This window comes from Copadichromis virginalis, linkage group LG19 (assembly GCF_057382275.1).
Source record: "Copadichromis virginalis isolate Kocher_CV1m ecotype Utaka linkage group LG19, C_Virginalis_male_GT1.1, whole genome shotgun sequence".
Taxonomy (NCBI): domain Eukaryota; kingdom Metazoa; phylum Chordata; class Actinopteri; order Cichliformes; family Cichlidae; genus Copadichromis; species Copadichromis virginalis.
Genome location: NC_140636.1, coordinates 2,516,089 through 2,640,000, shown reverse-complemented (window position 1 = coordinate 2,640,000; position 123,912 = coordinate 2,516,089). Strand labels below are relative to the sequence as shown.

The following is a 123,912-nucleotide window of genomic DNA, read 5'->3' as shown; positions in this document are numbered from 1 at the left end:
TCCCTCTCTTTGTTACCATCCGACTACACTTCTCCAGTCCGAACGACATTCCAATGTCATTGCTGTATAGCCTGGTAGTGTGGATCAGTGAATCGATGTCTCGTTCACTCTTGGCATACAGCTTGATGTCATCCATGTACAGGAGGTGGCTGACAACTGCTCCGTTCCGTAGTCGGTATCCGTAGCCAGTCTTGTTAATGATCTCACTGAGGGGGTTCAGGCCTATGCAGAACAGCAGTGGGGACAGAGCATCTCCTTGGTAGATCCCGCACTTGATGGTAACTTGTGCTATGGGCTTGGAGTTGGCCTCTAGTGTTGTACGCCACATCCCCATTGAGTTCCTGATGAAGGCTCTTAGGGTCCCATTGATCTTGTACAATTCTAGGCATTCCAGTATCCAGCTGTGGGGCATTGAGTCATAGGCCTTCTTGTAATCAATCCAGGCAGTGCACAGGTTGGTCAGTCTGGTCTTGCAGTCTCGGCTGATTGTTCTGTCTACCAGTAGCTGGTGTTTTGCACCTCTGGTATTCTTGCCAATTCCTTTCTGTGTCCCGCTCATGTATTGACCCATGTGCCTGTTCATCTTAGCCGATATGATGCCTGACAGGAGCTTCCATGTAGTACTGAGGCAGGTTATTGGTCGGTAGTTGGAGGGGACCGGTCCCTTCTTGGGGTCCTTGGGGATCAGGACCGTCCGGCCTTCAGTTAGCCATTCCGGGTGTCTCCCGTTAACTAGCAGCTGGTTCATTTGTGCTGCCAGACGCTCGTGGAGTGCAGTCAGCTTCTTCAGCCAGTAGGCGTGAACCATGTCGGGCCCTGGTGCTGTCCAACTCTTCATACTGGAGACCCTTTCTTGGATATCTGCCACTGTGATGGTTACTGGACCCTGTTCAGGGAGGTCGCTGGGTTGCATCCTTCTCCCATATGCTCTTCCAGTATTGCTCCGTCTCCAGCCTTGGTGGTGCTGTTCTCTTATTGTTCCCTTGCCACTGAGAGTACACCTTTGCTGGTTCTGTGGAGAACAGCTGGTTTATTCTCCTGCCTTCTATCTCTCTGGTGTACCTCCTCAAGCGGCTGGCCAAGGCTGTGAGTCTTTGCTTGGCAGTTTCCAAGGCCTCAGGTATGGACAGCTTGCTGTATTTCTTAGGCACCTTATTCGTCGCACCTTTCTGCAACTCCGTTAGTTGGCTAACCTCTCTCCGTGCTACTTTGATCTTGCCCTCTAGCCTCCTTCTCCATGGAGGGTACTGCCCCTTGTGGCTGTTCAACTTGTAGCCAAGCATCTCACTGATGCCGTATTGTAGATCAGCTTGTTAGTGTCGGTAATCGTGGTTGTAGGTATTGCCCGTAGTGCTGCATTAACATCATCTAGCAGACCTTCTGAGGGTACTTCACGTAATCTTGGTAACCGGCTACGGGGGATCCAGGTTTCAAGCTTGGCCATGATCCTATTTTTCAGGTCAGTTCCTCTCGCACTCAACGATCCTTCTCCTATCACACTTGGGGCTATGTACCCAATCTCGGGTGGGGGTGATGATATCTCCCCCCTGACCTGGCGTCCTGACTCCTCCTTGCCGTAGCATTTGTGTTGTACCTCGTCAATCTCTAGCTGTGAGAGCAGTCCCTTCTTTCGAATGTTGGAACACTGAGCTACTAGTTGTTTCGCCCTGTTTTCGTCCCTTGCCCACCGATGCCTTCTTGTTCCAGTAGCCCACTTTTCGTCAGGGTGCCCTGGTTCCTCAACACCTGACGCGGACCTTGTTGATCCGGGCGACGTCCGAGCCGGCATGCCTTCATATTTATCTGTCTCGCTCATGTCTGCGGTAGGCTTGCTTAGCATAGGGGGTCTAGCCTTAGGACCCTTACTGGATACAGACGCCCCAGGCAGGAATCGAACTTGCGATCCTTTGTTCCAAAGGCGTGTAGTCTAACCACTACGCTATCCAGCTGCTACTACGCTATGGAGCTTATATATATGCGGTTTATCCTTCAAGCTCGGGTCCTCTACCAGAGGCCTGGGAGCTTGAGGGTCCTGCGCAGTATCTTAGCTGTTCCCAGGACTGCGCTCTTCTGGACAGAGATGTCCGATGTTATTCCCGGGAAAACACAAACAAAAAAAACTTGCCAAATCTTCTCTGCCAATGCTAAACAGCTTTTTCTGCTACTGACTTTTATTTTGAGCCTCTGTTGACAGTTGGATGCCTGACTATTTCCTCCTTAGCAGCACCTGTGAACATGGACCCTGCTACAACGGTAAGCTGTTGTCTGCTCGAAGCACGTCACATTTGACCGGTCTGGATAGGGCCCGTGGCATAGGGCAACTTCAAGCTGGTGTTCCAAAGCTGTTATCATGACTGATTATGCTCTTAAGAGTTTCAGAAACCTGTGTCTGAAATTGAAACATCAACATTTTTTAATATGATGTACCTACGGTATTTAATCTTTTTCCATTCAATTTTATTTATATAGTTCCAAATCACAACAGTAGTCTCTGCAAGGCAGTTAATCCTGTGGCAGATGACCTTCTGCCTGATAGACTGCAAAGACCCAAACAGGACCACTTTGATTTAAACATGACTGAACTCAGGACAAATAGATTCAAACAAAACAATGGCCAAAAATATGTAAATATAAATCTGTTTCCCTTCTTTCTCACTTCCAGCAAGAGGAATGTTTACATTTTGTCGTACAATGTTGCCAGATTTAACTGACTGCAATTAACATAGGTGGACGGATATCAGCTGAAAAGCTAAAATGGTATTAAGTCACAACACTTGCTGGCTGTTTACTCATTTATTGCAGACTTAGAGGTCTGCTACAAGATCAGATGAAAGCATCATGCTGACAAACATTAGTACAAAAGAGAACAGAAATAATCTTACAGGAGGAACTAAGTTTTACTCATTGTTGCAACTCTAAAAGACTGCTCCAATCCAACTGTACACTTTTATTTTTATGTCTGACTACACTGCCTTATTTGTAATGGAGTATTATCTTATTGTATTATTAAGAATTTTACATTCCTCTCTGCCAGCTGATGGAAGAGTTTGCTGCTGAACCATAAGCTGAGTAACCACAATCAATAATGTCTTGATGCATGCTCAATCATCCAGGTAAGTAAATGTCCAAAAGTTGATTCTGTTCATCTGGACGTTTTCAGTGGGAGAAACGTTTCGTCACTCATCCAAGTGACTTCTTCAGTCTCAGCTGACTGCAGGTTTCCAATCTTATAAACAGTACATTTGCATAATGACTGAAACCAGCCCACTGAAGGAACAATGGGAGGTCAGTTCTTTCATCATAATTATGCAAATAATTCATCAGTGGTCTTTGATCAGTGGGCCTTGATCAATGAGAATTCTCATGACCATTATCATGCAAATGATAAAATCAAATAAAATTGGACCTTTGAAATCTACCGTCAACAGTTACTGCAACTATGACAAAGTTCCTGTTGTCCGAAAGTATCTTATAAGAAATACCGGGATCCTTCAAAGCAGCTTGCCTCAAAGAATGTTACACATCACATCATAAATCCATACACTGCATGCACAATTACTAGGCAAGTGGGTATTTTGGCCATATCATAATTTTATGCATATTTTCCAACTTCAAGCTGTATAAACTTAATGTTGCATATCAGGTGATGTGTATTTGCGTGATGAGTGAGGGTGTGGCCTAAGGAGACCGACACTCTATATAAAGGTGTGCATAATTTTCAGGCAGCTTCTCTTCCTCAGGCAAAATGGGCCAAAAAAAGAGATCTAAAGGACTCGGTAAAGCCCCATTGAGAACCTGTGGGCCCTGTACACCTCGCTGAACAGTGTCTTGGAGGCTGTGGCTGCTGCTGCACAAAACATTGATCATCAACAGATCAAGACACTGACAGACTCCATGAATGGAAGGCTTGTGAGTTATTGAAAAGAAGGGTGGCTATATTAGTCCCTGATTATCATTATTATTATTTTGGACATGTCAGAAATGTTTATATGTAAATTTTGAGTCGTTTTATTATTCTCACTTTAACAGATGGAAATAAACAGGTGAGATGGAAAAATGTTCGTTTTGTTCATTTAGTTGCATAATAATTCTGCACAATAATAGTTGCCTAATAATTGTGCTCATATATATATTCTCTTATGAAAGACAAAACCTCACTTTTACTGTCTTAAACATTCAGATTTAGAGCACTGTAGCTGTTCAATAATAAAATTAATCCTCAGAAATACACCTTGCCTAATAATTGTACACACAGTGTGGTTCATTAACAAAGAATATCAACTTATAATTCAGCTTTACTTTAAAGGCTTTAATTCTAAATTAACAACTTTCCCTTTAATATTATCTTGATGTACCTTATGTAGTTAGCAGAGTCTCATTTTCTAAGATAACGGGCTTTTCTGCCAGTGATTGTTCTCTTCTTTTAAAAGGGGAGCGATCACAGTAAAAACAACAGTGGTGTGGACTGCTTGCTGCAACCCATCATTTTGTTCCAGCTGTGCTATTAGTTCTGGCTCTTCATCAGGCTCAGTTTACTCCTCAGGCCCTGGCAGTAGGCTGATAGGCTGCTGTTGTCCTCCAGCAGATTGCTGCGCTCTTGGATGAGTCGAAACGAGGCCTGCTGTTCCATTTCATCCTGCTCCAGTTCAGTCATTAGTTCCTTCCTACATAGAGGGTGCAATGACATGCATAAAGTAAGATCCAAAAAGTATTTAGACAATGCAGTTTTTGTAATTTTGCTTCAGTGCACCACAGTGGAAATTCTCTCTGCTGCTGCCTGCTGGTGAGAAACAAATGAACTCAGAATCTCACTTTCTTGCTTGTCTTGTTTAGAGAAACACCAGCTCATTATTGTTCGATTCTTATTGTTGACTCACAGTGTGTTTTTAGAGGATGGATTTCTCAGAAAAATGCAATGAATTCAGTGTGTATTTACATTACAAAAATGAATAGAATTTGTTGCATCTACATATAATAGACAACTTGGCAAAGAACCATATTTAAATTTTATATTCAGGCCCTTTGTTACAAGCAGCTTATTGCAAAATCATATTTTTAGCATGCTCTGAAAAATGCCAAAGACAACACTATGACAGGTAAAAAGTAATAATTTTCTAATAACATGTCATAATTCAGGGTGTAGTGCAGTGTCACTCCAAGAAAATAAAAAGAAACTGGCCAAAAAAAACCCAACCCCTAGATGAATTATGAATAGTGTCTCAAAGTCACGTGCTTAAGAAAGAGGCCCTTCAGTTGATCCGTCTACTCTTTGCTGAAGCCTCGTCACAAATGGTCTCAGTGGAAGAGAAACCATTTTTAAAGAATGAAAATGAGGAGAGAAGGCTGAGGTATTCCAAATTATGCAAAAACTGGACTGAAAATTAGTGGCAACAGGAGAGATGAATCCAAATTAGATTTTTTTTTTGTTCAAATCACTGTGAATACAGTGGAATTTAAGAGAGAGTTACAACAGGGCGTGTCTGTAGCCAACTGTAAAACAGAAAGGAAGTCACGGCTTTTCAGCTGGTGTTTTAAGATCATGTCAGAGAATGATGAACAGACAGATTTTAATCCACCATGCAATCATTCTGGAAACTAACGGATTGGCAGCAGTTTCAATTTTCAACATGACAATGACCCCAAACACACAGCCAGTTAGAGGTGGGAATCACCATACATCCCACGATACGATATTATCACAATACTTAACGCACGATACGATATTATTGCAATTTTTAAAAATATTTTGCGATATTCAGATTCTGTACATAAAGGTAAACTTTATCAATATTCATTTTATCTAATATCAAAGTCTCGCACTCAGTCTTTCTCTCATTTCAGTTTTATTGTTGACAAACTGAACGGTCTGTATTACAGTCTAGTCCAACTTAACTGAATGCAACCATCTGGTACAACTATAGCTATTCTGAACTATGCAATTTATGAAAACTATGCAGCCCATTCAGCAACTGAAGAATTTGAAAGTAAATTAAAACAAAATATAATTTTCCAGTAAATAAAAAAGTTTTAAACTTAATTAAAATAAAACATGTCTTAAATTTAGTTTATTGCTGCCAAAAAACAAGTTAAACACATTTGGACAGTGAAGGAATGTCAGGATTCTTGCTCAGAAAAAGGATCAACATGCTCTGAAGTCAGAGCACAAAAACCTTTTTTGTAACAAAATATCGATTTCTGCTGTCCCTGTATCGATACATTATTAGCAAACAAAATATCACGATACTACACAGTATCGATTTTTTCCCCCACCCCTACTGCCAGTGCAGTAAAAGCATACATGGATAGAACAACACACAATCTAACACTGTCAACCATGGATTGGCCTCCCCAGAGACCAGACGGCAATATTATTCAAGCAGCATGGGCTCATATTAACATACTACGTATTTTATTGGTTGAGCCCACATGCTAGGATTCACATAAATCATTTTAACATTTTTGTCCATTGGCCTGAAGACCTAAACCCAATAGGAAGTCCACCATTTTTAACTGAAGATTAAATGTTTGCATTGATTTTTCCATTTCCAGGTGCATGATTAAAGCATGCACTCTTATCACACATCTTAAGATGTTCACAGTTCTGCTTAAGTTAATATTGTGCATGTGACTTACTTTTTCTGAACAAGGAGAGCAATCTCTGACTGGACTTTGAGGTACTCCTGAGCCATCCTGATATGCTGCTCAAACACAGCCATGGACTCTTTGGAGTTTGGACAAGGAGCCAGAGGCTGAAAACACAGGGACACGCTGTGGTTAATGCAACACTCTACACATGCAGACTTCAGTATAACAGCTGGATGAGAATACTACTATAATGCTCAAAAAAATTAAATTAAATTAAATTGAAAGAAAGAAACAGTTTTTAATCAGAATACAACATCAAGTCAGTTAAACTTCTAGAATATTGAACTTGTCAGTTTAGCAGCAGAGGGGGTTGTTACTCAGTATCAGCTGTTTTGGTGTTTATGGAGTTAATAACAGGTGCAGTAAAGGGGCAACAATGAGACAACCCTCAAATGGTTTGAATGAATGGTTTTACAGGTTTCCCTCCTCATATTCTCTCTTTTTTTCACTAGTTTTACATTTGGCTGAGTTCAGTGTCACTACTAATTGCATGAGGCAATACCTGGACCCTACTAAGTTGCACAGGTAAGTACAACTCCCCAAGTATGTCTAGCAATACATGCAATTTGCAGAAGGTTTGCTGGGTCTCCCAGCAGTCTCAAGAGCATGGAGAAGATTCCAGGAGACAGGCAGTTACTCTAGGAGAGTTAAATAGGGCCATAGAAGGTCCATAACCCATCAGCAGGACTGGTGTCTGCTCCTTTGTCCAAGGAGGAACAGGATGAGCACTGCCAGTCTTACAAAATGACCTTTAGCAAGCCACTGGTGCGAATTTCTATGACCAAACAATCACAGACTTCATGAGGGTGGTCTGACGTCCTTTAGTGGGCTCTACGCTCACTGCCCAGCACTGCGGAGCGTAATAAGCATTTGCCACACAATACCAGAAATGGTAGGTCCTCCACTAGCATCCTGTGCATTTCACAGATAGAAGCAGGTTCAGCCTGACCACATCAGGCAGGCGCAGACTTATTATCAAACCCTGTGCCTATTGATGCAGGTCATTCAGTCTCTGTAGAGCTGTAGTGAGAGCTAGATTTCATATCGCCAGCAGTAACTCAGACTCATTTCCAGTGGATGTTGGCTTTCTCTCATTTCCATTCATAATCTTTATATATTTTTCCAGGTAAGTGGTTCTGTTGGCTTTACTGAGTGGTGGCCTGCAGCTTGCACCGGGGCGGTTTACAGCTGACTGTGAATCAGTGTGGATAAAAATTAGCACCTCTAAGTCCAATACCATGATTTTCCGGTAGAAAGAGCAGTGTGGCCAATTCAGACTGACAATCAATTGTGGAGTAGAGTTTGTTAAGCAAATTTATCAGACCATCACCAAGTGAAGTTCATTCAATTAAATCTTATTTATAAAGAGATAATTCACAGTCACCTCAAGGTGTTTGAGATACAGTGTGATTTATACCACGGCTGCCCTTAATTAACAATATTGGTATGTGGTGGGGTACAGTCTGTGGCTCAGCTGCAGGGGAGGGCTGGAGCAGTGGATTCAGGATGTGGTGTCAGGGGAGGCTGACACACACCTGATCTCCATCAGCAAAACACACCTCCCCTTTAAGGATGGTGCCGGGACCAGAGGGGTGTGTGTGTGTGTGTGTGTGTGTGTGTGTGAAGAGCAGCTGAAATGCTGCTTGTGCTATGATAAAGTGGGAAATAAAACCTTACAAATAAAAGATACCAGAAAGTGCAGATCATGTGTGTGGGTCCTCATTCTGGCACATGGTAATTACCATAATCTTTTTTTTTCTTTTTTACAGCTAGATGGATTGGTGCAGCATCTGAAGTAACGTATGGATGCATGCTCAATCATCCACGTAGCGTTTTCAGTGGGAGAAACGATTCATCACTTATCCAGGTGACTTCTTCAGTCTCAGCTGACTGCAGGTTTCCACAACCTTATAAACAGTACATTTGCATAATGACTGAAACCAGCCCACTGAAGGAACAATGGGCTGTTACGTCAGCTCCTTGATCATTAATTTGGAAATTGTCATGACCACCAATCAATAAGCATGAGTCCCATTCACAGAGAGTTGGGGAATGGCTGCAGTCACAGCATTGTAAGATGGTGACAGATGTACCGTTAGGCCCCCTCCTCAATTCAGAGATGGTCTTTCCCTTTTCATGTAAATGGCCTCCTTGACTCCGCCCTCAAACCAGCGTTCCTCCCTGTCCAGGATGTTACATCCTCATCATTGAAAGAGTGTCCACTGGCCTGTAGGTGTAAATAGACTGCAGAGTCCTGGCCTGACGAGGTGGCTCTTCTGTGTTGTGCCATCCTCTTAGCCAGAGGTTGTTTGGTTTCCCTGATGTATAAATCCTGGCAATCCTCCTGGCACTTAACAACTATGTCCTGGCACTTAACAACTATGTTACTCTGCTTGTGTCGGGGGACCCGATCCTTGGTGTGGACCAGTGTTTGGTGCAGTGTGTTTTGGGGTTTAAAAGCCACAGAGACCCGGTGTTTAGAAAAAATGCGTCTCAACTGCTCCGATACTCCTGACACGTACGGGATCACTACAGGTTTTCGCTTAGTCGGAGGTTGTATTTTTCTCCTGGATCATCTGCAGCTTTCTTTAGGAGCCTTCCCAGCTTTGACAAAAGTCCAGCTGGGATAACCACATTTACTCAGGGCCTTCTTGATGTTCTTCTGCTTCTCTGGCCGCTGTGTCAGTGGGGATGGTGTTCACTCTGTGTTGTAGCGTCCTGATGACACTCAGTTTGTGCTCCAGTGGATGATGAGAGTCAAACCTTAAATACTGATCCGTATGTGTAGGTTTACTGTACACATCAGTTTTAGATGTCGCCCATTACTGATGGAAATCTCACAGTCTAAGAAGGCTAACCTGCCACTTTTCGTATCCTCCCTTTGATGTCTTGGTCCACCAAGTTAATGTGATCAGTGAATTGTGGAACGTCCTGAGATTTGATTTTCACCCAGGTATCATCCACATACCTGAACCAATGACTTGGTGTTCCAGGGTAGAATGAAGACACAGTTCAAACACACTTGGTGGATGCTGAGAGCGGTCCTGTTGCTGAGGTTGGGGTTATCCTGTAATCTCTTACGGACTACCTCCAACGCTTCCATGACTGGGATGCAAGTGAAGAGAGATGTAACGTCGTACGAGACCATGGTTTCATCTGCCTCCATAATGACATCTCTCACCTTCTCAACAAACTCCAAGGTGTTCTGGATGTGGTGTTCAGATACCAACAGATTGAGAATTGAAGCCAGAAACTTTGAGATGTTATAGGTGACTGAGTTGATCATGCAGACAATCGGTCTTAAAGGTGCACCCTGTTTATGTATCTTCAGTAAACCATACAGACTTGGTGTAGATTCCCCTAGATACAGCCAGTCCGGTCAGTGGCACTGTCCTGTCCTAACTGCTTCAGGCAATCTATCACCCTCTTCCTGGGTCTCATTTCAGGGGCTCATGGTTAAGAAGCAGCTGAGTATGAAAGTGAAGTTTTAGTGGTTGATCTATGACCCCATCCTCACCTGTGGTCATAAGCACGGGTAGTGACTAAAAGAATGAGACTACAGATACAAATGGCAGAAATAAATGGTGTTCAGGTGGTTCAGGTCTTTGACAAGGATGCCTCCATGGTAAGTCGGAGTAGTGGCCAAAAATGCCTGCATGTCCAGAATTTCAAACATATTCACATTTTACTTATTTAGGCAAACATAAGAAATAGAAACATCACATTTTAGTATTACATACATTTTAAATTTCAAAATATATATTTTGCTGAATTTAGCAGATCTTCTACATTACTTATAATTTAGAGTTCTCATACTTACAAAACAATAACTAATACATGCATAAACACTAAATGTAAGTGTGTGGGTATATGTCTTCACCTAGAAAAGGCAGAGAAAACTGTAATCCAATACCATGGTGAACTACAGCTATGTTTTTGTGTTTTTAAGCACAATAAAAATACCATCTTACCTGCAGCTGATAATCCAGTTTCAGATAGCCATCTACTCCATTGGTAGCTAAAGACACACACACACACACACACACACACACACACACACACACACACACACACGCACACACACACACACACACTTTTACTTTTCAAACACAAATCCAAACACTGGCAGTGAACCATCTAATGCTACTGTGGTCAGACTAATGCATTCACTGAGCCACATCTGTGACTGAACTAGAAAATAAGTGTTATGAGGTGCTAGGTTTTACCAAAGAAGACAAACAAGGAGTCTATCACTAGGTACTGACCAGGTATTACACAGATTAGGCATAACATTATGACCACCTGCCTATTATTGTGTTGGTTTGTCTGTGTAGGTTCTCTGTCATCCAGGTCATGGTAGTCAAAGGAAGTTGGGCTGTATGGAGTGGCAGGGAGAGGTAGTACCTCTGATAAGGGGACATGTCATGCTCCTTGGAGCAGTTTGTCCTTTGAGTAGTTCCTTCCCTGTTGGTACTCTCACCTGTGGCTCCTCGCAGCTATTTGAATTCAATAGCATGCAACAGTGGCCACACCCTGGCAAAAGCTTCAAATGTCTGGTCGAACCAGGTAAGGGTAGCCAATGAGTCTGAAACCACTGCTGGGTCTGAAACCCTTAGTGAACCACCCACACTCACACATACAGTAAAGTCCTGTGGAGATGGGTACATGATGAAGCAGCAAGTGCGGATACACTGGGAGCTGTAGCCACAACCCAACATGTAGGCGACCCAGGGTATTAGATGACTCTCACTGGCCCCAAACAGCAGTGGAGTTGAGCAGTCCCCTGGGTATCTGAGCAACAGCAGGTATCTGCATATCTTTGACAGCGGCTAGGTACTGTCCATTTGAAAGAGCCAAGAGCTTTAATTTCCACTTCCTCTATGTAAAGGTTGGCTACAACAGGTGACACTGGAGATCCAACATTTTTCACACCTCGGCTCACGTGATGAAGCACACGAGTGGATCACGAACCCTAAGGGATAGCCCCCAATAGGTTTAAATACCCTGCACTCTGCACCATTTGGATGAAATCACTGGACCCATTATCAGACCCAGTAGGTCCCTGGGTTCTTCCTGGTAGGTTTTTCTGAGTATTTGGTGAAGGCATTCGACCCCATCTCCAAGGGTTACTTTGGGAGTATGGGGTATCATGCCTATTGATGCAGGTCATTCAGCCTCTGTAGAGCTGTAGTGACAGCTTGATTCATATCGCCAGCAGCAAGTCAGACTCATTTCCAGTGGATGTTGGCTTTCTCCATTTCCATTCATAATCTTTATGGAAACAATTTATAGGTGCAACCAAGAGGTGGCTGCACCATTTGGTTTTAGAACTGAAGAAGCCTGTTGGAGAGATGAAACATCTTCACGAAACTTTAACAAGTCCAGTCGCTTTCTTTCCAAGCTCCTTAGACATTGTGTTGGTTTCGCTTTTGCTGCCAAAACAGCCCTGACCCATCGAGGCATGCACTCCATCAAGCCATTCAATTCTGAAAGTGTGCTGTTGTATCGGGCATCAAAATGTTAGCAACATTTAAGCACTGTAAGCAGCAAAGTGAGGCCTCCAAACTCACTTAAATCCGTACGCTTGCCCCAGTTATCCTGCTTCTAACACATCACCTTTTTAGAATAAAATGTTCACTTGCTCCCTAAAATATCCCCCCCTCCAACAGGTGCTATAATGAAGAGAAAATCATTGTTTTTCACTTCACCTGTTGGTGGTCAGAATGCTATTCATTAATCATGTCTCATACAATTTATAAACGCAGGTTGCTAACCAAACAGCTAGTGTTAGACAGTAACTTCACCCTCTCATCCAAATACATGTATAGTAATTTGAGCTTCTAAAAGTCTAACACAGCATGAGCTATTTTGATGTTTTAAAATGTAGAGTTAAAAACCAATGAGTTATAGAACATTGATGGCAAAACGGAAATAGAAAACAATCTAAAAACTGTCTGTATACAGAGAAACAAATTAGTTTACCACAGTCTTTAAATTTGGCAGACGTCTTGTAAACCTTGCTTCAGGTCAACAGCAGTTACTATCTTCTAATATGACTGCAATGTGTCAACGGCGGGGCGGGTACAGTATTTACTCAGACACATATATTTTAAAGGTTGAATTGATGATTATTTTGCAGGAAAATAATATTGTGTGAATCTACCTGTGGAGCTGAATGTCATCTTCAGTTCTGACTGGCTAGAGTTGATTGGAGAACTGCTCGAGTGGGTTGAGTTTTGGGAAGGCCCTGGTTGAGTGTCCACACCTGAGGTCCTGGGCAGACCAGTACGCGATGCAGGACTCTGGGATTTGAAAATCATAAAATAATAAAAAATAATAAAATAAAATCATAAAACAGGTTCAAAGCAAAACACTGTGAAGAAGTGTGATCACTGTGTGATTATGTTCTATTACCTTTGAGGGCTTGAACTGAAGTGGAAATTTGGACTCGGGACTTTTCAGGGTTTCCTCTCTACCAACTGAGTTTGTGTGTTCTATGTCGTCATCACTCCGGCTACAGTTGATAGTGCAGTCAGCATACGAGTCTGAGCAGAAATAAAGAAATCATTTGTGATAATATTAATGATTTAACATGGAATGATTTCAATTCCATTTATTATAAAAAAAGTTAGCAGAGACTGAAATAGCTGTTGAAGTGATCATGCATTAGTAGAAGCTGTAGCATGGTTACCCGTGCTTGTGGCTGACGAAGAGCCACTTCTGCTGGCTGACGACTGATGAGGAAGATCCAGTGGTTCATCGGAACCTGGAAAGTACTGGAAGATGCACACATAGCACCCTGCATTTTTAAAGAACTCTTTCTAGGCCAGTGTTTCTCAGCCTTTTGGAGTCACGGCACATACTTCACATCAGAAAAATCACACGCCACACCACCAAACAAAAATGTCACAAAAAGCATTCCGATAATTTTTCCCTGCGCACCAGGTATAAGCAGAATTAGCTCGGTTTGCCCCCAGTATACCCTTTTTGCTTTCTTCTGACCACTACTCATGCTAGGGCCTTCATCTGGGTAGGAGTTTTCTCCAGGACCAGGTCAGACTGACTACTTTTTCTTTCTTTTTTAAAATATTTTAAAATATTTTTTTATTGAGCGTCAAGAATGTAATACAAAGACATACATGTAACAAAGTCACAATGCTTCTTTTATATGCATACCCCACCCCAAGAACATCTTGGACACCAATCCAGAGGAAAAAAAAAATTTAAATGAGGTACATCAAAATTCACTATATTTAAAGATGTGCACGTAAAAGGCAATAGTTTGCACAAAATTAATCACCATCACAACAATAAGGGTATACGGTAGCTGCCAAGCGAGTATCAGATGGGTATGGTTTAAATTTTCTCTAAATGTTTTAGCAATGTATCCCAAACGGCAAAGAATCTCTCCTTCGACCCCTTGAGAGTACAGCTGTATAAATTGTGACAGGTCACTGAACCACAGAGCCACTTTGGGTGGCTTTTGTGACTTCCAATGCAATAATATCTTTCTGCGCGCAAGCAGTGTAGTGAAAGCGATTATGTTTTTGTAGCTTTTCCTTAATGTTCTATGTCCTCTATCTGTAGCACCAAATATACCCATGACTACATTGGGTTGAAGCTCAGCATTCAATGCTTCAGACAGTGTTTTGAAAATTGTTGAGCAGTAGGCTTTTAAAGTTGGACATGACCAAAACATATGTGTTAAATCTGCAGAAGGATTTCTACATCTCTCACAGCTTGCATCTATGTTTGGAAATATTTTGGCCAGTCTTGCCTTAGAGTAATGAATGTGGTGAAGAATCTTGAACTTTATGATGTTTAATTTGGCACAAGAAGTGCTGTTGTTTACTCTTAAAAGAGCGCTCTCCCAGGTCTCCTGCTCTAAGTCCACCCCCGGCTCATCCTCCCAGTCCGCTCTGATCTTTGCCATTGTTATATTCTTAAAGGAGGCTATACAATTACTGATCCTTGAGATAAGACCTTTAGGCTTAAATGTGAGTTTCAACAGATCATCAACACCAGTAAATGGTGTTATATTTGGAAAGTTGGGGTTATAATGCTGAAGGAAGTGCGAACTTGAAAGTATCTAAATAAGCTGGACCGAGGGAGGTCAAATTTTTGTGACAAATCCTGAAAACTTGCCAATACACCGTCTATGTACATGTCAAAAAAATTGTGGATGCCTCGTCTCTGCAAAAGAGCAAATTCAGAGTCTAATCTGGCAGGAGGGAAAAGATGATTATTATGAATAGGGCTCAAATGGAGAAGATTTTTAAACCCAAAGTTCTTTTAAAATTGAGCCCATATTTTGAGGGTGTTAAGAACTATAAGACTGTCGGTGTACAGCCGTGAGGAAACTGGAAGGCTGCAGGTGACCAAGGCTCTAAGGGAGGTGGAAATGTAAGACGCCGCTTCAATTTGGCACCAATCTTCATCTGGGGTGTGGAGCCAATAAATTATTTTTTGAACATTTGAGGCCCAGTATTAATGGCCGAAATTTGGAAAGGCTAAACCACCTAGGTCTTTAGGCCTCTGTAACTGATCCAGGCGTATTCTAGGTTTTTTCCCATCCCATATAAATGAGACCAAAGCTTTATCAATAGATTTAAAAAATGATTTTGGAAGGTAAAGTGGGATACACTGAAATAGATAAAGAAACTTGGGGAGTATATTCATTTTTATACAATTTACGTTCCCTGCCAACGATAGATGAAGTGGTTTCCATTTCTTTAAGTCCAATTTGACCTTTTCAAGTAGCGGGCAGAAATTTTCTTCATAGAGATTGTGCAAATCTCGTTATATTTATGCCTAGATATTTAAAGCCATTTTTGGCTGTTTTGAAAGGTATAGCACTGCTCTATATTTGAAGAGCCAGGTCATTAGCAGGATAGCATTCACTTTCACTGAAGTTCAGTTTGTACCCAGAGATGGAGCCAAAGCTGCTTAGGGTGTGGAGGATATGGGGGACACATGAAACGGGATCAGATACATACATTAACAGATCATCTGCATAGAGGGATACTCTATGCTCTTTATCCATCCTACAAATACCTGCAATTGATGGCAAAGTTTTGAGTGTAATAGAGAGGGGCTCTATGGCCAGGGCAAATAACAATGGGCTGATCGGACAGCCCTGACGGGTGCCTTGCCATTTTGCATCGCCTTTAGTACAGTAGTCACTTTTGCATGATTGAGTGGAAGTTCAGCTTCAGTCCTATGGGCCGCTGTTACAAGAGGAGCCTGAAGATTGTCAAAAAAATGCTCCATAGCAGAGCAGTCACTTGTAATCTCAGATGTATAAAGATTTGAATAAAACGCCGTGAAGGTTTCTTTAATTTCTTCGGGGTCAATTGTTAACTCACCATCATCTTTTCGTATTTGTGGGATTTGTTGTGCGGCTGAGTGGCATTTAAGTTGATGTGCTAATAAACGTCCGGCTTTATCGCCATGCTCATATACATAACCTCATGACTTTAACAGAAGACGTTCGGTTTTTTCAGTTGATAGCAAATTATACTGTATTTGGAGGTCTAGCTTCCTTTTGTAGAGCTCAGGAGAGGGAGAGAGAGTACTGAGCACCTACCATAGAAATGGTTCTTGCCTATTTCAATTCATTTTGTGTTTTCTAAACGAATATGAGATGATTTCTTCCCTGATTACAGCCTTTAGTGTCTCCCACAAGAGAGAAGGTGAAACATTATCTTTTTGGTTAAAAATTAGAAAGTCATCTATTTTTTTTTTTTATATCATTTCACACAAACCCTTCTCTGCCAGGAGAGTCCTGTCTAACTTCCAAGGCGGGCGTTCTGATTGGTAGAGAGAAAAGTACAGGGCATGATCTGACTCTACAATGGTTAAATATTCAGTACTCATATAGTCTATTCTACTATATGAATGATGTACATTAGAAAAAAAGAAAATGACTTTGTGGAAATAAAAACCGCCAGGGGTCAACAAAACCTATTTGGGCCATAAAAACAGATAATATCTTGGCTTTTTTGGAGAGATTTGTAGGTTTAGAGCTGGAACGGTCAAGTGTTACATTCATCACACAGTTCAAGTCTCCACCAAAAATCAGCTGTTTTGAGTTCATATCTGGAATTAATGATATTATTTTGCCAATAAACTTATCATCATCCCAGTTCGGGGCATAAATATTTATCAGAACCGGACTGACTACTTTTTCTTTCAAATATTTATCTATTGTTATTAGGCGCTGGTTGTCTCACAGCATGACTATTATGTAATTTCTTCTTCGTCTTCTGTTTTACTGGCAGTTGGCAACCGATGTAATTTGAGCAGGTAGTTGTACTGCCCTCTAGTGGAAGAGAATGTAATTGTTCTGCCCGTTACTCATGCTGCTGGCTTAGAGTAGTAATCAGGTGGAACCAGATAATCTTCCACGGAACAACTATATGCTGTGGTTGGGAAACACTGCTCTAGGTTCATCTGATTTATAAAACCTTCTCAAAAGATCATTTGTTTAATTGTTTCTAGATATAGTTCCAATTTGTCATGTCATTACTTTTAATTGTTTTACTATATTTCTTTTTACGCACAAAAACAGTTACATTGGCACTTGAGTTTTTAATGTGGCTAAGTATCTTTGACAGTTTATTATCAGACTCCTCCAGGGAAGTCGGTCCCAAATGTCAGATTCATTTTGATGGTACAAAACAAAACAGAAAAAAGTGAAAATTTCAGCCTTTAATCTTTTTAGATCATTCTGTTTAAAACACACGCCTCAGATTTCAGTGTGCAGAAAAAATTCAAAACAATGAGGGCTGAGCAGGAGATTCATGGTGATTTGAGATGGAGTGAACCACATCATAAAAAAACCTAAATTTGACTGAATTTCTGAGAAAACAAATGCTATAATTCATTTCTTTACTGTACACACAAACTGAAATAAAATGATAATTCGTGGTTCCATGTAGTGGCACTATACCTTCATTAGATGATTCATAGTGTTTTTGACCTCATTCATTGATGGCCTCTGGCTGGGTTCTTTGTCCCAGCAGCGTGTCATCAGAGTCTCTATGGGTTCTGGAAGGTCTTTGATCAGAGGAGGTCGAGTACCTGTCGTAGTAACCAGTCAGCCAGAAGAGAACAATGGTTTCCATTATCACCATTATGAACAAAACTTCGTATTATGTCAAGAGAAAAGACCTCATTCGGTGTGTACACACAAATGTTTCGTAAATCGTCGACAAACATTTCACTCACATATTTAATTCAGCATTATTTTTGTGAATTTGTTCATGCTCTACAAACAAATTTAGAAGTTTCTCAGACCAGACTGTGAACACGAATAGATGATGAAAATTATGATGGTGAAAAAATTACTTGAAGACTGCAGTTACAGAGAGATTTCTGGATGAATGAAAACAACAAAAAATGGTAAAGCAATATCAGAATGGTAGTTGCTTTTTTTTGCATACTCTTTTTAATAATCAGAATCAGAATACTTTATTCATCCCGAGGGAAATTAGGGTTACAGCAGGCAGCACGCTAATGGCGCATGCGCACTTACAAAGGAACCATCTGACCAACTTTACACAAACATCACATTGGGCAGACATGTCAGAAAGGTAGGCTGATAGGAAAAAACAACGAAAATACACTACATGAGGTAAGAGGAGGAGAAAAAAAAAAACTCCACTCAGACTGAGCTCCTAGTGGGAGAACAGTTTGATAACAGAAAAAAACCCCACCTCAGCACAAAAGCACATGACTATCAATACACCTTAGAAACACAAGACAAGCAACAGGGGCGGGTAAAGGGTAAGAGAGAGCCGGTGTAGACAGCGCATCCAGTCCTGCAGTATATCTGCGCTGGTCCAGTTGACTGCTATCTTCCCCGGTAGGGCACAAGCATCGAAGGCGTTGGAAAGGGAGGGGGGATGAGTGAGTGCTTATCAGTGTAAGTGTGTGTGTGTGTGCGTGTCCATAGTTTAGCTGAGACAGTGTCCTTCGGCCTATCAGGCTAAGTAAACAGTCCTCCAGCCAATCCAGGTGTCCTTGCATGGGATGGGAAGAATAGCTGTAACACAGTCATTATCAGGGAGTGATTGTTCGGCTCCAGCCTTGGGCCTGCAGCTGGCGCCGTGATGGGGATCCGCAATGTTTATGTTGGTTTTGTTAATTTCCATGCGAGCAGCCCAGGAGAATTTTTCAGGCTGCTCTTTAACACACTGGCCTCTCGATCTCCCATTGGAGAGTCGCGAGCCTCCCCATGATGGTATCAAACTTCTGTTCCATGGTGTTATCGTTCTTTTGATTCTGAGACCTCACAACTGCAGTGATCCGTTCCGCGATGTTTTCCAACTGTCGCTCAAGGGTCTCATTTTGAGCAGGCCTCTCTCTGATGTTTCCCCTCATACGCTCAATGGTGTTGTTTTGAGCCTTCACAGCAGCTGCAAGCGTCTCCAAGGTGTTGACCATATTACGTTCGTTGTGAGAGGTTGCCCCTCGTTCCATTTCGATTCCAGCGGGCAGCCTTGGGGGGGTTTGAACAGCTGGTTCCGCTCTCTTATTTCTCCGATAAACCAGGGCTAAGTCAGCTTAGCCTGTTATCATGGTTCCGAATAGATAGATATCTTCAGCGTCCTCGATCGACAGTCCCGCCAGGCACATGATCCTCCAGTTCTGCCACCCGTCCATCGTGTATCCGGCAGGGAAAGTCCCTCCAGGGCACTCAGGCTCTCCCGAGCCCAGATTTCTCGTTGAGAAAAGGGTGTCAATAGCATTCAGAGACCAGTTGATCAAATCCATAATTCTCTTTTAGGTTTTAGAGAACGACAGTGGGAGGCTATTCCAGGGAAAGTAATGCACACAAGACAAGACAAGGACATAGAGGCTAAGCAGGGAAGATAAGGGTGAGGAGAGGAGAAAAGTGCGACCGCCTTCGCTGAGAGCTAAAGAAGAGTGCACCAAGTGCTCTGATTACCACTGGAATCACTGTTACCTTCACACTTCACATCTTTCTGAGCTCTTCTCTGAGCCATTTGGTACTTCTCCAGGTTCTTGTGTTCCTTCTTCCTGATGTGTCTATCACCATGGTTGCTCTTCTCTGCTTGTCAACCACTACTATGTCCAGTTGGGTAGCCATCACCAGTTTGTCCGTCTGTATCTGGAAGTCCCACAGGATCATACCACAGTCATTCTCGACATCACCTTGTTCCTCGAATTCAGCTGACTACTCAGAACTTGCCTTACTCTCTGCAGGTACTTGATGGTTGCAGCTTTCCTAGCGGCCTCTTAGTGGTTCCTATTTGTCTGTGGTACTTGTAGCTATTCTCACTACTTCCAGTAGTGCGATCCTCTCAGTTTTGACTACCTTTTCTTCGTTACCATCCGATGACATTTCTCCAGTCTGAATGACATTCCGATGCTGCTGCTTTAGATCCTTGGAGTGTGGATCAGTGAATCGATGTATCATTCACTCTTGGCATACAGCTTGATGCCATCCATGTGGAGGAGGTGGCTTACAATTGCTCCATTCTGTAGTCTGTATCAGTAGCCAGTCTTGTCAATGATCTCATTCAGGGGGTTCAGGCCTATGCAGAACAGCACTGAGGACAGCGGGACAGATCCCGCACCGATGGTGACTTGTGCTATAGGCTTGAAGTTGGCGTCTAAGTGTTGTACGCCAGATTCCCATTAAGTTCCTGATGAAGGCTCTAACGGTCCTGTTGATCTCGTATAGTTCTAGGCATTCCAGGATCCATGTGTGGGCCATCGAGCCATAGGCCTTCTTGTAATCAATCCAGGCAGTGCACAGGTTGGCCAGCCTAGTCTTGCAGTCTCAGGCGACTGCTCCATCTATCAGTAGCTGGTGTTTCACTCCCAATTCCTTTCCATGCGCTGCTCATGTATTGAGCCAGGTGCCTGTTCAACTTAGCTGCTATGATGCCTGACAGGAGCAATCATGTGGTACTGAGGCAGGTTATTGGCCGGTAGTTGGATGGGACCGGTGCCTTCTGGGGGCTCCTTGGGGATCAGGACTGTCTGGCCTTTGTTTAGCCATTTTAGGTGTCTCTCATTGACTAGCAGCTGGGTCATTTGTGCTGCCAGGCGCTTGTGGAGTGCAGTCAGCTTCTTCAGCCAGTAGGCATGAACCATGTTGGGGCCTGGTGCTGTCCAATCCTTCATACTGGAGACCCTTTCTTGGATGTCTGCCACTTTGATGGTTACTGGACCCTGTTCAGTGAGCTAGCTGTAGTCTGCTCTTAGATCCACTAGCCACTTAGCATTGACATTATGGGCTGCATCCTTCTCCCATATGCTCTTCCAGTATTGCTCCATCTCCAGCCTTGATGTTGCTGTTGTCATGCTGTTTCCTGCCACTGAGAATACACCTTGGATTGTTCTGTGGAGAACAGCTGGTTTATTCTTCTGCTTCTATTTCTCTGGTATACCTCTTTAAGCGCCTGGCTTGAAGGCTATGAGTCTTTGCTTGGCAGTTTCCAAGGCCTCAGATATGGACAGCTTGCTGTACTTCTCAGGCACCTTCCACATCACACCTTTCTGTAACTTCGATAGTTGGCCAACTTCGCCCCATGCTACTTTGATCTCACACAAACACACACGCCTGAGAGAAGAGCTTGAGAAGCTCTGGAGGATGAAGGCAACAGTGGTCCCAGTGGTAATTGAAGTGCTCGGGGCAGTGACTCCCAAGCTGGCGAGTGACTACAGCAGGTCCCAGGAACAACATCTGAGATGTCTGTCCAGGGGAGTGCAGTCCTAGGAACAGCAAAGATGCTGCACAGGACCCTCAAGGTCCCAGGCCTCTTATGGAGGACTTGAGCTTGAAGGATAAAGACTACCCCCAAGGTGAGTAAGGACCTTTTTTTGTACTCTGTTAAGGTCCTCACTATCTAATAGAATCTACTCACCTCTGTGGACAGCCCACATTATGCAAAATGCAGAACCACCAATCTCGTCAAAGGGTTTCTTGCGTGTGATGACCTCCCACAGGATAATCCCCCAGCTGAACACATCACACTTTTCACTGTAGTTACTGCCTGAAGAATATAAACCAAAACCATATTTAAAATAATCTGAAAGTTATAGCCAGCAAAATACAGGTTAAAAGTGATGGTCATTAGGTAGTTCACAGTGACAAAGTCGTGCAGTTGTACTAAATAAGTTTATATATCCCTCGTGTCATAGTTAATTAACTGACACCAAGTGTAGTCCTCCTTCAACACCTGCCAACACTCTGATCTTTCCTGGGTTTCTCATATATTTTAAAACCACTACCCTTTGGCTTCCTGGCTTCATTTCTCCTGGTAAGATCTACAGACAATACATTGGACTTCTTTGCTTGATCAACTATGGGACCTTATATAGACAGGTGGGTGCCTTTCTAAATCACATCCAATCAACTGAATTTTCTACAAATGGACTCCAATCAAATTGAAGAAAAATCTGACAAATGATCAGTGGAAACAGGATACACCTGAGCTCAATTTTAAGAACCAAAGTCTATAAATGTTTATATACACGCTATATTTGTTTTTTTTTATTTTTAATGAAGAATTTCACTGTAACCTTTTTCACATTGGGTTTTTGGGACATTCCATGTAGAATTTTGAGATGAAAAATTTATTTAATCCGTTTAGGAATAAGGCTTACAAAATTTGGGACAAGTGAAGTGCAGCAAATACTTCATCAAATAAATTTAAGTTATTAAATTAAATGATATTAAATTTTTGTGTGTTCATCTCATCTTTTTGTGGCTGGTTCCTTTAGGGGTCAACACAGTGCCTCTACCGTCATACCAATCTTCTACCTGTCCTCCTTCACTACATCTCTGAATTTTGTTGGTAGTCTGCTTCCTTTCCTCCATCCTGGCAGCTGCATAATCAAGATTTGAACATTCTTAATGTGGTATATAACAACATGAGACCAACATGAGATCCTGAGTCCAAGATTGAAGAGGTGGGCGGGTTTTGAGCAGATCAACACTGGTTTATCTTCCAGAATTTATTTCTACACAGCTTGTGGAGGTAAAGTATGAAGCTCCTCTTGGTAAGATTAAAGATGCTGATAAATCAGCAAAGAACAACATTACCATGACAGCTACAGTCTGGATCAGTGTTGCCACAGAGGTATATCACTTGTCACTTTATAGGGTTAGGTTTATTATTGCCTCACAAAAACGTCCCGTGAAGGACACAGTGGGCCAACCATTGCTTCTTGGATTGAGAAGACTGCGGATATTACTCTGAGCAAAATTGTGGTTGTTTTCCATGACAATGGCTCCAATGTAGTGGTGACTGCAAACATCTTGCAGGAAAAACATGGGTGGATGTCTTACTTGTAAAATTATTTCTATTTCTATCCTTAATCACTCTAACCTGCTGCACATCCTTTCCAGCTTGAGCTCTCTGCCTAGACAATCGATACAAGTTCTTTTCTCCCTCCTTTGTGTCCAGCATCTTAAACAACTCACTATAAGCCTTTTCCACCTCTCTCTTGGCCGTATACTTAGCCTGCGAGTACTCCTGTTTACTTTCATCTTTTGTGTGTTCATTTAAGGAACACATAAGGGTTAAAAATACTCGATTTTTTTGGATTATACAAGGTATATGTATAAATGGGTATATGTGTAAATAAATAATTGATTCTTGGCAAGACCATCATTTTTATTGAAGCGACCCTTCCCATGAGTGATATAGGTAGAGGTTTCCATCTAGCCAGATCATCAAATGGAAAAATCATAGTGTTATTAAGCAAGCTTGATTGTTAAATCCCATTTCTAAAACAACAATGTGAGTGACACAAATCTAAGTACTCATTGTGACAAACAAAGATTTGATTAATATCTAAAAATATTGTTCATGGCTGACCTTCAAATACTTCTGGTGCCATCCAGGCTGCACTTCCTTTATTGTTGGTCATGTAGGTCTGAATATCACAAGCTGTTCCAAAGTCGCATATCTTCAGCACAGTACCACGAGCCACAAGCAGTAGACTGGAACAGTACAGACAGGGGTTTAAGACTTTCAAAAAATCTAAAATTTATATTCTAGTATACTTCATCAAAACTGATCAAAATACCATCATCAATATGATATCGCCTAGAAGAAAAGTTAGATGATGATGCTCTGTGGAGCGTGAATGTGTGCATGACATTTCATGGCAGTCTAACAGTCTTACAGTCTTCTGTTCCTTCAATTGATATTGCAAATGTCAGCTTCAAAATGCCAAATTTCAGGAAATAAAGATTCATAATCATGGCAAAATAAACATGTGGACAAAATTTCATGGCAATCCATCCCATAGTTATTATGCTATGTCGGTCAGCAGCAACAGACCGATCAGCAAGTAACACCAAGAGTGACTAATACTTTAGATAAATTGTAACAGAAATACTTTTAAACCCGTGGGGGGGAAAAAACACATGTTCCAAAATGCCACCACAAAGGTTTTGAGTGCTCTTAAATCTCTGCACTGTTTATCATTATCTGTATCATTGAGAATCTTACTTTGGTGGTTTGAGGTCCCTATGAATTAAAGCCTTTGGCTTCATAGCATGAAGATAGGCAACTCCCTGGGCACACTGCAGACACCAGCTCATTGCATGGGATGCTGTATAGAAGGGCTGTGGGTCTGCACCATGCAGAACTTTGAGTGAGAAGCAGAGATGAAAAGAAATAATGATTATATCAATAAGCACAATAATGTGAGACTGTCATTTTTCTGCTATTTCAAATGCATTGGAATTAATTAGTAAAGAGCGTGAATGGTACGGTATGGTAGCCTCCAGACTTATTTGAAAATTAACTACTTACATTGTTGTAACATTGTGCTTTATTAAATAATTAAGCAGTTTTTTTAAATATACTAAAATATCCCACGGATATTCAGACACTGTTAGAACCAGCATAACTGAAATATCGTACATTTGTCAACAATCGTTAAGATGCTTCTGCAACTGCATTCGAAGATACCCGTGTCTATTTGAATTCAATGAAGACGATGAGGAAAGCCATACAGCTTTCTATAAAGTCTCAAACACCTCTCACTGATGTTCTTCTTTATTATATATGTTATTATGTTTATATGTTATGTAAGATAAAACCAAGCCATGACACTAAGAGAGCTGTGGGATTCTAAACTTTGGACTGTATCAAGGCACAGCTCTGGGAAAGGATACCAAAAATGTTTTTGCAGCACTGAAAGTGTCCCAGAGCACAGTAGCCTCTATTATCTTAAAATGGAATAAGTCTGAAATCCAGTCTAGTTCTTAGATCTTGCTACCCAGCCAAACTAGACAATAATTAGGAATGACCAGTCTTGGTCAAACAAGTAAGCCAATGGTTTCTATAAATGAGAGACAAAAGAAAGGTCAACCAAACTAAGAGAATCATTGATAAGAAAACCTTGTAAGTTTGGAATACTTATGTAACAGGGCAATTCAGACTTAACTTTAACATGTAAACATGCCAAATGGTAAATGGACTGTTTCTTATAGAGCACTTTTCTACACTATCTGAACACTCAGGGCGCTTTATGACATCCATTTTTGTCTTAGGAAGTACACTGTGAAGGTTAACAAAGAAGATATGGAAAACATGAAAGGGTCTGAAAACCTTTTGAACTAATAATAGGACGTTTTTATTAGCTATACTAGGAAAAGCTATGCAACGGAAAAAAACTATAACATGTTTCAGTAACTATCTCCTTAACTTCCCTTTAAAAAACTCTTTGCTCAGACACAGTAGGACTTACGGTTATATAAAGATCCACATTCTGCATACTCCATGACCAGACAGACCTGAGGGGGAATAAAAGAAAAAAAAAATCACATATCCTACAGATACAGTGGCTTGCAAGAGAACTTTGCCACATTTTGTCACATTACAGCCACAAACATGGATCAATTTTACACTTGAGAAGTGGAATGAAAATCATACATGATTCCAAACATTTTTTACAAATAAATAACTGCAAAGTGGGGTGTGGTAATTATTCAGCCCCCTTTGGTCTGAGTGCAGTCAGTTGCCCATAGACATTGCCTGATGAGTGCTAATGACTAAATAGAGTGCACCTGTGTGTAATCTAATGTCAGTACAAATACAGCTGCTCTGTGATGGCCTCAGAGAATATTGGGAGTAACAACACCATGAAGTCCAAAGAACACAGCAGACAGGTCAGGGATAAAGTTATTGAGAAATTTAAAGCAGGCTTAGGCTACAAAAAGATTTCCCAAGCCTTGAACATCCCACGGAGCACTGTTCAAGCCATCATTCAGAAATGGAAGGAGTATGGCACAACTGTAAACCTACCAAGACAAGGCCGTCCACCTAAACTCACAGGCCGAACAAGGAGAGCGCTGATCAGAAATGCAGCCAAGAGGCCCATGGTGACTCTGGACGAGCTGCAGAGGTCTACAGCTCAGGTGGGGAATCTGTCCATAGGACAGCTATTAGTCGTGCACTGCACAAAGTTGGCCTTTATGGAAGAGTGGCAAGAAGAAAGCCATTGTTAACAGAAAACCATAAGAAGTCCAGTTTGCAGTTTACCATAAGCCATGTGGGGGACACAGCAAACATGTGGAAGAAGCTGCTCTGGTCAGATGAGACCAAAATGCAAAACGCTGTGTGTGGAAAACTAACACTGCTCATCACTCTGAACACACCATCCCCACTGTCAGATATGGTGGTGGCAGCATCATGCTCTGGGGGGGCTTCTCTTCAGCAGGGACAGGGAAGCTGGTCAAAGTTGATGGGAAAATGGATGGAACCAAATACAGGGCAGTCTTGGAAGAAAACCTCTTGGAGTCTGCAAAAGACTTGAGACTGGGGCGGAGGTTCAGCTTCCAGCAGGACAACGACCCTAAACATAAAGCCAGGAAACAATGGGACGGTTTAAAACAAAACATATCCATGTGTTAGAATGGCCCAGTCAAAGTCCAGATCTAAATCCAGTCGAGAATCTGTGGCAAGATCTGAAAACTGCTGTTCACAAACGCTGTCCATCTAATCTGACTGAGCTGGAGCTGTTTCAAAGAAGAATGAGCAAAGATTCAGTCTGTAGATGTGCAAAGCTGGTAGAGACAGACCCTGAAAGACTGGCAGCTGGAACTGCAGCAAAAGGTGGTTCTCCAAAGTATTGACTCAGGGGGCTGAATAATTACACACACACACACACACACACACACACACACACACACACACACACACACACACACACACACACACACACACACACACACACACACACACACACACACACACACCACTTTGCAGTTATTTATTTGTAAAAAATGTTTGGAATCATGTATGATTTTCGTTCCACTTCTCACGTGTGCACCACTTTGTGTTGGTCTTTCACGTGGACGTCCAATAACATTGATTCATGTTTGTGGCTGTAATGTGACAAAATGTGGAAAAGTTCAAGGGGGCCGAATACTTTTGCAAGCCACTGTAAATACAACAAAATCATGAAGATCAAAACAACTCTAAACCTATCACTGCTTCTTCACATCCAGACAAGATAAAAACATAATGGGACAACTTTTTTCTTTTTTTTTAATTCAAACTTTTATTGTTGCAAATGTTGAGTGTTAGATATACTCACTGGATTGTCACAGAAGCCATAGAGCTTAACAATGTTGGAATGATTCACTCGGGAGAGCTGGCGGAGCTGTGCATAGACAAAAGCAGCACAGGTGTAAAGGACATACACATTTTAAAAAAGCAGTCAGAGAGTGCAAACCTCCCCAAGGAAGCTCACTTTCTGAGCACTGTTTACTTTGAAGGGAATAGTATTCTATTTTATATATATTAATTTTGTTTTTGCAAAAAAAAAACAAAAAAAAAAAACACACACACACAAAACAAAAACATTCAATAAGGGCAAAATTAGAGATGTTTACTTTAATTACGCTAACATTATGTGGGAGCAGCTAATCCATAATAGACACTGATTTATAAAAAACTGGACATGAATAACTGAAGTTTATTACGGAAGAGGATTAGGGCCACTGGGGGGGGGAGAAGAAAAGAAGTGGGCACGTCTTTTTTCTCTTCTTTTCCAGAATTCTGAGATTAAAGTCAGAATTCTGACTTTAGACATGCTAGACCAGGGGTGGGCAATTCCAGGCCTCGAGGGCCGGTGTCCTGCAGGTTTTAGATCTCACCTTGGGTCAACACACCTGAATCACATGATTAGTTCATTACCAGGCCTCTGGAGAACGTCAGGACATGTTGAGGAGCTAATTTAGCCATTTAAATCAGCTGTGTTGGTTCAAGGACACATAAAACCTGCAGGGACACTCGAGGCCTGGAGTTGCCCACCCCTGTGCTAGACCATCCTTAGACTTGGTCAGATTTGCTTCTGGAATATTTGTGAAAAAATGGCTTGTCTTCTATTATCTGAAAGGTTGGCAGCTGACATACTCACAGCAGAACCTCAGTTCACTGACAAAGGGTTGATTTTTTGGATACTGGAAAAAAAACAAACAACAACTCTGAAGGTTGGAGATGTTTTAACCAAAGACAAAACCCTTCCAAGCACTGACCAACACATTCACAAAGTGGAGATGAAGACTGTAAAAGGAGGAACTGTCAGGCCAATTTTAGACATTGTAATCCTCCTTTCTGGGAAAATTTGAAGTAAAACTAAAAAGTTTCTGTTTCACACTTAAAAAAAAAAGGAAGAAAAGAATTTCTTTACATTGTAGTTTACATAGTGGCATAATAGAATCACGCCAAACACAGAGTATACTGTCTTTCTTAGAAATTAACAGATTTCAGTGCACATGTTATTGACACCAGAGCAAATGGGCCTGTTGGTGAAGGACAGTCAGGACAGGCCTCCTGGCAGTCCTATAAGATAGGAGACTGGCTGTGTGCAGTCTGATCCGGATTATCTGGGTAGAGTGCTGTGCAAACCTGTAGAAGACTGCCCATGGTTCCCAAGTGCAGGTTGAGAAAATAGTCTTACTGTGGTGTCATCTTCTTGAAACGCCCACTTCGCGGCTTGTCTTTGACATCCCCCATTGTATGGCACTTGGCCTTAAATTTAAGAGATGGTAGTAGAGTTCACATCAAATAATGCTGCAATTTGGTTTTGCAGAACAAGAACAAGAGTTTGAATAGGTCCTGCTGCCCTATAGGGAAGGTCCTATTCAGATCAGTTAAATGTGGAATGTTTGGAGCAGACAAAACTGGCCGCTGTAGTGGGGTCTGTGTGCACAGATGCCAATACTCAGGTGCCCATCAGACACCTGATTAGCAAGAGTCAATAGCAGAAGATGCTATTTAGCACTGACAGAGAAGACTTGGCAAGTATTTCAATTTACTCAACTCTGCTGCTCAACAAACAAATGCATTTTCCTTAAAAATGTGGCACCATATAGGGGACACAAGGAGAAGATAAGAAGAAAAGATAGCTGTAGGCCTCAGGGAAGCTGTTGCATGGTGCCATGGGTTCATCTAGTGTGTATCAGTACTGACAGGTATTTATGTTTCTCGGTCCACTGGATTAAAATGGGAGACAGTACTTCATCTACTATATGTCGTGGCATTGGGTAATTGTGGACCTTCACTGATGATAGCACGTGGATGAGTGGAGAAAGAAAGCTTAATATGAATATATTAAGAGTTGACTGAACCAACTCTGATCGGCTGTTTTGTAACGGAAAACCCAGGAGTTTGCGTTTTCTATCATTCACACTCCAATGAATGCACTGGAGAGCAACTTGGGTTTAGCTGGCACGCAGGCGGGAGCAGGCAGGGCCAGAACCACCAGCCTTCTGATTGGTGGGTGACGTCCTCTACCTCCTGAGCCACAGCCTGGAGGCAGAGCAGGTAGGTAGCCTGTGCTGGCAGTACATTCACAGTGAGTGGAGCTTTCCAGCCAAATGCGGTGTTTTAGTGTCATCTGGTTAAATCTACTTGTCCACATTTTATTTGCTTTACTGCCTATGAAAAGTTATTTTTCCTATTACATTAAGATATGTGATACTGTACAACAGATGGGCACAAAAAAGGATATTCACAGTACCTCAACAAGGAAAGCATTCCGTTCGTTGTCACTCTCAATGGTCTTGATTGCTACATCCTTTCCTTTCCACACAGCTTTGAAGACAACCCCAAAAGTCCCTCTGCCAACAGCCTGAAGACAAAGAACATGGAAAATTAACAGCTGCAACTCGGGGGACAATACTCTGTTGTTATTTTCCCTTAATACCAGAAGAGGGACTACAGTAACATTTACTTTAAAAATACATTTTATTGCATATCAGTCGTCATCGTATCATATAAAATAGCTAAACTGGGAATCACTAGTTCACATATGAGTAACTGTGTCCTTTAAAAACCGGGGCCTCGTTATGATTACTAGCAGGTTTATTCAGTAGTAAACACTGTCATGTTTTATATCTTGTGACAGACTCTCACTGTACTTCGCAGTTAAGAACAGTACCCCTTCAAAGCGAACAAACAGATCAGACTTCTTTGGTCCGTTACAGTCTAACCGAGCCTTACTCAGAAACGTAGCTGATCCAAACTCAGCCACTGATCTCTAGCACCGCTGAGCTAACATTAGTTTCAATATATATCTTTAAATTACCGCTTCTACTTGGATATCTGCGTACTGGATGTCCTCAAACATACACCCAGCTAGAGTCTCCACCATCGTGGCAGAGAGCCGACACTCCTCGAAGCAAGCCGACGACGCTGGACTTACAAACCGAGGTTTATCGTGTTTTAATCAGAAAAAAAACCTTGGGGGAGTCCTGCCGAGCTGCCTTACTCATCTGTTGCTCTGAATTCAGGAAGTAGACACCAACAGCTCGCGCAGTGGCTAGATACGTCTGTGATATGCGCGCTCGTGAACGCTGCACAGCACACAGTGCCTAAATACAAGAAGTAAACAGCGCAACGGATAAGTTAAATCGTAATGAAACTGGTTTACAAACACAGTTTATTTCTACGTAAAACCTTGTGGTATAAATTATTTGTTTAAAAAGGGCCAAATCAATCAAGCTGTTAGTGATTCGCAGTCTTGAATGCTGCTTTTGTTTTGTTTTTGTCTGCACAAGAACCTCCACCAGGGGCGACAGACCACATGTGCCATGGTTTGTACAGTTTGTCTTCCCAGACAGCACGCACCATCATTGACCATGCCGCTATAAAGGAGTGTAGTTAGTACGACACAGAGTACATAACAGCGCGATGTTACGTTGAATTCGTTGATAAAGGTTAGGCTGGAGATAAGGAAGAGCGGGGGAGGTGTGATGGAAGCGAGGAGACAGGCGCCGGGGGTCGCCACGGATGGATCTGTGATCATTTTAGAGTGGCATACATGTCTCACAAAAATAAAATATTTGGAATGCAGGTAGCGATGGAAAAAGATCAAATTACATCATATTTTATAAGGATGCTATGTGTTTTCATTCATATTTGTTGGAGAGGTTATGAGCAGATCAGTCTACTCTTCATTTTATCAGATGCAATTGATCACAGCTTGTGAATTTTCGTTTTACCCACTTAAGTAAGCTTTTAGATCAGGGGTGTCAAACGTACGGCCCACGGGCCGGATCAGGTCCGCAAATGGGTTTAATCCGGCCTGTGAGATGATTTTGTAAAGTATAAAAATGAGCAGCAATTTTTAAATAAAGAAACTGCTGTTCCAATTGTGTCCATTGGATGGTGCAATAGCAATTGTGAGCTACTTTGTTTTGCCCGCAAAATTTAAACCTGATGTGCAATATGTCTCTGTCAAAAAAGAGAAAAGTGGATCCAGAGTGTTCCAAGAAAAATGGTCATCCTCCTATTTATTCACGGAAGTGAATGGGAAAGCTGTATGTTTGGTGTGTTCCCAGCATGTTGAAGTGCTGAAAGAATATAACCTCCATCGCCGCTATGTGAGTCTTCATGCCGACAAATATGACAACTTTCAAGGACAGCGGAGAAGAGAGAAGGTGAATGAACTGTTGGCGGGTCTGAAGAAACAGCAGTCTGTGTTTACTCACAGCCGAGACATCAGTGATGCTGCAGTGAAAGCTAGCTACCTCGTTGCTAACGACATTGCACTAGCTTCAAAACCATTTAGTGAGGGTGAATTTGTAAAAACATGTATGATGAAGGCATCGGAGATTGTGTGCCCTGAAAAGCGCCAGGCCTTTGCAAATATCAGCCTGACAAGAAACACAGTTGCCGACAGGATTTCTGATCTTTCAGCGGACTTGGACAGCCAGTTGAAGCCAAAAATAAAGTAATCTATTGTGTTTTCAGTTGCAATTGATGAAGGCACGGACATTACAGATGTTGCACAACTGGCAATTTTCATCCGCGGAGTTGATGACACATTGACCGTCACCGAGGAGTTCGTGGAGTTGGTACCGATGACAGATACAACGACCGCAGCTGTCGGCGCGCTGGACAGGGTCGGAGTGGACTGGTCCCGCGCTGTCAGCCTGGCTACAGATGGTGCGCCCTCAATGATCGGGAAGAAAGCAGGCGTTGTAAAAAAGTTCAGTGATAAAGTGCAATCTGCAAATGGAGGACGTGGTTTTTGGACTTTTCACTGTATTTGGCACCAGGAGGCTTTGTGTTGCAAGTCACTGAAAATAGATAACGTCATGAAGGTGGTCATCCAAACTGTTAATTTCATCCAGAAGCCTCAATCACCGTCAGTTTGACAGTCTTCTCAGAGAGAAAGACCACATCTATGGCCTGCGTTACCACACTGAGGTAAGATGGTTGAGCCGAGGTGCTGTGCTGAGGCGTTTCTTTGATTTACGAGAAGAAATTGAACAGTTTATGGAAGAAAAGGGCAAACCAGTGTTAGAATTTCATTCTGCAGAATGGATGCAGAACCTTGCATTTATGGTGGATGTTACAGAGCACCTGAATAACTTGAACAAACAGCTGCAAGGACGCAACAAAGTTGTCACGCAGTATTATGACAGCATACGTTCTTTCAAGTTGATGCTGTTATTGTGGGAGACGCAGCTCGCTGGTGGTGATGCAGCTCACTTCCAAAGTGTGGCAGATATGAAGCGGTTTAAAGATAAAATAACGGGACTGTTACTAGAGTTTGAGCAACGATTTCAGATTTTTGGTGAACTGGGGAAAGACTTCAAAGTTTTTTGCTCGCCGTTCACCATGAATCCCTTTGATCTGCCCGTCCGGATCCAACTTGAAATAATAGACTTGCAGCGTGACTCGGATTTGAAGGGCAAATTTGACGCAGCTGGCTTGAACACATTCTATCAGAATCTCTTGCCAGGTTACCCCAACTTGATGCCCTCGCTGCAAAACTATTGTGCATATTCAGAACCGCGTATCTTTGTGAGCAAGTTTTCTCTGTAATGAGCATAAATAAAACAAAACTGCGCTCAAGGCTCACGCACAGGCACTTGAATTACATCCTGAAGTTAGCTGCCGCTCAGGATGTGAAGCCTGATATTGATGAGCTGGTGAAAGCTAAAAGATGCCAGGTATCAGGAGTCAAATAAACTATGCAACCCCACTGAAAGTGCTGCAAGAGACACCCTGATGTAGTTCTGTGATCTGTGAAACAGTTCTGTGAATCACTGAGGCACTGTGTGCTTGTTCTTTGTCCTCAGAATTTTCAAATAACTTGAGATGTTTTATGATTATTAGCTATGTTGTGCCTGTACTATTTTGAACATACTGTCCGCAGGCTCTAGCTTTATTTTTATGTTGATCGTATTAAAACAAAGAAAACAATCTGAAGTTGTTGTTTTTAAGTTATATATACAATGATTTTACCAGTCCGGCCCACTTGAGAATAGACTTTTCTCCATGTGGCCCCTGAACTAAAATGTTTTAGATAAATGGAGTGGTGCTAAAGAACAAGTCAAAACCAGTCAAAAGTTTGTACGCACCTTCTCATTTAATGGTTTTTCTGTATGTTCATTACTATTAATGTTGCAGAATTTTGCTGAAGGCATCAATGAATGAACCTCATCGAGTCACTGAGCAAATGCCAAGAGTGTGCAAAGCAGTAATCAAAGCAAAGTGTGACCAATTTGAAGAATCTAAAATATGAAACATGTTTTTTCACACTTTTTTGTTTACTACATAGTTTTGATGCATTCACTGAGAATTTTCCAATGTAAATAGTCATTATAATAAAGAAAGTCCATTAAATGAGAAGGTGTGTCCACACTTTTGACTGGTAGTGTATATATAATACAGCCGTATATAAGCTGTGACATATTTGTTTGTGAGAAGATAAAGAGTGATATCAAACAGAAATAAATGCACCTTGAACTTTTACTAAACTTCAGTATTTGAAACAGAGTTACATTTCGCTGCTGTAAAATTTGGATTAAATATATTTCATATGTTAAAATAAAAAATGTAATGATGGCCATATTATATTTCCATATTATATTTCCATTATAATACCAAAGTGTAACAGACTCTAGTCTCATGAACTACATTAGCTAACTGCTGTTTACTAGCTAATGTTAAATTTACTGTTGCAGCCTAATCATGTTTTTACAGTCCCATGGTCTCTCAGCCTCAGATTCATTTTATACCAATGAAACATGTCAACTAAAGTAAGACAAATTAGATAAAATGAAGATTTCCTGCTTTATTTATGTAAAACATGGTAAATGGTCTGATTCTTATACAGCGCTTTTCTACTCTCCCGGAGTACTCAAAGCGCTGTATACAACATGCCTCATTCACCCATTTACTTCTAAACATAAGTGCAAACTAAACTACATTCACACGATGAACGCATCGGAGGGCAACTTGGGGTTAGTATCTTGCCCAAGGATATTTGGCATGCAGACTGGGGAAGCCAAGGATCGAACCACCAACTTTCCGATCAGTAGCTGAGCTGCTCTACCACCTGAGCCACAGCCACCCGAAACAATGCTGTATAAAACATTATTAGCCACTAATTTCATAGTTGCTAGGGAACCATAGCAGAACCTGGCTGTACTAGTAAGAACGACATACAGCGGCTGGTGGCTGGTGTACAGGAACATATGTGCTAAGTATAACCTGGAAGTACCTAGGTCTAAAAGGGGTATGCCCCCTAGGGTGGTTCACAATGACTGAGCTAAGATCCTATGGGACTTCCAGGTACAGATGGACAAACTGGTGATAGCTAACCAACCGACAAGAAGTGGTGGAGAGAATTTTTTGACCAGCCTGCAGGGCTAGATGGTAATTCTTTTATTTGAATTTAAATTTCAGGAAATTTAATTGTTTAGAAATATATATTTTTAAAGTTGAGTAAATGTTTAACTTAATCACCTTGTTAAATAATCAAGATTACAGTTTGTGTCCAAAATAATGATATTTGTGATATTTGCCATAAACAAAACATCCTTAAAAGTTCATAGGACCTAAGTCCTTTTCATCATGCTTATTTCATAGGTAAGGAGGTGAAAACTCTATGGTCCATTCTTCCACCTTTCCAGGCCTGATTTGACTGAGATGATTTGTTCATAAGGTATGATGTAGGATAACTTGAGATAGTAATCTTAATATAATTGAATTTATTTTAAGCTTGGCCAAGTAGTTAGTTTGTGCTGACTTAGAAATGTATATGAAAAAACATGTGAATTTAAGATATCAATTGTAACTGCCTTTTAAAGTTAACTTTAGCTATCAGGCTAGGGATAGGATGGACTAATATAAAGTTAAAGCAGTGATTGAGGAGTCAAGATAGCAGTTTTTAAAGGTTTATTTCCTCCTAGTTTAATGCTCTAGTTCAGACTGACATTTAACTTCAGGGAGAGCTAAAGCCAACATAACAGACAAAACATCCCTAATAGAAAATAAAAGGAACTTACCTAATTCCAAAGAAAACAAATATACAACCTACAACAATAACCTACCTAACCAGCACATAAACAGGAGAAAACAAGGATTCACAAAGCAAAGGCAGCTCTCCCCTACAGGCAGTCTGGCCACAGTCACATAAGATATACATACAATTCCAAAGGTATGTAAGCCTGCACACGTATGGCAGTCACAATGGCCAGAAGGACCAGAAACACAGCTCCATGGACTTTATATGGGGCTCTGCTGATTTCTGATTGGCTTGATTCAGGCAACAGCTCCTAATCAAGAGGAGGTGGCGCTTAGACAAAACACCAGACATTATTTCACAAAGTAAAAACTAATATCATCCTAGGGAATGTAACAGCAACTATTGTAATGTTACACGTCTAAAATAATTATGGGTTGGTTGTTGTATTTAATAGGCTTTAGTGTAGTACCAGTACTAATGGATGGTTTAGTAAATTGATAAGGAAAAGCACAGCCACCCATTGGAGAAAGCGCCTTTCCTCATTTCATCTCATTCTTTCCGTCACTATCCATAAAGCTCATCACCATAGATTACGCTCGGTTCTCTCTTCACCATGACAGAGCAGTGTAACGTCTACGTCTCTGCTTTATTACTCCTTTCCAGTCACCTTTCTCACTCACTATGTGTTAACAGACCTCTCTGCATTGAATCATATCTGTTATTAATCTCTGTCTCTCTTCCACAGCACGTCTTTATCCTGTCTTCCTTCTCTCACCCCAACTGGTCGCAGCAGATGGCCCCGCCCCTCCCTGAGCCTGGTTCTGTCGGAGGTTTCTTCCTGTTAAAAGGGAGTTTTTCCTTCCCACTGTTGCCAAAGTGCTGCTCATAGGGGGTCATATGATTGTTGGGTTTTTCTCTGTATGTATTATTGTAGGGTCTACTTTACAATATAAAGCACCTTGAGGCGACTTTTGTTGTGATTTGGCGCTGTATAAATAAAATTGAATTGAATTGAATTATGGCTTATGTTGGAGTCAAATTGTTAAATGTTGCCATTATTGTACTTAAATTTATAAGTCTTGGTTCAAACTGTAGGATCTGTTTCTGACCACCTCCCCAGCCAGTTTGTTGGTGGGGGAGGCTCTAGTGTTTTATTATGGGACATCCTATGTGAGGGTTCTGTTTTCTTGTTTAGTAAACTTCCTGCTTTTATGACCTTTTTGGGGGCAGGAGGTCACAAAAACACACCCCCAAACACAAACACACACACACACACACACACACACACACACACACACACACACACACACACACACACACACACACGGTTCATTAGTGTCAGTTGATAACTTTCCAAAGATTTGAATGAGCTCTTTCTCGACAGAGAATCTGGACTCTGCGGGAACTTATGCCAGGCTACTTTTTCAGGACTTTAGTCCCACTTTCAGGTGGATCTCTGACTTCCTGTTTGAGAGGAAGCAACAAAAGCAGAAAGCAGCACGTCATCATCTCTACTAAGACGATGCTGACGACCCCTCACATGAACTGTTTATCACATTGTCCTCTGGCAAGAGGCTGTTGTCCATCACTTCAGTTTCAGAAGAAGCCACTGATCTACACACACAGCGGATTAGAGCAGACATGCAAATATTGTTTTTATTTTAAGAATTTAAGATGCTTCAGTTTAGAAATTTAAAATACACAATTCCACACTTCTAGTGATTTAAAGAATGTGAGCTTTCAATATTCATTCAGATGGTTTCTGACTCTAAATTTTCTTTTGTCATTAGTCAGCTTTTTCTAATGTACTGTACATTTTAAAGGTGTCCAGCTACTTTCCAACTTCTATGTGAACTTTCAACAGTTCTGCACTTTTAGCTGAATGATTTGTATTTCAGCTCATTCAACATTTCTAACTTATCAGTTAGAAATTATTACATTTCAGCTCAAAACATTCATCTATCTATTCACACTGCATTTACTTCAGGAAATCAATTCTTTTGGTGTATATGAGAGTGGCATCACCATCATTAGAATACATGTAAGTATACTGTATTGAAATGCCGGTCTCTCACAAGGTAAGGATCATGTGTGACTGCTTTGTAACGCTGGGAACTAAAATATCTGAGTCAGGAAATAATTCAGAAATGCCACCTCATTTAAAAAAAAAAAAAAAGTACACAAAGGCTACTAACAATGTAGCACATACACATTTAGTAACACCTCTTGATGCATCTCAATCATCCAGGTAAGTAAATCTCCAAAAGTTGATTCTGTTCATCTGGACGCTACGTCCAGATGAACAGAATCAACTTTTGGAGATTTAATAAGACCCTTTTTCTTTTCTTTAGTATTTTAATTTTATGGACTTTAAAACATCAGTATTTCAGAAGCTGTACCATCATTGTACACAAATGTTTGTAGATACCACATGCTGTTTAAATTTACAAGTGTGCATTATTCAGAAGTTCACATATTTTACCTTCGGAAAGTACTTTTGAGGTCAGTGTTACACCGGCTATAGCCGGTGAAGAGCTGACAGGCCACGCAACAGGAGGCTAATGCCTACTACCTATACTCAACTATCAATTTTATTATAACACTAAATTCATCACAAGAGAGGCTTAGAGGAGAAATCAGTCGTAGAATTATTTACTGAATATGTTGTGTTCACAATCTAGCAGGCTCACATTGTGGTTTATGAGCCATTGTTACTGCATGGCAGTAGTATGCCGCGTGTTAACGGGCGCATTAACAGGCTTCCCCAGAGTAGCAGTTTGATAGCCAGCTCTGTAATGAATATCTTTTTGAAGCATTTGTGGAAAAATGCCACAATGCTACTTCCTGGTCTGACTGACCTATCAGTGGCTCCAACTAAAGTCATGTTGGAGCCACTGATAGGTAGGGATATTAGGAGAGTGGCATCTAATTATGTTGCTTTAATATGCTAAACAAACAATAGACAATGTTAATTTGCTGGTGAGGACAGGGGAAATGACGTGAACAGTACATATGCTGTGTGGCACATTTAAGATTAAGGACAGATATAAAGATGTTCAAACTCAGACATGAGCTATTTTGCACCCTTTAGCATTCTGTGTCACAGAACAAGAACATACTCATTTCAGTCAGTTTAAATGAGTATGTTTGAGAGGACCTAATGGTATCATCCAGGATGATACTTGCACAGTGTAAATATGATCATTTTAGTATGAACAACTCAAATTATTCTTTGTGTTGTTCATACCTGGAGCACAATGTTAATCATAAACATAAGAGTTTTGGTCTCAGGAGTCATACACAGTATCGAGTCTTTAAAACAAATCTTGATTCATAGCAATAACACTTATGATGAAACCAACTCTTAGATAATGCAAACTCTACAATCTCAAAGGCTCGTGTCAGGTCTCTTTGTCTTTTGAGCGCCAACTGAGTTTGGCAGTGATGCAGTATTTTGCTGAGTGTCCTTACAGAAGTACACAGCAGGGTTTTTACAAGCCCACATTGACACTTCTCCTCCCCCTCCTGTTTTTCCAGGACTCGAAGTCAACAGCTGGCTGTTAAGCCCTGCGCGACTCAGGTAGCGATCTTTTATCCTCTCTGCATTGTTAAACCGGGCCTCGTGGTTCTGAGTTTGGCTGGAGAGGTATGCAGCAATATTTCTGGTCCGATAGCCCTCCTCTCTACTGCGTCCCAGTAACATGGCTATATTTGGGTTCCTCAGAGCATAGATCAGAGGGTTAATGGCTCCATTTGCCCAAGCTAGCCAAATGGCCACTGTGTCCATTGCAGGATTAAATGTGTAGTCCCCTATAGCAGTAACTAGCCCCATTAGACAATATGGCCCCCGGCAAAAAATAACGAAAACAATCATTATCAGAACTGTGGTGGCTGTTCGCATTTCACTGTAAAATCGAAGTAAGTATGCATATGTGGTCACAGGCCTGACTCGTATTTCTGAGAGCCGAACAGTCTTACAAATGTTGTAATGGCAAAAACACATCAGGCAAAAAGGCAATAAATAACATACAATGATCAGACAGATGCTATAAGCTGTTCCCATGAGTGAGGTGCCAGAGTGGAACACATACATGCAGTGGTAAAAACCTTGCTTGTGGATTTCTTTAGGTGTTCGGATTACCAGATACCAAGGCAGAGAGAAAATGACAGCAGTTATCCACACTGCAATCAATAACTGGGCTGCTTTCTGTCTGCCTATTTTAGCCTGTGGTTGTCTGACAATGGAATAGTACCTATCAAAGGATATCAAAGTCATTGTCAGGGTGGCGATAATACCAAAGCAGGTGTTCAAACACCCATTGGCAACACAGAAACGATCCCCAAACATCCAGACTCCATCCTTACTGAAAAGCATAACAAAAGAGAATGGCAGACACAAGACAGCCGTGAGGAAGTCCGATAGCGACAGCGACATGATAAAAGCATTAGTCACTGTTCGAAGTTGCCTGTGCTTGATGATAACGACGACAACTGCTGAGTTACCAAGACAGGAGAGAAGGAATACAGACAGCAGTATCAGTGCCTGAGCTGCCACTATGATTCCATGGAGAACAGAGTTACTCTCAGCAGCACTCAGCACAGACGGGTTTAGTTCCTGATGGGTACGACCAAATTCACTTCCTCTTTGGTCTTTATGGTCTGACAGGTTTCCTGTGGTTTGCACTATGGTCTCTGTAGCGGTAGCCATGAGGTTGGTCACCATGGAAATAACCCTAAAGAACAAGATGGAGAAATTATTGTTCAAAAAACTGTGGACACAAAGTTTTCACTGCTGCAACCAGGTTTCTGTAAGGCAGAGTAAATCGATGTGTTGATCAATTATTAATCATTTACTAACAGACTTGGAGGAGAGACCTAACATGTAATAATCCACATTTCACTGTTTTACTCTTTGGTTCAGATGTGGATACTGGATTTTTATGTTTAAGTTGTTTTTGCTGGTTTTTAGTTTGTTTTTTGTCTGTTTGGGAGCTGACACAGTCTCAATGGAGATGGGGTTTTGGGGGGGTAGCAGGAGGAGAGAAGCTGCATAGAGGCGTGTAAGGCTGAGTCCCAATCCAGCGACCGCACGCATTTTGAGACCTATTACGTCACAGCGTCGTGACGACGGCTCTCCCAATCCGAAGTGTACTCCAAATGCGCCGTCGATTTCCCCAAATTTGAAGTGTGTTCCGGTGTACACTTCGTGGTCCCATATATCCCACAATTCATAGCGCGGCGGCGGGTGTGGATAATTTTGCTGAAAAATACGGCAGACAGCTGAAGCGGAGCGGCTGAAGAGTAAACTTTTAAAAGTAAGTACTGAATATTATGTCACTTATTTATGTGCGAATGTTTAATAATGTAGAACATTAAAACATTCCTGTTGGCCACATGTCGGCAAAGTTATGTGACTTTAGCGATGTTTGTACTAACTTGGGTTTAATATATATTCTGAGCTAAGTTGATCTATAGTGTTACATCATATTCTATAAGGATGTTATGTGTTTGTATACTTTCTGCCCAGTTTGACCCATTTAGCAGACGTCAGCCTGTTTAAGGCTCTGATATCTATTCTGTGTGACTTACAGCAGTTATGACATGGTCTGATTTTCTCACCCAATAAAGGAATATTTCATATATCAGTCGACTCTTCATTCTATCAGACACAGTTATCACAGCTCGTACATTTTCTTTTTACACATATGTCAGATTATTATTATTGTCAGATTATTATGATTTATTACTGCTGTAATAAATGAATATAATATTGGCCATATTATATGTAAGTGAGATTTGAGAAAAGTCAGATGACTTTAGTCTCATGAACAACATCAGCTAATTGTTATTTACTAACTAATCTTGAAATGACTGTTCAGCACAGAAATGAAGCCCAACAATCATGTTTTACAGTCCCGTGGTCTCAGCCTCAGATACTCAACTAATCACAGTGATGTCATAAAAAAAATGAATGAACAAAAAAACATTTTTCTCCTTCATTTCTGTCACACAAAGCTGTATGAAACGTTTCTTGCAGTTAGTATCAAGGTTGCTAGGCAACCTGAGCAGCCTGACGAAGGCCAGACCGTCCCATTTCACAAGCCTTGCACTTCCACACTTCTCATACTACAGCGTGCGGTCGCTGGATTGGGACACAGCCTAAGACTGAAACTCTGTTTCCTGGACTCTGGATAGTCATATTTTTTTTTATTCTTTTTTTGGGGGGGAGGGTCATAAATTTGGCCAGATTTCTAGAAATGAGAGCTGCTCCATCCAAAGTGGGATGGATGCCATCTCTCCTAACAAGACCAGGTTTCCTCCAGAAAGTTTCCCAATTATCTGTGAAGCCCACATGGTTTTTTGGAGACCACTCAGACAGCCAGCAATTTAAGGAGAACATGCGGCTAAACATGTCACTCCTGGTCTGATTGGGGAGGGGGCCAGAGAAAACGACATTACTATTACAGAGCCTGTTGAAATAAACTGAATCTTTAGAGCAATTGATGAACACCTGTAGCAGAAATTGCCAAAGAAGAAATTGGAATTAGGTGTTAAGTATAAAATCTGCAAACAAGTGGGACCAGATGGTTTTCAAACTGAGTTGTATAATTAAATTTTTTTTTGTTAAAGCATTATATAAAGACTTTACACTAGTCCTGGTCAAACAAAAAACTGAGAAATGGAAGGCATGGTATATAACATTAATAAAAAACCAAAAAAAGCTTTTCTGTCTTTAGGTGCAAAGAAGGCCTTTGAAAGGTTTCACATGGCCTTACATTAGATCAACAAATTATTTTGTTAAATATAAAGAAATGTGAATAAAACTAATTAGCAACACTATAGTTTAATTTGATAAAAAAAATTCATGTTTAACAAGCGTTATTGTATTTTTGTTTCATCCCCTGGGTGAGCTGTTGTAAAAGGCCTGAATGTGTCACTACACCACTAATAGCAGTCAGTTCTAAGAATTCATATCAGTTCTGTCGATGCCGTTGGTTATCGGTGCTATTCCTTGTGTAAATGGAGTGCATCAGTAACTTTCTGCTCTCGATTCACTCAGTTGGCTGCTGCATTTTGGTGACAGTCTCATGAAAATTTGCACGGGTGTTTATTTCTATGAAGTCATAAAAGATGGAAAAGGCACACTATCCTGCAGGCCCGTCCTCAAAGGCAACTCTGTTAATGAAGGAAGGAAAAAAAAAGCCACATCCCTTGCTTCAGACACAGTTTTAGATTAGAGTCTCTATGTTGGTTTAATGATTGCTAAAGTAGCTGCTGGTAACTCATTTAATCGTGGTCTTTATTCTCACTGTCTCCAAGACCATCAACACGGGAAAGGAAACCACATGGACCACGCCACTGTTACACTGGCTGCTTAATAGTGGTATGGTCCATTTTGTTGGACATTTTTTGATTGTAAATAGCTCTGTGAGCACTCCATGCCTGCTGCCTTTCTGTCTTTACGTAAAAGCCATTTCAATAACGCTCCACAGTGACCTGCATGAAATAAAGCCCAGCTTTAAGGACTATGACCTCATTGAGTGGTTCTTAGATTGACTCCAGGAAAGCATCATCAGTACATATTCTTGCCGTTATAGCCTTCCTGTTATATGAATCTGTTTTAGCTGTTACACAACACAGAACAACTTCTTTACAAAAAATATGCACGATGCAAAAAAGAGCAATAAGGACACAATGTTTGGGATTGTGAACACACAAATAAACCTTTTTTGAAACCACAAGTTATGAAATTCATGAATTTAGTACAATTTAAAACCACACAGGTGATGTTCAAAACAAGAAATACTATGTTTCCAAGTAATATTCAGAATTTATTTAAGAATAGAGAGGGAAGGTACGGCGTGAGCAGAAAATGCAATTTAAAGCAGCCATGTGCAGCCAACGCTCTTAAAAACGTGCATATCAGTTTGTGGAGTGACTTTGTCGAACAGCCCAGACAAAGAAATTAAAGAAAGTAAAAATATTGCACAATTTAAGATAAATATAAGCAATACATATTTTATGTGTATAAAAATGAAAGATTAGGTATTCACGTTATGAGCTGTGCTATTGTATAGAATGAGAATATCATTATATTGGTGATATGAAAAAGTATTTGTCTGTAGGTTCAAAGATGTATCTGTACACATGGATGCACATCTATGCATTTGTATATGTATATTTGTATATAGTAACCATTTTAATTAAGAAATTGTCGACAAGCTTATCTGGATAAGCCTCCTGCTCCGTTTTGTTTTAGTTTTGTAGATCATTTTGTTTGAGATGTTTTGCATTTCCTTTCTTTGTTTATAAAGTTTATACAGTAAGAAAGAACTTTCTACAGAATCAAACTGGGATTCACTGTTTGATCAAAACTGTAAGATGCTAGTTCAAAGTGGAGCCACCTGTTGCCTGTTTTTATTTAATGCATTAATAAATACACATAATACACATTTCAAATTGAAATGCATATCTGTCGATGAGTTTGTGCTTCCCTCTGTCATTTTTTTGCTTCTTTTTTTTCATATTGGTAACTTTTTTAAAGTATACCCCCGTAGCTACAGTGATTTGGAAAAGACATAACTTCTAAGGTAGTGTTGGAATATTAAAAGAAAATCTGTTTACTATACTACAAAGCTAGTTAGCAGTTGTACCCTTGTGCTATTAGAAACAAAATCTTTAATTAAACATCATTAAACTGAATATCAGCTAAATACGTTTAGTCCTCACCTGTTATGTTTTCCTCCTATCTGTTAAATAGGCGGACTGGTTCACAGCCTTGTACGTTTGAGGTGCAGCCATGTCAATAGTCTAAAGCTCGCTATTTGCTTGTGAAGTCTTTATTTGTTCAGTATTTTCCTCCTTTTACCTCAGTCGTTTTCTTACACTGTCCACACAAACAAGCGATGCCTTTGTGTTAGTCATTTCGCTCCAAACGCCAGTTATACGGATGTGTCCTGAGCTGTTTTCAGCAGAGTCCATCGAGCCTTTTCCTTGCTCTGATCCTTACAGCACACAGCAGGCTCCATATCCAGGAAAACCATCACACGTCCGTCCAAAAGCACCTACGAGCAGTCCTAGGCATGTGCTAGATCATGATGTTGAGATGTGGGCCTCTCCAAGCCTTTGTATGGAGAACAAATTCGGTCTATCTTCTTCTTCTATCACCGTTGTGTTCAGCGTCGCTATGAAAAAATTAACTCAAAAAATAAAATAAAATAAATCGTCGGAGGAAGACCATGTTGTTGGTTGATTTAAGGACGGTGTTAATAAACCGAGACCGAAGGCGCAATAAACGGACTGTAAACGAACAAAGCTTCAAGCGAGAGCAGGACGGCTCCAGCATCCATCGCGTCTCTCAGCTTCTCTACTATGACCCATCTCTCGCTCACTCACTCGAAGAAGCCACGCCTTGTTTGAACGTGCTCAAAACTTGGACCGACGTCTCATAAAGTTGCTATGGCAACCTGTGTGCAATTTTGCACCATCTGAGCCCATACTTAATGGCATAATTATCAGAGGCGAAATACACGCTAATATTCCCTCACACACACACACACACACACACACACACACACACACACACACACACACACACACACACACACACACACACACAGTAGATCTTGATAAAAGGGAAGAACGGGTGTTCGGCAAGGAGAGGATAGCAGGGGACTGAGCGCCTTGAATTAAAAACAAGAACATGAAACAATTTCTTAACCTTGATCATATGAGCTTCAGTAATGCAGTATAGCACTTTTCTTTTCACTTTGGTAATTCTGTATTTTATTTGTGGGCAAGTGTCCAAAAACCTGGACTGTCAGCAGACTTTTGCGGGGTCATCCGAAATAAGCAGATAGCACAACAAAGCTGTTTCCCTCCCAAAGCTATATAAGATTATACAATGCTGAAATCATGCATTTTATTTTTGGCTTTTATAAACAAGGAATCACTGCTACACTGGCCACTTCATTAGTAGCAGGCTAGACCCCTTTTTCCTTCCGAACTGACTTTTTTAAATTTATAGTATAAATTCAACAAGGTGCTGGAAGAATTCCTCTGATTTTTTCACAATATTGACATGATGTAGCAGGATGGTTTAAGCCTGCTCTCAATGAGTAACATGCCCGTTTTGAATATGCTGACCTAGTGCCAGCAGGGGCGCTGTGTATATAAGGAGGCTCTGTCACCTCCCTCTCTATGCTCACTGACGGTCAAATTTCCGGCCGTTCTCAATCCCTGAGCGAACATGTTGCAAATTTCCTGGCATCTGTTGTCGCTCGCTGCTTGGTCGGCTGCATGTGAACAGGTGCATTGACATGGTATGTATGTTGTTGCCATTGCACAGAATTTGTGGATGTTTTATCTGCTTAATCTAACTTGGTTGTCCACTTAGAGGCCTTTTGCTGTGGCATCACCTGTTGCTGCTGGGTCGGGAAGGGCTCCTTTCTAGGGGTGCAACGATACACAAAATTCACGGTTCGGGTCGATACTTTGGTGTCACGGTTTGATATTTTTTCGATACAAAAAAAATGTTCATGCTTTTTTAATTTGTCATTTATTAAAATTATAAATATATATTTTAACTCAAACGTACAGTTTTTAAATTTAATGTTGCTGAAACAAAAAAGTTATAAAAACAATAACTCTATCTGATCGAGAAATCACTCATCTTTGGAAAAGAGAGTTTATTACAGAGAAATGGCTCTTTCCAAAATAAAACCTACACTATACGCTTCTTCTGGGCTATATTCTCAGCAGCATATTAGACATATCAGGTCCCCGTAGTGATGAATGAAGCTTTCTGAAACATTGAAGCTTGTATTGAAAAACGGTTCATTACTCCAAGCTTTTCAACACAGCCCTCTCTGGTGACATCTGGTGGCCAAAAATACAAAGAGCAGCTTGAATCCACAAAATAAAACCAACTGCTGAGTAATGATTGCCCACTCTACAGAGTGGAATGCTGTCTAATATTGGGCCACCGTTGTGTTGCTTTAAACGTGTATTTTTTGGGGTGACAAAAATGTTGTTAATTTCTTTAATAAATAATTTTGACCAGTAAACTCTCCTTGTTTAAACATGCACCATGGCGTGGTCTTTCTTTGCTTGTGACGTCTTGATGTTGGTGATGTTGGGGCGACCGTGGCTCAGGGGGGTTGAGAAGCGCATCTGTAACTGGAAGGTCACCGGGCTCTCTGTCCTGGTCGTTGTGTCCTTGGGCAAGACACTTCACCTACCGCCTACTGGTGTTGGCCAGAGGGGCTGATGGCGCAATATGGCAGCCTCGCTTCTGTCAGTCTGCCCCAGGGCAGCTGTGGCTACAACCGTAGCTGCCTCCACCAGTGTGTGAATGTGAGAGTGACTGAATAGTGGCATTGTAAAGCGCTTTGGGTGCCTAGAAAAGCGCTATATAAATGCAATCTATTATTATTATTAAATACAATAATTGAAAAAATACCACGTTACATATAATATACATATAATAATGTACAACACACATTATGCTTCTGCTGTGAGGTCCCGCCTCCATGTACTTATGCAGTTAATCGGTAGACGGGTATTTTTTTTATAAATAATATTACATTAGGGAAATTTTCCTATACATATTTTTGACCTGGGGGTAGAATTGATTGTGAACTTGCAAATTAAAAACATGATGCATTTAAGGTAACCCTCTTCCATTTGTATTTAAGAAGAACATTTGTTCCACTGTGCGATGGCCGAACCTGTTCCTTTTATATTTAGATCATTTCTCCTGCCTTAAGGAAAATCCTTTCACATGGAACAGAAGAGGCTGGAGTGCAGAGAAACTGGTAGAGATGCAGTTATACAGTCTACCTGGGTCCCACAAACTCTCAGCTAAAGAGAATAAATAAATTAAACTGCTGCACATTTTGCAGACTAACAGTTTAAGATTATTTCAAACAAAATGTATCTTTTTATAACATTAAATGTAAAGAGTCAAATAGAAGTCTTTCTAAAGATATTTAATAATATTTATATTATGAAAAGCAGATTTTTGACATTTTACGTTTTTCCCGTTGTCAGATAAAATAAACACGCACAAAACAAAAGCAAACAACAAGAACGCAAAGCTGGAAAACCCACCCGATTGACCAAAATCAACTCAAAATACACCCACACAACAGAACCTCCTCTATTCCTCGCTGGCTCCAAATCACTCAGTTAAAATATCAGTGGTTTGCTATCTGTCACCATCAAAACACTCCACAAATCCCGCGAATGATTCGCTTCTATTGAATCAGATACCGAAGCAGTTAGGTTCTAAATGAAGCTTCGGGCGTCACTGATCACGTGACTCTGGCTAAACGAATCAAGCTTCGACACAGTGCTTCTGAAGCAGTGTGTTGATTTTTTTGACACACGCACCGGAGCGTCAGCTTCAAGCGGGCCATCACTAGGTCCCCATAAGGAGAATCATGTGCTAACGCAGACCTTCCCAAAGTGTGGGGCCCCGCAGAGCCATGGCAGAGGGGGGCGCGGGATGACAAGGGGGGGAAACAAAATGCTTGTACACTGCTAACACAGGGCGCCTACAGAAACACAAAGCAGGAGATGAAGCATAGCTGAATATGTTTCCAAACCAACTTCATTCTAAGCCAAAGACTAGAAAATATGGTGAAGCATATCTTCCCTTTGGCTTCACCTGCACAAGTGCCGAGGTAGGTCTCCCCTGCAGAATTGGTTTTCCCTTCGTCGGGAGCAGCGCTGGGCTGTTTAAATCACGGACAAACAGGATCCCACACTGAAAAAAATAATCAGTGGGATAAACATAAAAAAAAAAATGTACATCGGTTGCACGAAATTAAGTTATGTTTGGTTAACCTTAGTTTTTTATGTTATACCTGCACACATTTTTCTGGTAACATGAACATGGCTTTATGTTGTTGTTATGTTTTTCATTCTGGTCAAATATTTATAGAAACCACTTGTTTATCAGACATGAACTTTTTGTGTTAATTGTATTTGACTACTATATGTTAAATTGACAAGATTATTTTATGGTAAGCTTATTTTATTTTATAACAAATTTCTAATATATAATATATAATCTAATATATAATTGAGTGTTCAATAAGTAAAACTAAATTAAGGCTGATCTTACTCTATGTACTGCACACTTTCTCTTCAATCAAAGAAATAAGCAAAACATTTTTGAACAATGACCTGTATTTTTGAAAATACTACACAGTTGTAACAATGGACTTTCAATTCAGGCTTCCAAAATATACATGAGTCATATTTGTACAATGCATCTCTTGAAAAACATTCCACAACATTCCTCAAAGTTATCTGCTGTAACCTGAATTCAACATTGTGGGGCCCTATGACATCGCGCTTATGTAAAAAATAGATTTTTTAAATGTAAGAGCCATAAGGTAATATGGCAACAGGGGTGTAATTATTAAAATGACACAAAGAAGAGACTTAAAATAACATTATAACCCACAGGCACAAAACCAAGAGACCTAAACTGATTAGTATTGGCTTGCTTCTATCACTAAAATGGTAAATGGCCTGTATTTATATAGCGCTTTACATATCCAGTCATCCACACACACATTCACACACTGGTGATGGCAGCTACATTGTAGCCACAGCCACCCTGGGGCGCACTGACAGAGGCGAGGCTGCCGGACACTGGCGCCACCAGGCCCTCTGACCACCACCAGTAGGCAACGGGTGAAGTGTCTTGCCCAAGGACACAACGACCGAGACTGTCCAAGCCGGGGCTCGAACCGGCAACCTTCCGATTACAAGGCGAACTCCCAACTCTTGAGCCATGATCGCCCACTAAACATCACAATCACTAATACTAGACGATGCAATCTGTTTGTAGTGGTGCACCTTGGGAAAAAAATTGCAAACTGGTGAAATTGGTGCAAGGCACCATTTCCATTGAGAAAAATGAACATTCAAAGTTTGAATTTTTTTTCAAAAGAGCCATGGATTGAAAAGTGGAAACTGCAGTAATAAAGGCCCCAAGTTGAAAAGTGCCAGAAAAATAAGTTTCACCATGTACTGCAACTTTACCAGTGCTGGCTTAAAAGAAAGGATGGTACATATTCGAAGAGGTAAACATGTTGTTCCCACATCATAACTGGAAAACTGTTCAATCGTACAGTCTGGTCCTGAAAACATGGGCCTTCTTTGAAAGGCTGTTGCTTTTGAGCTCCATAACCAGTTTCTATAATACCTCAAAGGTATACTTTTCCAGTGGGCAGGTGAGGTTCAAAGTGTACATTAGTCCAAACAGCATTGCAGCTGCTAGGGTATAGTTATCCAAATCCAGCAAGACTCTCTGGCCTTCAAGGACTATCCCGATGTCCTCAGGGCTGCCATTGGCATCTCTTGACTTTATGATGTAAATTCCCATGGTTGTTTCCTTATTAGATCATTGGATAATGGCTTCATCTGTGGCAAAATGCAGAATTCCAAATTTTAATTCAACAGAACACTGGTCAAAGAACATTATACCAAATCTTATTTTAATCTGTGTCACTATTCCCAAAAATGTTAACATTAACACTTTAGGTGAACAAAAATGGATTCATTACAGCATGTGATTTGAGTCCTCAGAATGCTCAAAAAGGTAATGCATGAAGTGAAATCTCCATGCATAGAAGCAGAATACTGTCAGAGCATAGAGAGGTGTTCAACTATGAACTCCACACATGGTCCTAATGCAGGTAAAAGAAAAAAGAAAAACGCACCCATGGTAAATTGTGAAAATCCCAGGTGATTTTCAACATACTCCTGGCATAGAGTGACAAGCAGCATTTTGTTAAAATTATTATTTTCCCTAAAGTGTATACACAAATTAATTTTTTTTCTTACCTGGGCCGTGGGCTCCAGAATGTTCTGCAGTCTTCTTCCTATCTGTCCTCCTCACCTTTTGAAGACCTTTATTAGTTTGTCAGATAGCACATCTATCTGCGAGAGTAATCTGGACTGCAGTGGCATGGTGGTAATGCGCTTAAACTCTGCATTTATCTAAAAAGAGAAGTTGTCACATAAAAATGCTGTCAAAATCTCAAATCTCACAAGGTTACATCCACACAAAGTTGTTATTTTTTGTCATATTACTATTTATTAGCTATGGGTCCCATGTTGCTGAGCAGTTCCATAGTTGCCCTTGCTTCCATACCACCCAAAGCCTGTTTGCAACCACAGCAGTTGCCTCCTTCTGGCCATTTTGCAGTTCTGCCAAATGACCCAGAAACTACATCTATTATAGTCATATATACATCAAGGTCTTTCATTAATACTTAGTTACAGTAGTTAATTTGACCTTTCCAGAAAATTTTACTTACAGAATGTGACATAAAATATGTAAATCTTCACTAATAAATAAAATAATGTTATTAAAACCTTAACTGTAACACCTCTACATAACAGCACTAGAGAATTGCTCTGAAGCAAAACCAATCTGCCCTTCAGCAGGGATAAGCACCATATATCAATACAGAAAAAAATAAATTTTACGTATTTGTTGTCATGTTTTTATCTCTTTAAGCCCTCCTTTCAGTCTCTCTATAAATCAGTTAAAATAATTTGTAGGGTATTTGTGTGTGTTTAACATGTTATCAGTACATTACCTTCACTGCCCCAGAACATGAAATAAAGCCCCACGTCATGCACTTTCTCTCCTAATGAGTACTGCATAGGTGTCATGCACCAAATAAACCGACTTTAGTGAAGACCCCCCCCCCCACACACACACAGCCCACCCCATGGCAAACTAGCTTGTTTAACTGTTTAACTAAAACATTTTAGGTACAACCAGTTAACTAAATGGACACAAGTTTGTTAGTCTGTATTCACTGAGAAAAAACAGGCGGATGTGACTGGGCACACACTGAAAAACTGCTAATGCACATAATATTGTGGCAAGCTAAGACAAGGAGGAGACAGAATTCTGTTCGGTCTTGCTCCCCCGCCCTCTTAGCCAGGGAGCACAGCCATTTATTTACATCTGCCACACTCAAAAAACAGATTCAGGTCCTCCTTTCAAAGAACACATGCAAATTATGTTAGTTGTTCACAAATGCAATTAAAAAATACCAAATTAATTTGATTTTCTTTGTGTAAACCTAAAATTATTCAAAACCAGCAGAGGCTGATTCTGAACACAAAATGAATGAGTTTGTTGGGGCACTGGGGGTAGGAGGAGTACATTTTTGCACTTAAGTATTTGTAAACTCAAAGAAATCAATTCAAGCCCCTCTTTAAGCTTAAACATTATTTTTAATCTCATTCAACGCAAATGTAGCACTCCAGCATTACTGCAATTATTATTCGTGTGGTGAACCTAAATTATTTTCTCTCAAAGCAGTCTTTGTCACAAGAACACAAAGTTACTGAGTTACACAACGGTCCGCCTTCTTTGAAAATTTTGCGCTCTTTCAGGATCACCTAAATGAATCCAGCTGCTCTTGGCCTCTCTGTACTTTTTGGATAAAACTACACCTTCAGGTAAGGTAACATATTATTTTTCCATATATCCAATTGTGTATTTCTTTATCAGCTAAATCTATAATGCTATTTATCATAGAAGCTTGTAACAGTTGTTTTTTGAACTTTTGGTGGTGCTACCATTCTCTTCTCTGCTTGAATACTATTTTTTTTTTGACAATATAGCCAGGTCTTTTCAAAAGTGCCTTGTTTTAGAGGAGAAATTGTGTAGCTGCCAACTTTTAAGTCGGAGCGTGTGCTAGCTTATTAGCAGCTAGCCATTGTGCTCAATGAAAGATGATGTCCTATAGCTAACTTCTTTCTTACTGTTTTCTTTTTATAATCTAAAAATATGGTATTCTGTGTTTATTATTATATGCCATTTTCTAGTAGAAAGTATAGTTTTGAGGTGTCTTTAAAAGCACTACATAGTTTACTGAGGGTGCTACCAAAAGCGAACCATGTGGCCGGAAGAGTAACTGCAGGCAGCACAATGCGCACTCCCATGACGTTCAAACCTATTTATTATTATAAAAGATTTCGGCTACGTCCACACTTACACAGGTATTTTTGAAAACGGAGATTTTCCGTTTTCGTTTTAAAAAATAATCCCGTCCACAGGTAAACGCAAAAATGAAGGAAAACGCTGCTAGGAACATGCCAAAGCAACAGGTGGCGATATATTCCTAAACTCAGCTACAAACAGTTTAGGTCTTGACAAACTTCACTGATGGTTCAAATGTTTAGCAACTTTCAGTGTGTTGATTCAGCAGTCTGTATTTAAACTTATAGTTTATTATATTTGTGTATGTTTTATTTCCAGGTGAATGCAGAGTTCCTGCAGATCACTACAAAACCCCTGCAGGCGAAGTTCTTGGCTCAGCTGGACAATTTAACAGACAAGCTGATGCAAAATTTTCAGGGGAGCAAAGGAGCAAAGGGCCAAAAGATCAAGGATATCATGGCGATCAGTAGTTTGGTCGGTACTAATGATAAACCCATCAATTAAATGCAATCAATCAATTCCATTTTTTTCACCATTTTTTTTCCACCCTTGCATTAGTATGATGACATCGACATAAAGAGGGAGCATACTCTTAAAAGCCTGGTGATCTACTTTAATGAAGATCCAGACCTACTGTTCAAGGAGTATCTGGTACGCTTATCACACCTTCTTTTCTAGATTCAATTTGAGTTAGGTTCATCGCACACAAAATCCTCATATATTCAAAAGAGACAATATAATTGTGAAATATGTATTATTCTTAATAGTCATTGTTGAAACTTGCACAGTAGAGCACTTTTTAAGGGGACAGTTTCAGCAAAAAGTCAATTGTTCATTCTTTTGGTGCTGCCATGTAGGTATCTACTGCCTCTATAAACACAGTAAATGTGGACAAAACATTCATCCATTTTCTGTCAGTGTTTCAATTCAGTTTATTTATATAGCGGTATATCACAACAAGGCACTTCAGAAAGTAAACACTCCAGTGGAGTTCAGTTTATTATGCCAATTAGTAAAAAGTCTTCATTATAAGGAACACAGCAGATTGCATCAAGACACTAACTAGTGTCACTGCCATTACAGCAATCTCCTGGTTTCAGGAATAATGTGCATAAAACAAGCTGTTTCAAAAGGTTCCCAATTGTGATGAAATAAGGGAAATTGACCCAGCCCACACACACACACACACACACTGATAGACACTGGAGGAGCTCCTGCTCTATATCAAGCCCCTCCCAAAGGGAGGTACATAATACCTGAACCCAAACTATTGATAGGAAACAGATTGACGGGTTTTATTTATGTTTGGAGTGTTTATAGAGGCGGTAGAGACCTATGTTTCAGCACAAAAGGATACAAAAGCTGAGTTTTGCATAATATGTCCCCTTCCAAGTGACAGAGCCCTTAAACCTGAAACAACCTGTTTTTCAGACCTCCTCCACTGAGGATGAACGGTTGAGGTCCACTGCAGCAACTGTCACTGTATTTACACCATCAGAAGAGAAGGGATTCAGGAGCCAGAGGATGTTGGAGTTGTCATTGAAGGTACTACAGTTATGAACAACCTCGGTAGTGTCATCATGGCATTCATCGTCCTCTTTGGACTGATTTATGCACTTGATCTGAGCTATCCAAATGACCACAAGTACACTTTTGAGTTCTGTCAGAAGATTTTGATGAATCTGGATGGACAAAGGCTCAGTACAAAGATGCAGCAAATGAAAATGAAGATGTTTGCTTAGGCAAACAAGACCCAGCACAAAAGTTGATTTTGGCCTTTTTATATCTTTTGTTCAAACTGTGACCTTTTTTTCTTTCTTTTTTTTGGCCAAATGGAAGTTGTCTATTTTTGTCTGCTGTTATGTTGTGAGTGATGTGACCTTTAATCTGTACTACTATAGATGGATGAAAGGACTGGGGATTTAGCTCAGAAAAAGTTTCATGGTTGTAACCACCATTTTCTTTTTGATTGCTTTTGGGATTTGCAAAGGTAATAGAAAAATGTTGACAAGTTTTGTGTCTTCCAGTGTTTTAAAGTTGGTCTTCCCGTTCTTATAAGCTTGTAAATGTTTACATGTAATTGGTTTTGGAGAAGTAAAGTTGAAAGATTTTTTTTTTATTAGTTATTAGTCCCCGACGACCCCATTACCCCACACAAAGTCCTGCAAATGTCCAGGTGCCTTCTTTTGGCGCACCGGCCGGTCTCGAACGGCGGGGGAAAAGTCACTTGGGTCAGAACATGGGGTGCCACCATCATCCCCTGCCCCGGCGTCTGCCGGGCTCCTGTCCCGACACCCCCGCCCAGGCGGGGCGTTGCGCCGCCTCCAGCCAGGCCCCCACCTGAACCAAGGTCGCACCGGCCTCCTGCTCCCGCTTCAGCTGCTGCGTTGTCAATGGGAGCCAGCCCCCTCCGCTGGCTGTGGCCTGAGCAGTAGCCACCCCCAGCACCTCCTGGGCCCGCTCCTCCTGTCGCAGGCAGTAGCGGCACTCGACGGCTACGCAGGGCCGTCTGGAGAGGGCATCAGCGTTGCCATGCTGTTGACCTGCCCGATGCTGGATCTCGAAGTCGTAGCCCTGAAGGACCTCCAGCCAGCAGGCCACCTGCCCTTCTGGGTGTTTGAAGTTCAGGACCCAAGTCAGAGACGCATGGTCAGTGTGCAGGAGGAACCGGCAGCCGTGCAGATATGGCTGGAAGTGCCGCACCGCTAGCACTACGGCCAGCAGCTCCCGCCGGGTCACGCAGTAGTTCCTCTCGGCTCGCCCCAAGGCACGACTGAAGTACGCCACCACCCGTTCTCCAGCCTCGTCCTGCTGGGAAAGGACTGCCCTGACTCCTACATTGCTAGCATCAGTGTCCACAATGAAAGGTTGCCGGGCGTCGGGGTAGGACAGGACTGGGGCTCTGGTGAGGGCCTCCTTCAGCTGTGCAAAAGCCGCAGCACAGGCATCCCCCCAGCCAAACAGCTGTCCCTTGTCAGTCAGGCGGTGGAGGGGGCTGGCCATCGTCGCGAACCCCTTGATGAACCGACGGTAGTAGGAGGCTAGGCCCAGGAAGCTCGGCAGTTCTTGGACGTTCGAGGGAGTCGGCCAGTCCCGGACCGCAGCCACTTTTGCGGGGTCAGTGGCGACACCTCGAGCGCTGATCACATGGCCCAAGAACGTGGTCTCTCTCGCCAACAGCCGGCATTTCGCGGGGTTGAGCCGCAGCCCAGCTCGTCGGATGGCACTCAAGACCTCGCTCAGGTGAGACAGTGCACTGTCGAAGTCGCCACCGTGCACCAACAGGTCATCCAGGTACACAACGCAGCGGCTACGAGGGATATCCACAAGCACCTTCTCCATCAGCCTCTCAAACGTTGCTGGCGCATTGCAGAGCCCAAATGGCATGAACCTGAACTGCCACAGCCCCTGTCCAATGGTGAATGCAGTCTTAGGCCTTGCTTCGGGGGATAGCTCCACCTGCCAGTAACCGCTGCTTAGGTCGAGGGAGCTGAACCAACTGGAGCCGGTAACGTAATCTAGGGCCTCGTCGATCCGCGGCAGCGGGTACAAGTCCTTCTTGGTGACTGCATTGAGACGGTGAAAGTCCACGCAGAACCTCGGGCTGCCATCCTTCTTCCCCACCAGAACCACGGGCTATTGGACGGCTCGATCACCCCAGCCGCAGCCATCTCACGGATCTTCTCTTCAGCTACCTGCCGTTTTGAGAGGGGCAGCCGATGTGGGCGCAGACGGATGGGCTGAGCAGAGCCGGTGTCGATGGTGTGCTGGACCAGACTCGTCTGCCTACAGTCTTTGTCACTGGCGGCAAAGATGTCCACATTCTCGTCCAGGAGGCACCTCAACCGCTGGCGCTGGTCGACATTGAGGCCTACGCTGCTGCGCTGCCAAAGGTCATCAACAGCCTCGATGTTCTCGGTCGAGGGAGGTTTGTCGGGCTGAGAAGCTGAGGCGAGTGGAGATGACCTGGAGCAACCGGCATCCGAAATCTGTTGAGCGGCAGCTGCCCGACGCCTGTCTCGTCTGGTCCCCTCCGCTCCCTGCTTTTGGCCGTGCTGGAGGGCAAAAGTCTCTGCGCCAAGAGTGATAGCCAGCTTCGCGGTGTCGACGCAGGCCCCCCAGCTGCTCAGCAGATCCAGGCCAATGATGCACCGGTCTTGAATGTCGGCGAGCCAGAAGTCGTGCACCAGCTCCAGATCCTTCACTCGGATCTGCAACGTTTTCTTCCCCCGCATAACAGTTTTCTCCCCTGTCACTGTCATCAGCTGGGTGTCTGTGGGCACCCAACCCTCCGCCAGTGGCCCGGATGTTCCAGGGAGCACGCCAGGTAGACCCCGTGTCCACCAGGGCCTGGCATGGCTGGTCCTCAACACAGCAGCTCAGGTAGAGTCCCTTGAGGTGCCCAACTCGGCCCACCACTGTGCATCGTCCTTGGAGGGGGGCAGGAAGCTGGAGCGGTGGTCCCCTCGCTACACCGCTCCCTCCTCGTTTCCCTGAGGCTGCGTAGTTCTGGTCTTCGGGGCTGGTGCTGGGAAGTCACGCGCCATGTGGCCAGGCTCATCGCACTGGTAGCAACGGTCGGTCGGTCGACGAGGACGCCTCCGGGGCACCGAGGGTTGCAGCTGGGACATCTCTGCGATCTCCCCGTCGCATTCTGCGGCTCTGATTTGGGGGTAGTTTGGGGGGGGGCACCTGCTGGTTAGGTCGCGAGGTGAGCACCGGCTCGGCCCTTTCAGCCTCAAGGAGCGCCTCACGGGGGGTCTGAGGCATGGCCAGGCGGACGTGTTGGCGTAGTCGCTCTGGGAAAAGTCCTCGCAGAAAAGCATGCAGGCTAAGCTCCTCACGGGCTGCTGATGGAAACTCTGGGTAGCCACGACGAGCATACAGCAACACGTCTGCTGCAAAGGTGCCCAGGCTCTCCCCCGGCTCCGGTTGGTCAGCTGCTCTCTGCTCTGATCAGTGGAGTGCCGCTGCCCAAATCGCCTCTCGAGTGCTGCGGTGAGGGCCTGGAGCTCATGCTGCTCTGCCGGGGATAGGTCAAGGAGTATCTGCAGTGCGTCTCCCTCTAATGCTAGCGCTAGGTGTGTAGCAGTCTCCTCTTCTATGAAGTCTGGGATATGTTGGGCCATGAAGGCTACACCGACCCATCCTTAAAATTCAGGGAAATTAAGGACGCATTTCAGGGCCGCATTTCGGGCAGCCTTTGAATTCGGAAAGCCTTCTCTTGTCGCTGCGGGTGGTTTGGGAAAATATATTAGAAGTATTTAGCTGAAGTGTATTTTATTTGTGTTTAGTTCTTTTTTTAACTTGTAGTTCTAAATTGGAAGATTATTGTGATTTTGAAATATAAAAATAAAATTATATTATATTATTTTTTCACCGCTCAAAATAAGCGTCACTCTCGCGGAAGCCGGTATACCCGCCGAAACACCGTGCGTTTATGAGACTTTCGACCCCAGTTAGGCCAGTTATGGATCTTCGGATCCACATTATGTCAGCAGCTCCACCGTGAACTATGTTAAAACAAACACCGCTCACGCCTCACAGATGACAGCTTACAGTCCTGCGTAAAGATGAAAGTGACTTCGTACAGCCCTGATTTGCAGACGCTGTGCGCAGAGGTTCAGGAGCAGAAGCCCCATTGTAAACATATCACGGCAGACCCGACGATGTTTCCATGAACACGCTTTTCAGCATCTCTTTACTGACCACTTTTCACACACGGTTGCTATACGCACACAGCCGGCTGTAGCTTTTCAGCTCACAGCCCGACAACACAACAGCAGAGAGAGCACAGACATTAAGGCGGTGAGGCGTGATTGCGGGTGCCGCTCAGGTGCGTCCGCCTCCCCTGCAGCGGCGCTGCAGACCACTCCCCGCCACACACATTAACCAGGTAAAATACATATTTAGGCAGAATTTTGCAAATATCTATTTTTCCTTTTTCAGCAGCATAGAGCTTTTTTTCCAATTACTTTTTAAAAGTCAGGTCAAGGCTCATTTTAGCTCAGCTGGGTGTCTTTCCTTTTGTTATATTTCTTTAAGAGTTCAAAATGTGTTAATTACATAAATAAAACGTAACTTTCTCTGTAGCACTTCATGGATTTCATAAGCAACACACCTTAGTTGCTCTGTGGATTCTTTTAAAAAGCAGTTAAAAACTTTTCTGTTCAAACAAGCCTTTTGTTGATCTACATCATAGGTGTCAAACTCTGGCCCGCGGGCCAAATTTGGCCCGCGCAGCCTAATTACATTTGGCCCGCGAAGCCATACCAAATTACTATTAGAGCAGGCCTACTGGTATTATACAGCTAATATATATATTGTTTAGTATTAAGCTTTGCTGTTCCATATTCAGTTTTTCAGCTAAACTTGTTTGAGTCCATAAGAAAAGATTCATTCTTATATCTGGAGGAAGATTTTTTTTTTCAATAAATATTAATGTTAGCCCGCGACTTTGTTCCATTTTGAATTTTGGCCCACTGTGTATTTGAGTTTGACACCCCTGATCTACATATTTTATATTCTTTACGTTCTTTACATTTGATCTTTTACATTGTGTATAATGTCTATTGATTGTATTGTTTATTTTAATATTTGTGTACAGCGCTTTGTGACTGCCTGTCTGTGAAAAGCGCTTAATAAATAAACTTTACTTACTTACTTTAGTTGTTCACACAAAGCATAAAAGTAAAAAACAATATATACAGTGTTATCTTCATTTTAGATGTCAAAAAGTAGGTGTGGACGTGGCGTAAAAGAGTTAGTAGTTTATTTTCTTACTACCTGTAATTTATTGCAGATTACTTGTATTTGCTTAATTGTTTACTAAATGTTTGAGGTGTGAAATAAACCGCAATGGAGCAAAATATGGGTGTGTGTGTGGTTGGAGGATGCGTGTGCGTGTGCATGCGGGGGGGGGGGGGGGGGCGCAACATTTTTCTTATAAAACAAAGGGGGGCGCAGCAAAAAAACTTTGGGAACCACTGTGCTAACGGCTGTCTAAATGACTCGGGTAAAGTTTGCAGCATGCGTGCTTGTTGTTTTTGTCTGCTTCCACTTGTCTTTGCACTAGGATGCTGTCGGAGTAAATGTGCAGTCATATTCATTGTGTTCCCACTAGTGCTGTCAGCGTTAATCTGAACTGACGTTAATGCCACAACACGGCAAATCTCCGTTAACGAGCTACCGCGGATCGCCCCGTGCGTGGGGCTGGATGGCCAACACGTTAACGAACTAACTGCGCTAACACACTAGTCCCCACCCATGTAATTGAGCATTGCGTGGCACATCCGACATACTGTTTTACTTTTGTCCATGACAAGCTTACCATCAGGGTCATACTTCACATGAAGACCAAAATAGTTCCAAAGGCCAGATCTGAATGAGGGTGGGGGAGGTTCAATTTGCCATGTTGCAACGAGCTTAGCTTCTGTCTTGCTAGCTTGCGCTGCGCTCAGTGGATCCAGTGTTGCCAACTCCTCAGTAAGGAAAATCGCTATTGGTTGTCCTAAAAGTCGCTAGAAGTCGCTAAATGACGTCATCGCCTAATTTGCATAATTGGTCATGCTAATCTAATTGTAACCTATGTTGTTGGAGAGAGAAATAACATCGTGGAAGAGACATAAAGTGAGTAAAAAACGTCCTAAATGCATTTAGAGTTTATTTAGAACTACAAATTCAATTTCTTTTGGCAATTATTGTTTTTTTTTATGTCACAATTCCAACCCTGCTCCTTTACCCGGGCTTGGGCACTCTGGTGGAGTTACTTTGTGTGTGTGTGCTTATAAGTAGTTTTAAACCTTGTGATCCACAAAACAGCATAAGAGTAAAAGAAGAACTGACTGCGTTACAGCACCCGCTGCTTGTTGAGAGTAAAAGCGATACGCGCTTTCACGTCTTTTTTAGCGACTTTCTTTGGAAAAAAAGTCGCTAAGGGGTCTGAAAACTCGCTAAATATAGCGACAAAGTCGCTAAGTTGGCAACACTGAGTGGATCTGCGCTCGACAGTGCAGCCTAGGCGGACTAGTCGAACGCAGATCCACTGAGCGCTCACAGACAGCATCGTCAGAAGAAAAGTTGATAAAATAAATTTTGTATTGTTCATACATACCTGCTCCTTTTTGAACATGGACGTTATTTGGAGTTGTGGTTGCTCGTTTTCCTTTTGTTTGCTTTGTTCATTTGTCTCTTTTAATTCTATTTTTTTTTTTATACTTTTTCAACATGTTCAAAATAAAGATTCAATCAATCAATACATATGCGTACTGAACCGAAAGCACTGTATCAAACGGTTCAATATCAATACGGGTATCGTTGCACCCCTACTCCTCCTGTTCAGGTGGAATAGATTTGCGAATCTAAAGTGTCAGTTGTAATAACCCCCAGAATTTAAAGTGGTATTCCAATAAATGCACATTTTTAGGATAAAACCAAAAATTTGACAATGTTGCTTTGCTCAATGGGTTTAACAATTTGCAAAAATTACAGGCTCAGTTATATTTATTCTGTGCAAGGCCAGCCCCTAAGCATGTTAGAGAAGTGTAACTCTCTCTGTGTTACCTTGTGTGGCAACCTGTCCAGGATGACCCCTGCTTTTCACTGTATGACAGCTCAGATATTAGTCATTTGACATATTGTCAGAATGCTCATTTATTGCAACTGGTCACCTGTACTGTTCTTTATGATGACTGATGTCCTTTCTATTATAAATAATCATTTAATCAAACAATATTAAACTGTAGTCAGGTACTGCCCGTACAGCTATTGTGTACTGATAGTTTCTTTGATTATAACAATGCTGTGTATAATACTAAACTGTTTTAACATGGAGCTAAGGAATGCCCATAGGTTAACGGTTTAAATTTAAATACCACATTTATTTTTGTATGAGGGACAGATTACAAAGTCAGTCAAACTACGAACCAAGTAAACATTAGGGGATTACATATCTTTTACCTGTATCCATAAATTAATTCTGTTAAGGTCTGACGTAGAGGACTCCAGGAACAGATGCACACAACAATTTTATTACAAGTCCACCAGGTGTATATACAAAACGGTGCAGGTAGTGATGGCCCGCTTGAAGCTGACGCTCCGGTGCGTGTGTCAAAAAAAATAAAAACACACTGCTTCAGAAGCTCTGTGTCGAAGCTTGATTCGTTTAGCCAGAGTCACGTGATCAGTGACGTCCGAAGCTTCATTTAGAACCTAACTGCTTCGGTATCTGATTCAATAGAAGCGAATCATTCGCGGGATTTGTGGAGTGTTTTGATGGTGACAGATAGCAAACCACTGATATTTTAACTGAGCGATTTGGAGCCAGCGAGGAATAGAGGAGGTTCTGTTGTGTGGGAGTATTTTGAGTTGATTTTGGTCAATCGGGTGGGTTTTCCAGCTTTGCGTTCTTGTTGTTTGCTTTTGTTTTGTGCGTGTTTATTTTATCTGACAACGGGAAAAACGTAAAATGTCAAAAATCTGCTTTTCATAATATAAATATTATTAAATATCTTTAGAAAGACTTCTATTTGACTCTTTACATTTAATGTTATAAAAAGATACATTTTGTTTGAAATAATCTTAAACTGTTAGTCTGCAAAATGTGCAGCAGTTTAATTTATTTATTCTCTTTAGCTGAGAGTTTGTGGGACCCAGGTAGACTGTATAACTGCATCTCTACCAGTTTCTCTGCACTCCAGCCTCTTCTGTTCCATGTGAAAGGATTTTCCTTAAGGCAGGAGAAATGATCTAAATATAAAAGGAACAGGTTCGGCCATCGCACAGTGGAACAAATGTTCTTCTTAAATACAAATGGAAGAGGGTTACCTTAAATGCATCATGTTTTTAATTTGCAAGTTCACAATCAATTCTACCCCCAGGTCAAAAATATGTATAGGAAAATTTCCCTAATGTAATATTATTTATAAAAAAAATACCCGTCTACCGATTAACTGCATAAGTACATGGAGGCGGGACCTCACAGCAGAAGCATAATGTGTGTTGTACATTATTATATGTATATTATATGTAACGTGGTATTTTTCAATTATTGTATTTAATAATAATAATAGATTGCATTTATATAGCGCTTTTCTAGGCACCCAAAGCGCTTTACAATGCCACTATTCAGTCACTCTCACATTCACACACTGGTGGAGGCAGCTACGGTTGTAGCCACAGCTGCCCTGGGGCAGACTGACAGAAGCGAGGGTGCCATATTGCGCCATCAGCCCCTCTGGCCAACACCAGTAGGCGGTAGGTGAAGTGTCTTGTCCAAGGACACAACGACCAGGACAGAGAGCCCGGTGACCTTCCAGTTACAGATGCGCTTCTCAACCCCCCTGAGCCACGGTCGCCCCAACATCACCAACATCAAGACGTCACAAGCAAAGAAAGACCACGCCATGGTGCATGTTTAAACAAGGAGAGTTTACTGGTCAAAATTATTTATTAAAGAAATTAACAACATTTTTGTCACCCCAAAAAATACACGTTTAAAGCAACACAACGGTGGCCCAATATTAGACAGCATTCCACTCTGTAGAGTGGGCAATCATTACTCAGCAGTTGGTTTTATTTTGTGGATTCAAGCTGCCCTTCATATTTTTGGCCACCAGATGTCACCAGAGAGGGCTGTGTTGAAAAGCTTGGAGTAATGAACCGTTTTTCAATACAAGCTTCAATGTTTCAGAAAGCTTCATTCATCACTACGGGGACCTGATATGTCTAATATGCTGCTGAGAATATAGCCCAGAAGAAGCGTATAGTGTAGGTTTTATTTTGGAAAGAGCCATTTCTCTGTAATAAACTCTCTTTTCCAAAGATGAGTGATTTCTCGATCAGATAGAGTTATTGTTTTTATAACTTTTTTGTTTCAGCAACATTAAATTTAAAAACTGTACGTTTGAGTTAAAATATATATTTATAATTTTAATAAATGACAAATTAAAAAAGCATGAACATTTTTTTTGTATCGAAAAAATATCAAACCGTGACACCAAAGTATCGACCCGAACCGTGAATTTTGTGTATCGTTGCACCCCTAGAAAGGAGCCCTTCCCGACCCAGCAGCAACAGGTGATGCCACAGCAAAAGGCCTCTAAGTGGACAACCAAGTTAGATTAAGCAGATAAAACATCCACAAATTCTGTGCAATGGCAACAACATACATACCATCAGCGTCCGGCTGATCCTCCTAATATGTATGCAGTCGTCGCATAAAATGTGTGCATGTGAGCCACATACATAAAATGTGATTAGCTAAAACAGTGGTGTTTTATCCATATCCATATCCATCCATAGTTCATGGATATTTATGTAGGGGTCTCCAAGGAGTCTCATACCAAAGTGAGACACTTACCTGTCTCACTTTGGTATGAATTTCAAAATCCTACGTCACCTCATTCTCTGGCTTTCGCATTCACAGACTTGGGTGTCCATGCTGCCTGCCTGCTCACCTGGCAGGCTTAACTTTCTAGTAAAGATTTAAAGTGTTTTAGAGCTATAAATGTTTGTTTAATTAGATGTTAGAGCTTCAGGTAATTAAGGTTGAAGGAGTATTTTTCACTTCACTTTTTTAAATGGTACTTATGGTAACTTACGTTCAGTTTGTTATTTTATTATGATTATGGTTTGGTTGGTATAGGCTTTTATTTTGTTGGTGTAGGTGTGTCTCCACACCTACAGGAAATTGAGCTGCCAGCATTTAAGATGAGCACTCACCACTGCTGTTCACCAAGTGTTCTGTTAACCACAGTTAGTGCTGGCTGTCACAGCTTTTGCGTAAAAAGAGATTGTTATAGAAAGAAACTCACTTTGTGTTTTTTCTCTGCAGCCGCTCAGCCGACTTCCACGCTACATCCCAGACAATACTCACCTTTTCTGCTGTCGCTGGCTTATGCTTGGCAGCTCTGATCTGCTCACCTCACCTGCCTGACCTCCAGCCGCCATCATTGCATTCCACGGATTCCCACGCTCTCAGAACCCAGCCGCCTCACCCGGACCTCCCACCTTCCCTGTTGCTTTGATTATAGTTCCTCTGGATTGTATGGACTCAGCCACTAAATCCACTCTCCTCTATTTGCAGTGTATTGAGACTCCCGGTTGCATTCCCTGAAGCCCGTGCCTTTCCTTCATGCCCCTGAGCTTTAGCCTTTCTACCGAATTATTTCAGTCTAATTATGTTTGTTTCTAATCATAGCTTCACGTCAAACTCACAGACTTAGGAAATCTTTGTTCATAGTTCATGGTCTAGTTGTCTTGGTAATACAATTGTGTTTTGTTTCTAGTTATTGCTTTACATTACCCTTACAGACGTAATAATTCTCAGTTCATAGTTCACGTCTAATTGTCCTTGCAGTTTCATGGTTTGTGCAATAAAGTTGTGTTAATCCTGCTAACCTGTGCCTCCGTGTGAGTTCAGCTACTGCCGTGACATTCTGACTTGTAGTTTGAAATTTAGAATTACAGGAAAAATATCCCAAAATTTGTAGATTTGATATTTACATAAATATACTGAGAGTTTCAAATGTGTAATTCAAATTTTATTTGTATGTGTTTTATTTACTTTACTACTTACAACCACAACTCTGTGATAATGACCTCTCATTAGTGCCACCAGTGCTCAGCTGCGCTCTCTCAAGTCACAGATTCACACATTCTGCTTTTCAACTCACAACGTCACTGTGAGGGACATCAGTACATCACACTGTAAATCCCACTACAGTCTTCCTCAGTACTTTCATGTTCATTTACCTATGAGTATACTATATAAAGAAGCTGGTCATATATAAGCTGGTCTGGTATTTCTGTTTGTTATAGGGCAATTAGAGCCTTATTTGCTAACTTTGTTCTACTCTTTTTGACTTGCAACATTAATACAATATGAAAAGCTCTGAGAAAAGAAACATGGAAGCTCATAAGGTGCTAATAACTGATAATTCCACTAGCAAGAAAACTTCACTAGCAAACTGCAGATAAGAGTGCCCTCAAGTACCATCAAGGGAAACATTGCACAACTACCTCGGCTCAGACTAACAACTGCTGCATCTATAACAGAAGAGGATTTTCCCCTTCTTCCTCTTACACCATCTGAATCCCCAACAGTCAAATGGAGAAAGGTTGAGGAGACACCAACAACATTTTTGAGTTTATCTGTGCTGACATTAAAACCATGAAGGAGAGAGTCGACCACTTTGACACACCACTTGCAAAATATCAGGAAACCAGCGAGTCACATGCAAAATGGCTCTCTCACCTGGAAAGTTTTTATGGCTGAGAGGAAAAGGACAGAGAGGACATAAGGACAGAAGTCATTCAAACAGATCAAGCTGTTCTGCCAGAGGCCAAAGATGAGCTGCGTTGTGGATACTCTGCATTGCCTAGGCCCAAAAAGGACGAACCAGGGTGCAGTCGGGCTCTGAGTTATTTCTTAGCAGTTGTTTTCATTCTTAAAAATACTTTTAATGGAAAAATCCTGATCTCTGAATGTGGCAGAGTTGGTCATTATTTTCTATTAGTGCTTGATATTGCAAATTGTTGTAAATGTTTATGGCTTCAGTTCCTAACCTGAAAATAATGGTTTCATTGACAGGTTAGGGGAGCGAGTGCTTCACTGGTTAACTAAATTTCCCAATTCTCACATTGTTTTTGGTGGGGACTTTAATCTTGTAAATAATTGTCTTGACAGGTGGTCTTTTAGAAATTCTGATTCTTAGAGTCTATATCTAAAACTGTTTATGAGCAGATTTAATTTAAGAGACACACACACCCAGATCGGAAGAAATTCACTATCAAACTAGTCAGTAAACATCTGAGTAATGTAGCTGCAGACACCGTCATCACTGAGTGATCACGAAACTATTTGTATCCTTATTCCTCTTGCTGCTTCTTCATGTTGCCCTAAATCTGCTTTTTGGAAACTTAGCATCTGTGTGTGTGTGTGTGTGTGTGTGTGTGTGTGTGTGTGTGTGTGTGTGTGTGTGTGTTTGAACCAATGACTGTATAAAAATCTTTTATACACTCATTGGTTTGAACACAGCAAAATCTCCAGTGTTAAATTAACACTAGAGAGTGTCTATATGGGTCCACACCTCTGAGTGTTAATCAGTTTTGAAGATTCTGAGCAGTGCTGATTTTCTAATACTGGAATATTTCTAACATTTTGAGTTATTTTCCAGTGTTAGAAAATCAGCACTGCTCAGTGTTAGCCATTGTTAATCTTCAAACCTGACTAGGTTACTTTTAAACATATAACACTGTCAAAAGTGTTAATTTAACACTCAACAGTGTTGTATTTAACACTCAGAGGTGTGGACCATATAGACACTCTCCAGTGTCAATTTAACACTGGAGATTTTGCTGTGAACATTGAAAATATGATCCAGCAGTATTGGAACAAAAAATTAAAATAAATACAAAATTGTTAAATTCCTGAGAAAGTATTGTGGCCAAAAATAGAAAACTGGTGGAACATAATGTAATAAACAAAATTTCAGTCAAAGATCAATCAACAGTGTGTTTATGTTTGCATGTGTGTAGTCCGCCTGACTGACTCACTGACTGTGAGTTTAGCTGAGCCGACGACAGTCTTTGTACACAAGCGTTTTACAGCTTAAACGGAAATATGGAGAAAGGCGATATTTCGATTTATCTAATGTTGGTTTTAACTTAGGAACAGAACACAGGGTTTCCAGGTGATAAAGTAAAAGGCGTTTTCTCTGCTATTAAACAGCTTGGCTTCGTTTTTCAACCGAATGCAACAAGAAGGTTAACTAAATCTTCCCAGTGTAATTTATAACTCCTCATTCAAACCACTTAAAACATATTTGCGTGTCATAATTTTTCTGTTTCCTACTTTCGGAAGCATAAGATTGTTTCTCAGCCCCCCTCTGGAAATAAATTGGTTAGTTATTCTGATGTGCAATAATGTCAGTCGCAAAGTCGGATTCGGAGGACTGTCTGCTTCGTCAGTTCTGAAAAAAAAAACTGTTGTGCATAACTGATGCAGTACTTACTAAAATGACTGAATAATGACATTTTCTTTGTAATTTCAAACTGCTTAAAACTATGTTTGCTAAAACTCGAGCAAACATAAAAAAATAAACGCCGACCTGCGCTTCACCACGTCAGAGCGTTGAGCAATGCAAATGATCAAAGTCCACACGGGAAGCCTCTTTCGAAAAATCTGTCCTCCCATGTCACGCAGTGTGAGCCGTGATGCAGCGGTGTTGTGGAAAAATCACCAGCCATCTGTGGCTCTGGTCTACTCTGTTGTTTTTGACACTATGTTTTGCACCTGTGATGTTACACCCGCAGTGTTTGGATTTTAAACCGCCCTTCCGACCGCAGAAGGAGCTGGAATTTTGTATAATGTACAAGGAATTTGGCTGCTGTGATTATCAGAAGGACCAGGAGCTGATGTCTAAATACTACCAGATTATGGATAATTTTGACTACAGTGGATATACCAGCTGTGCCGGGTTCATCTTTGACTTGCTCTGCCAGGTAGGAACACATGGACAAAGGTCGGTTGGCTGAGTCCAGGACCTACCATTACACTGGCCAAACAAAACAACTGCTGTGAAATAAGCAACAGAAGCAAAACAACAAAGCAGTCTTTAGTTAAAAAATGTCATGATGACTTTGAAAGCTGTACACTGATATACAGTAAAGGCTATGAAAGATTTGTCTGGCGCTTTATTTATGTTCTGTCATTACTGGTAAAGCAGTCTATAGGAAATAGATGGAATTATGCTCCTCATCATCTACAGGCATATCTCAATACAATAACCTGCAGTAATCTTGCTTTGCAAGTATGTATTAATGAAGTACATTATTATTCATTCTTAACATTAATATTCGTTTACCATCATCTATTCAATTATCTGAATACAAGGTGGTTAAAGTGCACAGGGAGAACCCTAGTTCTATGCAGAATTTAGCACACCTGACCATGACATATCATTTTATATATACGGATCAATATGGGTCAAGACTAAAGTTATATATCTCTTCTATATATCTCCTTTAGTCATAAGGGCTGAATGAACTTTCTTAACATTAAGAAATATTGCTGCTGTCACCATTTTAGGTTTTTAAGCTCAACAGTATTTTCTGTTATGGCCCACAACTTTACTGGTTTAGTTCACTGACATCACTAATAATATTTCACAAGAGAGGCTTTTATATAAGACTTTGCACAGCAGGAAACAATGGGCAAAGAGAGTTACAGACTTTTTTTCTTTGTAATGGAAGAACGAGTAGGTAAAGGGATGACAGTTCCCTGAGAGTACTGGACTAAGATTTATATAAAGGATACATAATGTCAAATGAATGCAAAGCCTCTACATTTGACAGATGTTAAACTGCAGCAATAAGCAGTTTATTTAAAATCATGCTTGTCCTATGTACGCTGTATTTGTAACTTGTTCATATTGTAATCCATGTAACAAAAACAACTAATGCAGGTTTAAAGACCACTTTACATGCTATCAGTGGCACTAACTGTTCCTTCTTGTTGCATGTCTCTTCTTTTCCTCTTTTTTTGTCTCTCCTCCATCTGTCTGATCTCAGGAGTGTTCTCCCTATGCAGCTCACCTCTTTGATGCTGAGGATCCAAGCACCCCGGTCAGGACCATCCCAGGCCTCTGCTCTGAATACTGCTTTCAGTTTTGGAATAAGTGTTCTTTCACCATTCCTTTCTTGTCTGGTGACCCATATATAGCAAACTTCAGAGAAAATCAGACCAGTCTCTGCCATTACCTGGAGATACAAGACAAGGACTACTGTTATCCATATCTGCTTAACAACCAGCAACTCACCCAGAACCTGGGTGGCATTCAGGTGAACTCAGATGGCTGTCTGCAGCTGTGCCTGGAAGAAGTGGCCAATGGTCTCCAGAATCCATTAGCCATGGTGCATGCCAATGATGGCACACATAGATTCTTTGTGGCAGAACAGGTCGGCCTGGTGTGGACCTATCTTCCAGATCGGTCCAAGCTGGAGAGACCATTTTTGAACATTACCCAGGCAGTGCTAACATCATCGTGGGAAGGTGATGAGAGAGGCTTTCTCGGACTTGCCTTTCACCCCAAATACAAGTACAATGGGAAGCTGTATGTGTATTACTCAGTGGAGGTGGGTTTTGATGAGAGAATCAGAATCAGTGAGTTCCACGTATCAGCCAATGACATGAATGAGGTGGACCACACCTCTGAGCGGTAGGTATGAACTGTTGTACTTGGTTAGCAAAAAGCACTACCTTTTTCTAAAACCTGAACTGTTTTGCAGTTTTATACTTTTTGTCATATTGACCATTATCAGAGAGAAACAAACGGTTTGCATCAATTCTTTTGTGTTTTTTTTGTGTAAATTTGTTTTAACACCCGATCTATTCCTTATTTCTTGTATCAACATGTTCCTTTAGAGTTATTCTGGAGATTGATGAACCGGCATCCAACCATAATGGAGGGCAGCTGCTATTTGCAGATGATGGGTACTTGTATATTTTCACAGGTGATGGTGGAATGGCAGGAGACCCATTTGGGAAATATGGGAATGCTCAAAACAAGTAAGGAGCTCATAATTAGACATCCAAAAATGAAAAATGTAAAACATTTATTCATTAAAATGTAAAAAAGCTCATTTGAATGTATAATCTTGTATGTTTCTTGACATTTTAGATGAAAAAATCTGCCATTAAAGGCATGTTGTTATGACATTATAACCTTCATTACAATCTGGTGAAAATTATGTTCAGTTCGTGTTCAGTAAGAAATTGCAAAAACAGTAAAAATTTTCAATTTTTTATTACAATGTTTTAAAGATAAATATGACAACTATACAAAAAATATACAGTTTGAATTGTTGTGTGTCTGTTAAAGAGGCGAGAGGATGAAAGTACTGATGGTATTGCTGTTTAAAAACTGTGGAAACACTGACAATCAATATGTAGTGAAAGATCAACATTTTTTACGTTGTAGGTCAGCTCTCTTGGGTAAAGTGCTTCGAATTGATGTGGATGACAACCAGAGAGGTCCATTGTACAGAATTCCTCCAGATAACCCGTTTATACATGAACAGGGAGCACGCCCGGAGGTTTATGCTTACGGTGTTCGCAATATGTGGAGGTGTTCGGTGGACCGGGGTGATCCATGGACCAAAAACGGCAAAGGGCGTATCTTCTGTGGGGATGTAGGCCAGAACAAGTTCGAGGAAATCGATATAATCGAGAAAGGTCGAAATTATGGCTGGAGAGCTAAAGAAGGCTTCTCTTGCTACGATAAGAAACTATGTGCCAACAGTTCATTAGGTAGGTATGCCACATCAATGCACTATTGTGTATGTTAAAGATTTGTCTGTGTAATTTATCCATTGCTTTAAAAATAGCACAATCAGTCTACACTTGTCTCAGACTAGTCACCATTTTGCACTCAGAAGTGCGTTAATTCTTCTGGTGAAATCAACTTTCTGGTTTTTCTTACATGGAAGACTGAACATGCATCAAATTAGTCTGTGGCAGTTAAACAATGCTCAGTTGGTGTGAAGGGACAAAAAGTGGACCAAGGAAATATTCTCCACACCATTATACCACTGCCACCAGCCTACCATCCAAAATCATCACTTCAGGCAACTTTTTTCCATTCTTTTATTTTGGTTAGTCCATGTTATGTGGAAAAATCAGAATTTGGTCAACAGTTTCTGAAATAGTCCAACTGCCTTGTCAATAACTATGCCATATCCAAAGTAATTGCTTCTTAATTCTGATACTTGATTTGAATTTCAGCAGCTGCCATGATTGGCTGATTAGAACTTTGCATTAACAAGCAGTTTAATAAGTGTACCTGATAAATCAGATGCTGAGTATATTTTGCAGTTTTTGTATGAACAAAAACATCATACAATTACTGAATAGTTTACATAAATGTCTTGTTCAATAGAGACACTATTACTCTCTCACTGTCGCCATTACATGATTCATTGTCACTGATTCCCCCCACATTTCTTCTTCTGAATCAGGTCCTACATTTTTCCAAATTAATGGCAGAGTTTATATTCAGAATCACTCTTAATTAGCAGCGCAATAAATATTTGCTTAAAAATTCAGAATTACATTTAGCTTATCAGTCAAATATGGATGACAAATCATTTGTTGGTACTTGACTGAACCCAACCCAATGTTGAACTAAGATGTATCTATAATGGCACATCCTGTTCTGATGCTCTGATAATGGAGATTCATACTAATGCAGTTAATGACCCTTTTTCATTTTTTTCACAGATGATGTCCTGCCTGTTTATGCATATCCTCATAGGATGGGCAAGTCAGTCACTGGTGGTTATGTGTATCGAGGTTGTGAATACCCCAACCTGAATGGCATTTATATATTTGGAGACTTCATGAGTGGGTAGGATTCACTTGAAAGATGTTATTTTATTGTTTAGAACATTTATTTTTATTTTGATAACAGTAGTGAAATACCAATCATTTGTGAAATTAAAGGAGTGTTATGTCTGCCCCCCAAAATCTAAATAACTGTTGTTTCTGTCAAAAAATTTAAAATAACTGCTTTGTTTGATGCAACTTCATTCACATCCTAGGATTTCAGAAATGGCTAATTGAAAAATTCATTTTTTACAAACCCTCCATGTTCCTCGCCAAATAAAATGAAGGACCTTCTCTTCTTCAGGTCACCATTATTTCAGTATTGGTTCATCTATCAAAATCAATATTGATTCAGCTATCAAGACTAATCCTGGTTGGACTAGTCTTGATAGCTGAATTCTAGGTAGACCAGAACCACTCCACAAGTCTTACTCAAAGATGCTAATCTTAACCTTTTGTGTAGACTTTCAGAGTGTCCACCTAATTTAGGAAATAAAAAATACTTTTATATTGTAATTGGATGGCAGCTATGTGGCTGAATAGAGGGGCCGGGTTGAGTCCCTGCTTCTCTAGGCCATGTGTGGAAGTGTTGTTGGGCAAGATACTAACCAACTGAGCAAGCACTTGGTGACAGTGGGAAGGAAAAACTCCATTTTAACAGGAAGAAACCTCCAGCAGAACCAGGGTCAAGGAGGAGCAGCTATCTGCTGCAACTGGAGGGGGCTGATGGGAAGAAGACAGGATAAAGCACAAGCTGTGGAAGAGAGCCAGGCATTCATAACAACTAATGATTAAATGCAGAGTGGTGTACAAATACATAGTGAGTGAAGGTCTCTCCAGCGATCCTCAGGATTTTCTATACAGGCGCTGTGGAGAGCATCCTCACACAGAACATCCTGGTTTGGGAACAGCTGTGTTAAAGACTGAAAAGCTCTTCAGAGAGTGATCCGTACAGCAGAACGCTGCTGCAGGATTGCTCCATAAGTGACTGAGACAGGACTCTCTTCTACATACTCTAAACCATAGGTGTCAAACTCTGGCCCGCGCAGCCTAATTACATTTGGCCCACGAAGCCATACCAAATGACTATCAGAGCTGGCCTACTGGTATTATACAGCTAATATATATATTGTTTAGTATTAAGCTTTGCTTGTTCCAGTTTTTCAGCAAAACGTGTTTGAGTCCATAAGAAAAGATTCATTCTTATATCTGGAGGAATAAATATTGTCACGGAGGAGCAGGGAGGACTCGGCGCAGACTGAAGTCTCAGAAAAACAGGTTTATTTACACACTCCAGGTGCACTATATACAGGTGAGGGAGAAGGGGGCCAGGGTTCCCAGGGGTGCAGAGCGGGGTCGGGAAAAGCGTCCAGAGTCTCCAAACCAAAACACGAGAAATCTGCATACAGAGAACAAGGGTTAGCACGGAACTTTTACGGACAGAGCTCAAAACTGGCTGAGGCTAAAGTAGCACTGACGAGCGTTATTCAATAGTCCAGCGGCGAGGTGCTCTCAGTCACTGCCTTAAGTAGCGGGAGCAAACAGGGTGAGGAGCCACAGGTGATTGCCTACAGGTGGTGGAGGCCGGGAGCTCACAATGAGCTCCGCCCAGGCAGCGAGCAGAGAGAGAGGAGAGAGAGAAAAGACAAAACATAACATGTAGCCACACAGGGCCAGCCGAGCAGGCATGGGGACCGTGACAAATATATTTCAATAAATATTAAAGTTAGCCCGCGACTTTGTTCCAGTTTTGAATTTTGGCCCACTGTGTATTTGAGTTTGACACCCCTGCTCTAAACCCACCGGCACAAAGTACATTTCAAATTCCTTTAATTTTAAATATGTTCATATTGTCTATTTTGTAAAATGTTCAGATTGTCTATTCTTATTTAATTCACTTAATGTACAGAATTCACCTGCTTGCTGCTTACATGCTACTACTGCACATTCACCTAATGTAGATCATATATAATGTTCTTCCTCTCTCCCCCCCTTTGCACAAGTCGAGGAGCGTGTCAGGCTACATTTAATTGTGTTATACTTGTATAACTATGCATGTGACGAATAAAGAACCTTGAACCTTGAAAAGGTGAGTGAAGGAAAAATACTTCACTCACCATGGGTGCATCATCCTAGCAGCCTAAACTAGAGCCTAAAAAAGGTCACCTAACTATATGCTTTATCAAAAAGGAAGGTCTTGAGCATAATATTAAAAGTAGAAAAGTTGCCTGTCTCCCCAATCCAAACTGGGAGCTGGTTCCAGAGAAGACGAGCCTTAAAGCTGAAGGCTTTGCCTCCCATTCTACTTTTAAATAGTCTAAGACAGCGGTGTCCAAGTCCAGGCCTCTCTCTTTCTAGTCCCTGTAACAACCATATCTTTTCACTATCAGAGGTCAATATCAGGTCTTCTGTATCTTTCATTTCTTATCCAAAACTCCAATGTGCAATGTACCAAATGTACTATAGTTATTTGAAGGAATTCATAAGTACTCTAAAAATGCAGAAGTAACTGGTACTAAGGGGTGTGAAATTAAAAACACAAAAAACACACAAAGTGCCTACACATTAGAAATCATAGATTTTATTTATGTTCCAGGCGTTTGATGAGCCTGCAGGAGGACAAAACAACAGGAAACTGGAAATACAACGAGATATGTATGGGGATGGGGCTAACCTGTGCCTTTCCTGGACTTATCAACAACTATCACCAGTACATTATCTCCTTTGCTGAGGATGAATCTGGTAACGAATCATCTCACAATCTCACAGTTTTTCCTGTAGTGTTTTTAGCTGGTTTAAGCAGTTGAAATGAATGTTTTGTGTAATATTCTTTAAATATGTTATTCATTTCAGGTGAGCTTTACTTCATGTCCACTGCAATACCAAGTGCTACATCACCTTCAGGAGTCGTTTATAAAGTCATCGATCCCTCAAGGTGAGTGATAGAATTACTCATTATTTTCAGTTTGTTTTAAATGAAATTAATATGAATTTAGGCAAACTCACCTGAATCAATGACAGGTTGTTTAGAGGGAGAAACATCTTTGTAGAGAAAGTATAACCACACTGTTCCACTTACCATTATTTTTGTTTAGTTCCTTTTGTCAGGTACAGAGAAACATCTGTACATAGATATAGATTCAGTGAGATTCAGTCACTGAAGCGTTCCTGGCTACTTGACAGCCCACATGTGCATGCTATTAATCAAGACCTGTGATCAAGATTCCAAAATATTTCCAGTCATTTGTATCAGGGGATGGAAAGGTAGAAAATACAGTGAGAACATTTTCAGTAATCTCAATAATGCATCTTCCTGCAGTCAATCTGAGGGATTGCTGAAGTGCACTTTAGTTTTTTTATTTGGTGTTACTCTTCTTACAGATGTGGAGATAGACAGGGACTTTTCTCTGTTTCTTATATAAACCGTTTCAGTGCCTCATCTTTAGCTGCAGGTCTCAACTTCTGTCAGTTCAGTTGTAAATTGGTATTTTTGTCACGGACTTATAGAATAAATGTAGGTAAAAATGCACTCATAGAAATCCATGTCCAAAAATCCACTCTTGAAGTCTTATTTTCATTTGCAAATAGTTATATTGATTTTGTGCTCATGTTTTTTATTGTTTGTTTGTTGGGGAAAGAGTTGAGATCTGTGGGGTTGTGAAGTATAGGAATTCTCTTCTTAGCTGTGTTTTGTAGTTGCAGGTAGTAAAGAACATTTCTGTTGTCTAATCAGAAAGTTTGAAAAAGATTAGAGGCTAACATGAGTGTATTAACTTGAAGATTTGATGGAGATGTGTGATTCCTTTCTACTCCCATTTCTAATGTGAAGAGTTGCTCTGTTAATCTTGAAAGTCTGGATTGTGCCAAACTGGAGAGAGACTACAGGGAGACTACAATTGTAATCTGTCAAAGTGGAGGAGATCAACGGGTTTGTGTTAATAGAGGCAGTAATAAAGACGAGGTCTGGAAGTTCGACGTGATTACAATGTATTTGTTCTAATTCTCTTCTTGAGTTGTGGGCTTCACAATATATTGTATCTGATTAGCTAGACAGTCAAAATTAGGTGCCTCAAGATGCCCATTACATGTTTTTCTGGTGAGTGGAGAGATTTTAGCTTTTTTTTTTCCCGGTTGAACCTTATGATGTTGCAGTCTAACAAATGACACAGTTTAGGTGTAAATTTGAATGTAATCACTGAGAAAGATTAATTAATTTGGGAGATGAATTCAGGTTATTAATGTCAGGTTATTAATTAATAACAGAAGTCAGTAAATAGATGGAAGAGTAGTTTTTAGTAATTGTTGCTGTTCATATGGGGAGGAAATTTCACGACTGCCTTAAAGCAGACCCCTCTAAAAACACAGCAGTCAGTGCAATGGCGGTCTCCACAGACGACAATGATTCCTTGGTATGGTCAATTTCCAAAAGGACAATAAATGTTAAATGTTAAAGGACGGCAAAGAGAAGCAATAAAAGGAACCTAACTCCTCCTTTATCACCGTGTCTGATCTTGACTGTTAAAAACAGACTGTCAGCGGATAAATAAGAATAAACAGAGAATCTATCAATAAACAGTTATTTGTCATTGTGTTTTAGACGTGCACCACCAAGACAGTGCCACTACAACCCTCTTCCAGTGAGAGTAAAAAGCAATCTCATCAAGTTTGTTCCTCAAGAAAGTGAGTTCACATACACATTCTCTTCACACAAACTGAAATGATAAACCAGCTATCTCAGTTTTTATAATATCATTTGGTCTATATTGTTTCATGATCTTCCATTAGCGCTGGTTGGCATTGACCTGCCGAATGAAAACTTTCAGCCACAATCCACTGAATCCTATCAATGGCACCAAGAGCTAAGTGATCATCGAGGTGAAATAGGAGCAGGCGTGATTACTCCTGTACCAGCCACAGGTACTTCCAAAACAACCAAAAATTCAAGGCGTAAAGGCCGGCATAGGAAGAATAAATCCAAATTGGAACGTGCACCTCACATCCAGACGGGAGCAGTGAGACTGGTTGGGGATTCCAGGAGTGACCGTGGACGTGTAGAAATCTACATTAATGGGGAATGGGGTACCGTGTGTGATGACCTGTGGACCCTTGTCAATGCTAGAGTGGTTTGCCGGCAGCTCGGCTTCCAACATGCTCTGAAAGCAGCTAAGAACTCTGAGTTTGGTGAGGGAAAGGATTTGCGGATTCTTCTTGATGATGTTAAGTGTGTAGGCACTGAATCCAGCCTTTTAGATTGCAGACATGCTGGTGTGGGGACACATAACTGTGCCCACTATGAAGATGCTGGTGTGATCTGTGGCAACTCATCATATGTTGCAGAAGTCTAAAAGTTTAACTAATACTAGTTGTCGAGAGCAATTACGAAAGAGTTAATGTCCTGTTTAAAAAAACATAAAAAAAATCACAACACAACACAGACAGCTATTCTATTTCCCACAGCAACAAGAAATGATCAGTAATCTAAAACTGCAGTTGTGTTATATGTTGTACATTACAACGAACGTGATAACTACTTAAGAGTATTTTAAATAAAGCTCACAAGCAAATGCATACATTTCAATAACCTACGGCAGGATAGCGTGTATACTGAGACAAACTAAGAGTTATAAATTAATAAAATAATAAAGGCAGTCGTTTTTCTCAAAATAATGGATCTTACTTATAGTACATTAAGATATAGTATAACAATTTAATTACACACAAGCTTTTTCCTTCAGTACTTTTCATTGATAAGTGAATACTTTGAATTTTATTATTGGGTTATAAAAGTTTGACTTTACAGTGTAATATTAAAACGTTGACTGTATATTTCGTGTCTCAATTTTTTGTGGGAAGAAAAAACAATGAGTCCCTGCTTAATGTAATATAAAGGTGAACTGGATAAAAGCCTTAGAGCAAAGAGGCATACCTGAAACCTTTTACATGTGAAATCTGATGCAATATTTGAAGATGATTATCTCAAAGACTATCAAAGATAAAAGCTTGACATTATCACTTGTCTTTACATAAATTACCTCGCTTTAGCTTTTCTTCCATTCTGGAACTCCACAAAGTCTCATGAAAAGACATTTAATGTGTTTTTATATTTAACGTATTTGAGCTCCAGAAGTCTTGCGTAAGCAGACACATTCTACATCTGCTTATTTTGTGCAGAATATTGTGATAACGTTACTTTACAGCAGCAGATGCCCACATTAAACTGACTATTATGAAGATAATATTGATACGTGTATGCAGTTGCATGAGCTGGAGATGGAGACTTTCTTTTTTGAGGTCTTTAATCTTGCCAAATTTCATAACAGAGATGACCACTCGGTGAAAATGATGATTCTGCGGATCCAACATCACATATGAAACTCAAGACACTGACTTTGTGTTTTTAATTGTGGCTGAATGCATGTGTCACAAGTCAAAGTGTTTTACCTTTTAATATGTGGTTATTTATTGAAGGGATGGTTTATTTAAAGCTTTCAGCACCGTACTGAGGAGACATAAGTAATTCCAAACTTGCACGTTGTTGTATTCACATTCATTATGCTCATTCTAAAATAACACGTGCTGGTTATTAAAATACTGAAATTGTGTGTTTTTTGGAGAATATTAAAGAACCTGCTTGCAATATTCTGTTTCACAGATGACATTTATATATAGTTATATAGTTAGTTATAGATTTAAATGTAAATGTAATATAAATTAAAAAAATGCAAAAAATAGTTAAGAACTTATAAAAGGGGCGCAGGGGTCAACAAACCACACCGCCTCTGTTTAAGCATTCATTAAGGCTTTTTATAAATGCTTTTATATTTTCAAAACAAAAAGGTTTGAAAAGTACTTTTCAGATATGATGATATGTTGCACATTTCTCCAGCAGATGGCAGAATAATACTACTATTTTAAAAGCACAAGAGAACCTGAAAAAATATTCGGTCTGCATACCTGTTCATCTTAATCAACAAGAACTGCTTTTCTTGGATGTGTGTGTGTTTGTGTTTTCTAATTCTTAATTGTAGCAGTTCAGAAAAGCTGGTGAAAACCCCTTTTGTCATAGCTGTTCTTCAAATAAAAAAAATCAAATCATAGTCCTACTCTGTATCTATATTTGTTCTATAATTATAGCTACAATATCATAGCTATACCATATAGCTACCATATCATGTCTATATACCTATATTATTGCTAATATGTATATTGTAATATATCTATATCATGCTAAAGCACTTCTGGATGGATCCAAACTGCATTTTGTTGCCTTGTACTTGTGACATGTGCAATGACAATAAAGTTAAATTCTATTCTATTCTATTCTATTAATATCATAAATATAATATATAAAAACTACTAAATGAAAATGTGTGTGTATTTGTTGTAGGGTAATTGTGATGGACCTGTAAACATTTTACCACAGATATTACAGTATTGGACAAATAATTTAGAGACTTTCACCCTGGACATTTATATTTTAGGAATTTAAAAAGGTCTTTTTTTTTTCTTTTTTTAATTGACATTTTGGAATCACTATACAATACCACCAACTTCAGCAATTTGTAACTACATATATTTTTCTTTTTTTTCTATATTTAAACAGCTAAAATATCCATACAAAAAGAATGAAAGAAGAAGAAGAAAGAAAAGAAAAGAAAAAGAAGCAAAACAGGAAACAATAAATAAATAAAAGTTACATAAGGAAAAAGAAAAAAAATAATTAAAAAAAATGTAGGGAGTGTGTTTTTGTTTCCATTAATGTAACTAATATTTCCTGTAGTCTTCTAGTAGTTAACAAAGTCAGAATCTAAAGCAAAAGCAAAATCTGGCCTGTGTTTTTTTATGTAGTCCATCCATTTCCTCCATCGTGATACAAACAGGTCCCTCTTGTAGTTCACATCTGCTGTCATTTTCTCCATTCTGGGAATGTCCATTGTGATGTCCATCCACATGTTCATAGTTGGGCTCTCTGAAGAAAGCCATTTTTTTGTGATGGCTTTTTTGCCTGCAGCCAGTAAAATATTAAACAAGTATTTATCGTTCTTTGTCCATCCTTCTGGCATAAGTCCAAAAAATAGAGTTTTGCTTTCCAAAGGTAAATATCTTCCAAATGTTTCTTGTATTGCTGCATGTATTCCCTTCCAGTAAATTTTAATAACATGACAGTCCCAGAAAATAGTGATTTGCATTTGTATTTCCACAATTTCTTGAATAAAGTTGAATAATTTTAATATAAATGTTAAAAATGAGAAAAATACAAGCAGTGATGTCCAAAAGAAGAGGAATCTATGCATTATTATTATGCAGAAAAAGTAGAATTGGGCTGAGAGATCTATCACTTTATCACCTGTTCAGATTGTAAATCATGTTTTTAAAAAGTAACTAAGTAACTAAGTAATTAATTACTTTTGAAAATAAGTAATCAGTAAAGTAACGGGATTACTTTTTGGGGGACGTAATCAGTAATTAGTTACTGATTACTTTTTTCAAGTAACTTGACCAACACTGGTCACGAGCTGTGGGTAGTGACCGAAAGAACGAGATCGTGAATACAAGCGGCAGAAATGAGCTTCCTGCGAAGGGTGGCTGGCCTCTCCCTTATAGTGATAGGGTGAGGAGTTTGGCCATCTGGGAGGGGCACAGAGTACAGCCAGTTGAGGTGGGTTGGGCATCTGACAAGGATGCCTCTTGGGCGCCTCCTGGGTGAGGTGTTCTGGGCATGTCCCACCGGGAGGAGGCCCCCAGGGCAGACATACCAAAGGCTGGAGAGATTATATCTCTCAGCTGGCCTGGGACCACCTCAGTGTTCCCCCGGACAAGCTGGAGGTGGTGGCCAGGGAGAGGGAGATGGGCTTCTCTGCTTGAGCTGCTGCCCCTTACGGCCCCAGATAAGCGGAAGAAGATGGATGGATGATTTTAATGAGTAATATTAAAATTATATTTAATTATTTTTAAATTAATGTGTTTCCTGGTTCATTATTTTAATTTGTTGTGGGACGAGACAGTAGGGTGATATTCACAGGTAGGCAGGCAGCGCTCTGTAGCAGAGCAGGAGTTGGAACAGGTTGTATCCAGGGTGTGATGGGTCTGTAGTGATGTTTGCCTACTTGTTTCCTGACTCTGGATTTGTGAAAAAAAATGCAGACCTCACTGTCTGTTGTAGTCTGTTCTTGTCAGATTTTGCGGCTGAGCCAAACCAGACAGTGATGGATAAGCAGAGAACAGACTGGATTACAGTGTAGAATTGGATCAACAGCTCCTGAGGCAGGTTGAACTTCCTGAGTTCTCCTGTTCTTTTTTGATGATAGTGTCTATATTGAGTGACCATTAAAACCTTAGAACCTGACAGAAGCAGTGCTGTTGAGTAAGGTACGGGGCGGTAATGGAGAGGGACTTCTTCTGGAGTGCACTTCGATCCCTACAGTTTTGAGCACATTCAGCTCTAGGTTGTTCTGACTGCACTATATGAAATATTATTAATGCCTATTAATACCTGTACAGCAGCTTTTTGTATGAGACAGATTTGTAAAAGAGGCCTTGCTCTCAGTAAGTTTCTTGATTTCTTTGTAATCTCTGCTCATTCTGTATTCTGCTCAGTTTGCATGCTGCCTTTACGAGTTCTTTCTCCTTTGTAATTGATGGCGATCCGGTGAATATACTCAGCTGCTTGCCTTTGTTGCCTGCCACATTGCTTTGTAAATTTTTTCAGTGTTAGGTTATTTTAGCTGGTGCTACTAATTCCTCTGTCTGCATAAAGCAGTGTTGGACACACTGTGGTACCCTCGTCAGCATCAGCTGAACAGTACTGTGCTGCAGAAAGCAGTGTGTTGGTACAAACAGGGTGAGAAAAAGGCAATTAACAATGGAAGAGACGGACCATCATAACTCTTATAAATGTAGGTCTGTCCTACAGAGAGACTGCAAAGAAAGTCAAGGTGTCAGTGAGTCCAGTTTCCTTCTGCAATATGAAACAAACTGTGACAGGAAGAGTCTGACAGACCCAGAGACACGACTGAATCAGGTCATGTGATGGCGGCTCACAGGACAACAGCTTCAAGCAGCTTAACAGTGCTCGTAGTAAGAAAGTCTGTTTCAGCTGTGAAGAGAAGACTTCAAGCTGCAGGTTTGACAGGATGAGTTGCAGCGAGAAAGCCAGGCAAGACAAAGAGGCTTGTCTGTACCATGAAACACCAACACTGGACTGCTGAAGACTGGAAGAAGGTATTATGGACCGATGGATCAAATGTGAAATCTTCAGTTCATCACACAGGATCTTTGTCGTCGAGTAGGTGAAAGGATGGTTCCACAGTGTGTGTCATCACCTGTCAAACATGGAGGAGGAAGTGTGATGGTCTGGGGCCTTAGTCAATGGAGCGCAGCTGGGCACAGCCCGAAAAAGGGACATGGGCCCATCTTCCTACAGGCCCACCACCTGCAGGAGGCGCTGCAGAGGCCGGGTGCATTGTGAGCCAGGTGGCGGCCAGGAGCAGAGGTCCTGGATGGGAGAAGGCAGCTGGAGATCGACAGACGGATTGGTGCTGTGGCCGCAGTGATGCGGATGCTGTACCGGTCCGTCGTGGTGAAGAGAGAGCTGATTGTAAAAGTGAAGCTCTCAATTTACCGGTCAATCTACACCCCTACCCTCACCTATGGCCACGAGCTGTGGGTAGTGACCGAAAGAACGAGATTGTGGTTACAAGCGTCAGAAATGAGCTTCCTCCGAAGGGTGGCTGGCCTCTCCCTTGGAGATAGGGTGAGGAGTTTGGCCATCTGGGGGGGGCACAGAGTAGAGCTCCTTCACATCGAAAGAAGCCAGTTGAGGTGGTTTGCACATCTGACAAGGATGCCTCCTGGGCCCCGAGGCAGACCCAGGACACGCTGAAGAGATTATATCTCTCCACTTGTCTGGGACCACCTCGGTGTTCCCCTGGACAAGCTGTAGGTGGTGGCCAGGGAGAGGGAGATGGGCTTCTCTGCTTGAGCTGCTGCCCCTTACGGCCCCAGATAAGTGGAAGAAGATGGATGGATGATTCTAATAAAGACATTTCATCAAAAGTCTGGGTAGAAATGGATAATTGAAAAATCTAAATTGCCCATAGGTGTGAATGCGAAGTGTGTGAGTGCGAATGGTTGTCTGTCCCTGTGTGTTAGCCCTGCGACAGACTGGCGACCTGTCCAGGGTGTACCCCGCCTCCCCCGTGACCCTGAAAAGGATAAGCGGATGCGAATGGATGGATGGGCTGAATATTTAAATATAATGGAACATGCCTTGATAAGAGTAAATTTAAATGAAAATGTAAAGAAGTGGCCTCATGATTGTGGGTACAATGGTGCTGAAAATACTGGAGAAAAGAAAGAAGAAAAAAAAACAGGATTCTCATAGTGCTCCCAGCACTTATGTGAGCATGGGGTCAATGTAGATGAATGCTGGTGTAAACTATTCCTTTATTGGGCAGATAGGACAATTTATTCACCCACTTACTTTCCCCTACAGGCTGAGAACGGTGCTCCAAATCTGGATCAGAATACTTTATGTCAATTCAAAATGGTTCGTTTTTTTTCCCAGAGCACTGCTGATTTCCACATTGCAGACTTTTCACATAAGCCTTGAGTTCTAAAGAGGCTCCTCAAAGGTATCTTATTTTGGCTACATTGATCAGTGCTCTCCTCCTGACCATGCAGGTTGACAGTCCTTCAATTAATCTTTCAGTTTTGCAATGAAAAACGGTGCATTCCTACTGCGAAAACAACCTTTTTAGTGACATCATGATCACTGCTCTAACTGCTTGGATGGCTAATTTGTTAGTCAGTAATGCTAGCTAATGATGGGCACATGTAAATTGTCCATACCCACTGCTTGTGTTTATAGCAGCAACCTTGCTGTTAAGTGAGTCAGTATGTGACACTTCTCTGAGGTCATCATTTAACTTCACTGAAGGACTTGGCGTGGGATAAAGCTGCTGCTTGTATTCAGATGTGGGGGGGTGGTTGATAGCACACCTGTTTGTTTATTTAGGCTATGACTCATTTTCCTCTGTGTTGTACCATTACAGTTGACCATCTTGCTCTAATTTGTGGTGCTTTTTTTAAAGATACACTATGGAATACCAATCTAGTCATCTCTGATCTTCAGCTTGTTTTTTGTTCATTTATAAATGGCTTTACTAAATATGGCAACAAGCAAGCCAAATGCATTGGTACCTCACTTATAAATCTGCACACTTATTCTTCTTTGTTATTACTATGTTATTATACTGTGTTGTGTTGTTTGTGTTGCGTTGTGATGTGTCGTATCGGGTCGTGTTGTGTTATATGTAGTGCCAACGAAGGACAGTTTTCCAATTTCATTATATCATTGTACTATGTATGACTGTGCAATGACAATAAAGAGTTATCTTATCTTAAGATACAGTATTGTATGAAAGATTTTTTTTTCAGCTACGCACTTTTCCTATCCAGGAATAGAGTACTATCATATATCATATAAAGTAATATGGTAGGGATAGTATACACAAAAAATAAGAACTAGGCATTTTTGTAACACATTTCTAGTATCACTCACCACAAAGCACTTGTGAACCACAGTTCACATAATTAACAACTATAATGAATGAATTAATAACTATAATTCACTTTTTGTAATTTGTAAACCTGCACAGGCACAAGAAGAACAAGCAAACCCCTCACAGAGAGGACTCTGGGTTTGAAGCAGGAAGCTTCTTGCTGTGAACTGTGGTGACCTCTGCAGCACCATACCATCTGTTAGTTGTTCTTTTCATTGTATTTACATCAGCTTGTGTATTTGTTTGTTCCAATTTATTAGTAGAGTAGCTTATTACATAGCGAGTTCCTGGACTTTGATGGATGTTTTTATCCAGACGCACTCTGAAACTAGAGCTCAAAATATAGTTCAGAAACAGATATGAAATACCTAAGCTAAGAAATTAAGTGACACCATATACAGGAAGAACTGTTTAAGTGGATATATTGTTGTGTGTTAGTAATGTTATAATGTTGTAAAAAAAAAACCCCACAAAGTCTTTCCCAACACACTCATCGTTTTCTGAATTGCTTTTAAAATTTGAATGTTCAGCTCCTTAATAACTAATTACAAGTCTGGTGTTGTACCTGTGAGAGTATTGCAATTAAACCAAAAAAATGCTTTAAACACTGGATAGCATTAACTAAAGCTTTTAGAACCTTGAACCTTGAAGAACCTTTTATAGATTTAAATATATATATATATGTTTGTTATTATGATTGATATGACAGTCATTGCTGTCTTGAACAGTGACTGAAAAAGCATGGCAAATATTTCTTATTGACTTTACCTGCTACCACAAGACGTACACTACCAGTCCAAAGTTTGGACATATCTTCTCATTTAATGGTTTTTCTTTACTTTCGTGACTATTTACATTGTAGATTCTCACTGGCATCCAAACTATGAAAGAACACATGTGGAATTATGTTGTAAACAAAAAAGTGTGAATTATCTCAAAACGTTTTATATTTCAGATTCTTCAAAATAACCACCCCTTTGCTTTGATTATTGCTTTGCACACTCTCGGCATTCTCTCGATGAGCTTCATGAGGTCGTCACCTGAAATGGTTTTCTGAGTCTGGTGACTCAGATGAATATATCTTCAGCAGCAGAGGTGACTCTTGGTCTTCCCTTCCTGGGGCGGTCGTCATTCATGGTAGCGCTTGATGGTTTGTTGCAACTGCACTTGCGGACACACATAAAAAATTTGAGCCATTTTCCAAACTGACTGACCTTCAGTTCTTAGAGTAATGATGGACTGTTGTTTCTCTTTACTTAGCTGATTGGTTCTTACTTAATATGAATTCTAACAACAATAATAATGCGTACTTCCCCATGGGGAAATTACTCTCTCTGCATTTGACCCATTCACTCAGCGAAGCAGTGGTCAGCCACTAAGCAGGCGCCCAGGGAGCAGTGTGTAGGGACAGTACCTTGCTCAGGGGTACCTCAGGGTAGCCGTTCAGTAGATTCGAACCCCCAACCTTCCGATCATGGGGTGACCATTCTACCTACTGCGCTATCCAGTTGTCAAATATGGCTGTCATCTGTGTACCAACCTGACTTCTGCACAACACAACTGATGGTCCCAACCCCATTAAAAGAGCAAGAAATTCCACAAATGAACTCTGACAGGCTCACCTGTGAAGGGCATCCATCTCAGGTGACGACATCATGAAGCTCACTGAGAGAAGGCTGAGGGTTTGCAACGCTGTCAACAAAGCAAAGGGCGGCTGCTTACAGGAATCTGAAATATAAGACATTATTATCCATTTTTCTTTGCCACATAATTCCTTATATCTTGTGTCATATATTTAATGTCCTCAGTGTGTACCTACAATGTAGAAAGTAGTAAAAATAAGGAAAAAACATAAAATAAGAAGTCTGTCCAAACTTTTGACCTGTGGTGTATACAGTAATGGACATTTTTAATGAAGCCTAGTTCATTGTGATTTGATAATCTATTTACCTTTAGAATAAAACCTGAAGCTAATTTATAAAGAATATCTGATAATTCGTTTTTATCCATTTAATGATAGTAAAAGTCGAGTATCTCAGAAAGCACTTTCTTTCTGTTTCTTCTGGCCAGGAACGCTGCTACTCTCAAGGCTTCCAGCATGAACTTTCCTATTTCCCAGTCTATCAACCTACACCTGCAGCTGATTCACTTGTTCTTACATACAAAGACTGTGATTTGCAGTGTTCTTAAGACTGCCTTAGTTACCACTGAAAGCACTTACAATCCACGTATCAGTATTTCAATTGTAATCTCCTTACTTGGTGGTTTTGTAGGACTTTTTGAACAATTCCAGTCCTTCAGATTCCGAGTTGGTTTAAATAAAAAACACTTGTAGAGAACTGATAAGTGTGCTTTTGAATCCGCGGTGGCTTTTGCCACACTCATAATCACTGACACAAGGCAAAAGGAAGCCATGCCGTTAACTCAGACTGTGAACCCTGGCACAGCAATCTCACACACAGCTGTGTTGGACCCAGTTCTGTTGTTTATGTACCCATTCACATATGCATGCTTTGGAGTTTTATTTGAAGATCCCTAAGCATCACAGCTGTGTTCCCTGAACCAGACCACCTGCAACAATTAAAGATGCCTCTGCAGCTTGCTGGCTCAGCAGGGCTCTGATCAACACTACATTATAGAGAGAAGTTGTTTTGCAAGTGGTTGTAAAAGGGGATCTGGTTTCAGCCCCCTGCCATGTTTCTCCACATTGTTCCCACTCTCATCACGAGGAGTAAACAGTGGAATGAAATGCAGTAAACTGGTGTTTTTCTTCATGTACTTCAAAACCAGAAGCATTCTTCGTCAAACATTACTTCACTTTAATTGTTTTAAGTTAATTCATGGGATAGCAAAAGGTGTCTATGGCTACTAAAAACTAATGTTTGGTGACCTCATACAACAAATAATAAGGAATGTTCAAACTGAACAACAAAAGGTCTGCAGTTTTTGGAAAAGCTGGGTTAGGTTTTTTATGTTGCACTTTTGTATGTATGTATGTATATATATGTATATATTGTACTATTCTTAGTTAGTGTATTGTCTGTCTTGTCTTAATGTTGGTTTAAAATGGAGCACTGTAACAAAAAATAATTTCCCCCAGGGATCAATAAAGTATTCTGATTCTGATTCTGAAATCACAGTGTACCTCATTCACACAAGTTGTTTTTTCCCATGCTCTACCTAAGTGCTTTCTAACATTAATGGATTGCATTTATATAGCGCTTTTCAAGGCACCCAAAGTGCTTTACAATTCCACTATTTATTCACTCTCACATTTACACACTGGTGGAGGCAGCTACAGTTGTAGCTACAGCTGCCCTGCGGCAGAAGTGAGGCTGCCATATCGCGCCATCGGCCCCTCTGGCCAACACCAGTAGGCGGTAGGTGAAGTCTTGCCCAAGGACACAACGACCAGGACAGAGAGCCCAGGGAACAAACCGGCAACCTTCCGGTTACAGATGCACTTCCCAACCCCCTGAGCCACGGTCGCCCATTCTCACACTCTGATGGATGTATCGAAGAGCAGCCAGGTATCGAACCACAAACTGTGAGATTACAGACGAGTGCTATCCCTAACTCCTTAGCTCTGTAAAACCACAAAATAAACGGGCATGTAACACGATGAGTAACTGAAAATGGTCTTAACACTTTTTATCTCTCATGGAGGACTCAAAGCACTTTATACAACATGCCTGATTCACACAACCTGTTTCTTCTATGCTTAAGTGTTTTCTATCTACCAATCACACACCATTGTGGTCTGATAAATGCATCAGAAAGTAACTTTGGGTTGCCCAGCCTGCAGACTGGAGCAGCCAGCGATCAAACCACCAACCTTGTGAGCTGTGGATGCACTGCTCTAATCACTGAGCTACAGGCATCCCAAGTGCTCTTGGGGACCCCACACACCACACAATGTTTGTGTTCACAATGTGAGTTTGCTTTATTTACATTGTCAAGATCCCTCAGGCTGATTCTTTCCAGTCCTCTATGTCTAGTCAGCTTGCCGTCATTTCACCAACTCCACACACCTCGAGGTCCTGGCACACTACTGAAATAAGGGATGGGCATGACAACAACCACCAGCCACGTTAAGCAAACTCCCCTGGAACTGTCCCCTTAACTCACTGCGCAATCCACCCTGCAGCCAAGCCACTCACCACACCCCGCCACATACACCCATCACCCATCTTAGGCCAGGGAACCATCCAGCCCAGCCTATGTATCTGGCTAATGTATATAACTGGAAAGTCAGTTGGAGTCTTATTCGATCTTAAATATGATCAACCTATCTCTAATAATCGGCTATGCAGGCCTTCAAGCTGGCTGTAGTTAAACATTTACTCAAAAAGCATCTCTAGACCCAGCAGTCTTAGCTAATTATAGGCCAATCTCCAACCTTCCTTTCATATCAAACATCCTTGAAAGAGTAGTTGTCAAACAGCTAACAGATCATCTGCAGAGGAATGGTTTATTTGAAGAGTTTCAGTCAGGTTTCAGAGCTCATCACAGCACAGAAACAGCTTTAGTGAAGGTTACAAATGATCTTCTTATGGCCTCTGACAGTGGACTCATCTCTGTGCTTGTCCTGCTAGACCTCAGTGCAGCGTTCGATACTGTCGACCATAATATCCTATTAAAGTGATTAGAACATGCTGTAGGTATTACAGGTACTGCACTGCAGTGGTTTGCATCATATCTATCTAATAGACTCCAGTTTGTGCATGTAAATGGAGAGTCCTCTTCACACACTGAGGTTAATTATGGAGTTCCACAGGGTTCAGTGCTAGGACCAATTCTGTTTACATTCCAATCCAATCCAATCCAATTTTATTTATAAAGCACTTTAAAATACCCAGCACAGGAACAAAGTGCTGTACAGAAAATAAGTTAAAACAATAGAATAACAAAAAACAGCAAATTAAATAAATAAAACACATAAGACATAAAATTAAAACAGCCCTATGTTAAAGCAAAAACAAGATAAAACAGCATCGAATCACCTAAAAACAACTAAAATAAAAATAAAAAACCAACATCTCACGTGGTGTCAAAGGCCAGGGTAAAGAGGTGGGTTTTCAAGAGTGACTTAAAAACAGATAAAGAAGTGGCCTGTCTAATCTCTAAAGGAAGCTCGTTCCACCGTTTGGGAGCTGCTACAGCAAAAGCACGATCTCCTCTAAGTTTACGCCCAGTCCTGGGTATCTTCAGGAGCAGCTGATCAGCTGACCTGAGAGAGCAGGTGGGTGTATAAGGCTGTAGCAGCTCAGAGAGATAAGATGGGGCTAGGCCATGGAGAGCTTTAAAAGTAAATAAAAGAATTTTAAAATGAATCCTAAAAGAAATGGGCAGCCAGTGAAGTGAAGCTAAAACAGGGGAAATGTGCTCAAACTTTCGAGTGCCAGTTAAAAGACGAGCTGCGGCATTTTGCACCCTCTGTAGATGACTAATATATAATGCACTGACCCCTATATAAAGTGCATTACAGTAATCCAGCCGAGAGCTAACAAAGGCGTGGATCACTGTCTCAAAGTGCTGCCGTGAAAGAATTGGCTTTATTTTTGCAGCTGCCTGAGGTGAAAGAAGCTAGATTTTACCACGGCCTTAATTTGATTATCAAACTTTAGATCACAGTCCACTTTGACCCCCAGGTTTGTGACAGTTGGCTTAACATACTGTGCCAGGGAATCTACATACACATTGGGGGTCTCAGTGGGGCTGCCAAAAACCATCACCTCTGTCTTTTTATCATTGAATTTTAAAAAGTTAACAGACATCCAAGCCTTAATGTCATCGAGACACTGAAGTAATGGCTGTGTAAGGTATCTGCCTTTTTTCTTTAGAGGGACATAGATCTGACAGTCATCAGCATAAAAGTGGAAAGCAATGCCGTGCTTTCTCAGTACAGAACCAAGAGGAAGCAGATATAAAGAGAAGAGGAGGGGGCCTAGAACTGAGCCCTGTGGGACACCACACAAGAGGGGAGCGGAGGACGACGCATAGTCACCAAGGCTGACACAAAAAGTTCGCCCCGTCAAGTAGGACCTGAACCACTCCAGTGCTGTGCCCCTAATGCCCACCCAGTGCTCCAAACGAGAGAATAAAATGGCATGATCCACGGTATCAAACGCAGCTGTCAAATCTAAAAGCACAAGAACAACACAGTCCCCAGCATCAGTCGCTAAAAATATGTCATTAAAAACTTTTAAAAGGGCTGATTCAGTGCTATGAAAGGGTTTAAAACCAGATTGGAAAACCTCTAACACATTTTGCTTTTCCAGGAAGGCCATTATTTGGCTGTAAACTACCTTTTCAAGAATTTTGGAAAGAAAAGGTAGCTTGGAGATAGGCCTGTAATTTGCAAGAACCATAGGATCAAGAGCAGGTTTTTTAATCAGGGGTTTGACTACTGCATGTTTAAAATCTTTAGGGACAACACCTGACATCAGACTATGGTTTACCAGCTCAAGCACCAAAGGACCAACTGTAGGTAACACCTCTTTTAAAAGTCGAGGAGGGACAGCATCATTTGGAGACCCTGCAGGCTTAAGATGACCAACAGTCTCCTTTAAAAAGGACAGAGTCACAGGCTCAAACCTGTCAAAGACAGCAGAGCAGGAAACAGAGACTGAGAGGTCGTGAGCATGAGGAGAGATTTGAGCCCTTGTGGAGGAGACCTTCTCGATAAAAAAGTGTAAAAAATTTTCACAGGCTTCTGATGAGGGCTCGATACAGTCAGTATATGGTGCATTAAGAACAGAGTTAATAGTATTAAATAAAACACGTGGGTTGTGGCAGTTTGACAAAATAATGTCAGATAAGTGTTTTCTTTTGGCATCTTTTACAGTTCTTTGATATCGACGCCAACAGTCCTTCAGCATCTGGAATGACACTTGTAGTTTGTCCTTTTTCCACTTGCGCTCAGCTCGACGGCAGTCGCGTCTGACAGCTCGGGTCAAGTCGTTCAGCCAGGGCTCAGATTTAGTTTTAGGCAGTCTGGATTTTAATGGAGCCACAGTGTCCAAAGCAGTCCGACAGGTAGAATAAAACCATGAGCTCAGTTCCTCAGTCTGGCTGCATAAAAAATCCGGGATCTTACAGATCTGGTCAAAGACTGTTGAAAAGTGTTCAGCAGTGGAGGAGTTAAAAACACGACAGCGCTGAGCAGCAGCGCGAGTTTTAACTGAGGCACAGGCAAGAGGAACTTCAAACATCACAGGACTGTGGTCAGAAAACACAGCATCACAAATCTCTATGTTAAAAACAGAAAAACCATGAGATAAAACAAGATCAAGCGTGTGTCCACGTTCATGTGTGGGACCTGTCACACATTGCACCAGATTAAACGAATCAATAAGGTTTAAAAAGCCCTTCGCCATGGGCATGTCAGGACAACACACGTGAATATTAAAATCCCCAGCAATAAGAACACGATCATATTTTGGCATGAATTCAGCCAAGAAGTCAGCAAAGTCACTCACAAAGTCCTTATTGTATTTTGGAGGCCGGTAAACCACCGCACACAACACTGTGTGAGAGCAGCCCAGCTCAAACACAGACAGTTCAAAGCTGGTGAATGACGGGGTTGATAGCTGCTTACATTTAAAATGACTTTTAAAGATCGTAGCTATTCCTCCTCCTCGGCCCAACATACGTGGGGAATTAAAATAGCAGCAATCGCCGGGTAGAAGATCCGAGAAGATGCTGCACTCACCGGCGCTCAGCCACGTCTCGCACACACAAAGAAAATCCAGTCCTCGGGATGTGAAAAAATCCTTCAGGATAAACGTTTTGTTCGCTAGGGACCTAGCATTTACCAGGCCAATCCTGGCGGTAAGCAGCGGATCCCCGTCGCTAGCCGTCCTAGAAGCCCGACACAGAGGCCGCAGGTTCCGCAGATTCACACCACGTCGGCGGGGGCGAGGAGAGCAGGGTTTTCGGGACATCCCATCTAGGCCGATGACAGGTACCAGCCAGGCACAGACAGGTTCCAACGATCGCCGAGAGAAACAGAAGTTTGGCACCACTCCTTGTTTTCTGGACAAGGGCTTAAGAGAATACCTTAAAGAAGCTTTCAGCTTCACCAGGAAGCCAGCCCTTCGACCCCGGCGACGGCACTTTTGCCAGAGTGGTGGATCTGGAACACGGCACAGGTGAGCCGGGATCTCCGATATTAGCGGGGGCAAAGTTTTATGTTCAGCTTGGTTCCACTTTGCCCAGCCTTTGACAGAAGGTCGGAGATCCAGTAGGGTTAGGCGATCATACACCAAGAGAGAGTTGGCATTTATTACAATAGTCAATAAAATCAAAACAAACAAACATAACACTGGCAGTGATAGACGGCAAGCCACACGCACCGGCGCCATCTTGGATCAATACATTATACATGCTTCCCTTAGGCAGCATCATTAGAAGACATAGCATACATTTTCACTGCTATGCAGATGACACCCAGCTCTATCTGTCCATGAAGCCAGATAACACACACCAATGAGTTAAACTGCAGGAATGTCTTAAAGACATAAAGACCTGGATGGCCGCTAACTTTCTGCTTCTTAATTCAGATCAAACTGAGGTTATTGTACTCGGCCCTGAAAACCTTAGAAATATGGTATCTAACCAGATTCTTCCTCTGGATGGCATTACCTTGGCCTCCAGTAACACTGTGAGGAACTTTGGAGTCATTTTTGACCAGGGAAAAGCCTTCAGCTAATCCAAAATGCTGCAGCAAGAGTCCTGACAGGGACTAGAAAGAGAGAGCAGATTTCTCCTGTTTTGGCTTCCCTTCATTGGCTTCCTGTTAAATCCAGAATTGAATTCAAAATCCTGCTCCTCACATACAAGGTCTTAAATAATCAGGCCCCATCTTATCTTAATGACCTTGTAGTACCATATCACCCTATTAGAGCACTTCGCTCTCGCTCTGCAGGCCTACTTGTTGTTCCTAGAGTATTTCAAAGTAGAATGGGAGGCAGAGCCTTCAGTTTTCAGGCCCCTCTTCTGTGGAACCAGCTTCCAGTTTGGATTCAGGAGACAGACACTATCTCTACTTTCAAGATTAGGCTTCAAACTTTCCTTTTTGCTAAAGCATATAGTTAGGGCTGGACCAGGTGACCCTGAATCCTCCCTTAGTTATGCTGCAATAGACGTAGGCTGCCGGGGGATTCCCATGATGCATTGAGTTTTTCCTTTCCAGTCACCTTTCTCACTCACTTAACAGACCTCTCTGCTGAATCATACTTGTTATTAATCTCTGTCTCTCTTCCACAGCATGTCTTTATCCTGTCCTCCTTTTCTCACCCCCTTTTCTCGCAGCAGATGGCCCCGCCCCTCCCTGAGCCTGGTTCTGCCGGAGGTTTCTTCCTGTTAAAAGGGAGTTTTTCTGTTTCTGCGCCTGTTGTTGTGATTTGGCGCTGTATAAATAAAACCAAATTGAACTGAATTGAAGCAGTACTGCACATCTGTATAATCTGTCCATTTTCTTCTTACAGCACACTGATGATTTATGATCTCTGACAGATGACCAGATTACTATTGACTTAATCAAGTGGAGATATCATCTGAATTTCAGGAGCGGGACCACTCCTCATTCACACCCCTTCTGGCCTCAAGCTGAGAAATGCTGTTCTCATTTTCATGTCCCCCCTTTTTCCTTCTCTTCTCCTCTTCTCCTCTCTTCCTTTCCTTCATTCACTTCTAGTTAGTACATGGGGATCTGCCCGGCCCGGGAGCTGTCTCCAGTCCCCTTCGAAGCCTTCCCCAAACCGCAGCACCAGTTCACAGTTCCTCATCCTTCATCGCTCATCGTTACTGAGGATGTGGTCCCAGCTAGTAAACTTAGGTGTCACAATGTGACTGCGTATACAGATAATACATGATAATACTTGTTTAAACTTTAAAATTTAACTTGTTGTAATACCCTCTCAGCTTATTGGAGCAGTATGTGCCATCGCAATTATTTTGTTTTATTTGAAACAAAAAATCTATGTCGAAAAGTTATACATTAAATGAAGCTTACAAAGCATATGTTTCCAGTCACAGACCAGCGGGTTATTAACAATGTGCCAAACCACCAGAAGCAAGCTGCTGGCCTCTCTCGCTTGCCCTGCTCCAATCAGTCCTGATGGGAGATGGACGCTCCGTCAGAGACAGAGAGGACTACAGTTTTCTCTGAGACTGAAGTAAGCACCGCTTTCAGCGACAATGGCCACAAGATGGCAGTAATGTAAAGGCTTAATGCAACTACTAATTGACAGGTGAGGAGCTGTATGCCAGCAGAGATGACCTTTCTTTGGTACATTTTAATTTATGTCTATTTCTAGATTTGATAAAACCTTGCTTGTCCTGACAGAACACCACTGCATATAATATTTTCAAAAGTCAGTTGAAAGAAAGTTTGTAGTATAATTTGTCAATATTGATTTGGTTTTATTCTCCTAGTGCCATATTGCTTTCCTTTGGTATGGGTTTTCTAATGTCTTCTTTACCTTTTCTCTTTTTTCTACCTTTTGTTTTTAAAATGTTGCTATTGTATATTGTTTTTAGGTTGCCGGTTCGAGCCCCGGCTTGGACAGTCTCGGTCGTTGTGTTCTTGGGCAAGACACTTCACCCGTTGCCTACTGGTGGTGGTCAGAGGGCCCGGTGGCGCCAGTGTCCAGCAGCCTCGCCTCTGTCAGTGCGCCCCAGGGTGGCTGTGGCTACAATGTAGCTGCCATCACCTGTGTGTGAATGGGTGGATGACAGGTTGTGTAAAGCGCTTTGGGATCCTTAGGGACTAGTAAAGCGCTATATAAATACAGGCCATTTACCATTTACCATTTCTTTTAAGATCTAAAAGTGACTAAATTTGCCTGTTGCTAACTCTGGTGCATTTACAGCAATGTTTATTCATGTACATCGTCCCTATTCAACAAATAAACTAATTAAACAAAAATGACAAATGTGCAAATTTACCACTACAGGATGTCAAGTCCTCATGCAACTGTCATTAAATCTGTTTCTGGCAGTTTGGTCTGACGCAGGCACATGACTCGACTGGTCGAAGTCATTTTGTAGGAATCTTGCATTGTTCCTCCTGTTCTTTCTCACACAAAGGAGCAGATCCTGGTCCTGCTGTGGAGCTCTGTCTAACTCTCCTCACATAACTGCCTATTTCCTGGAATCTTCTTTACACTACAGATTATTTGTGCAACCTGAATATGGAGAACATACCGCACATGCTAGGGACAAAGATGCTAGCAAAAAGTAAAACTAGAGAAAAATAAAGTCAGATCAGAAGCAATAAGGAAAGAGTCTGTGGTCTGTGGCCTCCACGTACAAATTCATGCCCTTTTTGTGGTTGTCTTGTTGTTGTTTCTCCGTTGCACCTTGTCCATGTGCTACAAAGTGAGTTCAAAATAAGATATCTTTGTTTTTCTTGACAAGATTAATAAACTCATCTGAAGTCAGTAAAGAAACTGGTGTCTAACGGTCTGAAAGGAAGAAAATAATAAGTGTAAAAGCAGAATTTAAATGTAGGCTTAGACTATGTGCACAGTTGATGTAAAGTCACTATGCTCATAGAAAAATAACATTGTGTGCACCTGAAAGGGGAAAAAAAATCAAGGAAAATATTTTATATTTGTTACTGATGGTTATCACAAAACACAAAAGCATTAGAAACCACTGAAAAACCCTTTTAACATCTGTGCACTGAGGTTTGAGGTATCTTCCAGGAACTGTGACCCTGGGGAACTGATTGGTCAATAGGTGCTGACTTCATGGCTGTTGATTTCTAAACTTAACCTGCTCTGGAGCAAGTTACTTTAACAGTGAATAGCCCCACAGTTAATGCTGACATTAATAGGACAAAATGCTTAGTATAGTTGTCACTTTCATTTGCACCAAAGCAGGTAAAATAAATCCTGGATAACTGGATTGACTGATAACCCTGAAATTTAACTGTGACAGAAATAGCACTTTTCTACCCTACTGCAGCACTCAAAGCACTTCATATATCTCATTCACCCACTCATGCAAGAAGTTTTTTTTCTGTCATTCACACACATTCATATTACAATGGATGCATTGGAGTGCAACTTCTGGTTCTTGCCCGATACTTTGCAGACTAGAGCAGCCAGCAGCCTCCCAATTAGTAGACTCGCTCTACCTCTTGAGCTACAGCCAGCCTGAAAATGTACATGTGTTTGGGAACGCACACAAGGGCACCTGCACGCAGTGTTAAATCTGCACAAATCAAAAGCAGCTTTAACCACAAATACTTCCACAATGAGTCAATAGTGTTTTGGTCTCCGTAAACAACCTCCCAGTATTGTTTCATATAGTCATGAAATTACACATTTGTATAGACCCCCTGGCTATGACTCAACACAAGTGTTAAAATACATGAAGTTTAGTGCCATTAGACCGTTACATCCATTTAAAAAATAAAATAAATTATCAAGATTACAGACAGTGACAACAAGAGAAAGATAGCTCTAATTTCATTATGTTTTGTCTTCTTTCTGCTTTTCTCTAACCATCTCCTTCTGTTTGAACCCAGCACCAACTAGGACCCCAAACAACACGAAAGCCTGAATTAATAAAACATTATCGATGCCCATGGCAACATTAAGCCAGTTATATTTTTGAAAATCTGTTTTAAAAAACAAAGTCTTTCCAGCTCTACAAGGACACAGCAGATTGGTTCATACAGTGGTTAATCTACTTTCTTTCTGAAAGTAGGAAGTAGGAAGTTTGTTATTTATCTATCCATGACATGTAACCATTTCTTATGAAATACTATGCCAAGATATTCAGCTTTATGCAAATTTCAGTTTTTCCTTCCTCATAAATCCACTTTTATGGTGTGTGTTTTTTTTTTTTTTTGCAAAAGCATTTGCCACCAGGTGGCAGATTTTGTTCACTGGAAGTTTGACTACACTTTTAATTTAATTATCTATGAAATGTGTTATGCACGCTCCACATAGCCATGCCGATGGCGCACTAACGTGAAACACACCTACAGGAACTGTTCAGTGATCGATATATACTAGCAATGTTCTTTGCCTGCTGCGTTGTATATGGGCATGCTTGTGTGACGTGCCTAGGTGTCGGAGGCTGCGCTGCAATAAAGAGGCAGTTGGAATAAGCGTCTCAGCATAACAAGTACACCACCACAGCGCGCCTCCTGTTCAGCTCAGCCTCGTCACTGAAGTCACACTGGAGGAAAACAGGAGCACGGAGGCACATGCGACCATACCAGTGACGCATCCACACCGATAAAACAAGGCCGCATAAGGTTGTGACGCAAGGACAGCTTTTTACAACTTTTTATTTCATTGGTAAGTCTTTGTTTCACGTTGTTGTTTTAATTAAACATAAAAACGATAATGACCATCCAGATGCTGAATGGAAAAAAAGTTTCACATTCATTTTTTTTAAATTAAAAATTAAATTAGCCTACAGTTATTGCAAACATTGTTTAAAATGTCATGTCATTGCTCATTTTCTGTTTTTCCAATAATTATTTCGAGTCATCTAAGTTGCCATTGTCATTATTGCCCATTTTCAAAAAACACTTATTTTTGCATTAAATATAGCCTAATTTATAACACATATTTTACAAATTAATGCCAATAGATAAAAACACAGTTTGCTCTTAAAAACTTACATTTGTGGTGCCCTAAAAACAATTGTTTCCACTTCAGTCATGCAATTTGTTATACCTTTGCCTATTACAATAAAATAAATCTTAATTTGAATACAATATGTACAATATATGCATCGAGACTCGCAAGTTTATTTTTAATTCTGTTAGTAGTGCAGGTTGTTTTTATTGATTATCTTTGCCTGTAAATAAAGAAGTAACGAAGGAAGTGCACAGATAAAATTTTAGCAAACATTAGCACATAATTACACAAAGAAAAAGGAAACAAAGTGAACCTATTTTCTTAAAGATGAAATGGGTGCATTCTCAGGGCTATGATGGCAACTAACTAATAACTGATACTGCTCACGGTCACCTGGGTCAGGAAATGTACAGTATATGCGTTGCATAATTGGTCTGTGGAAAGAGTGACGGCCAAAACAGTATGTTTTTTTTTTAATCGACATTTTATTATCCACTAAATGACCTTAGAGCCCAAACATTGTCTAAATAAAGCAGCAAATACAGCATCACTGTGAGAAATGACTGTTCTGAGGTCTGCGTACGCTGTGCAAACACAGCACAACAAGCAGTGAGGGCCTGAAAGTCTAGATTACATATCAGTTTCCAGACCATAACAAGTCTTAGATATTCCACTGAGGTAAAAATAAAAATATTAGGTTTGTAATCTACACTGCATTGTAAAAATAAACCTGTTTCTTTACTTAAATTAACACGTTTTTATTACTTCAGTGCTTCGGTTTTGGACAATGTTACTCACATTTGAAATAGAAAGTTTAATATTTTGCATAGTTCATAAGAAATATACTTTATACATTTTGAGCTGCATTTAAAATCAACAAGCTTCATAACATTACTATTAGTAAAAGAACAAGGAAGTTTCACAGCAGTTAGTATTAGTATTAATTTGTGACTATTTCACAATATATGTTTGTTTCTTTACATGTCTGTTAATTCATCTATTCATTCATCTATTAAAAATCTGTTTTGTAAAGTCTCTTTTCTTTGGCATGTGTAATACTACTAACTAGTTATTCTTCTTAAATAGGTAAATGTGAAATTCCAATGTTCACAACAGAGACCCCTGAGGGGCTGAATCAGGCTGGTGGGTGTTTAGATTGGAATCTTGTGATATGCAGACAGCAAGGGTTAAAGGTGTGGAAAGGCTTAGCAGCATAGCATGTATCTTCTCTAATTACCTCCTATGTAAAAATCAATTACTTCTGCTACATGATCAGAAAGGAGCAGACCCCAGGGGGCTGTTTGAGCTTCACTGGTCCTCACTGCAACTACCTGGATGAGTAGCTTCAGGTTTGCAGTTAAGGCTTTCTATATTTTTATTTAAATTTATTCATCTGTCAAGTTTGCATTTAGCTTCTTTATTATAAACTGCACAACTGCTATTTCCAACCACTGGACTGAAAATGGCCAATAATTATAAACTATAAAACAAACTATGCAGACTCAAAAAGTTCATTCTAGATATATAATGAAATGCAAAGGTTGTCTGGCTTTTTACAAATGATCCTTCATGCATATTTCTAAAACAAATGTGTTGTCCTTATTACAGCCAAATTCTATTTTTCTCCAAATAACAGTGATTCAAATATATTTCACACAAATCCTCATTTGTGATACATTGCTCTAGCATTAATATGTGAGTAATGAGCATTCAAAGAACATAATGATAACTGTTAATGTTGATCTGACTTTCAAATTTTTAGGATTTTAAACGTTAATATTTGATGATACAGTATATTGTACGATGTAAGTGTTGTTGTTGAATGCAAAGACTGAATGATTAAATATCAAAAAATGCTAATGCGTATTGTTACAAATGAAGTAAGCAGCATTTCATGAGTAAGCAGCATTTTGATGTTGTTGACCAATGTGTTAATGGTTTTTAACCACTAATAACAGCTGATTAACTTTGTATGTATCAAAATAATATCTTTTGGTTAGTTTTCATTTTTGGAATTAAATATTCAGTTTGAAACATTGTATATTTATGGTAGTAACTGTAATTGTAACTACTACAGTTACTGTAGCGACACAAAACTTATAGTGAAGTGAAAAATATCCAAACTATACATATTTGTAAAAATTCAAATCTAAGTGAAAGGCACTTGGGTAAAAGAGCCTTATTTAAACAAGCAGTTTGAGACGAAGAGGTGAGGAGTGGTTTGTGGGTTTTGTTCATTCAGACAATGGGACTTGAAGTTCCAATGGCTTGTGTCCATCAGCGTCTGCCTCAGACAAAGATGCATTATTGTCTATTGTTATTCCAGCTGATCAAACCTGATTTAATAGCTCACAGGTATTTCTCTGGTTGAATGCTGTCATTCTGTTTCCTTGCCCTCAACACCCCCAGGCATGTACCTGGGAAGGTAACAAGAAACACCCAACCACATGTGCATGAGCTTTCAGTGTGTGTGTGTGTGTGTGTGTGTGTGTGTGTGTGTGCATACTAACACTGGTTTTACAATGAACTTTTGTTATTATTTTCCTTTTTTCTTTGATGTTTTTGGTGAAATGTATTCTGAAAACTATGATGTACTTTAGCCAACAAATTTTTGGCCAATAATTTATGCTCTTTGCATTACATTCAAGTACATTCTTTTTTTTAATCATTTCTTTTTATTAACAGATTTTTTATTTGATGAATTTAATAAATAAATGTTTATAAAGAAACAACTGTAGCTCAGTTGAAGTTTGATATTTTCATCAGCTGATATTTTTTGTCTCAATTAGACAGCCTGCTGGATTTGATTTAGCAGACATGGGGAGCAAGACTCTGCCAGCACCAGTTCCTCTCCACCCATCACTTCAGTTGGCCAACTGTTCCCTCATCCAGAGTTCAACAGGTCTTCAGCTGCCTGCAGATCATTTTCACAGCATCTACAGCTTTAGCGCCCTGCATGCCGTCCACCTTCACCAGTGGACCCTGGGGTACCCAGCTTTTGCCCTGCCCCGCTGCACCATCTCTAAGCTTCCTTCCCAGATTTCCTGTATGGCATCCATCCCCATTTTCCCTCACCTTCTGCCACCTAAGCAAGACTCGGCAGGGTTGCTACAGACCTTCAAAAACAAGCCTCGCTTTGACTTTGCCAACCTGGCAGCAGCAGCAACCAAAGAGGATCAGTTAGAGGTGGAGGACCTGAGCATGACAGTGAGCGCTAGTGCTTCTGCGGCGCAGGCATCATCTCCACACCTGACCGCAGCCAGCCTGGGATGCATGCTTGATGTGACCAAACTTACTTCACCAGAGCGCAAGTCTAGTCGAGGCCGACTGCCTTCAAAGACCAAGAAAGAATTTGTCTGCAAGTTCTGTGCCCGACATTTTACCAAATCCTACAACCTTTTGATCCACGAGAGGACACACACAGATGAGAGGCCATATACATGTGATATCTGTCACAAGGCCTTCAGGAGACAGGATCACCTCAGGGACCACAGGTGAGATGCTGGTTTATCCAACTTTATCAAACCAGTTCAACACAATGGAATTAGTTTCCACTCAAGTTTTGTTCACATTAACATGAATCCCAGTTTTTCTATTCATAAAGTTAACGCAACAGGTAAGGAAGTTTGTGTTTGGTCAATTATTTCTTTGTTGTAACATGTAACATGTTTCTTGGTAATAAATCGTTTACCACTGGAAAGCCACGTTATTTCCCTTTAAATGGGGCCACATTTGTAAGCAAAATGCATTTGTGGGTTGAGCAGCAAAGTTGAGAATGTGGGTTGTGTCCATGAAAAACTTGCCAAACCTTCTCTGCCAATGCCAAACAGCTTATTGTGCTACCCTGAGAGCCAGCTGCCATAGGCAGAATCGGAACTCATCACTGAACATAATGTACCTCCACATGTTCAAGTTCTAGGTTCCTGATGTTGCCGACACCATGGTGAAGAGTTCTCATAGCAGGCCTCTTGGCAGCCCTGTGATACAGGAGATGGACTGCGTGTTTTCTAGGGACAGAGCCGTTGCCCATATTGACTGTAGACTGTAGAAGACTACCTATGGTTCCTAAGTGCTGATAGGATGAGAAAACTGTCTTCTTGTGGTATTTACTTCTTGAGATGCCCACTTAGTGGCCTGTCTTTGACAATCTTCTTTATGCGAAACTTGGCCAAGGCTGCCTTTACTGCCTCACTCCAAATAATGCTGCCACTTGGTTTTGTGGAACATTAGGTTGAAGCTGTCCTATATCACACCAATGGCACCTGATTGTCAGCACCTGGTACCAGAAGAGTCAGAAGCAGAATAAGCTGTTTGGCATTGGCGGTGAAGAACTGGCAAATAAAACCGTTTTACAACGATATAAAATTTAAGCATTGTTACAACAAAGAAATAATAGACCAAACACAAATTTCCATAACTTTTTGTGCTAAGTTTAGTATTTTCACTGCCACTATGCAAAGAACATGCTAATCCTAACAATCTTTGTCTGGATGAACAAAAACATCTCATATCTACACAATTCTTCTTCTAAACTAAAGTCTTCTAACTAAAGTTTGTGGTTGTGTTCGTGCACAGTAGTCAGTGAATATCACTGACTTCTATGCATTGCATTACATTTGTAATACATCAGACAACTTCACAAAAGCTGCTGAACTGGGGGGTCCTAGAAAAATGCATACACTATCGGGCTTAGAGCCACAAATCGACCACGCCCTAAAAAGCGCTGTAAAAAATTTATATATTAATATTTTTTTCCACTTTAAATTAGCCAATCTTTTAGACCTACTTCTCCTTGAAATATTCATGTCAAGTTTTAATTACATTTCGCGGATTTTAACCCTTTTAATCGCAGTTTAATTACATGAGCGCACCGTTTTTTTTAGCCCCCCAAAACAAAACGAAATATTTAAAAAAAAAAACATTTGAAGTAATATTTGATTGTTATTATAATTAGGCCTTTAGATGGACTAAAGATTGGCACCAACCTTCATTTCGATCGCCTTTTTTTTTTTTTTTCAGGACCAGAAAATGGTCTCCAGGCGGCAAATGCTCCTCCTCTAGGCCGAAATCAGTGCATCCTCCCGGGTTAACTCCCGACGATGACCGGGGCATGTTGCGTCGGACCCCTTTTTCCAACACACACGTCCGGTACCACGTCACAACAAATACGTCATTTCCTGTTGATTAAAAAAAAGCACCCTCAAACGGTCCTAGGGGCCGAAAATGGTCCCGCCCGATCAGCGGGCGAAGCCGCTGCTGCACGCCGGAAATGAGGCTTCGTTTAAGCAGCCCGCTGTTTTCCAGCCCGGGGTCAAATGTGGAGCAAGGGCGCCACCCGGTGGACAAATAAAAAAATTACAACTCTAAGGCCAGTACTGCAAACGGAAACGGAAACATAACCGATCACGATCGATTTGACCGTAATTTTTTTGCCGTGAAAAATAGCGTTTATAATGGGTTTCAATGGGGCACAAATCGACCACTAGGACCGATAGTGTAAGTTTGTCTGTAGCTTAGCCACTGAAGCTAATTTCCGGAAGTCATACTGAAATTTTAACAGTAAATGTGACCGAACTTTTTTTTGCAGACTTTCGCTATATTCCATTCAACACAGTGCAAATGGCGTGTAAATGAACAATGAAAAATGGCACAAATCGACCCAAGACCACCCAGAGGTTAAGCAGATAAGCTATAAGCCTTAAGCTAAAAAGTCAGATTGTGATAATGGCACTTTTAATGAGTACACAGGCTCCATAAATCTTGTTAATCACTTGAAGACTGTCTGTAAACTAAGCCTGTGTGCTTTTTCTTGCTGGGTAATAATGAAAGGATGGTAAAACCAGACAATTATTGCCTTTTAAATAATGATCTGAAATTTGACATAATTTTTTGGTAAACACTGACTTGCTGGAGTGTTGTGTTCCCCTCTGCAGGTACATCCATTCTAAAGAAAAGCCCTTTAAATGTCAGGAGTGTGGAAAGGGCTTCTGTCAGTCCAGGACTCTGGCCGTCCACAAAACATTACACATGCAGATCAAGGAACTGAAGCCAGCCAAGATCAAGTGATTCACTCAACAGGGACCAGGGCACTGAACGAAGACCAAAGAAAACATGAGTAAAAAAAACCCCAAAACAACCCCCCCCCAAGACTTTGATCTCAGAACTTAAGATAATGTTTAAGAAAGAAACATTTCACCAACCATTTCTTACTGAAATAACGGAGTAGTGGATAAATGTATACTTACTTATCAAGCCTGACTTGGAAGAGAAACCAGTGGATGTGTAGAAACAAATTTATCTCCCGTTGAATATCACATTCCCATGCTATTTTTTTACAGAAATATTATATCAAAACATATTTTTGCACTTTAACCTGATTATTTACATTTATCTCTTGATGTCTTAAATTTATTTTCAAAATGAATAATCATTTTAAATAAACATTTTAGCGTAAATTGATGGCCACGTGTGCAAGTTTGTGTGAAGTCAAATAATATTCTATTTGTTAAGAAGTTAGTTAAGATGGTCACAAGAAGCTACATTTAGATCAATCCACCATGGTTCGAAACTCACAACAATGAAAATGACAGTAATGAGTAATGAGAGGTCTCATTTACAGTACAGTGTATATTATTATTAAAAGTGAATATATGCACAAAACTCAAAAATAGTGTGTACTTAAAGATGATCTGTTTGATGAAAGCATTTATCCACCTGCAAAAATCGCTTTCATTACAGATTCCATCTAGAAATTTGAACATGTAGATAAGCTTCATCTTCTGCCCAACATGGAAGTCATTGTCACTTTGCCTTGAGGTTAGGGAATGAATCTTGAGTAAACAGCTATCTTGGATGCTGGAGGTGCTCTATCTGGGAACTTCATTGTCCTACTGAAGACTTAAATATCCACATGTTGAGACTGACGATTGATTTTGTAATCATACCATCAGATCTGTAGCTGTATGTCCTGGACATGGGTGAAAAGAACGGAGCTGCCAACTAATCACCACCGAGTGGTGAACTGGATCATGTGGCAGAAGGAAATTAGTTACTAGAAGCTCAGTGTACCCAAATGCAGACACCGTAGCATTCTGAAAGAGGCTGTGGGCACTGAGTCAGAGTGGACCATATTCTGTGCATTTACTATTGAGGAAGCTGTTGTGGCCTCGACAATAGAGGGGGTTTCAGCTGGAAGGTCATTGGTGCTAGTGGTAATTCCTGGACCAGATGGTGGACACCAGAGCCTGAAGGAGGATACCCGTTGAGCTTGGTTAATCTGCGGGTTTCCAGAGGCAGCTGGCAGGCCAAGAGGACTTGGCTTTGGCAGTAGATGAAGCAAAAACTTCTGTGTGGGAGTTTGGTGAGACCATCGAGCAAGACTTTCAGTTAAGGCTTTTCCACACCAGATGCGTAACATCTATGCAAATATTTTGTGTGTTAAAATTTTTTCACACCAACAACATGATTTTGCTGGAGGAATTTTCAAAAGAAAATTTTTTAACCAAGCTCGTGTTTTTGGATCTGAATAACCAGTTCTGACCAATCAACCACTGCTTTTGGCAACAAGTGTGCTTGTAGATAAAAACACGCACTCATGCTGAATATACAGTGATATGGAAATAATAAAATACTACTATTTTACCTCAGACAGACTGCTAAACACTGCTCCAGGTCAATAAACTCTCTGAAATTATTTCTCTGCCTCCTCAGATGTTGTGCCAACTCTGTCAACAGGAGCTCAAACTGCACCCCTGAAATATATACGAGCATGGTAGTAGTGACACAGATTCAACTCCTAGAAACCATGAAATTCTCCCTTGTGCTGCAGGAATAGATGGGTGAATGAATGAACCCAGAACCTCAGTTTCTTTTTTTCTTGTTTAGAAACATCAGGACCAGCTCATCATCACTTGATGTTGACGTCATTATTTTCAATGTGCATTTTTTAGGACAAAATTTCCACAAAAATACAACATGTTGAGCGCATACATACAATACACAAGACGTCTGCAGAATCTGGAGCTGGGGGGAAGACTTGTCCATTACTGGAGGTGAGGTCACTGATGTAGTTAAACAAGTCCTGAGTTTTTGGGTCCCTGGGCATGGATGAGATTCACCACAAATTCCTTAAGGCTGTCCAAGTTGACATGTCTCTACCACATTGCATGGAGGTCTGGGATGGGGTCTCTCCATGTCAGACTGGGGTGCTGGTTCCCTTTTTAAGAAGGTGGATCAGAGGATGTTCTTCATCTGCAGGGAAATCATACTTCTCAGCATCTCCAGAAAAGTCTATGGAGGAGACCCAAGGAGGGGAGATCCTGTCTGTTAGTCAAATCTCAGGTTCAGGTTGATTTTCCTCCTGGTTACCGCAACAACAATACAGAGAAAACCCCAACAATCAGACAATCCCCTATTTGGAAGAACTTGGTGACTGTGGGAAGGAAAAACTTAGTTTTAACAGGAAGAAACTTTGGACCAAAGCAGGGCAGCCATCTGTGACAACTGTTTGAGGTTGAGGGGAGGAAGACAAGATAAAAGACATATCATGGTCCAGTGTTTTTAGTCTCTTTTGTGGACTAATGATTTGTTCTTTTGAATTTAAGAAATATCATATTTAATATCTATATTTCGAGTACTTGGTGATTGTGTTAGTACCCTTTTGTGTCTAGTCTATCACAGTCCCATCTCTGCGTCTTGTCATCAGCGTCTCCTCTGCCAGTCAGTCATGGCTCCATCTTTATTCACCTTTTTGTCTGGATTGTATTTTGTCTGTATTCTGTCTCTGTCAGGAAACAGTTATGTCTTGTCTTTTTTTGTTGTTGTTGTTGATAGTACCTTGTCTCATGGGCATTATGTTCAGTTTTGCTTCCCCTGTCTCATTATGTCTATTTTGTTCCTGCTGTGTTCCCCAGCCGTCTCCACTTCCCTAATCACCCCTAATCTATATATTGACCGAGTCACCCTTTGTTCTTCCTCTGCCTTTCATACCCTCCGCACATCTGTGTTTGGGTCCTCTAACTTGTCATAGTCCACCTGTGACAGTACGCTCTGAGCAACAATGGACGTAGAAGATATACAACACAAACCTCAACTGCAATGTTCTATGGCTGTCTCTTCTTCACTCCAACCTCCAGAGAAGGAACTGATTTTATGAGTCAGGCGTACTTGATTTTATGACCAAGTACGCCTGCTCTCTGCCGCCACCGCCATCAGCTTCACACATTCGAAAGCTTGGTTCTCGATGGTGGAAGCTAGATCGACAGACAGAGACCTGCAGCTTCACTCCGGAATGGGTATTTGCTCCGATGCTGGGTACAACTGTCTGTCCTATTTTGTCCAAGGTCTCTTGCTGTCATGGTCCTGGGCCATGTGGGCCCAGTATTCTTAGTTTTCATGTATTTTTGTATTTTGTTCTTTATTTAGGCCATGCTTCCTGGGTTGATCTGTTACGTTGTTCCTTATGTGTTTTCCCTTCGTGACTCTTACCCCCTGTGTGCCCCTCTGTGTATTTATGAGCCCTCGTCTCTCTTTGTGTTTTATTCTATGTTTTCCCCAGCCCGTTATGTCTGCGTTCTCCCCGTGCTCTCTCTCCTCCTGTTTGAACCTCTGTGTACTTCCTGTTTTACTTTGCCCATCTCCCATCAGTGTTACGTTCACTCCTGCCGTGTCTTGTTATGATTATCAGTGTCACCTGTGTTCCCCGTGTGCATCCACTTCCCCTGATCATCCCTCATGTGTATTTAGTCTGTGTTTCATACAGTCTGTGTCGCGTCGTCTGTGTTCCCACCCTCCATGTTTCCATGCCCGGTCTGTTGTATTCATAGCCTTACCTTAGTTCATTCCCAGTTTAGGTTTCTGTTTAGTTATTGCTTTTGAGCTGCCCTTATTCTTGTTTGTTTCTCTTGCGTTACCAGCCACAATAAAAGGCTCGCTTTTGTTTAAAGTTTACTCCCGTGTCACTCGTGTCCGCACCTGAGTCCTCCACGCACTCTCCACACGGTCTGTCACAGCGGACCGTGACACTTGCCTTGATGCCGACACACAACGCCCTGGCTGTCCCACTGGCTGTCCCACCAGGGGTCTGGCTAAAGTTTTGTGTTTGATGTTTCATTTATCTTTCATGTTTTGCCTTTTGTACCCAGTTATTGGACAAATAAATAGCTCACTTTTTGTTAATTTATCCTGCCTTTGAGTCCACCGGTCACAGACTTGCAGTCATTCCTAAATGATTAAATGCAAGTGGTGTATAAACATACAGTGAGTGGAAAACATGAAGACATTTGAGAAGATAATTAAGAAGGAGATTTTAATGCATGTTGAACACCATCTTGACCCCTTCCAGTTTGCCTATAGAGCAGGGAGAGGTGTGGAGGATGCTGTTGTCACACTCCTGCATTTCTTGTATAAGCATCTTGAGGCCCCCCACACCCATGCAAGATTATTATTTGCTGACTTTTCATCTGCATTTAATACAATTCAACCCCTCTTATTTGCTGACAGGCTCTACAATCATTTCAAGCTTGACACTAGTCTGGTCGGCTGGGTGACAGACTTTCTGACTAATAGGTCACAATGTGTGAGGGTGAATCATGTGTTTTCTGATGTGTTCTCCTCCTCTACTGGATCACCCCAGGGTTGTTGCCTCTCTCCCCTTCTGTTCATTCTGTACACAAATGAGTGTCGCAGCAATTTCACAAACAGACACATCCTGAAGTTTGCTGACGACACAGTGATCGTCAGTCTTCTAGTGGGGGACGAGTCAGGCCATGGACAGGTTGTAGATGATTTTGTGAATTGGTGTGATGAGTCCTTCCTCTCACTTAACGTGTCAAAAACTAAAGACATGATTATTGATTTTAGGAAGTCCTCTTATAGCTCATCACCCAATATCATTAAAACTGCCGATATTGGGATCGTTGAGAGTTATAAATATCTAGGTGTGGTACTTGACCATAAACTGTGTTTTGAATCTCATGCTGATGCCACTACTAAAAAAGTTCAACAAAGACTGTTCTTTTTAAGGAAAATGAGATCTTTTAATGTCTCATCTGAGATGTTGTCCTTGTTTTATAGAAGTTTTATCGAATCTGTGATGTCTTTTTGTATCGCTGCCTGGTTTGGTAACCTGACGGTGAAGAATAAGAATCGGTTGGGACTTCTGGTAAAAACTGCTAGCAAAATTTCAGGGCGCTGGCAAGATGGACTTTTGGCCATTTACAATAGAAATGTGCTTAGAAAGGCTCATTCTATTATTAATTGTGTGAACCATCCACTTCACAGTGAGTTTGAGTTGTTGCCTTCCAGCCGCCATTTTAGAGTACCTCCGAGGAGGACTAAAAGACTCCAGGTCTCTTTTATCCCTACTGCGTCTTGTCTCCTTAATGGCAAATAACTGTCCTTGAACTTTCTATCATTATTATTGTTATTATTGTTTTATAGTATTGTTCTGTTTGTTCTTATCCTCCTGCTGCTGAACTAATTTCCCCTTGTGGGACAATAAAGAAATTGAATTGAATTGAAAAAAAAAAAGGTGAGTGAAGAAGAAACATCCAGTGCATCACAGAAGCCCCCAGAAGCATTGGAAGATTCAGGGTCACCTGATCCAGCCCTAAGTATATGCTTTAGCAAAAAGGAAAGTTTGAAGCTTAATGCTAAAAGTAGAGAAGGTGCCATTCTCCCGAATCCTGACGATAAGACACAACCTGATTATTAAAGACCTCAGCAATGAGCATAGAAACAGAAGCATTATTTCTCAGGTCGTAACTGGTAATGGTACTATAACAAAAACTGAAGTGTAGACAGATAAACATGGACGGTGTTTCAACGTACAATAGGATTCCAGTAATACAAAGCAATAAATGTCAATCAAATTATGGCAATGAAAAGAGTCAAATGTTTCTTTTTTAAATACAGTTACATTTGACTGAGAACTAACTTGTGTGTATATATATACACACACACACACACACACACACACACACACACACACACACACACACACACACACACACATACATACATACATATATACATATATATATATATATATATATATATATATATATATATATATATATATATATATACACACACACACACACACATATTGTATATGCCATTAACAACCAGAAGAGTCTGTTCAGTGACAGGTTGCTTCTCCCCAAGACAAGAACTAACAGACTTAAAAACTCCTTTGTCCCACACGCCATCAGACTGTTTAACTCCTCTCTGGAGGGGAGAGGGAGGGGAAACAGGAGGACAAAGGAGGGAACAACTAAGCTGTAGTGCCTCTTCACCTCACTGTGCAATACTTTTGTGCAATACTTTTGTAAATAGTCAACGGTGCAATAGACTCAATACTTGAAATGTGCAATTCACTTGTATTTTTATTTTTATTCCTATTTATTCTATTTATCCCCTTCGTATATTTTATTTATATTGTCTCTGTATTTATATATATGTGTGTGTGTATAACTCTGTAACTTCTGTCGGTGCTGTGCTTTTTTGGAAATCGAATTTCCCAGAGGAACCCACCCGAGGGATTAATAAAGTTCTATCTTATCTTATCTTATCTCTTATATCTCTCTCACGGGACCATGTTTTTTTTTTATATACACAATATTTGTACGCCAATTATGTTTATCTATGTGTAAGTTATGTCTCATTTGTTGCATGGTGAACTTAACGTGTCAAACTGTCAAAACCGTTGTGTCTGCTCCCTGATGTCATTGATAATGGGAACACTTTCCTGTTCAGCTGGGATGAAAAATAAGCTGAGAAATAAGCTCCAACGCGTTTACTGTAGAGTTCAAGCTGCCACCGGAGCATGCAGAATTTGTGTTCTTACTTTTTTCTCATGGATATTTTACTTCATTTATTCTAATCAAAAAAGGAAAATATGAAATATTTATTGAAAACAAGCTTTCCTTTGCTTGAGAGTCTAAGAGCCTCCAGGTCCATATTCACAGCTATGTCAAATCAGTGGTGAACTTACATTCTCAATTTTGACACTACTCTAAATTTAGAAGTATTTGTAACAAGACCACCAGCTTACAGTTATTCAGTGTCAAAATGTCAGCTGGGTAATGTTTTGGTTATACTAAGCAATCATTTAGCTTAAAAACAATTTGACTGAGTGACCTTGATTTGCTCAGCACTTACAGAGTGTGTTGAAATCCATGTGTGTCTTTTTGTCAGTAGTGTTACTTTAGTGCGTCATGCAGGAAGAAAGCTGCTCATCCATGGGAAAGAGAAAAGCTAAGCGGATGGCCAGCACGTTGCTCATCATTTCTCTTTTAATCAGGAACTCATCAGTTTGTCATCAGCTCTCTGAGTACACAGGGATACACACACAGCTGGGCAGCTTGAAATGGCAGGAGATTGTGTACGTGACTGGGTTGTTGAACTTGGCGCAGAAGGGACACTACAAAGAGGTCACATCATGAGCTGAGTTTCCTCATGATTACCTTAACAACAGTATTGAGAAAGTGGTGAGAAGCATTGGTCCACACATAGGACAAATAGGTTTTTCTTATCATCATAGCTCAACAGACGCTAGTGGGCAAATTCATTGTGTTCCAGTTTAGATCAACATAAAGAAAGAAGCAGTTTGCTCTGGGGTCCCCATAGTTCTCTTACAGCTCAAAGACATCCTTCTTACACTAACTGGTATTTCTAAAATGGTGCTTGGTTTGAATAGTTATCTCTGTGTCTTTCTGTGTTAGCCCTGTGATAGAGTGCGATACACTTTTTAGCCTTCTGAGGCTCCGGAGAAGAGCAAAGAAGATGTTCCTGACAACGCCCACTGAGGGGGGATCTGAGCCGAATCTTCAGCCGCTCAGCACTGTCATGCAGGGAGGGAAGAGATTGTATTTTTACAGGTACACTGTGAGGCCAATCACATGCAAAGACAGACTAACATAAAAGATGAGGTGAAAGAACAAAAGAGGGCCAGGAGTGTGGCAATCCGACGACGGTACAGGCCAGGTATGTAGAGTATGTAGACAGGGAGTCGGAATTACATGCAAACACTTTGGAAGAAAAAATGAAGAAACAAGCAAAAATTGGAAAGAAGCAGCAGCTGTCTGCACTTGAATGATTTCTTCTTGCCACTCTTCCATAAAGGCCAACTTTGTGCAGTGCACGACTAATAGTTGTCCTATGGACAGATTCCCCCACCTGAGCTGTAGATCTCTGCAGCTCGTCCAGAGTCACCATGGGCCTCTTGGCTGCATTTCTGATCAGCGCTCTCCTTGTTCGGCCTGTGAGTTTAGGTGGACGGCCTTGTCTTGGTAGGTTTACAGTTGTGCCATACTCCTTCCATTTCTGAATGATGGCTTGAACAGTGCTCCGTGGGATGTTCAAGGCTTGGGAAATCTTTTTGCAGCCTAAGCCTGCTTTAAATTTCTCAGTAACTTTATCCCTGACCTGTCTGCTGTGTTCTTTGGACTTCATGGTGTTGTTGCTCCCAATATTCTCTTAGCCACTGTACCTTGGTCTTTTCAGTGTGCTATAGAAATAAAATTGAAACTGAAACTGAAACAAAGTAAAAAAAAAAACAACAACCAAAAAACAGATGAATTAAACGACTTGAGCACTCTGTGACATTGTTTACTGTGATTATCAATGGTGTGGTAACGACAGCATATTGGATGATGATTCGCTCTTATGGCCTAAATCCCTCCGTGAAGGCTTTCCTTGTTAACACACTAACAGCTGCTGCACACCACACTTTAACTCCTCTACATTACAGATATTGGCCAAAGTGAAGAACAGCTTGAATTACATGGAAATGTGAGAGCAGGCTTATGACTATTCTGATCTATAACTTTTTTTGATCTATATGATTTTTCCTTTGGCTTTAATAGGGCTTTGGAGTTGACGTCACGCCGCAATGCATTATGGGAGCGCAGCGCCATTTTCGGGGTCTACGAATCAAACCAAACACACTGTGTTAGAACGACGACTACAAGAAAGATGCTTAAAAGCAGCTCAAAAGAGAATGAACTGTATAGAGACCGATTTCATTCAGAGGCGAAGCAGCGGTACTTGCAGAAAATAGCGTGCATTGGAAATGTGGACCCGTATGAAATACGGCAGTGGAGTAGAAACCCTGAAGACCAACCGCTACTGACGTAGCCTGATATATTCTCGTACCTTGTCTGTGGAGTCAGCGCGTACAAGTCGTCATTCAAGCAAAGGTAAGTCAGCTCGAGTACTGCGAGTGAAATGCATTTGATTTCCCTGCAAACATTCACATTAGTGCAGCATAAATTCATTCATGAGGGGAAATTACAGTGAGAACATGTGGAGGCTGTTAGGTGGATAACATAGTGAGTTCAGTGCATTGATGAGACACTGTCCTGAAGGATTGTTATTCTTTATGGTTAAAGAAATTGCACTAATTAATTCATATTTATTACAAATAATACTAATTATACATCTTGCTTCCATGTTTGTATCTTGTGTCACTAAAAATACATTTTATTTTAATTTTATATATTGATCAATGACCTGCAGAATCTCCTTATCATATTAAGTGATTCATAATTGTCACTTTATGCTTTCTCCATCTCTAAAGTGATGACATCCTTGCATTACATCCTTTAGGTTCATTTTCTGCAGGCAGGTTTCTGACAGAGAACAGACAGATTTACACTATAACATGCAGATGGACACATAAAGAAATGAAAAATTACATGTATGTGCTAACTTTCTAAACACTTTGTTACATTTATGATAAAGTAGATTAAACACATTTATGTCGGCCTTGGCTCATAGTTCTTGTCTTTAAATGAACTTTGTCTGTGTGTGTTTCAGGTCCTGCACTCTCAAAGACTGAATGAACCAGCATTGCAGCCATGGGTCACTGTGAGCATCACAGGGAAGGTTGAAGCCGCCCACTGCACCTGTAAGGCCAGAGTCGCAGAGACCTGCAGCCATGTCCCTGCTCTTCTGTTTAAAGTAGAAGCAACAGTGTTGATCCGTGGCACAAGGACTGTTACAGATGAACCTGCATACTGGGTTTTGCTGGGTAATATGACCAAGATACAGCCAGAGGTTGGCCATAAGATAGACTTCTCCTCTTCAGCTGCCCAAAAAAAGGCTCTCAATCAAAACATAAACAGACCATCTGTAGTGACGGGGAAAAGGAGGGGTCCTCAAAACAGAAAAATCCCACCTGCTACTTTGGAGGAGTCGTCACTGCTATTGGATACTTTGCTGGAACACAGTAAAGCTGTGGGTTGTGGGAATGACCCATAATGTTTTATCTAGGGGTCTACATTCATGCCTGTAGTGCACTGCCGTGTAAATAATTTGCATTTACTGAATATGTACTGACTGAGTCCCACTGTTCAAAAGTTGAATAAAGAAACACTAATTTTTGCCTCTTTTTTTTTTTATTGAAACCACCTTATAGAACATCACATCAGTTACAATGATGATGTCATTTATAGTTTACAAATGGCAAAATGTTTACACAAAATCATGAGTGTTTACATGACATCACCCACTACTAACATTATTTACTGTATCTTTTGAAAAAATACAGCGATTTTAACAGCACAATACTTAAGAATATTTAACAGGAGCAGGTTTCATTTTTCCCTGGTTTTATTATCACACTGTTCACCAAAATGCAGCAAACCTTCACCATCTTATCCAGGAGGGTCACCTCTTCACCCTCACATGGAAGAAGTAATCTGATTGGCATGGTGGTATGTTTGCAGCAGGTCCCTTGTGTAGCGCCTATGCAGCAAACCAGCCTATGAAATGGATGAAACATCATGACTGGGTTCAGTCATGATGTTTCATCCATTTCATAGGCTGGTTTGCTGCAATAATGCCAAATAATTAGCATCTCTATAGATAGAAGGTAGTTCTGCAAAATCACTCAGTAGGATGTTTGTTCTAACTTGCTATGACCTCAGAGCGCATAGAAAATAAAACTAATAGGCTATAAAGAGTGATATGAACATATTTAGAACTTACCGGAATGAAAATGTCAGGAGCACCAACAGATATTTGGAGATGGAAGAGAACTGGAGCTCGCCTCACAGCTGCTATCCAGGCTAGACGCCTTCGTTTGGTAACATCAATACACGAGCTGCGTCATGTTGCTTCCAGGTGGGGAAAGAATGAAAAGATAAACCCTTTTCAAGCTTATTCTCTTGCCGGTCGTGCGATCGAACATTGCAGCCGACCACACATCAAATACGAACCATGGCTGTTGTGTGTGACTTCGCTCCCTTTTCACTTGCGCTAGACCCCCAAAATGGCGGATCGGGCCAAAATCCTTTCTACGCCCACTCCCCGTGACATCACGCTCCAAAGCCTATTGTTTTAGTTGCTTTTGTTGAACTGCTTGGCCATATTTTTGGAGCTAGCATGCAGAGCATGCAGAGTTAGTTTTACTAGCTTTAATATTTTGATGTTGTGTCCCCTAAAAAACCCTTTAAATACGTCATGAAGGCTGATGTTTGTCTGAAATAATCGAATAAATTATGCATCTGTTTTTTCCCACATAACCTATAACAACCTACAATGGTCATTAACCACTTGTGCTGTAAATATCCATCCATCCATCTTCTACTGCTTATCCAGGTCTGGGTTATAGACCCCACAAAAATATTAAAGGTGGGAACCACCATCCTTCTCTGCCAATCTAGATGCACTGCCCCAGATCTCCATGTGATATGGCAGAGTTGTGTCAACTAAGATAGCCCTACAACATCCAGTAACTGATTATAATTTGGAAGATCGTGGTTCAGGGGTTGGGAAGCTCATCTTGTAACCAGAAGGTCGCCGGTTCGATGCCCAGCTCTGTCTGTCCTGGTCGTTGTGTCCTTGGGCAAGACACTTCACCTACCGCCTACTCATAATGGCCAGAGGAGCCAATGGCGCGATATGGCAGCCTTGCTTCTGTCAGTCTGCCCCAGGGCAGCTGTGGCTACAACTGTGGTTTGCCTCCACCAGTGTATGAATGTGAGAGTGAATGAATAGTGGAATTGTAAAGCGCATTTTCATCCATACTGACATCATGCAGATGCTGCGCATTGATTATCTGATCCTCCCATTCCACCACATCCCAAAAGTTCTCTACTAGACTGCGATCTGGTAACTGTCAACCAAATCCAAGTACAGTGAACTCATTGCCATTTTCAAGACACACGTTTGAGATTATTTAGAGTTTGTCACATGGTATGTTATCCTGCTGCAAGGAGACATCACAACATGAGTACACTGTGGGCATAAAAGGATGGAAATGGTCAGCAACAATACTCAGATAGGCTGTGGCATTTAAACAATACTCAGATAACTGCTACTGAGGGGCCCATTTCTGCCAAGAAAATATCCCCCATACCATTACACCGCCAGCCTTAACCAGTGAACAAATCAGGATGAGATCATGGGGTGCACACTGAACCTATCAGCCATGTGTGGCGGAAAACCAAATTCATCAGAAAAGTAGTTATCTGAGTTACAGTTACCTTCCTTCTAGCTCAAAACAGTCTAACCTCTAGCATCAACAAGACATTGTCACACAGAAAACTGCCACCCACTGGATACAGAAATTCTAGAAAATTATTGATTCAAAATATTTTAGATGGAAAACAAGTTTCTGAAATACTGCCCATCTGGCACCAACAATCATGTCACCTTCAACGTGATTTAAATTACTTTTCTTCATTATTCTGACACTGGGTTTGAACTTCAGGTTATCTTGGCAATGTCTAGATGCATTTCCAAAAGGTTGATTCTGTTCATCTGGACGTAGCGCTATGTCCAGATGAACAGAAGCAACCTTTTGGGATTTACTTACCTGGATGATTGAGCATCAAAACCGTCTAGATGCATTAAGTTGCTGCCATTTGATAGAAAAGATATTTGCATTAACTTTGGTTTACCTGATAAAGTGGCCAATAAGTGAATAAATACAAAAACTTTTCAAGCAGCAGGGCTAAGAGTTATGGCTATGCTTAACCCAAATCTAGCTCTAACCCCTCACCACTAAATCAAATGCATTAAATTTTGTGTAATTTTCAAGCATGTGATATTCCTTTCATTCACATTTTTTAAAAAAACAGTAACTTTTTAACACTAAGGGAGGTTTATCAATTGGGGTGGTACGTGAACTTGTCCCTTAGTGTAATCAATTTTTAGTACACTGTTTCTTTCTCAGTTATGTTCTTGCATGAATGTGATGTTAAGTATGTTACTTGAGTTGCATACTTTCCTGCAGGAAGGCTTTTTCCTGGGACTTTACAGTTTAACGTTTAAAATCCCTAAACTGTATGACGGTTTCTACTGCTTGTGTAGCTAATGATATTCTACATTAAGGCAACAAGGCATTATATTTTGAACAGGGATGAGCAATGTGCATCACAGTATCTTCTTTGGTATTTCATAATCAGCATTATTGCCTAACCATTCTGGACTCTGTGGCACCATTAATAACCAGGAAGCCCAAGGCTGAAACTGACCCTTGGTTTAACGACACCACTCGGGCTGTGAGGGGGGAGTGTCGTAGAGCTGAATGCAGATGGAAGAGGGACAAACTGCAAGTGTCTCTTCAAATTCTGAAGGACTGCTGGCACCTCTATCAGGATACGGTCAAAGAGGCTAAAAGAAAATATTTCTCTAAGATCATTTCATCCAACAGTCACAGTCCACGTGTGTTATTTAAATCTATTGACTTAGTCTTAAATGCTCGACAAAGTGGCTGTTTGGAGGCCTCTCATAAACTGTCTAATGATTTTATGTGTTTTTTCATTGACAAGGTTGCAACCACGTGGTTTCTCATTTCTTCCCCCGAGTCCGACCCCTCTGTCTTGATCCCTTGCCCTCCCTGCTGTTTTTAACCAGTTTGAGCCTGTGACTCTTTCTTATTTAGAGGATGTGGTTGGCCACCTGAGGCTCTCTGGTTCCCCAAATGAACCAATTTTTTAAGGAGATTTTTCCTAGCATAGGCCAGGCTGTTCTTACTGTTATAAACAGCAGTTTAATATCTGGTGTAGTCCCTGCTAATTTTAAGCATGCAGTAGTACAACCCTTGCTTAAGAAACCTGCCCTGGACCACACTGTATTGGCTAACTACAGGCCTCTCTCCAAGTTGTCTTTTATGTCTAAACTCTTAGAGAAAATTGTACACTGGCAATTGATGGATTTTTTTAAACGAGAATGGTATCCCAGAGGTCTTCCAATCAGATTTTAAAAACTTTCATAGCACTGAGTCAGCAGTCTTAAAGGTTTTTAATGATAACTTCCTTACCTGTGATTCTGGTAATCACGTTGTTCTTGTCCTTCTTGACCTAACAGCTGCTTTTGACACTGTAGACCACAACATTTTACTGTCTCGCTTGCACCATATTGCAGGAATTCATGGTACTGCTTTGAAATGGTTTAGGTCTTATCTTTCTAACAGAACTTTTAGTGTTAACTTTTTAGGATATGAGTCCTCCTCTGCCACTTCTCAGTCTGGGGTCCCGCAGGGCTCAATTTTAGGGCCTCTGTTTTTTTCATTATATTTACAGCCCCTGGGAACCATCCTCAGAAGGCATGGAATATCCTTCCACTGCTATGCTGACGACTGTCAGATCTATCTGCCTCTGAAGCAGAACGATGCCTTCTCTATTAAGCCACTTCTAGCATGTCTAGAAGACATTAAATCTTGGATGTCCCTAAACTTTCTAAGTTGTAATTCAAGCAAAACTGAGGTGATTCTGTTTGGTCCTAGCGGACCTTGTGAACCCTTCGCTATTGATTTGGGACCCCAGGCAGAGTATTTTAAATCTGTTGTTACAAACCTGGGTTTTAAGATGGACAGTGATTTTAAATTAGACAGTCAAATTAGGGCTACTGTCAAGTCCAGTTTTTATTATTTAAGGCGCTTGGCAAAGAGAAGACCCATTTTATCTCAGCCGCATTTTGAAACAGTAATCCATGCTTTTATTTCATCTCGTTTAGATTACTGTAATGCATTGTATTGTGGAGTTAGTCGGTGTCTTCTCTCTCGTCTGCAGCTGGTCCAAAATGCTGCTGCACGACTTTTAACCAGAACTCGCAAAAGAGAGCACCTAACTCCCATCCTTGCTTCACTCCATTGGCTGCCTGTATATCTTAGAGTTCATTTTAAAATTCTCATGTTTGTTTTTAAATGCTTAAACAGTCTTACCCCAATTTACCTCTCTGAGCTTCTGCATCCTTACTCACCCCCAGGTCTCTCAGGTCAGCTGACAAGCTGCTCCTGGAGGAACCCAGGTCCAAGAGAGAGCTCAGAGGGGGCGGGGCCTTCTCTATTGCTGCTCCTAGTCTTTGGAACAATCTTCCCCAGCACATTAGAGAGGCCCCTTCACTGTCCACTTTTAAAACACATCTTAAAACCCTTTTTACTCATTGGCTTATGACACAGTCAGACCCTCATTTTATTGTTTTAAATGTAATTCTAATTATCATTTTATACTATTTTATTATTGTCTTTGCTATTTGTGCCAATTCTATTGTTTTAAATGTTATTTTAATTATCATCTTTTTTTTTTAATATTTTCCTCTATTTTATATTATTTCTTTTTTTTTTTTTTTAACTTGTTTAGTGTATATTTTCTGGCATGTCAAGTGTACAGCACTTTGTGTTCAGCTTGGGGCTGATCTGAAAGTGCTATATAAATAAATTGCTTGCTTGCTTGCTAGCATTCCTGGTGCAGGATTTTTATCACTCTTAAGTGTAACCCAGGAAGCTCTCTTCTGGACAATTCAGCTCTTTACTGTCACCCATTTTTTCAAAAGAAGATAATAGCAACTCGACCCTCTCTAGCAGGTTTACTTTCACAGATTGTTTACTTGTAATTTTGTCTCCAGTACAGAAGTTGAATCTGGTAGTTGTTGTGTGTGTACCAGAGCTCAGCTGTGTTGTCTACTTGTTTTCTACTCCACTCAGTCAAGTACTCAAATAACAGCTTGAATGTTTGTAATAAACAAGTGTAAATTGCTAGTTTAGTATCACGATGAAGAAAGCTAACTGCCCAATCAAAGGTCATTGATAGCCAAAGGCCTAAATTATTATTATTTTTGTTCAAGAGAATAGTGACATTTGTAGGTGTGAATTCATTATTGTTGAACTTGAAATTTCGAGGTTCTACAAGCAAACTGATTTTTTTTTAGTATATATATGAGTATATACATATTCTCTGCACTCAGTGCACAACAATCCCTATCTGACTGAAAACAGTACATGTAGTATAGTACATGACGTGCCTTGTATGAGTAAAATTTTACTTTACATCTGGCCTTGGCTTTATCTTTGTGTCCCCTAGGCTAGGTGGAAATATCATTCACTGCTACTGTCTAAACCAAAACATTTCGGAAGGGCTAGCAGTGGGCGTGAGGCTGGTAAATGGTACTACACGCAATAGATGCTGCTCTAGGCGACTGACACATTTATGGCTTCCAACCGGTAGTTGAGTCGGAGGTGGCAGGATGGATACACAATGAGCTGACATTTACAGAGCCAGCAGAACTGGCCCCAAAGGGTATAAAGAGGAACCCCCCCCCCCCCCCCCCCCCCCCAACAATTCTAATACTGTATCAGAGCAGATTTGAAGGGTAAAAGCAAGTCTTGATGAAAATCACTTCCAATTGGTTGCTTGGGACTGAAAATGATGCTATGTATGACATTGCATATTGTCCCATTTTAAGAAACTGGTGTTCACGTGTCATATATTGCTGAATTGTTGCTGAATGATGCTCTAGGACTCAAAATCTAAAATCTATCCCAATCTACTCTAAATATCTGTGTCTATCTATCTATCTTTACCAACTTTTAAAAAACTAATTGAAGAAATGAAGAAATGAATTAACAAATATATAAATTTGTACATATTTCTGGCCAGACATATAACCCTACTTTTAGTATTATTTTCTTCATTATTTTCTTTTACTATTATTTAACAAAATAAAAGTGCAGGCATGTAAACACACATTTCAAATGGTTTTCTTTATAAATATGCCAATCACTCATCATATTTGTCTTTTCTGTTGATATTTTCTTAAAGTTACAACAAAAATGTACAAAACGCAGTGAGCTGTGTAACTGACAGGTCTTCTGCTTGTACTGTCTTCATAAAAACTTTTAAAAAAGAAGCTCAAAACAGAAGTATACATTTGTAAGCAAATGTAAACATATACTCCTTCAGCAAAAATAAAATGTTTTGCTTCCTTTTAAAGAAATTATTGTAACACTCATTCAACAAGCAAATCAGCCCTGAGTCCATTTGTGCTTTATTTCTTGCCAGATCCTTGTCAGTTCTTCTACTCACTTAGCTAAGCCACATTTACTCTGACAGATGTAACTCTGAGTACAGTTTCAAGACTGGGATCTGTAAGCCTTGACCTGTACTTCTTTTAAGAAGCATTTCAGGACAGCGAATTGCAACAATCCTCCTATAATGTAATACACAAAATAACACAAATAGAAATTAATAGATAAACAGATAAAAGATTTGCATGAGGAAAAAAAGCGCCAAATCCCAACAACAGTCGCCTCAAGGTGCTTTATATTGTAAGGTAGACCCTACAATGAAACACAGAGAAAATACCCAACAATCATATGACCCCCTATGAGCAAGCACTTTGGGGACAGTGGGAAGGAAAAACTCCTTTTTAACAGGAAGAAACCTCCGGCAGAACCAGGCTCAGGGAGGGGCGGCCATCTGCTGCGACCGGTTGGGGTACTTCCTAAATTCAGTGCCCACTCCTTTTTGAAATAATTAATTAAATCTTTTTCTTTAAGTAACAATGTATTAAATATCCAGCTCCTAATTGGTGGTGTAACTCTTTTCTGTGTCAAAAAAGAGAGACCATGCAAGATTACTGATAGTGATGCATCTGTTCCCAACTTGCTCTGTGAATTATTGTCTTTCCCTCACTCAGGGCTTTTTTTATGCTCACGCATGTACAATCTCCTGCTCGCTCTTTGCTGCTCTTTTTTTCACCAGCGAGTGGTGCTTTGTTTACAATTTTTGGGGTGCCTCTAGTAAATTTGAGGAACAATAAGGAACAATACACCAAAATAAAGTACAAAATAATAACAGCAATGAAACTGTAACTACTCAAACTCATTTAGGGGCAATTTTCAAATGTAAAAATACAATTTAAAACCATAATAACCTTGGTTACACACAGGTTGGTCAGTCTTATCTTGCAGTCTCGAGTGACTGCTCTATGTACCAGTAGCTAGTGTTTTGCCACCCTCATGTTTATGCCAAGTCCCTTCTGGGCCAGTTAGCCATTCTCAGTGTGTTTCATCCATTATCAGCTGGTTCATTTGTGCTGCCAGGCACTCATGGAGTGCAGTTAATTTTTTAAAATAGTAAATATCCACACTTTTTAATGTATACGTCCCAAATTACAGTTTCTGGTTAATTTTAGTGGAAAGAAAGACTAGTGACATTTTCAGCCTATTACGTTTATAGTTCTTAAAGATATTCATGTGCAAGCATTGCCTCAGGTTTCAATGTGTAAAAAGCCTGAAAGTTGGTCGACAGACCATTTTTCAAAAATAATTATGCAAAAATCAATATACATGGTCAAAGTTTGGACGTACATTTTTTTATGCAAATTGGATATCAACTGGAGCAGGAAATGCTCTAAAACTTTGCTCATTTGAGATGGAATACTGATTTGTTAAAATTTGTGGACCTAATTAAATGTCACAGTCCACAAATACTATATAAATCATGAAAATACACTCTTACCAGGAAATATACACAAGAAGGGAGGTTATATTTTGAGGGGAAAGTATAATTTAAAATTTTGTAAATCATGGACAACAGTGAAAACTTTTTGTTTCTGTGGAGTCAAACTATAAAATAGTATTTCAGTAGATCCACAGCAATTTTCACACGTTTCCCAGTTTAAGAAAAGTTATTTAAAAAAGTAATTTTCCAAAAATACTGCCATGAAAGTCAAGCCTCTGACCTGTACTGAGCAATCTACACTCCTACCTTCAGTTATGGTCAGAAACTGTGGATCGTGCTCAAAGTAAAGATTTCATGGATATATCAGCAGCATAAATGATGAACACCTCACCTCAGATGTCCACTGGCCACCTCCTAGGGGATATGTGTCAGTATGTTCAGCTGAAAGGAGATCTCAGAGCAAACAAGTTGCACAGGGGGGGCACCTTCCCCATTTCCTCTTGGGTGTTCAAAGTGCCCTTTTCATGAGGCATTTTTAATTTTTTTTAATGTGTGTCTGTATGGAGTCCTGCCAGTGCCCCTCAACAATAACATTTAACTATTAGATTCAAGATTCAAGGTGTTTATTGTCAATATAACAATAAACACTGTACACCATGGTGCATTTATAAGAGTATACATATATGTATATATGTACAGTGTTGGGAAGGTTACTTTTAAAATGTATTCTATTACAGATTACAGAATACATGCCCCAAAATGTATTCTGTAACGTATTCCGTTACGTTACTCAATGAGAATAACGTATTCTGAATACTTTGGATTACTTAATATATTATCATGCTGTTTACAACTACGTGAATGTACTATTGCTGTGATTTATTACTGTTACTGAAGGTCCACGGCTCCGAACCCGTAGTAAAGGGACCTCTGACTAATACGGCGGGGTCCCTGTCGGCTCGTAGCCGAAAAATAGCTTTACTTTGTTGTCTGGGTCAACTTTGCTAGCAGAGACAGAGAGAGGCGTTGAAAGGCTGCTCCAAACACAGTGTACAGTCGAGTCTTAATAGCTTACTTACAACTGGGCTCGTCAGGCTCTCTTCTTGGCTGAAGTGGTTATTATTATATTTACATGCTTCCAGCTCCCGTTTTTGCTCGATGACAGCTCGTACTTTTCCTTTTTCTCCCTCCTCGCGCTCACAGACACATAACGTGTATGGCAGTCCATTCTCCCTGCAGCACGGACTACACTGCCCATCAG

General features: G+C 40.8%; 4 protein-coding genes and 2 long non-coding RNA genes across 7 annotated transcripts; 3 read left to right on the top strand and 3 right to left on the bottom strand.

Annotated features, from left to right (window-relative positions):
• Positions 1–2,778: 2,778 nt before the first annotated feature.
• On the bottom strand, positions 2,779–30,525 carry LOC146685362 (mitogen-activated protein kinase kinase kinase 7-like). The gene is made up of 14 exons (XM_085440695.1): positions 30,238–30,525; positions 29,671–29,781; positions 27,241–27,306; positions 25,390–25,435; positions 24,144–24,282; positions 23,505–23,629; positions 21,546–21,674; positions 17,597–17,727; positions 13,337–13,421; positions 13,060–13,190; positions 12,809–12,947; positions 10,617–10,663; positions 6,634–6,749; positions 2,779–4,664 (listed from the first exon to the last, which is right to left on the bottom strand). Exons 1-14 carry the CDS (start codon positions 30,301–30,303, stop codon positions 4,505–4,507), a joined length of 1,491 nt encoding a protein of 496 aa, XP_085296821.1. The 5' UTR covers positions 30,304–30,525; the 3' UTR covers positions 2,779–4,504.
• Positions 30,526–37,737: 7,212 nt separating this feature from the next.
• Positions 37,738–44,834, bottom strand: gpr135 (G protein-coupled receptor 135). The gene is made up of 2 exons (XM_085442305.1): positions 44,146–44,834; positions 37,738–40,148 (listed from the first exon to the last, which is right to left on the bottom strand). The coding sequence occupies exon 2, from the start codon at positions 40,136–40,138 to the stop codon at positions 38,804–38,806; it is 1,335 nt and encodes a 444-aa protein (XP_085298431.1). The 5' UTR covers positions 40,139–40,148; positions 44,146–44,834; the 3' UTR covers positions 37,738–38,803.
• A 6,643-nt stretch (positions 44,835–51,477) lies between these two features.
• Positions 51,478–54,496, top strand: LOC146685360 (uncharacterized). The gene is made up of 4 exons (XR_014916929.1): positions 51,478–51,915; positions 52,718–52,873; positions 52,958–53,050; positions 53,831–54,496. It is a non-coding gene; the product is annotated as an uncharacterized LOC146685360 (long non-coding RNA).
• Positions 54,497–67,574: 13,078 nt separating this feature from the next.
• On the top strand, positions 67,575–79,098 carry hhipl1 (HHIP-like 1). Its single transcript, XM_085441441.1, has 9 exons — positions 67,575–67,903; positions 68,972–69,618; positions 69,825–69,968; positions 70,381–70,709; positions 71,679–71,805; positions 74,380–74,525; positions 74,637–74,718; positions 76,381–76,463; positions 76,569–79,098. The coding sequence occupies exons 1-9, from the start codon at positions 67,616–67,618 to the stop codon at positions 77,126–77,128; spliced, it is 2,406 nt and encodes an 801-aa protein (XP_085297567.1). The 5' UTR covers positions 67,575–67,615; the 3' UTR covers positions 77,129–79,098.
• LOC146685359 (uncharacterized) lies at positions 73,048–73,484 on the bottom strand. The gene is made up of 2 exons (XR_014916722.1): positions 73,262–73,484; positions 73,048–73,182 (listed from the first exon to the last, which is right to left on the bottom strand). It is a non-coding gene; the product is annotated as an uncharacterized LOC146685359 (long non-coding RNA).
• Positions 79,099–97,479: 18,381 nt separating the features above from the next.
• osr1 (odd-skipped related transcription factor 1) lies at positions 97,480–104,411 on the top strand. Of its 2 annotated transcripts, none has more exons than XM_085442250.1 (3): positions 97,480–97,668; positions 100,750–101,450; positions 103,890–104,411. In XM_085442250.1, exons 2-3 carry the CDS (start codon positions 100,774–100,776, stop codon positions 104,020–104,022), a joined length of 810 nt encoding a protein of 269 aa, XP_085298376.1. In that variant the 5' UTR covers positions 97,480–97,668; positions 100,750–100,773; the 3' UTR covers positions 104,023–104,411. The 2 variants fall into 2 exon arrangements, with proteins under 2 accessions (XP_085298376.1, XP_085298375.1); XM_085442249.1 differs by having other exon boundaries at positions 100,746–101,450.
• Positions 104,412–123,912: the final 19,501 nt, after the last annotated feature.

Excerpts from the sequence above, each read along its gene's own strand:
- LOC146685362 (XM_085440695.1), bottom strand. The coding sequence starts at position 30,303 with ATGGTGGAGACTCTAGCTGGGTGTATGTTTGAGGACATCCAGTACGCA. Across the intron at positions 6,750-10,616 it reads AACTGGATTATCAGCTGCAG|CCTCTGGCTCCTTGTCCAAA; the intron begins GTAAGATGGTAT and ends CTGTGTTTTCAG. Across the intron at positions 4,665-6,633 it reads GCTCTCCTTGTTCAGAAAAA|GAAGGAACTAATGACTGAAC; the intron begins GTAAGTCACATG and ends CCCTCTATGTAG.
- gpr135 (XM_085442305.1), bottom strand. The coding sequence starts at position 40,138 with ATGGTGACCAACCTCATGGCTACCGCTACAGAGACCATAGTGCAAACC.
- hhipl1 (XM_085441441.1), top strand. The coding sequence starts at position 67,616 with ATGCAGCGGTGTTGTGGAAAAATCACCAGCCATCTGTGGCTCTGGTCT. Across the intron at positions 69,969-70,380 it reads TATGGGAATGCTCAAAACAA|GTCAGCTCTCTTGGGTAAAG; the intron begins GTAAGGAGCTCA and ends TTTACGTTGTAG. Across the intron at positions 71,806-74,379 it reads TTTGGAGACTTCATGAGTGG|GCGTTTGATGAGCCTGCAGG; the intron begins GTAGGATTCACT and ends TTTATGTTCCAG.
- osr1 (XM_085442250.1), top strand. The coding sequence starts at position 100,774 with ATGGGGAGCAAGACTCTGCCAGCACCAGTTCCTCTCCACCCATCACTT. Across the intron at positions 101,451-103,889 it reads GATCACCTCAGGGACCACAG|GTACATCCATTCTAAAGAAA; the intron begins GTGAGATGCTGG and ends TCCCCTCTGCAG.